The sequence below is a fragment of the Stegostoma tigrinum genome, chromosome 6, assembly GCF_030684315.1.
Source record: "Stegostoma tigrinum isolate sSteTig4 chromosome 6, sSteTig4.hap1, whole genome shotgun sequence".
In the NCBI taxonomy this organism is placed as follows: domain Eukaryota; kingdom Metazoa; phylum Chordata; class Chondrichthyes; order Orectolobiformes; family Stegostomatidae; genus Stegostoma; species Stegostoma tigrinum.
In genome coordinates, this window is record NC_081359.1 from 29,116,134 (window position 1) to 29,260,312 (window position 144,179).

General features: G+C 41.2%; 1 protein-coding gene across 3 annotated transcripts; it reads right to left on the minus strand.

Moving 5' to 3' along the window:
• Positions 1 to 54,074: 54,074 nt before the first annotated feature.
• Positions 54,075 to 117,060, minus strand: LOC125453427 (POU domain, class 4, transcription factor 1-like). 3 transcript variants are annotated; one of them, XR_007247761.2, is made up of 3 exons: positions 116,615 to 117,060; positions 114,917 to 116,349; positions 54,075 to 54,179 (listed from the first exon to the last, which is right to left on the minus strand). XR_007247761.2 is itself a non-coding variant. In XM_048533008.2 (2 exons), the coding sequence occupies exons 1-2, from the start codon at positions 116,735 to 116,737 to the stop codon at positions 115,279 to 115,281; spliced, it is 1,194 nt and encodes a 397-aa protein (XP_048388965.1). In that variant the 5' UTR covers positions 116,738 to 117,060; the 3' UTR covers positions 112,875 to 115,278. The 3 variants fall into 3 exon arrangements, 1 of the variants encoding a protein (XP_048388965.1); XR_007247760.2 differs by lacking the exon at positions 54,075 to 54,179 and adding an exon at positions 112,875 to 114,044; XM_048533008.2 differs by lacking the exon at positions 54,075 to 54,179 and having other exon boundaries at positions 112,875 to 116,349.
• Positions 117,061 to 144,179: the final 27,119 nt, after the last annotated feature.

Below are 144,179 nucleotides of genomic sequence, written 5' to 3' on the forward strand. Positions count from 1 at the left end.
AGTGTTTGTACACCACAAGATCCTCCTCCCACTGTTTCTAACTCATTGCAGTCTTTCAATATCTCTTTTTGTTTTCTTCTCTCTCTCCAAACATATCTAAGCTAATTGCATCAACCACTTTCATTTGTTCATGAATTACACATTAAAACCAACATTAAAGAAATTCCTCCTTATTTCTTCATTGAATTTATTAACAATTATCCCACTAACACCTCTAGTGTTAAGTTCTCTCACAACTGATGATCCTGCTCTGCACCCACACTGCTGAACCCATTTATAACTTTACAAGTCTCAATATGGTCATCTCTGTCTTTTCACTTTTTTAAGGTGAAAAGCCACAAGCTATTCTGTACATTTATTTTTATTTCCCAGTGGGTTGTGAGCTTTTTATTTTGGTTCCAACTTTGTAAAACTTCTTTTTTCCAGTGCCTCCAGAGGAGCAGTATTAAGTCTTGGACAATTCATGGTATTCAGAATGCAACCTGTTCAGTCCTTCAAGTTTCAGAGATAGTAACTGCAGATGCTGAAGAATCTGAGATAACCAGGTGTAGAGCTGGATGAACACAGCAGGCCAAGCAGCATCAGAGGAGCAAGAAGAGGAGGAGGCTGCTGATGCTGCTTGGCCTGCTATGTTCATCCAGCTCTACACCTGCTTATCTCAGTCCTTCAAGTTTAACATTTTACTACTATTAAACTCTATATTCATAAAATGAATCATAATGCTTTGTTAGTATCTTGAATTGCTTTCTTGACCTGCTATGCAATGACTTGTTAACCTTATCTTCATTCCCCCCTTCAGTTTCTTACTTCCTATAGTACCAGTGATGATGCTACTTTTCCTGCAAATGCATCTTGTCTCATTTATCTGTATCAAAAACATTGTTTCCACAATCCCTCATCATTCACGTTTTATGGGCAAATTTGTGCAAATACTTGTGTGACCCTGTAACAACAAGGTGTGAGCGCTGTCTTTACCGCCAGTATCCCTGTCAATGTACTGCCTTCCTACACCATTGCCACTCGAGGCCTTCAAACGCGCAATGAATAACTTAATCTTGATGCCGCTGTGAGCAGTGAGCAGGGGCTGAACATGCGGGCGGCTCCACAGGCAAATCCATGCAAGGTCCTTGTTCAAAGGCATCTGCACTTTTTACCAATCTACTCCCTGCGAGACCCCCACCAATAACACCCCCATTCTGCTTTTATTCATGTGTAGCTTGGGGTCTAACAATGATCCAGAATCTTGGGTGGATGTCACACCAGCAGCAGGAGGCTTTTAATTGGCTGGTGACTCTCAGTGGGCAGCTCTCTGCTCCCTATTAAATGGCACTGAATACAATGAAACTTTTCTAAAAGGGTTAATGCCAATCTCTCATCAGATCTCCAGCTGACAGGTGAGAATTTCGTCACTTCCATTAAATACCACTCCAAGGTTTCGGTTTGATTGGATAGCTTGCCCACACAAAAGAAAACATAGGGAATTCCCATGAGAGGTAGAACATGCTAGAAACATTCAACAGGTCTGTGAAGAGGGAAAAATTGTTCGCATTTCAGATTAATAATCTTTCAGCAAGATCAGCAATAGTCAGAGACTTAACCAAACATGAAGCTGATTAAGGAAGCACAGAAGTGAGGAGACAGAAGAGCAAAAGGGAAGAACTGTGATAGAATAGAAGGTAGGAGTGATTAAATGTCAAAAAAGGGATGATGGTGCAAGGAACATGGAAGGAGCTAAGGAACATGTGTTTAAAAGGTGATGACAGAATCACTTGAGTATAACTGGCAAAAAGAGATATTCCATGTAGGTATTGAGAAGGAAGTAACCCAGAGGGCTTCCTCATATAATGCCTGCTATTTCCTGCATATGGGTAGAATCGAAGGAGAAGTTATTTAATGTTAGAACAGGCTCAGAAATATGGATGGGCGCCAGTGGAGGTTGAGGCCCAGGTAAGCCTCAGTTCGAGGAAGAGGCAGAGAGCTTTAAAACTATCCTGTTGGGAGACAGAGATGTGGAGAATCAGGGCATCCATGATGAAGAGGAAACTATAAGGAGTAAAAAGTTTGAAATTGTTCAAGTGACAGAGGAGAGTCACAGATATAACTGCGAAGAGAATGTAAAAAACAACTTGTACAAAATCTCAGAGGGGTCTGAGTAAATTGGGATATGGTGAGATTTGGAGCAGAATCACATGATGAGTGACATCTGTCTAGAGCAACTTGCTGCATCTTTTATGCATTGTGTCACTGGAGTCAGAGTGCCCGAAGATCAGTTCATCACTTGCTCCGATGGACCTCAATGTTAGACATCAGGCATCAATCTCTCAAGACATGTGCCATGGATACTGGCCACTCACACCCCCCATTCACTGACATTAGCATCCAGCAGTGCCAGCCTCTAAGAATCCTCGTGGAACATCTCTGATCCATTTACAGGATGTTACTGCATTTCAACCAGCACCTTGAGCTGCACATGCTACTGTCATCGTAATACTGGATACTTTGTTTAGGGACACACACCCAACTCATGGACTGGACTGGGCTGCATGCCCAGCCTGCTTACTTTGGTCATAGCAGTCACTTACTCTTCCAGGAGGCTCTCAGCATCCCAGTCTTACATTGCCTCACCTGCACTTTTTGCCTTACTTCCTCAGCCAGTGATCCCAGGATCACAGTACAGCTGCATCATCTGGTCATTTCATACAGACCCCACAAAGCCTGGCAGCTGCTCATGGTTATCAGTAGAACTCGGTCAAGCCAAGGGAGATAGTGCCCAATACCCATCCAGGAGCTTAGACACAGTCAGGTAGTCGTGTGGCCGTCAGAGTCAAATTGCTGTGTATATGAGGGGTGGAGCATCAAATGTTGGGCAGCCCACCACCTGCCTTGACTCTTTCTGCCTCGTTGTGGCCTTTTTTTTTCCTTCACTGCTGCAATGAGAGAAAGAGGCAGTTATTAAGGGTGATGAAAGTGGGTGATATGGTTGTTATTTTGGGTGCAAGTGGGAAGGAGTCATGTGTGATCAAGTAGGTAACTCAGAGGGTGTGCAGGCTTAGCACTGTCAGGGGTTGAAGTAGATGAAAGTCAGTGAGAGAAGATATTGCTGGCAATACTGAGTGGTAGGCCTTCAGCCTCTGTGGAATGTTGGTACAGTAGTAGAGATGGAATGAGTGTGCAGTGTGAAAGAGAAGATGATATCACTTAGGCTGGCAGAGGGGGGAAGGACTTTACCCCTCTTGCTACAGTGCTGTGCATTCCACCAGATGGTTAAGATTGTTCTAACCCAGATGCCTTTCACAGAACAGCCTGGCATGGACTGGTGATATGAGCTCCACCGCTGGTCCAGGGCAGCCAGGAACCACCTCCCATGTCTATCAGGACCCAGAAACTATTTCCCCCTCACTCCCATGACCCAGGTAATTTCTCCAACTATGCAGGGCAGCTCAGCACCAACAGGGCTTGACCAAGTGCACAATGGGTTTTTGACCATGGTGTTGGCATCTAGGGTGCCAGTCGATTCCATGATATCCCAGTAAATGACAAGTTTTTCCAGGAAAGCTGCATGGTAAGATTGAGCCAGGACTGAGTGAGAGGAATACTGTAGGTGCGAAACACATAGATAACAGGGCACATTTGGTGAAATAAGGTGAGAAGACTCCATCATCCTGCAGCTAAAAACCCTCCAAATAAACTCAACTCAAGTGGCATTTAGCCAAATAAAGTACGATTCAGTTCATTGAGCTCAGACAGGCAGACATATATTCATGAATGTATAAAGAAGCTGAAATGATACTTCTATCAGAACAGTCCTGTCTGTAAATCCTGGGCTGCTGATCGAAGGAGCCTGAGCAGGGTTGGTGTCCATTATCCTGTGAATCATGGAGGGAAGCTCTCCAGCAATGATGTTAACAGTCGTCTGAGGAACAATTACTTGATGTACAATGTTGGAGTAGTGGGGGGAAAGTCCAGGGCTAGCAGAAACAGTCAGGGTTGGCTTTCAGTCTGAAACAAGGTTTCACTCTCCTTGGCATCACTCTGTCAGCCGTTTTAATGACTGTGCCAGTGTTCAGATGGCACAGTGTTGCAAGTTCAAAGGAAGGAATAAGTGAGGAGAGTGGAAGTTCTGATCGTCAATGTCATGCTGACAATTCTCAATTAAGCACTCTCTCAGGATTAAGAGTGAGTAATCTGAATGGTATGGAAATTCTGAAATCGAGATGAAAATTCAGATCTGTGGGCAGAAGACTGCTTCACCTGCGTCAAGGAAGAAAGTGCAGAGCCAAAGACAATACAGAAGATCTCAACATTATGCTGAACTCATAATTTATTCATCTGAGAAGAATCCGAGAAGGAAATTCAGAGGAGGTGGAGAAGACAAAGGAGTGATTGGGAGGACGGATGAGGTCAAAGGCATGGGCAAGGATCAATTTAGTCGTGCATTGAGTTTTTATTTACAAATTTACCAAATCTGTCAAAAAATGACCAAGTAAACAACATCAGGGTAGAAATTCATCCAGACCCATTTTCACAAGCAACCTGTGTCTAAGCCATATCCCATCTGAAATGGGGCCAGATGTGTCTCTTAGATAATATGGAGGTGGACAAAACATTGCACCCAATGTCTGTTCTGCCTCCAAAGGCAACATGTCATTTTAGGAAACCAAATTCACCTGTTCGCTTTGTGTGGGTAAGGGAACGTGCTGACAGCATTGGGAGTGTTTTCCCTGGAAGCAGTCAGCAGAAGAGTGTGGGGCCCACAGAAGCACATCTGCTGCTTCTGGTTGATTTTATTTTAACATCTATTTTCCTTTCTCATGGTGAACACAATCTGAAAAACCTAGAGCAGAGCAGTCCTGAAGCCTACTCCACCAACGATACAGTTTAATTTCATGAGGGATCCTAAAACAGATATTAAACATCTTGTTAGTTCATTTGTGAGCATCTTAATATCATACTTGAGGTGTGGCCCCAGACACACTGATAGGATGTCAATAAGACAACAGACATCTTTTTTTTAAGTTCAACTGGAACTCAAGCAATAGCCTTACAAAATAGGTCTAGTTTAAGCAAAATAGATGCATCACTGAACAATTTCTAGCCCACCGAGTGTCTTTTGAGGAATGCACTTGAAAGTAGTGCAAGCTGATTAGTATGAAGACACAGGGCAAGGTGAAATTTATCTTGGGAAAAAGAAATGATTACATCTTGACAATTCGTTTTATATTCCACACTACCAGCATTCTTATTGACTTGGAAAAGACAATCAGGCAGAGTGTAAGGCCAGCAACCAAATTACTATCACTCACTTACTTTTGTCAATCAAGAAAATTTGCACTCTCTTTAGTTTACCAATGTGAATTCATACAGTGCCACTAATGTGGTTAAATACTCCAAAGTATTTTGTAGGAGAATTATTGCGCAAAATTTGACAATGAGGTACAGAAGGAAACATTCAGATAGGTAATTAAAGGCTTGGTCAAAGAAGTAGATTTTAAGGAGCAGCTTATAAGAGGAGAGAGAGAGAAAGAGAGAAATGTGGAGACTTAAGGAATGTTTGAGCTTCTATATCTAATTGAAGGCAGCGAAGACAGTGAAGAAGCAATGAAAATCATATTACAACTTTTTTGGAAGATCATGGAGCTGGAAGAAGTTAGAGCAACAGGCAGAAGCCACGTTCTGGAAGGAACTGAGAATAGGAGCAATAATTTTTAAAATTGTCATGTTGTCAGACCGGGAGCAAGCGTAGGTCAGCAGCATAATGGGTGAGTGGGACTTGGAGCAAATTAATACATGAGCAGCAGTGTTTCAGATGAGTTTGAGATTATGAAGGATGAAAAATAGTGGCCCAGCCAGGAAAGCATTGGAATTGTGAAAGCTAGGGGTAACTGGACAGTATTGGTGATTGATGGGTACATAACGGGAAGCATATCCCAGTGATGGACATTCCTTTCACCAAAGATAAATAAAAAACTGGCACAATGCCTGGCATAGGCACATTGAACATATCAGCATAAATGTCAGTACTCAGTGAAATACTGAGGAAGGATATGTATGGTGCGTATCAAGGCTCATGGGATTTAAAACAGGCTGATAAATGGAAAGCCTTCATTAGGTCCTTGAAGTAATGCTGTATAATCATAATGTGCAGATGCTTAATGTGCACTTTGCCACTCTTTTAATGGAATCACTCTTTTAATGGAGTCACTAACCCCTTTGCTTTAAATGGATTACTACCTCTGTTATAATAGAAATGTCATCAGAATGTATTGTGCTAATCAGCAAAAATTATGGACTTACTTGAAGGCCTATATTTGTGTTTACAAATTATTATGTTTTATGCACAAGTATAGCACATATATTTACAGTGGAGGTATCTCAGTGTCCTAACCAATAGTTGTTCCTCAGTCAATTTGATAAAATCAGATTATCTGAAAACTACAGTGACATTATTGTCTGTGGGAGCTTACTTTGTGTAAATTGGCTATCGCATTTCCAATATTCCAACCATTACTATAATTCAAAAGTACTTCAATGACAATCGAATATTCTGTGCTGCAAGGTGCTATATAAATGCAAGATTATTTTAGTGAATGCACAAATAGGCACAAGGAGAAATCTAACATGAAAATATATGTAACCTCACGACCTATACCGTTTGTCTCACTTTCTCTTTCCAGAACAGGAATGTGCATACGTGCAAAATTTAAGAGCTTCCATGGCTCTTTGAATGCATTAAGCATAAAAATACGTGGCCAAAGATTATAACCCAGATGTTTACTGAGTTTGCAAAATACTTAAAACACAGAGGCGTTAAGTGGAGATATTTTTATGTGGTGTTATGTAATTTTATGTAACCACCCTATGGCAGCGACTGATGCATGTAAAGGATCCCATACCCAAAACTAGCAAAACTGGTGTACTGAACAAAACACCATGCAAGGATTGTGAGAAACACTGCATAGGCCAAACCGGAAGAAAACTGACAATATGGGTACACAAATTAGTCACCAAGAGACATAGCCAATTCACTACACATGGACAACAGGGAGCACAAATTCGACTGGGACAACACAGCCATAATCACACGAGCCAAACAAAGATACACAATGGAATTTCTAGAAGCCTGATATTCCAACCGGAACTCCATCAACAAACACGTTGAATTAGACCCTGCGGACAAAACACCAAGAAACAGAACCGGAAGTGATACCAAACACCCCAACAAACTAAGGCATATAAATAACAAGTGGGACTGAACACTGACGTTTCACCGGAGACGCACTGATGATGTTGCCCAGCAGGGTGACGAAACGTTTTCGGCTTGGCGAACATGTCTACAACCTTGTCCACAACCTTAGCTATGAATCTTCTCCAATTTTAAAAGATCCTTGACATTCACCTTATATATGCCCCTCAGGATTTTATAAACTGCAATACAGTCACCCCTCAGCCTCTTACACTCCAGCGAAAAAAGTCTCAGCCTTTCTGGTCTATTTTTATACCTCAAACCCTCCATTCCCGGCAACATCCTGGTAAATCTTTTCTGGATCCTCTCCAGTTTTACAGAACTCTCATTCTTGACCTCTCCAGGTTAGTGAACGATTGTTTTCTTCAATTTGCAGGCAACTGAAATAAACATTAGGAGTTGTCTGCTGACAAAATGTTAACCTGACAATTAATTATTTATTCATCCATACACTTAATGTTGCTAGAAAGAACATGCACTTTGATAGAATACAAATAAGTGAAAGATTTTTGGGGAAAGACAATCGGGTTCATAACGCCTCTCAATGAGGATAGAGGACTTTTCTTTTATGTGAGATGTTGAACCAGGACCCCATCTGTTCTTTCAGCTCAATGTAATAGATCCCAGGGCATTATTCAAAGAAATATCTTTGGTTCTTCTGATGTAATCACAATAATTAGCAGTCAATCAAAATCATTGAAACAATTTGAGAGATAGTATGAACTGCTGATGCTGGAGTCAGAGATAACACAGTGTGGAGCTGGAGGAACACAGCAGGCCAGGCAGCAGAGGAGCAAGAAAGTTGACGTTTTGGGTCAGGATCCTTCTTCAGAAATGGGGAGGGGGAAGGGAGCTGAGAAATAAATAGAGAGAGGAGGGGTGCGTCTGGGGAAGTTAGGTGGGATGGTGAAAGGGCATGTGACTGCAGTACCTGGTTTGCTTCAGTATGTGGTCGAAGAGCTTCAGGGCAAAAGAAATTATCAGAAGGTTACAGTGGGAGAGACATCCACTGAGGTATTTCCGGAGGGAGGAGGACAACTTCTTCAAGGTGGGAATCCTTGGAGAAGACTTCGCAGTGGGGCTATAAATCACTTGGAGACAGCAGGAACTGCAGATGCTTGAGTTAGAGCCCAGCACTACAGCCACACATCACAACTAACGTCCCCGGCCCCACCCCTCCTCTCTCTATTTATTTCCTAGCTCCCTTCCCCCTCCCTATTTCTGAAGAAGGGGCCCAACACAAAACTTCAACTTTTCTGCTGCTCTGATGCTGCCTCACCTATTGTGTTCCTCAAGCTCGGTACTGTGTTGTCATTGAAACAATTTATCCGCTTGGATTGCACCAGGGTACACCTCACTTGCTCCCTTAGCTCTCCCTTATTTTATGCTCACAACATTTCTGCTTTGCCTTACTTTGCCTTTTAGCATGTTGCTGCATCATTCAGAACTTAAAGAGTCACAGTACTTCTCTCTTGTTTCACCTTTTAGCGCAGATGAAAAGCCATACACCTTGTTATAGTTATCACCATTGCTCAGGTCAAGGAGATGGACATGTTGCTCTATGGCACTGGGCCTCACAAATATCACACCTGCATCATATGTAAGCAGCGTAGACAACAAATAATATGAATGTGTTTTGGACAGATGGCCATCGCAACAAGTTTAAGGGTAATAAACTTCAGTAAAGCCAAAGAGACTGTGTTCACTCAAGTGTTAGTGACACAGTGAGTCAAGGACAGCGTCTGATCTCAGTCCAGGAGCTTGGACAATCAGTCAGATGCATGGGGTGTTCAGAATTAGGGTTTTCATATCACTGCAGTTCAGAGAATGTGCCACAGTCAGTTCAACAGATCCAGAGGGACCAGTCCAAGATTCATAGCTGAAGTCAGATTAAGTCAACTGGGAGCTAAACTGTAATCAGCCAGGTTACACATCAGTCAGGACTGTTTGTCCAGATTGATCAGAATGATAAGGGTGGGCCCTGGTCAGTCTTAGAGGTGAGCTCAGTGAAAGACAAGGGGATTTATCAAACACCACCACTGTGAAACGGAAGCTGGGGAAATCAATTATAAGGATTAGAGGCAGCTTGCAGAATGCTGAGGAAGATCATTCCGAGGGAAGGTGTACTCTATATATAAGTGGGAGGAGACAATATTACATGAGAGGACATGAGTCACCGTGGAAGGGGATCATTAATGGTCATAACTGCCCTAACTTTGATTCATGGCGTGTGGATAAGGGGCAGGGTATCTGTAATTTGATTGTGGTTACAATCTTCTGCAGTATTTTCATGGCATGTCTTGTGTTTCAGACGTCAGAATAAAATCCCGTATGTCAAAGGTCCATGTATAGGCCTTCTTTGGGGCCAGGACCATGTTAAATCATCACTGGCTGCTCACATTGCTGTGGAGCTGTTATTTTCCCCACACGTTAATTGGAATCATGACCAATGGATCTGGCCACAGAACAGGTCATCATCATTGGAGCTGCAGTGTTACAAAGATGCAGAGGAGTGGGGAAGGAACAGATGTGCCAACAAGTCCAGGAGCAGTGGCATCTTCCATTGGCTACTGAAAAACTTGTATGTAAAGAGGCCACAGCAGAAGGACCCACAGCATGGGGAGTTTGTACAAAAGGTGCAAGAGTATATTGTTCTTGATGCCATTTCTCCTGATGAATAATGTGGATGCAGCTACAGGCTGAGGATGTACCAGGGCTTTGCCACAGAACTACATCAACTGCTTCCACAGACCTGCAACTCAAAGGGGTGGGTGTCCATCCTATCCCACTAGCTGTTCAGGTGACAGCTGCACTAAATGTTTATGCAGCTGGCTGCTTCCACAGATTTACTGAGGACTTGTGTAGGATCTCTCAATCCTTAACGTACAAACATAGACTATTACAAATATAATTTGAGGCGGATCACACTGCTTCCTCTTGTCAACATAGACTCTACACACATTGTGTTGAGAACACCACAACATAGCATAACTTACAGTATCCACTGAAAAGGGTTCCATTCCAACAATGTACAAGTCATCAGAGAAGTCTGCATATTGGGCCTTGGTAGCTGCCGTGTTGTGTGTTTCCTCAAGAACTTCCATGTTCCTGTTTTGTTACAAAAGTGCTGAATGGGAAACAATAGCTTCCGTTTGCAACCGTGGCTCATTATTCTATGACACAAGCCCCTGACTGAGGCAGAACCATACAATACAACACATATCTTCTACCTGCAACATCAGAGAGCTGGCAATAGATCACCCGAAGTAAAGTTCCAATACGTGGAGTAATTTGGGCGAGCCTTGCAGTCCAGTCCAATCCAGATCGTATAATGATGTATTCTGTGTAACCCGAGCAGGCAAAGAGCAGGATGAGAGGGATATTGAAAAAACTGAGAGAGCAGCAGAAATCTTCCCAAATAGAAGATGAAGGCATTGAGCAAGAGAAATATCGACTTCAGCATGATAGAGTACCATAGTATCAGGTGCAACCGAGCCAGAAAACATTTAATTGACACTCATTTCGATTGGATGTGAGCTGGGTTCAGTGATCACTCATTGACTAAATCTTTTATTGATCAGAAGGTAAATGGTTCCTGTTTTTCACAGTAGGAAATGCAACTCTTTTGATTTGAAGTATCACGGTGTGAAACTGGATGAACATAGCAGGCCAAGCAGCATCAGAAGAGCAGGAAAGCTTAACGTTTTGGGTCGGGACCCTTACTTCGGAAGAAGGGTCCCGACCCAAAACGTCAAGCTTTCCTGCTCCTCTGATGCTGCTTGGCCTGCTGTGTTCATCCAGCTTCACACCATGTTATCTCAGATTCTCCAGCATTGGCAGTTTCTACTACCTCTTTTGATTTGGATTTTATTTATTCATTTACAGGATTTGGTGTTGCTGGCAAGGCCAGGATTTATTCCTCATCACTAGTTGCCCTTAAGAAAGCAGTGGTGAGCTGCCTTCTTTAACTGCTGCAATCCATTTGCTATAGTTCACTTACAGCACTATTGGGAAGCAGATTCCAGTATCCTGACACTGAAGGAATAACAATCCATTCCCAACTATGGATGCCAAGTTTAGAAGGGAACTTACAGGTGTGGGGTTCCCGTATATCTGATGTCTTGTCCTTCTAGGTGGAAATGGTTAAAGGTTTGGAAAATGCTGCCTAAGGAGTTTTGGTGAATTTCTGCAGTGCATCTTATAGATGGTACACTCTGCTGACTGTGTATCAGTGGTGAAAGGAGTGGATGTTTGTAGATGTGGCATCAATCAAGTCACTTACTTTGTCTTAGATGGTGTCAAGCTTCTTGAATGTTGTTGGAGCTGCACTCGTCCAACCAAGAAAGAAAAATTCAATCACACTCACGATTTATGCCTTGTAGATGGACAGTCTTTGGGGAGTCAGAAGGCGAGTTACTTGCTGCAGAATTTCTAGCCTCTGAACTCCTCACAAAGCCTTAATATTTCTATAACTGGTGCAATTCTGTTTTTGGTCAACGGGAACATCAGGATATTGGTAGTGGAATATTTAGCGAAGGTAATGCCATTAAATCTCAAGATTACTTTCTTTCTTTTTGGAGATGATCAATCCTTGGCATTTGTGTGGCATGAATGTGATTTGTCACTTGTCACCTCAAGACTGGATATTGTCCAAGTCTTGTTGCAGTTGACTATGGGTCGCATCAGTCTCTGAATGGGTAGGAAATGGTGCTGAACATTGTGCATCATCTGCAAACTAGTTTGAAGGTCATCGATCAAGCAGCTGAAGATGGATAAGTCTCGGACACTATTCTGAGAACTGCTGCAGAGATCCTGCAGCTTAGATAACTGACCTACAACAACCACAAACATCTTCCTTTGTGCCAAGTATAACTGACCAATGAAGAGTCCTCCCCTCCCAAAACCTCCACCGATTCCCATTGCCTCTAGTCTTGCTGAGGATCTTTAATACCACATTCAGTCAAATACGTCCTCGATGTCAAGGGCAATAACTCTCACCTCACCTCTGGAATTCAATTCTTCTGTTCCATGCTTGAACCAAAATTTGCCATCAGATCAGGAGCTGAGTGACCATGGCAGAATGCAAACTGAGTGTCGCTGAACAACTGCTGCTTGATAGCATTGTCAATGTCATCTTCTATAACTTTACTTTTGCTGTTATTGAATAAACAAAAATGTTTTTGTTCCTCTTAAGGCTCTCCTGTATATGATAATCTCACACTGAACAATAAGAAGTTGCTATGCCACACCAGACAATAGGGAAAGACTAGCACTCCCTGAGACAGGGTACTATGATGGTCAGGTTCTATGGACAGTTAAGCTGTGAAGCTTGATTCTTATAGCTGCAGTTACAATGACAGTCAATCACACAGTTGATAATTAGAAGAGCAATACATTTACTATGAGCTTGTATTTCCAACGAAGTATCACTCATGACCGCTCTTGTGCCTTCAGACACTTTTCTTTTACACTCTCCTTCCATTATCTGCGCTGTGAAAGACAGCCCTGGATGTCAGCAATTGACTTGGTGCATGGCTGGGCTTTAAACCATGCCCTGGGAGATAGCTGCAGTGGTAAGTACTTCTGCCATTGCTGAGTGCACAATAGCATGTACTTGGTGTCACAGAGACGTGGCTTGTCCAAAATGAAGTGAGCAAAAGGGAATGGCATCAGATAACTCACTGGAGCTCACAGAGATACCCTCCAAGAAGCTTCCCAAAACTGACAGGCACTTTTTGATAAATTTCAGCCCATTGTTTCAGTTTTGAAGGTGCAGAGTATAACTTTTCCATCACTTTAGACAGACCAGATGGCGAATAGATTTACAGCAAAAGATCTCAGAGTAACAACAAAATGCTTCTTCTCTTGTGTCTTCCCAGCTCATATCACATCTCTTGCAGGTTGTCACAGAAATGTAACCTGACCTTATAGTTGGAAATGAGAGATTATTTCACACAATTCGAAGATGTCAAGATAAGCTGCACAAATTAATCAAATGCAAGATTTTCTACTTTATTAAGTCCTTATCACAAAGGACTACATTATTGAATAACGTTTCTTTCCAATGTTTGAATTAACATTTCAAGAAAATTCAGTTCATCCTTTAGAAAGACTGAAATATGTTGCTTGGTTTGTTTCTAAAATTTAAAATCATGTTTACTTGAAAATATTTAAAGAGATGCTTGGTCTTTAAAGGGAATGAAAAACATGTTTGGACTGGTATTGAGTATGACAGGAATGGTAGTCAAATTGTTCTTTTTTAAAATCTTGCAAACATTAGTCCAGGTCCCACTTAGAAGCACTTCTAAAAGATACTGTGTAGAATGCGGTGTGATAAAATCTGACAAGCACTTGTCAAGTCCTGATCTATCTGTCCTTTTGACAGCAGGTCCACTGGTCTGTTCAATCCAAAGAATCTATTTTATTGAAACTGATGAACTTCTCTGAGAGCAGAATCAGAGCTCGTCAGAATTGTAGGCCTGTCACAGATGCAGTATTTTTGATCATACGGCCCTTTATTCAGCTTTCACACCACATTATGTCCAATCAATACCAGCGAGTATCTTGGTTCCCCAGTCAGAACCACATCTCAGGATAAAGTCGGGAGACCTGCTAATTGAAGAGAATATAGAGACTCAGGTAGCAGTGCCCTCAGGCCACTGCAGAATTTGACTGTGCCTCTTTTCATGCTGCACTAGAAATGCTGGAAATAACATCTGGAGAACTGACAGGCATGGAGGACAGCAATCAATTTCTGTCATTTGCCACCAATGTTCATTGCAGTGCTGATGCGATGTAGAATGCTCATCTTTTCTGACTATAGGAACTGTCAATCTTCTAACTAAGCACAGTACTCATAAATGCTTGATATTCAGCATCAGAACCATTTAATCTTTGAAAACTTCTACCATGGATTGCAATGTTTTAGATTCAGGAAACTCCCCTGCAGAGTATGCATTTTTTAAATCTATAGTTATGACTGTAACTGGTAGTGCTGTATCTATAATCACAAAACACCTTGAGAACTATGATAAAAGTGTCCACTCGCATTTCTGCAAAGTAAGGAACTGGTAGAGGTCTGTGCTCCCACCCTCAGATGGGAAGTGCTGTCACCCAGCACTTGGAAACATAGAAAAATGGGCAGAAGGAGGCCATTCAGCCCTTTGATCCTGCTCTGCCATTCTTCACAATCATGGCTAATCATCCAAATCAACAGCCTAGCCCTGCTTTCTCCCCAAAACCTTTGATCCCATTTGCCCCAAGTGTTATATCTTGTCGCCTCTTGAATACATTCAATGTTTTGACATCAACTACTTCCAGGAGTAATGATTTCCACAGGCTCACACTCTTGGATGAAAAAATGTCTCCTCACCTCTGCCCTAAATCATACACCCCGAATCCTCATACTGTGACAAAATAAAAACTGAAAAGACTGCGGATGCTGTAAATCAGGAACAAAAACAAAGTTGCTGGAGAATCTCAACAAGCCTGGCAGCATCTGTGAAGGGATAAACAGAGTTAACATTTCGAGTCCAGTGACTGTTCCTCAAAACTCTTACTGCGACCCCTGGTTCTGGACACATCCACCATCGGGAACATCCTCCCTGTATCTACCCTGTCCAGTCCTGTTAGAATTTTATAAGTCTCTATGAGATCCCCCTAATTCATCTGAACTGTAGCAAAAACAATCCCAGCCTAGCCAATCTCTCCTCATACGTCAGACCTACCATCCCCGCAATCAGCCTGGCAAACTTTCGCTCCACTCCCTAGAGAACAATAGCATCCTTCCTTGGAAAAGTAACCAAAACTGCACACAATATTCTGGGTGTGGCCTCACCAAGGCCGTGTATAAGTGCAACGACACATCCCTGCTCCTGTGTTTGAAACCTATCGCAATGAAGGCCAACATACCATTTGCCTTCTTTACCACCTACTGCACCTGCATACTTACCTTCAGCGAATGGTGCACAAGGACGCCCAGGACCCACTGCACACTCCCCTCTCCCAATTTACAGCCATATAGGTAGTAATCTGCCTTTTTTTTGCTTCCAAAGTGAATAACCTCACATTTATCCAAACTATACTGCATCTGCCATTGATTTGCCCACTCATCCAAACTTTTTTCTATTCATTCATGGGATGAAGGTGTCGCTGGATAGGCAGCATTTATTGCCCATTCCTATTGCCCAGAGGTCAACCACATTGCTGTGGGCCTGGAGTCACATGTAGGCCAGGCCATCAGTCAATGTGCCTTCAGCTGCTATGGCTTTAGGCTCTGGGATTCCCTTTCTAAACCATTCCATTCATTTACTTCTAGTCCCACTCTTCAGAGAGTCATTAAGTCTAACACATCCATACCAAACAGATATCTTATATAAACCTAGAGATAATGGGAACTGCAGATGCTGGAGAATCCAAGATAACAAAGTGTGAAGCTGGATGAACACAGCAGGCCAAGCAGCATCTCAGGAGCACAAAAGCTGACATTTCGGGCCTAGAAAAAGGGTCCAGGCCCGAAACATCAACTTTTGTGCTCCTGAGATGCTGCACGGCCTACTGTGTTCATCCAGCTTCACACTTTATCATCTTATATAAACCTAGTCCCATTTCCCACCATTTGGCCCATATCCCTTTAAACCCTTCATATTAATTCACCCAACCAGATGCCTTTTAAATGTTGTAATCGTACCCACCTCCACCACATCCTCTGGCAGCTCCTTCCAGACACATACCACCCTCTGCATGACAAAGCTGCCCCTTAGGTTCCTTTTGTATTTTTACGCTCTCAGCCTAAATCTATACCCTCTAGTTTTGGACTCTCCCACCCCAGTGAAAAGACCTTGTCTACTTACCCAATCCATGCCTCTTACAATTTTATAAATGTTTATAAGGTCACCTGTCAGCCTCAGATGCTCCAGGGAAAATAGCCCCAGCCTATTCAGCTCCTCCCCATGGCTCAAACCCTCCAACCCTGGCAACATCCTTGTAAATCTCTTCTGAACCTTTTCAAATTTCACAACATCCTTCTTATGGCAGGGAGACCAGAAGTGCTTGCTGTGTTCCAATAGTGACCAAATCAATGTCCTGTACAGCCGCCACATGTCCTCCCAACTCCTATACTCAATGCACTGACCAATGAAGGCAAGTATACCGAACATCATCTTCATTATTCTATTTACCGGTGACTCCACTTCCAAGGAACTATGAACCTGCACTCCAAGGCCTCTTTGTTCAGCAACACTCCCCAGGACCTTACCATGCAATGTACAAGTCGCACCCTGATTTGCCTTTCCAAAATGTAGCAGCTCACATGTGACTCAGTATAAAATTTGTTTTAATAACAATCTAATGAAGACGATAGAATATTTTGTTTTATTAAAAGTGCTACATAAGTTGTGTTGTTAGATTCAAGAAGTACTAGTTTTTTTCATGACGCGGGAGTAGGAATTATGGAGAAGCAAATGTATGTGGGTGCTTACGTACATAAATTGCTAAAAGTTGGTGTTGAGGTGCAGAAGGTACTCAAAACAAATTTTAGAATGTTAGCATTTCTCACATTTGGGCGGAGCAGTCAAAATACAAATGGGAGGGGTATGTGTTTTTTTTTGTTGGACAGAGATTTGGCCACACACCAGCTGGAGTACATTTTGGTGTTTCTTCAAGAAAAGTACATTGGTTCTTGAGGGGGAGCATCATAAATCCAGCAAACAGCTGCTGTGACTAAAAAGTTAAACAACGCAGACAGTTTGTGTAATTTAACTTGCACTCCCTTGCGTTTAGAAGGTTGAGAAGCGGAATCCGTGGTGGAAAACATTCTTCCGTTAAAAGCTTAGCCATTTAAGAGTGCAATCAAATGGCACTATTTTCTTGAAAGAAATAATGGGAACTTAGAACTATCTCCCTAAACACTGTGCATACTGGCCCAACTGAACAGTTACAAGTCTGCGGTCCACATTTTTAATGTATAGGATCATCAAGTAATTGGCATCGAGGCTAGGCAAATGCAATTAACCTATAGATCAGCTAATAAAATGACAAAACATGATCAAGGAGGCCGAATGGCCTGCTCCTGACCCAATACATTATGAATCATTTAGCTGATACCCATTACTTAGATCTCAGCACAGAACCTGTACAGAGTTTGGGAAATGTAAGACTGACACTTTGATGACAATGATTCCTACAGGGCTACTTGAGGCTGTTAACCATTTCTACAATTGTTACTAAAACAGAATTTTTTCACAAAAGCTTTTGGAATGTTCACCAGGGCAATGTTTGCAATTATTACACAGGGGAAATGGATAAATGCAATTGTGCACATTCTGCTTAAATTTCCACACACACACACACACACACACACACACACACACACACACACACACACACACACGCGCGCGCGCATCACTGTACCAATTCCTTCTTAATCTTACGTTATGTTTCTTATTGCTAATTCGGAATGACAATCTTGGCTGATAGCTGCCTTTTTATTCTTATTCTCCCTATTTTATTTCAGATTTCCACTATTTGTAGTAACGATCTTCCTTACCAACAATTCCTTTCCAAGTCAGCAGGTGAGGAGGATGTACAAACAGCAGATACTTAAGGTGGGATCAGCCAAAGGGGCCAAACATCTAATCATATCAGTAAGAAAACAGTTCAAAGAGAGCAGAAATAACTGGGGTCACACGTTCTGTCGTCTAACCAGAGGCTGTTTGCCATGCACCAACAGACAGCACCACAGGTGAAACAAATTCCAAGCCCAGCTCATTCTTCCTGGAAGTAGCTTTCAATCAGGTTCTCTCTGGCCCTTTGCACTTGAGATGTTTGTTTCTGTTGTGCGTTCTTGGATGGCCCTCCTGATCAATGTCCTGAAAAAGTTGACACTACAAAAGCAGAAAACATTAGAAATGCTCAGCAAGTCAAACAGTATCTATGAGAGAGAACAGAATTAACATTTTAGGTTGAATTGTCATCAGTCTGAAGCAGTAACCTTGTTTCTCTCCTCAAAGATTGTCCAATTTGTTCTGTTTTTCCAGAAATTTGTATTTGTATTTCTGCTTTCCAGCATCTGCAATTATTTGGACGAGTAACTCTTCCAAAATGAATGGATGGGCACAGCAGGTAGAATTTTTCCATTTTCAGTTGAGAAGTTTTGTTGGTGAGATTTATGGCATCCAGTCCTCCCTGCAAGCTTCCTCTTACAGTCTTCTGCTCTTTATTTCATTAACAATGCATCTGACCTCTACAGGACCTTTCTTGGAGAACTGCATGGCAGAAAAGGTAGAAATGTTTACGACTGCTGGGACTTGGCAGGGCTCACATGGCTGATGCTAAACCTAAAGCCCATTTGCACATCACCTTAGCTGCTGCAAGCCATGAGCTTGACCTTGATCTTACCCCACAACCCTACCCCTGCACAAAACCTTGCCCCTTGAGACACAAAAGAAAAAGGCTTACCTTCTAACAGGTTGGCCTCTGATTGGTGGCAGCTTCTGGTGAGGCAAGACTTCAGTGTCAAAGCTTGTGATTTGCCAAGAAGCTCACTGGGCAGCTCTTAACAAGCTGACTGGAGCTTCACCTGGGGAGCTTTCTCATTGGTTGGGGCTGAGAGTCAGTTACCGTTACCACATAGTCACTCGTGCAAACTGGAAACTTCTAACCAAAGGCTCTGTCCAGAAGAGTTGTGAATTGTTACACAGGAACTTAATGTTCACTGGAGTGGTTTGGACAATGGTGAGAAAGTTGGCAAAAATGGTAAAATCAGATACCCAAAGGAACAAAAGGTTTTTTAGATTTTCCCCTTGGAGCTGAAGTGACGAGTACTAATATTCACTAATATGCTGTGGCTCACTTCATTCAAGTGTTGGTATTTCAATATTAACTATTCTCTCTTCATTTCTATTCAGCTCATTCCCATTCTCCTTTCCTTCCCTTAGAAAGTGCCAATGCCCAATATGAAAATCAGTGGGTATCTTGCAGCAGCTCGTTACTTGCTTCCTGGCCCTTCACTCAACTCTACCATCATCACGACCCCCTCGCCTGCACCATGGATACTGTCCTTTGTCCACATAAGTGGGCTTTGTCAAGCCACTAACCTCACCAGATCAACACGGTCTCTTTCAGATCAACTCATATTCACACATTATTTCAGCCTTCGGGACTTCATTTTCGAACTAAGGGGCACTTAACACTGCATGCTTCTGCCATCTCGCTTTGCATGCAGTCTCATGTTTCATGCATCTTGGAGTCTTCACGCCAAGGAGTAAGCGGGCATCCGCGTGGCATCTCTAAATTCTTGGCCGACGAGTGCATTCAGGATGTAAGTGATGAAATTTTCTCAGGAGAGCGGGGGTCCTCACTTTACACCCTTTACTGAGGAGAGCCAAGCATACCTGCTAGTCAGGTTCTCCACATTGCTACATTCCCATTGCTACCACCTACCGGTTGTGTTCACCAACAGAAAAGGCTTCCACTCTATCAAGATCCAGCTCATTTTTGATCATTGATGTCAGACTTTGGAGTGCGCCAGATATCTTCAGAGCTGTCATGGTACCTACATACCAGAGATCTCACAGATTCCTTCCTCCTTCCATGGTCCTTGGGCCGTAAAGGGCTGATGGTTGGGAGACAGCGGGTAACCACCTCCAAACCTGGCTGATAAAATCTATACAAAATCCTTAGACCAAATATAATGGACATACAATGCTGCCATTTTGCTAGGTCTCCTTAAGCTGAGATTTCGATGTCTGGACTGCTTTGATGCTATTGCCCAGAAAGGATGACACATCATTGTAGCAAGGTGAGTCTTTCACAACTGGAGCTGACAAAGGAGGAGGTCCTGGACAGAGTGCAAACACAGGATTGACAGAGAAGTTTGCCCATCCCTAATTGCCCTAGGGTTTGAGAAAATAGTGGTAAGCTGCTTTCTTGAGCTATTGCAGTAGAGACAACAACAGTGCTGTTTGGAAGACAGTTCCAGAATTTTGACCAAATGAAAGGGAAGCAACAGTGGTATATTTCTAAGTCAAGATGTTGTGTGGATTGGAGGGGAACTTGCAGATGATAAACTTTGCCTGTATCTGCTGCCTGTGTGCTTCAAGGTGCTAGAGGTCATGAGATTTAAAAGATGCAGTTTAAGCAGCTTCTGTAGTTGCATAGTGCATCTTGTAGATGGTACACATTCTAACACTTCACATAGATGGTGATGGGAATGAATATTAAAGTTACTGGATTGGATGCCAATCAAGTGGGCTTCTTTGTCTTGAAAACAAACATGTGAGCAAGGAACAAGAGAAGGCCACGCCATCATTCTGGCCTGTTTTGCCATTCAATAAAGCAAAGGCTGGTCACATTTCAACCTCAACTCTACATTCCTGCACATTCACAGCAGTCTTTCTCCCCTTGGTAATCAAGCATGTATGAGGATTGTATATGTTACAATTAAGTCACCTCAGACTCTTCTACGCTCCAGATGATACAGGCCTAGCCTGCCTAGCTTTTCCTCGTAAAGCAATCCATTGATTCCAGATATTAGTCTGGTAAACTTTCTCTGAACCCCTTCAATTCATTAACATCCTTCCATAAGTACAATGACCAGAAATGTTTGCGGTACCCTTGATGCAGCCTCATCATTGCTCTGTATAGCAGAAGCATAACCTCCTAATTCTAAATAAGACTGTAAGATGTAGGCGTAGAAGTTGGCCATTTAGCCAATCAAGACTGTTGCACAATTTAATAAGATCATGGTTGATCTAATTATCAAAGAACAAAGAAAATTTACAGCACAGGAACAGGACCTTCGGCCCTCCAAGCCTGCGTCTGCACTTTCCTTCCTTTTCTTCATAACCTTTGATTCCCATATTGGATGCAAATCTGTCTATCTCCACCTTGAATACACTTAATGACCTAGCCTTGACAGTCCTCTGTGGTGATGAATTTAACACATTCACTAACCTCTTGAGAGAAGAAATTCTTCCTTATCTCTGCCTTAAATATGCGCCCTCTTATTCTGGTTCTAACTCTTTTTTCGCAAAGGAAAATAACCTCTCTGCGTCTAGCCTGTGAAATCCCTAAGAATATTCTATGTTTTAATAAAGGTTGCCTCTCATTCTTCTAAATTCCAGTAAGTACAGGCTCAACCTGTTCAACCTTCCATCATGGGACAGTCCCTCCATATCCAGTATTAGCCTAGTGAGCCTTCTTTCTGTCAATTCCTCTTGCAATAAAATGTAACATTCTATCAGCTTTCCTGATGACTTGCTGTACCTTCAAATTAATATCTGTGATTCATGCACTGGGGTATCCAGATATCTCTGCATCCAGGGGCCTCTGTGACCCCTCACCATTTAGATAATATACTTTTCTATATTTATTTGCCAGATTTTGTGCATTTCGCTTAACCTAGCTATCTCGCTTTGAGGGTTGCTTGTTTCCTCTTCATAACTCAATTTCCTATTTACCGTTTGTGTCATCAGCAAATTTGGTTACCATATCTTCAGTCTCCCTATCCAAATCATTCGTATAAATTTGTAAAATGTTGAGGATCCAGCACTAATCCCGATGACACACTTCTCATGACATTCTGCCAACCGGAAAAAGACTGCTTAGTATTGATCTCTTTCATTTTGTTGACTTTGCAGGATTGAAAACTTCTTAAACCTATTCACATTACTCTCATTTCCTATTGATGGTGTTTCCAGCACAGACTTCTCTAAAGATAAACTTACAGAGTACAATTAAAGATTGATTTGTACATTCTAAAATTTAGTGCCCTACCAACAAGCCCTTTCTTTAAGAATTATAGTTGATGAAAATTATGATTTGCTTCAGTAGACTGTTTATGTATCTTTATTAACTTTTTCTCAAAACAATGACTTTGGGTGTTTAATGGCATTGTATTGAATTATATTCTTTTTGCTGAGTCTTGCAGTGCAATGAAGAATTCTGTTCCACAACTGATGTAATTTCAGTTAAAGCAATATCTATTGATGAGGAATCAGTGGCCTCATACTGTCAGGGTGAATGCATTTTCCAAGCCAATTCTTTGATATCAGGACAGTTTAAACAAGAATGTTCCTTTATTCCAGAGCCCCCACCAAAAGAAAATCTACAGAAATAGACAAAAATAGATTCAAGAATAGAAAAATTAATTAGAATTCATTTCCATGTGAGGCTGGATGAACACAGCAGGCCAAGCAGCATCTCAGGAGCACAAAAGCTGACGTTTCGGGCCTAGACCCTTCATCAGATGAAGGGTCTAGGCCCGAAACGTCAGCTTTTGTGCTCCTGAGATGCTGCTTGGCCTGCTGTGTTCATCCAGCCTCACATTTTATTATCTTGGAATCTCCAGCATCTGCAGTTCCCATTATCTCAGAATTCATTTCCAGCTACTTAATAATTAAAATAGGCCTTTGCAATAAGATTCCCACTTTAATCCATAATGTTGGAATGATGAAAGTACAACATTGTTATTTTATAAACCTCAAGAGCAGAAGTGATATTGTGGACTGAATTTCATGGTGGTGGTCGCGGTACTATCTCCACATACACAATCGAGTGATGGGTCCATCTCCCAGCATCTTCCAACAGTTGTTAATTGGTTTGAGATGGAACCTCCTCCACTGAGTAAGAAGTCCCATGCCAAAGGGATGCTGGCCAATCAGAGGCTCTCAAGTATCAGTAGTGCCACAGGGAACAGTGGTCACTGCTAGTACTGCAATAAGGCCAGCACAGGGAAGTGTGCACACTGGAGCTGGGGGTGGAGTTACAGGGAGTTCTGCTATAATGCGATAGTTATGTTCCTGTGCAACATAGAAAATTGTGCTTAAGAAATAATGGGGCCTATGGGAAAAGCAGGGTTGGGGCAGACCACCAGAAAAGTCACTCACAATCCCTCAAAAATCACAAGAAGCCTAACACAAAGGATAGCACAGATTGAATAATTTTTTTGTTCATAACTAATAACGAAATGAAGGTAAATTTAACATCTCACCTTCAAAAAATGTGAAGTGACTGGATGGGGGAGGATGTCTTGAGGTTGGTCTGTTGTCAATGCAGGGGCTGAGGGTCATCATAAGACCATCAGGCCATAAGACATAGGAGTGGAAGTAAGGCCATTCGGCCCATCAAGTCCGCTCCGCCATTTAAATCATGGCTGATGGGCATTTCAACTCCACTTCCCTGCACTCTCCCCGTAACCTTTGATTCCTTGTGAGATCAAGAATTTGTCAATCTCTGCTGTGAAGGCATCATCATCACCATCACCTTCAGATGCAGTTGCAGGGTTAGGACGAATAATAGTTAATCGAGAAGTGGATGACTGTGGTTCATTGTCTTCTGACTGTTTCTCGGGGTGGCTAAAGAAAATTCAATTTTGTTGTTTAGCCCTTTTATTACCTCCGTGACGAAGTTGTTGATAGGGTGCCAAATAAATCTTATTCCACAAACTGCTAACCTGCTGTGTTCTGCATTGTAATCATTGTCCTCTAAGATCTGCAACTGCTTCTCAATTTCCCTCAGGATAGAAGACAAACAGAAATGGAAAGATCTCATGGTGCTGCATACTGGAATTCATCTTCTTCAACTGCAGCTTCCACTTCCCCCTCAGCGATAAGTTGTTGTAAATCAGCTGTAGAGAGGTCTTCACAGTGGGACTCAAGCAGCTCTTCAACATTCTTACTCTCCATTTCTTCAAATCCAACTTGTTTTGCAAGCTCAGCACAGTGTTATTTGATTCTTGGGAGCTCCTCTACTGGATCAAAGGTTTTAAAATGTTGAAAAACATCTGGGAGGAACTTTTGGCAAACTGCATGCAAGCATTCCTTACGGACATCACCCCAGGCCTCCATGATAATATCAACTGTATTCTTGACATTAAAACTCTTACAAAATTGAAGAACACTGTCCTTACCCCCTCAGTGGCTTCAATTAGCCTCTTAGGTGTATGCCTTAAATAATAAGCTTTAAAAGCAGCTATGGCATCCTGGTCCATAAGTTGAAGGAGAGAGGCTGTGTTTGGGGATAGAGATAGCATTTTGATGTTTTCAGAAAGCTCACCAACAGCAGAAGGATGGCTTGGCGCATTACGCAGGATGAGGAGAATCTTGAAATCCAAATTTTTTTTTCCTGCAATACTTTCTAAAAACATCAATGAAAAGGTCAGAAAAAAATTTGCCCCGTCATCTGAACTCTTTTGCTTGACCTAACATAGATGCCTAGAGTAGAATTAAGGTAACCTCTCAAGTGGTACACTGCCACAGGGTTAAGCTTTATCTCTCAATTAGCATTGCCACCCAGCAGCACAGTCATATGATCCTTTGCCACTTTAAAGCCTGGAGCATGTGCTTCACTCATAGAAATGTAGGTTCTTGGTGGCATTCACTTCCTGTATGAACCTGTCTCATCTAAACTGCAAGTTTGAGCTAAGCTGCAGCCTTCTTCATTAATTAATTTTTTTACTATGGTAGGAAATGCCATTGCATGTTTTACATCTGCACTGGCAGCTTCGCCACATAACTTTATGTTATGAAAAGCATAGTGATTCTTAAAACCAGCAAACCAGGGGCTCCTAGCACTAAAGGCAGGCACATCAACAGGATTGTCACTTTTTTTTGTTAGACCTTCATAAATTGATCAGGTTTCTCTTTTATGGTGAAAAGATGGTCCCAGATCGGTTTCTCATTTGATCTTCTATCCACACACTTAGAAGCTGCTCGATCTCCTCAAGTTCCTTTGTCCGTGACCTCACAGATTTGCTAGCACTCGGACTTGTTCCAGCAATACAGCTTGCTTTAATCTTTGCTGCAAAGTCTCTACTGGTACGTAAGGTAGATTCCTTTATTCCTGTGACATGAACAATATCACATATTCTCCCATTACACTCAAAACACTTTACAACACCTAGCTTCTCTTCCAGTATTATCGCCTTTCTTTTACGTTCATCACCAGGACGCTTCTTGCTAACGTTCTTATCACTTTGTCCTCGCATTTTTGTAGATAACATGGCAGAATTTGCAAAAACAAGGAGTACTTTACCTCTCAAAGCACAATGATCGCACTATGCCAGTTCCGACTCTTTCAGTGATGACATTGAGCATGCTCAGATCAAAGCGGACAAAACGGTCATGTGATGTCAATCTGAACTCATTATAGCCACCGCAAGTTCATGTTTTAGAATAATGTTCCCTGATTCATGAGTCACGTTATAGCCAATTCACATTGCCAGAATACGCTTTATAGCAGAAACCCCCGTAAGTTGAAAGGCCCCTATTGGGCCAGGCAAATGTGACTGACGGGGGAGAAAAAAGGGAGAGGTAGATAGGTTAGGGAGGAAGGGGAATGGAATTTGCAGACTTTTCTGATTGACCCAAGCAGGCTATTATGTGGGTACTCCTTTTTTCTTCACCAGCCCTCATAGTGTAAATTGACAGGCAGCATGCTTAACAAAGACCCTTCCTGTTACTGCATAAATCAAAGTGTTGAGGCACTTATGAACCCATCAACAGGCCCACAGACTCCCAGTTGGGCCTCCCAATGCTTTTCCTGCCACAAATATAATTGCAGAAGTTGTGGGGATGGGGAGACAAGTTGGCAGGAATGGTGCCATGCCATTTAATGCTCACCAGCCACCTCCCCTTCCCCACCTCTGCTGCCTGTAAACACAACCCTGGAACAGTTCATTTAGCCGCCCATTACACTGAGTTGCCTTGTTACACTGCCATATGCTACAATGAAGCAATCAATATCTTCAAGCAAAGGCAGGGCCATTCATTCTCAAGATTTCTCTGTTTCACATGCAAGAAACAAACAGTTGTGTAACCTTAGTGATGTATCTACATATGTAATTATGTATGTATCAAAGCACACAACATGTACATTGCTAGAAACATTTGGAATACATTACTCTACTCATTCTGTTGAAAGGAGTAAAAGATCTTTCACAAATATGTTATACTGAACGTAACTTTTTACTTCGGGATCAATAAGAAATTTTCTGATCTTGACTGAACTAATAAAAGTTTACCGAGTGATAGTATTTTGCATTCACACTTTGTTTCATGGATATTCACAATACCTTATGAGAAAATGGTGAAAATTATGGCTGATTTCTAATATATTTATTTCTTCTTTTATTGCTTGTATCCTGCTCTCCCTTTTGCTCCGTGCATTGTGCAGCCAACAAGCTAAGCAGTTGACACTCATCTGAGTCAACTGCTCCCCCTCCTTCCCCCATCCCATCCCCTCCAATGCAAATCCAAGCCAGCAAAGAAGGGGCAACCTAAAGCAGCCTGGGGATGTGTTTTCGCTTCTTCCCTGGGGAAAGATTTCTGTCTTCTATTTGCCACTTGACATAGAATTGCAGCTGAGATCTATACCTCAACAACAAGGCTGAGTGAACTTCATAGAATCCATTGAGTCAACTTCTTGAAGGGTCACAACCTGTGGTTCATAATTCTGAGATATGGTTCAATTTGGATCATGGAAGAGAAACACAGAATAATTTTCCTACAACTATTTCATGATGGGTAGGCATCACTGGCTAGAATAATATTTATTGGCCATCCCTAATTGTCCTTGAGAATGGCGGTAAGCCAGGTTCTTGAATGCTACAGTCCCTGTGGTGTATTGTTAGGGAGAGAGTTTCAGGATTTTTACCCAGATGCAGAGAAGGAATGGAGATATAGTTCCAAGTCAGAATGCTGCATTGTTTTAAATTGCAATTGCAGGTGAAGCTGTTCCTCCTCTTCTGCCTTACGGCTCTTTGAAAGAGCCTACATCCTGCTTTTTTCTCTGCAATCTTCCAATTTATTCCTTTTCAGGTACATAGCCAATTGCTTTTTTTTAAAGTTCCCACAGAATTTGATCCTAGCATTCTTTGAAATAATGTGTTCAGGATCTTAACAATCCTTCGCTAAAGAAATTTCACAGCAGAATTTGGTGGCAATGGTTGTGAGCCTATCCACCAGTTGACAAGCCAGGTGCAACCTTGCACCAGCCACTCCAAGCCTCCCACACCACCCCAATCTCTCAGGCATGTGCATTTAGAAACAGAGTCCTCACTAGTGAGTTTTAAGAAGGCTTGTAGCTCAGGTTGAGGCTCTGGATATGAGTTTGCTCGCTGAGGTGGAAGGTTAGTTTTAAGATGTTTCGTCACCCTTTTTTATTTGAAAAAATATACTTTATTCATAAGATGTACAAAAAATAAAACATATTCATACACCTACCCAGTCATGCAAGCCGCTATGGGTTACCCAGGGGGTACGTACACCAACTAAAGAAAAAAAACAAAGCAAAGAAAATACCCCGGCAGTCATCTTCCCGCACAGTCCCTGTTGGCCCCCTGACCAGTTGGGGAAGGCGCCAGCTGGGCCCAGTTACCAGAGAGGGCCCTTTTTTCTATTCTGGACGAGGGGTTTCATACAGTGGTCTTTCCCCACCGTGCCTTGGTGGCGGCTGCCCCAAGCTTTAGCGCGTCCCTCAGCACGTAGTCCTGGACCTTGGAGTGCGCCAGTCTGCAACACTCGGTCGGGGTCAGTTCTTTCAGCTGGCAGACCAGCAAGTTGCGGGCAGACCAAAGAGCATCTTTCATTGCATTGATGGTCCTCCAGGCGCAGTTGATGTTGTTCTCAGTGTGCGTCCCGGGAAACAGCCCGAAGAGCACGGAGTCCCGCGTCACGGAGCTGCTCGGGACAAACCTCGACAAATACCACTGCACCCCCTCCAGACCTCCTGCGCAGAGGCACATTCCAGAAGGAGGTGATCTACAGCATCGTCCCCCCGCCCCCCGCAGCAGCCTCAGGGGCAGCGTGCGGTGGCGCAGAGATTCCGGGCGCGCATAAAGGATCTCACTGGCAGAGCCCCTCTCACCGCCAGCCAAGCAATGTCCTTGTGCATGTTTGAAAGTTCTGGCGATAAGGCATTCTGCCAAACGACTTTGGCAGTCTGCATGGGGAGCCACGCGACGGGATCCACCCTCTCCTTTTCCTGAAGGGTCTCGAGGATACTATGTGCCGACCACTGCCTGACAGCCTTGTGGTCAAAGGTGTTTCCGTTCAAAAATTTCTCCACGAAGGACAGGTGGTACGGGACGGTACAACTACTCAGACTGTTCGGCGGCAATGAGGGCAGGCCAATCCTTCGCAACACCAGGGACAGGTAGAACCTCAGTAAGTAGTGACTCTTGGTGTTTGCGTACTGAGGATCTACGCACAGCTTGATGCAGCCGCACACAAAGGTAGCCATCAGGGCGAGGGTGGCACTCGGTACGCCCTTTCCCCCATTTTCCAGGTCTTTGCACATGGTGTCCCTGCGGACCCGGTCCATCCTCGACCCCCAAATGAAGTGGAAGATGGCCCGGGTGACCGCAGCAGCGCAGGTCCAGGGAATAGGCCAGGCCTGCGACACATACAACAGTACCGAAAGCCCCTCGCACCTGACAACCAGGTTCTTACCCACGATGGGTAGGGACCGGAGCGTCCACCTGCCCGGCTTCTGCTTCAGTTTGGTGATACGCTCCTCCCAAGTCTTAGTGCATGCCCCAGCTCCACCAAACCAAACACCCAGCACCTTCAGGTAGTCTGTCCTGACGGTGAAGGGGATGAAGGAGCAGTTGTCCCAGTTCCCGAAGAACATGGCCTCGCTCTTACCCCTATTGACTTTGGCACCCGAGGCCAGTTCAAACTGGCCGCAGATGTCCAACAGCCAACTCACCGACCGACGATCGGTGCAGAAGACGGCAACATCGTCCGTGTACAGGGAGGTCTTGACCTGGAGGCCTCCGCTGCCTGGGATAGTCCGCCCTTCACGCTCACGTCCTTCCTGATGGATGCGGCAATGGCCTCCACACAGCACACGAACAAGGCAGGGGAGAGCGGGCAGCCCTGCCCGACTCCAGATCTGATGGGAAAACTGTCCGATTCCCACCTGTTGATCGAGACTGTGCTAACAATGTTGGTGTAGAGCAGCCGGATCCAATTGCGGATGCCCTCCCCAAACCCCAATTTGGAGAGGACGTCCCTCATGTAAGCATGAGAGACCCTGTCGAAGGCCTTCTCCTGGTCCAGGCTGACAAGGCAGGCATCCACCCCTCTGTCCTGCACGTAGGCGATCGTATCCCTGATGAGCGCGAGGCTCTCAGCGATCTTCCTGCCCGGCACAGCACAGGTTTGGTCAAGGTGAATCACCGACTCCAGGACAGACCTGACCCGGTTGGCTATGACCTTGGCCAGGATTTTGTAGCCCAAGTTCAATAGTGAAATGGGATGCCAATTCTTAATTTCTTCCCTCTCCCCCTTCCTCTTGTAGATGAGGGTGATGATGCCCTTCCTCATGGACTTGCACATTTCCCCTGCCCGAAGCGCACTATCGTACACCTCCAGCAGGTCCTGGCCGACCAGGTCCCACAGAGCAGAATACAGCTCGACCGGTAAGCCGTCGCTCTTGGGAGTCTTATTCCTCTCCAAGGGCTTGAGGGCTCTGGTCAGCTCATCCCGGGATATCGGCCGGTCCAGCCACTGCCTCGTGCCATCTTCTAAGACCTCCGTGATAGACCACAGGAATGATTTGGAGGCCATGCTGTCCGTGGGCTTCGCGTCGTACAGTCCGGCATAGAAGGATCTGCTGATCCTCAAAATGTCGGGCCGAAACTACGTCACCGAGCCGTCGTCCTCCTTCAGCCGGCTAAGCACAGAACTCTCTTTGTGCACCTTCTGAAAGAAGAAACGCGTGCACACCTCGTCCTGCTCCATGGAGCAGACCCTGGACCGGAAGATTATCCTGGAGGCCTCTGTGGCGAAGAGTGAGGCTTGCTGGCCCCTCACCTCACAGAGGTCCTCCGTGACATCGACTCCCATCAACTGCAGAAGGAGCAGGTTCTGCACCCTTTTCTGGAGTCGCGACAGCTTTCCCCACCTCTCTCTCACCTTCTGAACACCCTTTAGGACAAAGAACCTCTTGATGTTCTCCTTCACCATCTCCCACCAGTCGCCCGGAGACTCAAAGAGGGGTTTCACGGTTCTCCAAACAGCATACTCCCTCTTAAGCTCCTCGACGTTCTCTGGGGTCAACAGAGTCGTGTTGAGCTTCCACGTCCCCTTGCCGGCCGGCTGTTCATCCTGTAAGTGACAGTCGGCCAGCAGGAGGCAGTGGTCAGAGAAGAACACCGGCTCGACGCCGGTGGACCTGACCAAGAACGCCCGTGACACAAACAGGAAGTCTATCCTTGAGCGGATAGACCCATATGGCCGTGACCAGGTGTATCTCCGCTGCGCTCCGTCTGCAGGGGTGCTGAAGACATCGAGCAGCTTGGCGTCCTTCACCGTGCCCATCAGGAATCTGGACATGACATCCAGTTGACTCCCCACACCCGCTATCCCCACGCCGGATCTTCCATCTGCATCAATGATGCAGTTGAAGTCTCCGCATAGGATGACTGGCCTGGACGTAGCCAGCAGGGGTGGAAGCCGCTGTAGGATGGCCAACCGCTCACTCCATACCGCTGGGGCATACACGTTGATCAACCACAGGGGAGCATTCCTGTAGGTGACATCAGCCACTAGGAGGCGCCCCCCCCCCACCACCCCCTGAACTTGAGAGATGGTGAAGTTGCGCCCCCGCAGCAGAATAGCCAGGCCCGAGGAGCGACAGTCGTTACCCCCCGACCAGATCGAAGGCCCACAGGTCCAGGCGCCGGACCATTTCCCGTACCTGCTGAGGTGCGGTATGCCGCACTCCTGCAGAAACAGGAGGTCTGCCTTGATGGTGGTCAGGTAGGCTAATGTGGACACACATCTTGCGGTGGACTTGACGCTGCTCACATTAATGCTTGCAACTCGTACCCCCATTTTGGGTAGTGACAGCAGTACCCTCCCCGAGTCCAAGGTCCAGCCCCTCCATCTGTCCCTTCATGCCCATTGCCCAGGCGAACTGCTGGACGCTCTCTGGGCTCAGGAAACCGTCCGTGCTGCCTTCCGGGTGGCATCCCCCCGTCGGGGGTACGGAGGCAGGAGAGTCCAACTCTGGGTCAGGCTGGGGACGCGCTGTTTCCTGCTTCCTGTCTGAAGGTTCCGGGGCCCAGTGGCGCATGGCTGGGTGTTGGACAGAGTCTCCGGATGCCTCCTGTCACCTGGAATTGGAGTGCTACTTTCCTTCTCCCTTGAGATCTTTAGCTTCTGTTTTGGGCGGGCCTCCTCCGAATCTCCCTCGTCAGAGGAGCTCTTATAGCCCCACTGTAGCTGCCTCTTCCCGCCTGATGGTTGCAGTGCTTGGGCCACCTGGAGCGACTTCCTCCTCGCTTTCCGGACCGTCGTCCACTCCCCTGGATCACCTGTCACCTCCTCCATCGACTCCGGGTTATCGGGGGAGGGAGCGGAGCCTGCAGGGGCGGTTTGCTGAGCTCGGGTCCGTCCTGCGGGGCTGGGCCCTCCTGCGCGACCTGGCCCTCCTGCACATTCGGGGGGTCCTTGCAGGGCCCTGGTGCCTTCCTCTCCTCCGGGGGGCTTGCCCTGCATTGCTCCTGCCGGTGACCTGGGTGTAGGTGGTCCCCCGCTGTGGGCATGCCCTATAGAGGTGGCCCACTTCCCCGCAAAGGTTGCAGCTTTTTTCTTTTGGGCAATCCTTTGCAAGGTGTCCCTCCTCCCTGCAGTTCCTGCAGATGGTGGCTTTGCAGTCGGCTGCCATGTGACCTGACCTACCACAGGCATGGCAGACTTTAGGTTGCCCTGCATAGGTCAGGTAGCCCTTGCTCCCGCCGATCGTGAAGCTGGACGGTGGGTGTACTATGTTCCCGTCCGCACCCATCCTCAGCGTCACCTTGACCTGCCTCTTACTGGTCCAGATTCCAAAGGGGCCCATGATGTTGGTTAGGTCCCATTCCACCTTCACGTACCTTCCAAGGAAGGTCAGGACATCAACTGCTGGCACATGCGGGTTGTACGTGTGTATAGTCACCATACGGCTCCCCTGCGCTGGCATCACAAACAGCGGGACAGCGGTCAATACAGAGAGGGGGCCCTCACCTCCTTTCTCCTTCAAAACCTCCAGGAAGCGCTCGCAAAGCTTGGCACTCCTGAAGGTGACGTCGTAAAAACCTCCTCTAGGGAAATCCCGCAGGCAGTAAATGTCCACAGCAGCGAACCCACAACAGTCCAACAGGACCGTCTTCACGAAGAAGGTGCGGTCCACACGTGCACCTTCATCCACCTTCTTCACGGAAACACGGATGGTGTTCCGGACCCCCTGACCTGGGGCACGAGCACTCGCCACAGCCATCGTTGCAAAGTGGCTGTTCCCCTGAACCAGCGTTAGGCCGAAGCCAGCACTAAGATCCATGGGTTGCAAGGGTGCACAGCCAACCCAACATCTTCCTTCCACCTCCGACACAGCCGTGCTCTCCTTTTCTCGGTCCACAAAAGAGTGGGTCTTTATTTTGTTCCGGATGTAAGCTGGTTCACTGAGCGGGAATGTTCGTTCCCAGACGCTTCGTCACCATTCTAGGTAATATTAACAGTGAGCGTCCGGTGAAGCGCTGGTGTTATGTCCCGCTTTCTATTTATCTGTTTATGTTTCCTTGGGTTGATGATGTCATTACCTGTTCTTTTTCTCAGAGGATGGTAGATTGATTTGGAGCCAATGTGTTTGTTGATGGAGTTCCGGTTGGAATGCCATGCCTCTAGGAATTCTCGTGCATGCCTCTGTTTGGTTTGTCCTAGGATGGATGTGTTGTCCCAATCAAATATGTCCTCACTGTGCTCAGTGCAGATATTGACCTTGCAAGAGCTGCCAGCCAATCAGCAGCCAGCGGTTCTCTGGTACCAGCAGTGCCACCTGGTTGTCGCTGCCAGAACTGTAGGAGGCCCTGGCTGCTGGGTCTTCACTGGTGAGGTGGGCTGGCAAAAGATGGTCCAGCGGGAAGCGATTCATTTATTCGGGCACTGAGAAGACTTCACCTGTGGGTGAGTCTCCTACCCAAACAGGACTGACTGCACCTCATCTGCAGACAGGGTATGCCCATAGAGGCCACACATTTGGCGAATTATAACTACAATCCAATCTTGTGATTATTACAAATGACAGGAATTGAGACATTATAACAGATAAATGAACCCCAAGAATGTCCAGTGTGAGGTCAATAGTTTTTGTTTTGGTGTGATTCAAAGTACCATTATTTCATTGAGGATAATTCATTGCATAAAAAGATTTTCAAAATTTCTCAGTACATGAAACATTCAAAAGGAAAAAATGATGATACTGATCAGGCATAGGAATTTGAACTAGATATGAGAAGCCTCAGCACCATAATGAATGTTTTATTTACACATCTATTCAATTTTGCTGTGTTGGGCAGTGGTACACATCCACAATACACGACATGGTTTGGTTAAAATTTTACCTAGATTTTTTAATAACGAGGAAAGAAGTAAGGATAAGGAATTTGAAAGGTCTACCTGCCTCAGGTTTTGGGATGAAAGCATGCTGAAATCACTGAAAAGAGTGGTGATTCCTGTAAAATAACAAGGGATAAACCACTCAACACAGAGAGTGTCAAATGAAATCCTCTTCCTGTTGGGCAGCCTTCTGTAAAATAGACTCAAACGAAATTGTCAGAAGCCCCGTGACACCAGGTTATAGACCAACTGGTCTAATTGAAATCACATGCTTTCGGAGCTGCCTCATCAGGTGAAGACAAATGAAACTGGACAGTGAACATAATAAGGCAATAATTTTGAGGAAGTCTGTGGATTTACTGTTGACACACTCTGGGTATTACTATATTCCTTAAATAAGCCCTAACTTCTTGAATCAAATCTAATCAAAATATTAAGCAGTTGTTATTTGCGTCAGGAGATAGGAATATAAAGAAAAGCAAGCTAACTGTTTTAAAATAGCAAAGTGTGAGGCTGGATGAACACAGCAGGCCAAGCAGCATCTCAGGAGCACAAAAGCTGACGTTTCAGGCCTAGACGAAACGTCAGCTTTTTTGCTCCTGAGATGCTGCTTGGCCTGCTGTGTTCATCCAGCTTCACACTTTGTTATCTTGGATTCTTCAGCATCTGCAGTTCCCATTATCTTTAACTACTTTAAAATGCTGTCCATCTTCCAACACAGTAAAAATCCAATTTAAGGATGTAGTCATAAGAAGGAAGAGTTCAGCATTAAATGTGATCCATATTTTTAAAGAAGAGGAGGGTTCTATCACAGGACACAGTGAATTTGGGGATATTTGCAAACATATGAATATTGCAGAAATGCAAAAGATAGCTGAAAATCCCTTCAGTCATGGAACCAGTGAAATAAACCACATGGTACAGAGAAGATATTTCATACTTGCTATGAATATTTCCTCTTGTTGCCAAAACTGAGGGCCACAGTTTATAAATAATGGTCCCACTTAAGATAAGGCTGAGGAAAATTTGTATCTCACAGTCAGTTGGGGTTGTTTTAAAAAGTGTTGGAAGCGGAATCTTCAGTTAATTTTTATACAGAAATGTTTGATAAGCACAATGGGGTGGGGGAGGGTAGCAGGGGGAGTGTCGAAAGTTTATCAGTGATATGGGGGAATGTGAAGTAATCACATCAGACATGATATTATTGAACCATGGAGCAGGCTTGAGTGGCCAAATGGCTTGCTCCTGATTATTACGTTCCTGTGGTTATTTGACTATGGCAGAGTTTGACATATTTTTCGTGGCAAAAAAATAATAAATGTTAGCTGTTAAAATTAAAAGGGTTGTTCAAAGTAACTTCACTGCTGCATCATCGGCACTAAGAAACAATAGATACAGGGGTGTATTTATCCAATATTCGAAAGGAAATCCTATACAGGAGTCAATCTGAGAAAGGTTTGCTGATTGAATGAATAAGTTTTCTTTGTGATAAAATGCATTTCACAAAGGGTATCAACCAGAAAAGGTTGAGGATTGACCTTGCTCATATTAAGGAAAGATTCAAGAGTTTTCCAAAATAACATAGGTGGATAATAGACAATAAGCAATAGACAACAGGTGCTGGAGTAGGCCATTTGGCCCTTTGAGCCAGCACCAACATTCATTATGATCATGACTGATCATCCACAATCAGTATCCTGTTCCTGCCTTATCCCCATAACACTTGATTCCATTATCTTTAAGAGCTCTATCCATCTCTTTCTTGAAAGTATCCAGAGAGTTGGCCTCCACTGCCTTCTGGGGCAGAGCATTCCATATATCCACCACTCTCTGGGTGAAGAACTTTTTCTCAACTCTGTTCTAAACGGCCTACCCCTTATTTTTAAATTGTGTCCTCTGGTTCTGGACTCACCCATCAGCGGAAACATGCTTCCTGCCTCCAGAGTGTCCAATCCCTCAATAATCTTATACATCTCAATCAAATCCCCTCTCATCCTTCTAAACTCAAGTGTGTAGAAGCCCAGTCGCTCCAATCTTTCAACATATGATAGTCCCGCCATTCTGGGAATTGATCTCGTGAACTTACGCTGCACTCCCTCAATAGTAAGAATGTCCTTCCTCAAATTTGGAAACCAAAACTGCACCCAGTACTCCAGGTGCGGTCTCACCAGGGCCCTGTACAGCTGCAAAAGGACCTCTTTGCTCCTATATTCAATTCCTCTTGTTATGAAGGCCAGCATGCTATTAGCTTTCTTCACTGCCTGCTGTACCTGCATGCTTGCTTTCATTGACTGATGTACAAGAACACCTAGATCTCGTTGTACTTCCCCTTTCCCTAACTTGACTCCATTGGGATAGTAATCTGCCTTCCTGTTCTTGCCACCAAAGTGGATGTGAGTCACCAATTCTCAAATTGCTCTGAAGAATTATCAGAGATCTTCAAAGCGGAGCCTGGTGGTTTGAAAAGTTGGAAGATCATGAAAACATTTAGTTTTGTTCACTTTATGATTGAACATATTTTTTATTTATAGAAATACGTGAGAATATGGAATGTTGCTTGTGATATATGGAATAAGAAAAAATGTAAGTTAGTGATCAGTTGTAAAGTAGGTTGTAAAATATTACAAAGTGTTTAATTTTCATTACTTTTGGTCAAGGATTGTACGTCTGGGCTAATCTTACTCTGCTTTGGCTCAGTTCCAGTTGCATTGTTTTTTTTAAGAGATGTTTCACTGTGAGGCATGATGAAATTTCTTGTCGATTTTATCAAACTCACCTCATTAAACACTTACTTTTCCATTACTGCATTTCTCATGTCTGCCTTTGGCCTCATCTTACCAAGTACCTGTCCCAGAATATCTTGCCACTCAGCGGGTAGTCACAAAAGACAGGCAATCCTAGCACCAGTGCCAAATTTCAAAGCTTGCTGTGCACCAGTACAAGCACTGATAGTCTGGAGCTTCTCTGAACGTTCTTGACATTATCCCGAACATGTCAGACAGAGGAAAATTGCTGCCTGCTTTGCAGGCTGGGACCTGGAGCAGCTGCTGGATGAGGTGGTGGAAATGCAGCACTTTATCCTCCCTGCGGACCTGCAGATGAGACTATGACACCAAATCTTCAGAAGAAGGGTCTAGGCCTGAAAAGCCAGCTTTTGTGCTCTTCTGATGTCGGCTGTGTTCATCTGGCTCTACAACTTGTTATCTCAGATTCTCCAGCATCTGCAGTTCCTACTATCTCTCAGAACTGATCTGAGTTTCTTCTGCAGGTTAGTGTGATCTCAGCCACCTGGAGGAATACACAACAATGCAGAAAGGAAGTCAACACCCTCTCCACTTATTCAGCATAATTGCCACCTTGTTCTCTCAGATACCTCTATCTCTGCTACCTTTCCCAACAAAGTATATGCTCCGTCCATCCCTCTCATTTTATCTGCAAACATCTTCTCTCACTCACTCTCACCAACAACACCCAAACCCCACATGCCTTCCGCGCTGCCTACTCACTCATTTGTGACACCTCCCCAAATGCACCAGAAGTAACAACTGTGCCACCCATTTTTATTTTCCATCACACTTGCCTCTGTCTCAAAGGAGGAGGAACACTGCCCCCAGGAGAGCAAAAAGAATCAAGAGAGGTGATGAACTGCCCAATGTTCAGCTCCTCCCCCCAGTGTGGATGCTGCCCTGTGTGGTTAGCTGTCTGTATCCAAGTTCCTCAACTTATATTGGAGGCTGCCCTTGATTTGCTGCACTGGGAACACCCCTGAATGAAGGCATTCCTCGTGACTTGATTTGGGTCTACTTACAATTATGACAAACTTCAAGTTTTTGTACATGCATGAAAAGGCAAGGCAAGAAAGGTTTGATGTAAACCTGACTGAGGAAGAAAAGCCAAGACAAGGCAAAACAAGATAATAAAATGTGAGGCTGGATGAACACAGCAGGCCGAGCAGCATCTCAGGAGCACATAAGCTGACGTTTCGGGCAAAACAAGGCAGGGTTGTGCATGCTGTGAGCATTCAAATAGATTCAAGTAAGAGTACTGTGACAGTGAGTGAAGAGTTCGGAGATACAGCCTGATCTATTCCATCAATTGGGAGTGAGTCCCTGAGCATTAACTTCTTTTCTGTGATTGTTCAATTACAGTTGCTTGTGTTGTGCGAGGTCTTAGAGGTCTACAGCATGGAACCAGGCCCTTCAACCCAACTTACCAATACTGCCCAGTTTTCACAATTTAAACTAGTCTCATTTGGCTGTGTTTGGACCATGTCCCTTCATCCTTATCCCATCCATGTACCTGGCTAAACCCTCCTTAAATTATGAAATTGTACTTATTTCCATCATTACCTCTGGCAGCCCATTCTAGACACTCACCAACCAATTTGGGAAGAAAGATTTTGTATCTCTCCCGTCACAACTTAAACCAAGGACCTCTAGTTTCAGATTCCCCTACCATGAGGAAAAGCTGTCAGCTATCTACTTTATCTATGCCACTCATTATTTTATAGACCTCTATAAGGTCACCCATCAGTTTCCTACATTCCAGGGGAAAATGGTTGGATAAGCTGGAACCATCTTTATAATGCAAACCTTCTGGTCCAGGCAGCACCCTAGTTAATCTTTCTACACTCTTTCTAGTTTAATGATATCCCTTCTATAATAGGGCAACCAGAACTGCATGCAGCACTCCAAATACAGACTCACCAATGCTTTTGACAGCTGCGACAAGAAATCTCAACTCCTATACTCAGTGGTGATGAAAGCAAGCATGCTGAAAGCCTCCATCACCACCCTGTCTACCTGTAACCCCATTTTCAAGGAGCTATGAACCTGTCCCCTCCGATCTCTTCATCCTATAACACTCCCCAAGGCCCTACCATTGACTGTGTCAGCCCTGCCCTGGTTTGCCTTACGAAAATGCAACACTTTGCATTTATCTAAATCAAATTCCATCTGCCATTCCTTAGCCAATGGACCCAGTTGATAAAAAACTTGCTGCATTTCCAGATAACAGTCTTCATTGTCCATTATGTCACCAATCCAAGGTGTCATCCACAAATTAAATGTACTAAACAAACCTCCTTAATTCTCATTCAAATCATTAATATAACTGTGAATAACAGTGGACCTGCACTGATCCCTGTGGTACACCAGGGGTCACAAGCCTCCAGTCTGAAAAACAACCCTTCACCACCACTCTCTGTCTTCTACCCTCAAGCCAAATTTGTACCTAAGTGGTTAGCACTCGATGGATCCTTTTGAGATTTAACCTTAGCCAACAACCTACCATACAGTGCAGTATTGATGGACAGAAGTGTACAGTAAATGGATCAAAGATGTTTCATGAGAGTTCTTAGAGCTGACCAAATGCCAAAGTGGCCAGTGCCATTGCATATGATCTCCAACAGAGCAACATATTCTCAGTACTTCACTGGGCTGGAAAGATTCAAGGAACCAAGGGTACAGGACACAGTTGGGAACTAAGCTCTGTTCCAAACTACGTATCCGGAACACAGAGCGTCACAGAGCAATCAATCCTCTTATAAGAAATGTGACTGTTTTTATTGAAACACAGAACTAAATTGCCCTGTGCAAATTGACCATGTTTGACAGTTTCATCATTAGTCCTAATTTTAAAAAGTTATGTGCTGTCTGTGAGATATTTGAATAAGAGACAAACTATAGATAGGTGCATGTTGGCTACACAAAGAACCCTTTTATGAAAGAAGTAAAATTTGGTAATGTTTGTTAATATATGAAATAATATTTTCATTCTGAGGAGGAATGACCTTGAAGTCACTGCATAATGCGTACCAAGTAGACCGAGAGAAGTACTAACTGGTTTCAATCCAGATTCACTCCTACCTTCCCTGATGACCCCATTATGGGCAGTTTAGTTGACTGAGCCAAGGTATGCATTGTTTCACAGATCCACTAACTCCATTACATTTCCCTGCTGATGACAGCTGTAATATGTTAATGGAATATGTTTGGATGCTGTGGTCTTGGTTCCACTTAAGACGTAAGACTAATTACCATAAGTTGGTGACAACAGGCACAAGTGTCAATTCTTGTCAATATCATTTGTGCCAGACCCTTCAATGATATACGAGAGTATAATATTATGATTTCAAACTCCCATTCTTCTGCAACAGGTTTGAACAGAAAGGGCTGCAAAAAAATTAAAACATTAATCTGCCAAACCACTCAAAGCTAGTATTCAACATTACCAGTATAATGTAATTTAAAGTATTTGTTTTCAATGCATAACTATCAGATGCATAATGCGCAGTGCAAAAATGGCCAGCACTCTGTACAAAACTTATTAACCCTTTGAAAATTATGGCAATGTTTTTACAAGCAAACAGAAGTTGCTGTTGAAACTCAGGAGGTGTGGCAGCTTTTGGGGAAAGAAAGCAGAATTAACATTTCAAGTCCAATAACTCTTCTTCAGTCACTGGACCTGAAAATATAACTGCTTTCTTCCCACAGATGCTGATAGATGTGCTTAGTTTCAGAAGCATTCTGTTTTTGTTTCAGGTCACCAGCATCTGCAGTTCTTTGGTTTATTTCAGGCAAGCTTTTAGATTTATTTTCTTGTTGTGGCACATTGTTCAGGAAGACAAGTTCCATAGTTGGTGATTTCTATTTTGCTAATTATATATAACAGAGGCAAAAACATAATTCTACATGTTAGAAAATATACCTTGAGAGAATTGGACAACAGGAGATCTAACTCAGACAGGAAGAAGGATAGATGCTACAGGAAATGCAAAATAAGATTTGTTCTGGCAATGTATTGTCTTCTTTGAACGTTTGAGTTGACAACAGATCCTACCATGATACTTTGCATCCAATATGAGCAAGAAATATTTGTCACTGGCACAGGATGATGAACACTGGGTGGAAAATTATTCTGTTTTGCAACACTGATAATCTACATTTAGACTCAGAGCCATAGAGATATACAACACAGAAATAGATCCTTCAGCCCAACTCATCCATGCCTACCACATAACCAATATAAACCTAGACCCACTTGCCAGCGTTTGACTCACATCCCTCTAAACCCTTTCTATTTATATAACCAGATACCTTTTAAATGTTGTAATCGTATCCTCCCCCACCCCCCACCTCCACCACTTCCCCTAGCAACTTATTCCAAACATACACTATCCTCTGCATGACAAAGTTGCCCTTTATCTTTCGACTCTCATCCTAAACCTTTGCCGTCTAGTTTTGGACTCATCTACCTCTCGGAAAAGACCTTGCCTATTTAACCTATCCATGCCCGTCGTGATTTTATAAACCTCTACAAGGTCCCTGCTCAATCTCCGCTCCAGGAAAAATAGCCCCAGACTATTCAGCCTCTCCCTATAGCTCAAACACCCCAATCCTGGCAACATCCTTGAAAATCTATTCTGATCCTTTTCTAGTTTCACACATCCTTCTTATATGAGGGAGATCAGAGTTGCATGCAATACTCCAGGAGTGGCTGAACCAATGTCCTGTACAGCTGCAAAATGATCTCCCAACTCCTATCTTCAATGCACTGACCAATAAAGGCAAATATACCAAATGCCTTCTTCACTGTCCTATCTACCTGCAACTCCACTTTCAAGGAACTATGAACCTGCACTCACAACGGTCTTTGTTTAGCAACACTCTCCAGGACCTTACCATTAAACCTATAAGTCCTGCCCTGATTTGGACAAACACAAAACAATTTCACATTTTTTTTTTAAAAATGGTCATGCCAGAATGGAGGAAGCTGATCTGAGAGGGTAAAGTTCTAATAGTCACCCTTCAGTAATAACATAATTAAAATGTGTCATGATCAACTCTGCCACACACGCAATGTGACAATCTTTTCAAAATTAGTTCCCCCAATTTTACCGCTGTTTAATTTTTTAAAAATGTAACATGAAGATGTTACATTTAATAAGGATCAATTGCAAAAATAATTTGTTGCCGTTAGAATTTTAAGAGAAATGTTCAATCATGCAACTATATTATTAACTAATAATTTGTATATGTATATCTCACACACTTTATTGGTAATACAAATATATCTGGGGTGTCAAATGAAGTGACTGTTTTCTTCAGATCAGCATCAAAATAAGAGTATAAAATCATCTGACTGCAAGATAATTTATCAGAAGATAATCCAGACAATTATCTTGTATCAATATTTCTTTAGCATATTAGGTATTGCCCCGTAACTTGGTGGTAGAATATTGCATTCACCTTAAGGATATATTGTTATCACAGATAATAACTGCTCCATGATAATTATAATTAATTATTCAGGAGGATTTAAAACAGAATCGGGTGTTTCTGGTATTCGTACATATGGAGCGGTCTTTCAGTGCTTGACTATGTTATTCAATAACAAAAGAACAGTTCAATTGAAGCAATATTTTCCACTACTTTTATTATTTTCTTATTATTTAATATTATGTCAATTTACTGGCAGTTCTGTGGCATAAGCAGGTTTTCTTGTATAATCCTGTACGAAATCAAGTCAGAGTTTTGTGGTTGAAGCAGTGACAAAGGAGGACTACAGCTATGGGCTTGAGCACCTCAATGTGGACTTTATGAAAGCAATAAATTTTTATGTGTATATTGAACTGGCAAGTTTGCTGAAACACACACAGCTTAACTGCATTGTGTAAGATGAAATGCATAGGTAGCATAGCAATGCATAAGCAATTATGGATTCAGAACAGAATAATATTAGTGATATATTAAATAGTAGCAGCAATAATCGTAATAGAGAGGATTTATTTATTTAACTTTTTAATGCATTTTGCTTTAAATCAAGTGGGGGTGGGGGAGAAACAAAGCAAACATTGTCCATCTTAACTGACAAAAATTAGTTCTATAAACCATGTCTGAAATCAAGCTACTCATACAGGAAAAGGTGTTGTTTTTCCAGTTTGATCAATGTGTGCTTTTTTTTTAATACAGTAATAACACTCATTCTGACATATTAATTTGAAATTCCTGATCATTTTATGGGTTGTGTGAGTAGCAGATCACTGTGAATAATAGAAAATCCTCGAGCTCCATTCCATTTGGATTCAGATGTGTACAGATTTTAGTCTGAATTTTGTCCAGTTTGGATGACCTTTGGTGGCTCAGATTTTGAACTTGTCCCCACGCCCTGAATTTCACTGGAAGCTGCATGGAAAAAAAGCCAGAGTTGTGTCAAAAACAGGCTAGCCCTGAAATTGGATGGTGTGGGCCCCATTTTCTCATTGCCACACAAGCACCAAAGTTTTAAATGTGCTGGGCAGGAAGTACAGACACATTACACTTCTGAAATGCACTGGCATTCCATCTGTCCTCATTTTGAATGCTTGGCTTAGAGCCAAGACCAGTAAAAGTGTAGGTATCGCATTTTCTAAATTAAGTGAATAGTAAACTTTGCTTGCAATCTTTCAGTGGTTGTAATAAACTGTACTTTCTGCCATCCCTTTTGGCAATATTGAGAGGTGTGATGCATTTGAAGCCTCAGTTATTGACACTTCAGAGGTCTGTCAAATAAACACTTTTAAGGGTTGTAAAAAAAGCAGTCGTTCAAAACACTTCTAATATGACTTTGACTATCTTAAAGTTGCGCAGGATTGAAAGCTCAGCATTCCTGTTTATAAACTATTTAGATTAGAGAGAGGTGGATAGAAAAGGAGGAGAAGTTGCATTGTTGATCAAGTAATCAATTATTGTAATGAGGGGAGGAATGATATCTTGAAAGGATCATTACCTGACTCTTAATCAGATTTTAAACTTAGACTCTCAGAAAGTCAGAAAGATAGAAGAAGAAAACACCAAAGTGGTCAACATGGTAAAGTAAAGGTCCCGAAACAGTCAGGGAGAGGTAGAAGATCAAATATGGAATCAAATTTCAGAGAAGCGTAAGAATAATAGCACAGTAATAGATGATTTTAACAACCCAAATGCTCAATGGGATAATTTAATCATCCCAGGGCAGGAATGATCAAAATTCTTAAATTACATCTTTTTTAGCCAATCCATAGAAAACCCAACAAGGAAGGGGCAGTTCTGGACCTAATTCAAAAATAAGCCCGAGCAGGTGGAAAGCATATCAGTAGGGGAACATTTTGGAGAAGTGACCATACTCGCTTGGATTTAGGGTAGTTCTGAAAAAAGATAAGGATGGGCCAAGTTTAAAAGTTCTAAACAAGGGAAGGGTTAATTTTAATAAGTGAAGATAGAACTTGGCCCAAGTAGAATGGGAGAAGCTACTTGCAGATCAAACAGTGTCAGATCAGTGGGAGACATTCAAGGAGGAGAGAGTGAGAGTAGAGTGTAAATGGGTTTCAATTTTGGCTGTCAATGAGCGGGACAGCCTTAGAATGAAAGTTCTCATTCAGGTGAAGATGGCATGGACACAAGGGATACCAATTTATGGGCTGATATCCTCTGGGTGATCAGTTGTTGTGGGAAAGGCACATAGCAAGAAATCAGATGTGAGAAACACCAACGGGGCATGGCAGGTAAGTAATGAGGTAAGCTTAAGATAGGGTGAGAACCTCACGAGGCTTCAGACAATGAACCGTTCAGAAAACTTGATGCAACTTGGACTTAGTCAAAACAGTGAAAGATACAAGTTATAGGGTAGTACAAAGAGAAATCGGGATTTAAAACCCATAAGACCATAAGACATAGAGAGCATAAATAAGGCCATTCAGTGCAATGGGTCTGCTCTGCCATTCAATCATGGCTGATAAGTTCCTCAACCACATTCTCCCGCGTTCTCCTCGTAACCCTTGATCTCCTTGATAATCAAAAATCTATCTATGTCTGTCTTATATATACTCAATGGCCTCCAAAACCTTCTGTGGCAATGAATTCCATAGATTCGCCACTCTCTGGCTGAAGAGGTTTCTCCTTAACTCAGTTCTAAAGGGTCTTTCCTTTACGCTAAGATTGTGTTATTGGTTCCTAGTTTCTCCTGCTAATGGAAACATCTTGTCAATGTCCACTCTGTCCAGGCCATTCAGTATTCTGAAAGTTTCAGTTCAAAAATTTATATTCTATCCAGTATAGACCCAAAGTCCTCAAAACCTCCTTATATGTTAAGCCTTTCACTCCTGAGATCATTCGTGTGAACTTTTTTGGGCCTGCTCCAGCATCAGTTCATCCTTCCTGAGGTATGGGGCCCAAAACAGCTCACAATATTCTAAATGTGGTCTGAACAGGGCTTTATAAAGCCTCAGAAATATATTGCTGTTTTTATATTCTCGTCCTTTGGAAATAAATGCCAACATTGTATTTGCCTTCTTAACTACTGACTCAACCTATAAGTTTATATTCAGAGAATCCTGGTTGAGGACTCCCATGTCCCTTTGCATTTCAGATTTCTGAATTTTCTCCCCATTTAGAAACTAATCCTTGTCCCTCTTCTTCCTACCAAATTGCATGACTTCACACTTTCCCACATTGCATTCCATTTGCCACCTCTTTGCCCACTGTCCTAACATGTCTAAATCCTTCTGCAGCTTCCCAACTTCCTCAATCCCACCTGCACCTCCACCTATCTTTGTACCATCTGTAAACATAGCCAGAAAGTCCTCAGTTCCTTCATCTAGATCATTGATGTATAAAGTGAAAAGTTGTGGTCCCAAAACTGACCCATGTGGAATGCTTCTAGTCATCGGCTGCCATCCTGAGAAAGACCCCTTTATCCCCACTCTCTGCTTTCTGCCAGACTGCCAATCTTCTATCCATGCTAATAACTTTCCTCTAACACCATGGGGGGGTTGGGGTTGGTCCTTACCTTACTCAGCAGCCTCCTGCGCATCACCTTGTCAAAGGCTTTCTGGAAGTCCAGGTAGATAACGCCCATTGGCTCTCCTCGGCCTAAACTTTTTGTTAACCCCTCAAAGAATTCAAATAGATTTATCAGGAATTATCTCCTCTTGATGAAACAATGCTGACTTTGCCCGTTTAACCATGCACTTCCAAGCATTCAGAAATCTCATCCTTCACAATAGACTCCAAAATCTTACCAACAACAGAGGTAAGGCTAATCAGCCTGTAATTTCCTGTTTTTTGCCCTACTCCTGTCTAACTCATTAGCAATTTTCCAGTCTCTTCACACAGGGGAGGCAGTGGCCTATTGGTATTATCACTGGATTGTTAATCCAAAGATCCAGATAGTATCCTGGGGACACTGATTCGAATATTGCCATGGTAGATTGTGAAATTTGAATTCGGAATTAAGAACCCAATGATGACCATGAATCAATTGTTAGGAAAAACCCATCTGGTTCACTAATGTCCTTTAGGGAAGGAAACTGCCATCCTTACCTGGTCTGGCCTACAAGTGACTCCAGGCACACAGCAATGTGGTTGATTCTTAACCGCCCTCTGGGCAATTAGGGATGGATAATAAATGCTGCCTGGTCAGTGACACCCTCATCCCGTGAATGAATAAAGGGGAAAAAAAACACCCTCCCTGATTCCAGTGATACCTGAAAGATCAACACTAACGCTTCCACTATCTCCTTCAGAACTTGGGTGTGCAGTTCATCTCATCCAGGTGATTTATCCACCTGCTGACATTTCAGTTTCTCTAGCACTTTGTCCTTTGTAATGGCTGCCATGCTTACCTCTGCTCCCCAACCTCCTACCCCGAGCGTCTTGAACTTTTGGTATATTACCCTTGTCTTCCACCATGAACACTGATGCAAAGTATTTGCTCAGTTCCTTAGCTATTTCATTGTTACCCATTACTACTTCTCCAGCGTCATTTTCCAGTGGCCCAATGTCTACTTTTGCCTCTCTTTTGCCCTTTATATACCTAAAGGAACTCTTGCAATCTTCTTTTATATTTCTGGCTAGCTTACCCTCATATTTAATCTTCTCTCTCCTCCTTTTTTCAGTTGTCTTCTGTTGGTCTTTGTAGGCTTTCCAATCGACTGCCCTTCACCACATTATATGCTTTATCTTTTGCTCTTATGCTGTCCCAGACATCCCTAGTCAGCCATGGTTGCCACATTGTCCCTGCTTCTTTTTCCTAGGGATGAATTTTTGCTGTGTCTCCTGAATTACTCCCAGAAACTCCTTGCCACTGCTGTTCAACCGTCTTTCCTGTTAGGCTCCTCTCCCAGTCAATTCTGGTCAGCTCCTCCCTCATGCCTCTGTAGTTATCTTTATTCAACTGTAATACCATTACATCCGATTCCACCTTCTCCCTCTCAAATTGCAGGGTAAATTCTATCGTTTTATGGTCACTGCCTCCTAAGGGTTCCTTCACCCTAAGCTCCCTTATCAAGTCTGCCTAATTGCATATCACTAAATGCAGAATTGCCTGTTCCCTAGTAGACTCCACCACAAGTTGCTGCAAAAAGCCTTCTCATAGACATTCCACAAACTCCCTTTCTTGCGATCCACCTGCATATTGAAATTCTCTCTGATCACTATAGCCCTGCCTTTCTTGTCTGCCTTTTCTATCTCCTGGTGTACTTTGTGCCTTAAATCTGACTACAGTTTGGAGACCTGTACATAACACCCATTATGTTTTGTTTTTAACCTTTTCACTTACTCAACTGTAACCACACAGGTTCTACGTCATCTGACTCTACACCATTTCTTGCCATTGATTTAATTTCATTTCTAACTAAAAAGGCATACCCACACCCTCTTCCTACTCACCTGTATTTTCAATAGGATGTATATCCTTGAATATTTAGTTCCCAGTCCTGGCCCCTTTGCATCCATGTTTCTGTGATGCCAACAACATCATACCTGCCAATTTCAATCTGCACCACAAGCTTAATTACCTTATTTCGTATTCTGGGTACATTCCAATACAACACTTTCTGTACCTCATTGATCACCCCTGTTGTCATTGTCATCCCTTTATCCAATGTGGTGGAAGTTACATTCCTAACCCTTTCCAAACAGTCTGTCCTATTTTGTGTGTTGGAAACTTTAATAACTGCTCCTGAATTCTCCTTTCCTTTCATTTAATTTTCATACTTTTTCATTTGAATACACCCCCACAGAAGTTAACCTCCTGTTTTGTATCCAATTGACCATTATACTTCTTGGAGTTTTATCCTTCTCTTGCCTCCCAACTTTCTAGTTTAAAGTCCTGTCGACCACTTGATTTACCCTTTTTGTGAGAACTTTGATCCCAGCTCGGTTCGGGTAGAGACCGCCCCAAAGGTACAGATCCCTCCTGTACCAAAACTGATGGCAGTGCCCATGAAAAGGAACCCCTTTTTCCCACACCAGTCCTTTACTCACCTGTTTCCTTCCCTTATTCTTGCATCCCTTTAGCAATTTGCATGTGGTTTGGGTAGTAATCTGGAAATTATAACCCTTGAGGGTCTGTTCTTAAATTTACTTCCTAGTTCCTGATAATCCCTAAACAGGTCTTCTTTCCTCGCCTCGCTTATGTTGTTTGTCCCAACGTGGACCATAACAACTGGATCCTCCCCTTCCCTCTCTATTATCCTTCCAAGCTGGTCAGAGATGTCCTTCACTGTGACACCAGGCAGGCAACACAACATACAGGACTCTCGATCCTGTTTACAAAGGATACTATCTATTCCCCGAATTATAGAATCCCTTACAGCCACCAGTTGCGCTTTTGCTCCTCCCTTTTGAATGGCTTCCTGTACCACGGTGCTGTGGTCGGCTGGCTCATCCTCCCTGCAGCCCTTTTCCTCATCCACACAGGGAGCTAGTACCTCTTACCTGTTGGACAAGGCCAAGAGCTGAGGCTCCTCTGTTCCTGACTGCAGGATCCCTCTACTTGCCTCACTTGCAGTCACACCCTGCTGTCCCTGGCCACTGACTGAATGTGCGGTACTTTAATCTACCAGATTGACTGCCCCCTGAAACAGAGCATCCAGATACTTCTCCCCCTCCCAGCTGTGCCACAGTGTCTGAAACTTGATCTACACCTCATCAGTTCTGAGCCAAAGTTCCTCCAGAAATCAACACCTGCAGCAGATGCGGTCACGGCAGTTCGCAATGAAATCAGCCAGCTCCCACATCATACAGCTACAGCACATCATCTTCCCAGCCATCGCTAATTAGTTAATTAATTTATTAGTTAATCACTGGTTAATTAATTATATATAAATTAGTTTTGTGATATTTTTCAAATGTAAGACAGATTCCCTACCAGCCAAGGTCACAGGTGCCCTGTCACTGCTTTCTTCAGTTTGGTTTCAGTTATTCCATGCGCTCCTGCTTCTGACTCTAATCCTCGAAACTAGACCGTGAATCCCCAAAATAAGTTAGATTTATACTAACCATGCTCCGGGCGCTCCTCCCTCTGACTCCACTCCCTGGAAAACAAGACTTAAAGGTTAAGAGTAAGAATTAAATAAAAAGCTTATGGCAGATCCTGAAGGCTCAATACATTACAGTAAAGAAAGCACAAGTGGGAACTTTAACTGGGACGTCATGTTGAGGTGATATGTTACAGTACGTTGGTGAGGCTTCTTCTGGAGCACTGTGTTCAGTTCTGGTCTCCCTTAATAATATTAAGCTGGAGAGTGTTCTGAGTGATTTATAAGGATTTTGCTGGGAATGGAGGGCTTGAGTTATAAAGACTGGCTGGATAGGCTGGGACATTTTTCCACAGGAACATGGGAGATTGGGAGGAGACTTATAGAGGTTTTCAAAACAATGACTGGTATAGATAAGATGAATGACAGGTGTATTTTCCCTAGGATTGGGGGTTTCAAGACTAAGGGGCATATTTTAACGTGAGAGGTGAAAAATTTTAAAAAGTCATGAGAGGCTTTTATTCTACACAGAGTGGTTCGTGTATGGAATAAACTGCTGGGGACATTGGTGGATGCAGGCACAGTTACATTTGGAAGACATTTAGAGCAGTGCATGAATCAGAATTGCTTGGAGGGATATGGGCCAAGCACAGACAGTTGGAACTAGTATAGTTTTGGATTATGGTTGGCAACGGGCCTGTTCGCATGTTGTATGACTATGTCTATGACTATAAACAGGAAGTTAGAAAAACAAGAGAATGGATAAGAAAGCTTTCACAAATAAAATAAAGGAAATTGCAAAGACGTTTTGTTAAATATGTAAAGAGCAAGAGAATAACTAGGGAAGGTGTAGGGTCCATAGGCTATAACCTCTGTGTGGGCTGAGAAAAAGTGGGGACATACCTCAATGTACACTTCGCATTGGACCTTTCAACGGAAAAGGATGATACAGGCATAGACATCTAGGTGAAAGGCAGCAAAATATTTGAAGGTAATCCAACAGAGAGATGGAAAGGTAAGGAGAGTTTAGCAGCCTTTAATGTGGGTAGATTTGCAGGACCAGATGAGATATATCTCAGGCTGTTGACCGCACCAAGGGGGACCTCGTAATAATTTTTAAATCTCTCCAGCCCCACATGTGATGTCAGGCCTGGACGGCAGACAACATTGCCCCATTCCTTCCAAAGGGAAAAAGTGATAGACCAGGAAATTAAAGGGGAGTCAGTTTAATCCTGGTGGTGGGAAGTTATTAAAAGGAGTTCTTAAGGACAGAATATTGCTGCACTTGCAGAGACATGGATTAATCAGAGACAGTTGTCATGAACTTGTTAAATGAGGGTTGTGTTTCCTATATTTGATCAAAATGTTTGAGCTTATCAGGAGTGTTGATGTGGGTACTGTATTTAATGTGTCCACATAAGCTTTAGCAAAGGTTTTGATAAGATGTCTCATAGTTGGTTCAGAGTCTATGAGATCCAAAGCAAAGTGGCACATTGGAGCAAAAATTGATTCAGAAGCAAAAAGTGATGACTGAGGGTTGTTACTGTGACTGAAAGTCTGTTCCCAGTCAGACCTGCAGATCAAATATAACCAGTCAGGGGATTAGCAGTAAGCCAGTCAGAGAACTGCATAGATATCAATCATTCAGCCAGTCAGGATAGTGGTTCACAGTCAATCTGGGATTCTGTTCACCAGAAGTCAAGGAGTTATCAGAGGCAACTACAGGAAGTTTGGGGACTGGAGGCATCATATTAGAATGCAGATAGGATAATAATTGTGAGAGAGAAGCACAATTCATCATATAAGGATAAAGCATGGGCGTACTGTGGGAAGGAGGATCATCAACAGTCAGCGCCACTCTGGCTTTGAAGGGTGTGACAGCGCATAACAATGTTTGGGATAATTAGGATGCCTGAGGCTCAGGGGTTAACATGCAGAGATGAAGAGTTAAGCAACATTGTTGGGGTGGGAATGTGATAAAGATCCAATCTAATGGGGTTGACAGGAAGGACAAGGCAGAAAGGGACATAAAGGTTTGGGATGCCACCTAGATTGATAACTGTGTCTGTGACTCACCCCATGAAGTCCTATCTGTGTCGCCTCCAATTGTCGCCTGCAACAACCAAGGCAGGACTTGTTTAGAAACAATGTTCAATGGAACTGTGTTGGCCAAAATCATCATTAACTCATTGTAAATGTATCAATGTTGCAAAGATCGCATCCTCTGTTTAATCTCAACCATCAATGCAGTTTAGCATTTTGTTCTTTCTTCACTTTTCCTATTTAATAAAAGTTATGGTTACAAACTGATTGGAACCTTCACAATACTTTGTGTTCCCTCACTGAGGCATGACAAAGTTTGATGCCGGTGTTGGCCCTACAGGAAAAGAAATGTTATTGCTTAGACAGTGGCAAAATATCATGTGGTGCTAAAGTTAGTTAGCCTCTGTAGTTTCATTCTTCTAGCTGCAGCCAAAGTGGCTTTTGATCTCAGAACTGATGAAGAAAACTGAATATATATTTATAAATGTACCAATCTATTTAACATTAATTTTCACCATGACACCATGATATAACCAAGGGTTTTCTTTCCCACTTTCCGTCTATTATGTCCAGATTCATTCAATGGTCTGCAAATGGGTTAAAGGGAGTCTGTCCTATAGTGGAGAATTTTGACTTGGAGTTTTGAGAGGTCACTCCTGGGTGTTTGTGGCTAGAAAGTCCAGACATGCTGAGAGCATCCTCCAAAGATGCAGGTTCACCCTACTCAACTAGAGTTTCCACTGGGTGGAGGATAACGGGCAGGGTAAGGGTGGAAAGGCCACCTCAAGAGTCCAGAGGGAAGATTTCTGTTGCACATATATGTAATCCCTCTTCTGGCTAAGTGCTGACTGACACCACCTAGTCTTCTTGTGAGGAAGGGGAAATATGGAATGAGATCAAAATCCCTCATCCAGTTGTTGCCTTGCAGTTGGCTGTTGCCAATCTGTCCCTAAGATAGACAAATGCAGGCGTACTGGAGCCAGCATAATACAGGTAGCATGCATGGACTCCTCCAACCCTTAATCCAGTCTCTGAGTGTTTCCAACAAACCTGTCTTCTGCTCCATTGTTCGCTTGTGTATTTTGACAATGTCAATAATAGCTGACACCATAGGGCCCTTACCTGCCCTGGGTCTGAGCAGTTGTCTGGTATCTGCCAATCCTCTGAGTGTCAGCGATCCTACACGTTTCTTCTTTGGCCAGCTGCAGGGATGTATCAGTGGCGCGTTCACCAGAATATCCTCACAAGTCTAATACTGCTAACATACCCACTGAGTTGTCATTCTCTGAGCTGGTGGAGGATGCAGGAGACAGCCTTGCCAGTGCTTAGTGTGAGGATTATGTGTCTTTTTCTCAAGTGGATGGAAAGATGTTAGCTGGAGGGGCTGCTTTCTTCAGTGCCAAAGACTGTGGGATGCCCAGTGCTGCAGACAACAGCAAAGGAAATGAATGTGCAACAGGAGCAGACCCTTGAACATGTTAAGAATACTTTCACATTGGTGGCAATGGGAGAGCAATACAGCACTTTGCAATGATTTTTTCTTAGTTTCTAGCTTATGGAGTCCTCAATATTACTGCATCTATGATCTCTATCCTCTCTCACTCAAGGATTCTCATTATATATCACATGCCTGTTGCAGAAGAGTATCCTGGATAAGTAACAATTAATAAGTTATATGCAGACAGTAACGTTCAAATTCCAGATTTTTAAAACAGTACCGTTTAAAGTACACAAGAGACCATCTGAATTACAGAAAGATAAAACCTATATTCATTTTTATGTAATCCACAATGTATGAAATGCCCTAAAATGCTGGTCTTTTGTCTTTACAAATGTATTGGCCTATGAGCTACTCCAATATTTTCTATTGTTAATTTAAAATGTCTTGCATTTTCCTTTTATTTTGAGGTGCGGGACCACAGTTACTCAGCAATCACATTGTGATACCGTTGAGTTTAAAACCAAAAGTTATGAGGTCAAATTCCAGCTTTAGGCATAGCCTACCTTTGTTAGACTCACTCTAGTCATTCCTTTCTGGCTTTTTGAAGCAATTGAATATTTCCCAGGAGAACGCAAGGGAGAGTTGACAGAATCTGACTCAAGAAGCCCCTTCTCTTGTTGGATCGATCACAGAATTAAAACTATTAATATCAAATAAAGGAAAAGGTTGGAAGTGAAACCACCTTCCTCTTTAGCGAATGTGGAACTGTGGTGGCAGGAAGTAACGTGAGGGAGCTGTAATTTTAATATTGTCATGATCTATTTTCCTTCAGTCTTCCTTTGTCCTTTTCTCAAATATATACAGAATTAAATATATCCTATTTTGTTTTCATCAAGGTAATATAATTTTTTTATTCTGAGCTACAGCTTCATAAGCAACGTTTATTTACAAACTTTAATCTTTATTATATGAATCGTACTTAGATTCCAAACATGATTGGCAGTGGAGCCTCTGTCTTTTTTGCTTAAGCCACTACAACATGATGTGTACTAAAATATACAGATGTGCATAGCTAATGGGGATTTGCTTTCCTCTTACCCCCAAATTGTCGTCAGTTTCTTCCCTCTGTTTTATTTACCTGCAATATGCTATATTCTCATTGTGATTTTTGCTATTCCCAACCAAAAGGAGGTGTGTAAGAATGATCTGAGAGTATCTTTTTCACTCCTTTTCTAATCTTTATCTCCTTCAGGATGGCCTGGCAGAATGAAAAGCTCACCATGGGGCTCATCATTGGCACCTTAAACTTTATTTATTCACTTTCACAGCCCAATGTAAGACTGCCACTGTGTATTCCCCAACCCCCCATTTATTGCTTATTCCTTATTCCTTTTGGCAGAATCTTATCTTCACTTTACTGTACTTTTATTGAGACTATTTACATGACATGTTACACAAAGACATTTCTTTGGTGAAATATGTTTTGCAGCTTTATTCATGTACATTAAAGAAACATCACTGCACAATTCTGAAAGGGGTGTATAGTTCACTAATACTTCAGCACTTGGATAGATACTTCAACAGAAGGAAAATATCAATTGAATTTAACTGATGTCAGTATCTGTCAAACTATCCTGAAGGGATTGCAGTTTTGTTTTCATTGATGCCAGCTGTGAATGTTTCCACGTGCTGTATTTCAATGCCATTCAACAAAACAACGAGATTTTTTTTCTTCAACATGAACGCATTTGTTATCCCTCAGGTGCATCTTATCTCAGAACATCTGTACAAATTCTGAAAAAAGTAAACAGAATTCAATTAAAAATGATATCATACAAGTACAAGAGAAGGGAAGAAATCTGAAAACATCTAGCTCTCAAACGTATCGACTTTTAGTGACATTTTCAAAATAAACTGATAAAACCCCACCCCCATCTCCTACCTACTAAGCTCATCCCACCACCTTGACCTGTCCGTCTTCCCTGGACTGACCTATCTCCTCCCTACCTCCCCACTCACACTCACCTTTATGGGCTCCATCCCTGCCTCTTTGACTGTCTGTCTCCTCTCCACCTATCTTCTTATCTAACTATCTTCTATCCGCCTCCCACTCTCTCTCTATTTATTTCAGATCCCTCTTCCCCTCCCCCATTTCTGAAAAAGGGCCTAGGCCGAAACGTCAGCCTTCCTGCTCCTCTAATGCTGTTTGGCCTGCTGTGTTCATCCAGCTCTACACCTTGTTATCTCAGATTCTCTAGTACCTGCAGTTCCTACTATCTCTGATTAAATCTAATGCTGATTTCCCTTTGATGGTATAGGTGTGTGCCATCATTCTATTGATTTAGACAGATCTATGAATTTCTTTTAATGTGGAGATGTATATAAAGATCATATGTGTTTATGGCTATCTATGGAAGATACATCAGAACTATCTCACTGTCCAGCAACAGATGTGTTGCACACAGGTTGTGTTATGGTTTATTTATCACATTATAAAATGGAGGTTGACACCCCCCACTCCAGAGAATTAAAACAGTGAGGGTGCCTCGCCATATAATCTGTGAAAGGAGTGTGAAAACTGGTGTAACCTGCCTTTCGTTCACCTGCACACCTGCCAATGTGCTATACTGCATCCACTGTACCCGTTGTGGCTTCCTCTACATTGGGGAAACCAAGCGGAGGCTTGGGGACCGCTTTGCAGAACACCTCTGCTCGGTTCGCAATAAACAACTGCACCTCCCAGTCGCAAACCATTTCCACTCCCAATCCCATTCTGTAGATGACATGTCCATCATGGGCCTCCTGCAGTGCCACAATGATGCCACCGGAAGGTTGCAGGAACAGCAACTCATATTCCGCTTGGGAACCCTGCAGCCCAATGGTATCAATGTGGACTTCACCACCTTCAAAATCTCCCCTTCCCCCACCGCATCCCAAAACCAGCCCAGTTCGTCCCCTCCCCCCACTGCACCACACAACCAGCCCAGCCTTCCCCCCCACCCACTGCATCCCAAAACCAGTCCAACCTGTCTCTGCCTCCCTAACCTGTTCTTCCTCTCACCCATCCCTTCCTCCCACCCCAAGCCGCACCTCCGTCTCCTACCTACTAACCTCGTCCCACCTCCTTGACCTGTCCGTCTTCCCTGGACTGGCCTATCCCCTCCCTACCTCCCCACCTATACTCTCCTCTCCACCTATCTTCTTTTCTCTCCATCTTCGGTCCGCCTCCCCCTCTCTCCTTATTTATTCCAGAACCGTCACCCCATCCCCCTCTCTGATGAAGGGTCTAGGCCCGAAACGTCAGCTTTTGTGCTCCTGAGATGCTGCTGGGCCTGCTGTGTTCATCCAGCCTCACATTTCGTTATTTCGGCAACCTCTAGTTGTTATAGAAAATAAATCCCTGACACCGACTTTAAAATCAATAAATAACACTTTCTTTATGTAACTCTAACAGTGAATGAATTAACTAAACTATTAACAAACCAAATAAATCCCTTCTAACTACTAACTATCACCAACTAAAACAAGATTCTAATGGTGTGCTGTTCCAATAAATATAGGTCCCACTTAGAGATAAAAAAGAATTTAGTGTCTTGAAATTACAGCCAGGTTACATGTTTTTGGAAATGTTCTCTGCCTTCTCCTTCAATTTTTCAGTCAGGAACATTAACTAGTTGTGCCATTTGCACTGTTGTTAATTAAATAATGCTTATTCTAAGACATAGAGGAGGTTATGAGAGCCAGCGATTCTGTCTTGAGAGCTGTGAGCTGCTAGTTCTGGTTGATGGCAATTAGTTATGGGATTTTGTTTTCAACTGCCCCCTTGTTTTATACCCTTAATGACATATCAATATTTCTTATAATAGGATTGGCCCTATGTTGTCAAAACCATCAGATTTAAATTTTTGGTACCTAAGAATTGATTGGCTAAATTCAAAAGCTTTGGACGTGAGTTTGCTCGCTGAGCTGGAAGGTTAGTTTTCAGACGTTTCGTCACCATTCTAGGTAACATCATCAGTGAGCCTCCGACGAAGCGCTGGTGTTATGTCCCACTTTCTATTTATCTGGTTAGGTTTCCTTGGGTTGGTGATGTCATTTCCTGTTCTTTTTCTCAGGGGGTGGTAGATTGGCTCCAAGTCAATGTGTTTGTTGATGGAATTCCAGTTGGAATGCCATGCTTCTAGGAATTCTCGTGCGTGTCTCTGTTTGGCTTGTCCTAGGATGGATGTGTTGTCCCAATCAAAGTGGTGTCCTTCCTTATCTGTATGTAAGGATACGAGTGATAGTGGGTCATGTCGTTTTGTGGCTAGTTGATGTTCATGTATCCTGGTGGCTAGCTTCCTGCCAGTTTGTCCAATGTAGTGTTTGTCACAGTTCTTGCAAGGTATTTTGTAGATGATGTTCATTTTATTTGTTGTCTGTATAGGGTCTTTTAAGTTCATTAGCTGCTGTTTTAGTGTGTTGGTGGGTTTGTGGGCTACCCTGATGCCAAGAGGTCCGAGTAGTCTGGCAGTCATTTCAGAAATGTCTTTGATGTAGGGGAGAGTGGTTATGGTTTCTGGGCCCGTTTTGTCTGTTTGTTTGGGTTTGTTGCTGAGGAATCGGCGGACTGTGTTCATTGGGTACCCATTCTTTTTGAATACGCTGTATAGGTGATTTTCTTCTGCTCTGCGTAGTTCCTTTGTTCTGCAGTGTGTGGTGGCTCATTGGAATAATGTTCTAACGCAGCTTCGTTTGTGGGTGTTGGGATGGTTGCTCCTGTAGTTCAGTATTTGGTCCGTATGTGTTGTTTTCCTGTAGACGCTGGTTTGAAGTTCCCCATTGGCTGTTCGCTCTGCGGTGACATCTAGGAGTGGCAGTTTGTTGTCGTTTTCCTCCTCTTTTGTGAATGTTATGCCAGTAAGGATATTATTGATGGTCTTGAAGGTTTCCTCTAATTTGTTTTGTTTAGTGATGACAAAGGTGTCATCCACATAGCGGACCCAAAGTTTGGGTTGGATGATTGGCAGAGCTGTTTGTTCGAGTCTCTGCATTACTGCCTCTGCTAAGAACCCTGATATCGGAGATCCCGTGGGTGTACCGTTGGTTTGTCTGTAGGTTTTGTTATTGAAAGTGAAATGGGTGGTGAGGCATAGGTCCACTAGCTTGATGATGTTGTCCTTGCTGATGAGGTTGGTGGTGTCTGGTGTATGTGTCTTCTGTTCTTCTAATAGTGTCATCAGTGTTTCTTTGGCCAGGTTGATGTTGATGGATGTGAACAGGGCTGTTACGTCAAAGGAGACCATTATTTCATCCTCTTCTATCTTGGTGTCTTTGGTGTTCATGAATTCTTGGGTGGAGCGAATGGAGTGGTGTGAGTCTTCTACTAGGTGTTTTAGTCTTTGGTGTAGTTCCTTGGCTAATCTGTAGGTTGGTGTTCCAGGTAGCGACACTATGGGCCTGAGGGGGGCTTCTGGTTTGTGAATTTTTGGTAGTCCATAGACAACATTCCATCAACAAACACATTGACTTGGAGCCAAATCTACCATCCCCTGAGAAAAAGAACAGGAAATGACATCACCAACCCAAGGAAACCTAACCAGATAAAGAGAAAGCAGGACATAGCACCAGCGCTTCGTCGGAGGCTCACTGATGATGTTACCTAGAATGGTGACGAAACGTCTGAAAACTAACCTTCCAGCTCAGCAAGCAAACTCACATCCAGAACCTCAACCTGAGCTACAAATCTTCTCAAAACTCGCTATTCAAAAGCTTGTTGTCTAGGTAAAAACTATTGCTTGGCCTGCTAAGAATACAGCCTTTTGATGCAAATGTTTCAATTCAAATGCTCTCTGTGTACTTGCAAACTTTCAAGCTGCTGCTCACAGATATCCATATTAAATACCAAAGCATAGAAAATGCATATCATCTTTCAAAGGAACCATGCAATGCTTTCCTCCCTCGCATTTTACAAACACCAAATTCTAACTTCCTGCCTCCCAACCCACAAGCTCTCTACCGAACTTTGCAACAGTTGGTAGGAAAGGCATAAACAATACATGCTTCACTGGAGGTCACAGGATATCAGAGAGTATTCTGACAGAGTTGTTGTACATGCAGTTGTGTAAAAAGTGAGGTAATCTGAGCTCACTTTGCTGTACCCAAACTAAACAGAAATGTTAATCTCAAAATGTTTTCGACAAATTTCTTGAATTGAGGATATTTGATAGAATTCTAATGTCATAATCCAATTCATGGGTTGGAAAACTAAAACTTTAATGGCGATCTTCAACAGATTATATCTGGTCTCATAAAAAAATGAGAAAAAGGTGTGCTTTTGTCTAATAATCAAAAAATTCTAATAAAGTAACTGGAGTCTTCCCAATATTCTTTGATTCTCCTATGTTTAACAGCTAACTTTGTATATAATTAGATGCTGCCATAAATAGATGTTGGATTGTCATACCCGAAGCATCTCAATTGCCTTATATCAAAGATTACAGAAATATAACTCTGGTCTCCCATAAAGAGCTGTTGCGATCAAAGCCTATTCAAATTTCAAAGCTGAGACATGCAGATTTTTGTGAAGTACAGGTTTCACAGAACAAGAAACCAAGGTGAGGTAGGTAGAGTAAACTCCGAGGTTAGGCGTATTCTAATTGAATATCATAACAGTTTCAAGGGGCTGAATATCCTACAGCTGATCCTGTTCCTTAAAAGAGAATGCAGTAGGTATATGAGTTGAGAGAAGGGATCGTGAGGGGTGGCATGCTGGAGCTTAGAAGATCTATGATGTAGAACCTATTAATTATATATCACTGGTTGAGTTTAAAACCATTTAAGTTCACAGGTACTTCTGAAACTCTACCAGCAATTGGCTTTCAACATGTCCATAGTTTATTGCATTGAAACCCAGCCACAGGATAACTCCAATCTTTCAAACAGTTAAACTACCTAATCAGTTATCAACAGCACTTCAAAAAACCACGGGTTTGCTTAATCTCCACTCATAGTTTATTGAATCCATGGAAAATTGACTTGGTTCAAAACCCCAGTTGCATGACGTGACTACAATGGGGCATATAATTTACCTCCCCTCAAGGAGGAGAGCCATTAGTTTGTCATAAGACAACTGGTAAATGTGAAATTGAACAGCAGGGCCCAGGAGTTCCTCCCAAACACTCAGAGCAACTATAAGTAACATTACAATCAAGTTAGTTCCTCACAAAAGACATTCATACAGCATGGGCATACATAATAACATTGCTGCTTGCTTCCTCAACCCCATCAAACTAGTGGTCAGCTTCCATATATATGTGAGCACATGTCTTGATGCCTTTCTTCCTAGTAATATTTTCCAACAGAAGAATTTTCCTATCAGGTTCTGAATAAATGCTTTCAGCATGGTAAAAGGACTTTTCAAGAATCCTTTCTGATGTGCTGTTCATCTTGATATAGTGTCACCTGCAGCTCAACTAGTAGTGCATTGCATCTGAGTCAACAGCTTATGTTCTAGATGCTTTCCAGAAACTTGAGTGCACCATTTTAGTGGGCAATCCAGTGTGTTTCTGAGGGGCTGTTGCACTTTGGATGTGATGTTAAGCTCAGTTACTCCTTTAAGAGGATGGGAAAGATTCCATGCCAATATTTCAAAGAAGAACATAGAAATCATTTCTATCATCAATAATTAACCTTCAACCAAGAGAGTATGGTTCTTGTGTCTAGGGGACCTTGTTGTGTGCTGTTGTGCTTCTCAACTACCATAATGACTACATATGGATAACAGTTAATTGGACCACAAATATTCACTGTATATGTTAATGCAGATGACACAAAGGCACATGAAGGCTTGGGAGCCCTAGTTCAAGATTCTCCATTTGGTTCAGTTGACAGTTAAGAAGGCAAACTGCATTGTTAGCATTCATTTCAAGAGGGCTAGAATACAAGAGCAGACATTTGCTGCAGAGGCTGTGCAAGCCTTTGGTCAGAATGCATTCTGGAATATTGAGAGCAATTTTGGGCCCCACATCTAAGAAAGGATGTGCTGGCATTGGAGATGGGCCAGAGGATGTTTACAAGAATGATCCCTGGGACAAAGGGCTTGTCAGAGGAGGAGCTATTGAGGTTTCTGGATCTGTATTCAATTGTGTTTAGAAGGATGAGGAGGAATATAATTGAAACTTACAGAATATTGAGAGGTGTGAATTGAGTGGATGTGGAGAAGATGTTTCCACTTGTAGGAGAGACAAGGATTCAAGGATACAGCCTCAAAGTAAACGGATAACCCTTTAGAACTGAGATGAGGAGGAATTTCATCAGCCACAGAGAATTATAGGGTCATAGAGAAATTGGCAGCTCATTCCATGCACATATCATCCTCTGTATGAAAAAGGTGCTCGTTAGGCCCCTTTTAAATCTTTCCCCTCTCACTTTAAACCTATGCCATCTAAATTTGGACTCCCTGCCCGGGGGGAAAGACCTTGTCTATTTTCCCTGTCCATTCCCCTCATGATTTTGTAAACTTCCATGAGGTCTCAGCCTATAAAGCTGCAGGGAAAATAGCTCCAGCCTATTCAACCCCTACCTAAAGCTCAAACCCTCCAGCCCTGGCAACATCTTTGTAAATCTTTTCTGAACCCTTTCAAGTTTCACAACATCTTTCTTATAGCAGGGAGACCAGAACTGTACACAATATTCCAAAAGTGGCCAAACCAATATCCTATACAGCTGCAACATGATCTCCCAGAGGTCACAAGGGCCAAGGCATTCAGTGGATTTAAGGCAGCAATCAGTAGGCTCCTGATTCGTGAGGGGATCTAGGGTTTTGAAACACATTAGCCAAGATCAAATGACAGAGCACACTCGATGGTCCAAATAGCCTAATTCTCCTCCTACATCTTACAGTGTTTTGTTCATAAGTCTAAGGATTTTTTACTGCAGTAGTAATGTCCTTAGCTCTGGGCTAGTAGGAACAGGCTCAAGTCCAGGTTCAGGAATATAAATGATACTCGTCAAAAGCACTTGCCACAGAACCTCTTGAGAGGCATTTGATAAAGAGCTTGGCTTTCCTTTCCCCACCCATTGCAGTATTCTTGAACACACAACGTGAAAACTACTGTTACACTAAAGTAATTTACACAAATATTATATATACTCATTTCTTATGTAAGTGTCATTTAAATGATCTTTAAAAAATCTGTTCTGTTGAAATAATCAGGATCAGGTGCAATTGAAAGTTCCAGACACTGTCTGAGAAAGGCGATTTGCTGTTTCCAGAAATTATATGAAGGGTCAGTCTTTTACTATGCACCTGCAAAGGGGTGAGCTAACAAAAGAAATGTTAGTATATGTCGTTAATGAATTTATTATTTTATTAATTTATTTTTAATTGTAAAATTTATTTGGGGTAAACTGTTGATACACACATCCTAACATTGATGATTTATCCACCAACAATGTCAAAATAATGCATAAAACCATTTCAAATGAGACATGCTTCACAATGCATTATTAATATTGTTGTGACTTAATCTGTACTGCTACCAACCACAGTAAGACATAGGCCTTTGTTTGGCTTCAGATAAATTTGGATATCACTTCATGTGTGCAATGTCACATGTTAGCATTCATAAGGTGCATTCAAAGAATAAAGTAAAAACTTTCATTCGTGAGAGGTGGAACCCATTTTCATGATTTATGTTCCTCAGTTTTTCATGCTTTAACCTGTCTTGTAGCAAAAATTGTGATATTGTCTCTCATGTAATAAATAATAGTTGAAATACAAATGGATGCCTGAGATAGCTCAGTAGCTGCCGGCCTCTCAACAAGCAGAGTCAAGTTCAAACCCAGCTTTGATTGACAATCACACTGTGCTTAACCCTAAAGGCTGAAATTAATGGTGTTGGGCAGGTCATCTTGGGAAGGGATGTAAAAGTGACCATCTAATTTTCTAATATGTACTCCTTCATATACATATTTGTCAGCTGGATCATAGATTCTCATAGTTCGCTGCATGATGGGATGAATGTTTTAGATTAGACAAGGTCACATGATAAAATGCAAAACTGAGCAAATCTGACACATTAGAGGTTGTAGTTTGTTGATTTAAACTGAAGTTATTTCTTCTCTGGTGTTCTGTTGTGCTGTCAGTGGCCCTTAGACAAGAAGTGCTGCAAACAAGCCTTTAAACTTGACTGGGAATATCCTGCATAAGTACCTCCAATAAATAAATAAGTGGCAAGATGAAAAGATGTTTGGCTCACGTTTACACATCTGATTTTTTTTACAGCTCTGAGAAATTAATGCATCATTTTGACCAGAGCACATGTTTGCTTTCATTATTTTCAGATGGTGCTGTTGAAGGTATTGATGTTTATCAGGACATCTCCAGAGAGATGGGAAGAGATGGGAGAACCGAAATAATCCTGATTGCTGTTTTTTTTTATCATTACATTACTAAAAAGAGCAAAGTGTGTATTTAGGGGTTTTGGAGGGAGAAAAAATAAAGCAGAACAATAACACAAGAATCAGTCCTCTAGAACAAACTGCCAGAGAGACTGTAGGCTATATTTTATCAGCTCATGAATGATATGAGCAATAGTATGCCAAATGGAAAAGTATGACAAGATTGGAAATATGAGAGTCTCAATGCCAAGAAATAAAAGTCTAATTTTCAACACAAGGGTTAAAAACAAGTTGAGAGCCTTACAAGCGAGTTGTTAGAGGCCTATGTGCATTCATTTACATCACATTAACACCTAATCTTACCTAATTTATATGCAATTTGCTATTCTCTCATAGGCTGCTCAGAATCAAGACAACAAGAATTCTTGACATGAATGTCAAAGTGAGTAGGAGGTAGCTCAGGCTTGCCGTTTGCTCCTCTGGGCTTCCATCTTGGGCAGCAAGCCCTACACCTCAGTGTATGATCTAAGGGCAGCCACTGGCCAAACCCCTCTCCCCTAGTCCATGAAGCAGGCACTGGATATTTACCAGGTTCACCACATCACAATGGTACATTTCAGACTAATGTGGAGCATAGTTGTTCACTTCAATGCTACAATTCATAATACACCGACACCTTACGTAGCAAAGCTGCTCCAATTTTGTGTTCAGGACTGACATCAATCTCATGCATTGGAGTAGGGTTCACCTCAGAGCTCCTTGCTTGCTCTCTTAATGCTCACTCATTTTGTACCTATTTTGGATGCTCACAGCATCTCTGCTTTGCCAATTTACACTTATCCACATTATTCAGGATTTAAAAGATCACAGTACTTCTGTCTAGTCTTGCTGTATACTGCAGATACAAATAAAGACAGCTTGGTATAGTTGCCAGAAATGATCCGTTGATAGGATGAACATGTTATTGTATGGCAATATGCTACATAAATATCACACCTACAGCATGTGCCAACCACTTTTGGAGCAAATACACGGAATGTGTTTCAGCCAAATTGCCATGTCTTTAAGCCTTAGGGGAATAGTTCTCAGCCAAGTCAATAAGGACTGTCATCAGACAGGATAGGTTTTCATTGTCAATCCAAAAGCTTTGACAGAGCCAATTGGCTACTTGGGGTAACTAGGGTAATGGGTCCCTATGCACAGCTCCAGGGAGTGACTACAGTCTGTACTATTGGTAGCTCACTTTCCCAATGTGCAGGGCACCGTGCATGCAGTACATATAATATCCTGGCTAACTTCAGCAACAGAAAAGAGTTCCATTCCATCAATGTACAAGTCATTTATGATCATCAGTACTGAATCTTAGAAGTCTGCCCCTGGAATTATGTCTGTATCCTTGAGGACTCCTATGTTCCTGCTTCATTTCAAGAGTCGGATGCCTTAAAAAGTTGATTGTCGTGAGACAAGGGCTAGCCTTAAGACAATGGTTGATAACTCTGTTACACAAGCCCTTGACCAAGAGCCAGATGGAAGCAATGCAGCACATTCTTCCCACAATACCATTGTGAGCAAACAATAGACCCCCTGAAAGTGTGGTTCCAATGCTTGGATTGGTCATGGGAAGGTTTTGCAGTACAATACAGGCAAAATGGACTATGTAAGCCTTTCAAGTTGTGCTCTGCACATTTGGAACAAGGAATGCTGACGATCTGGGAAAGCAGCAGCAGTCTTCTAAAAAAGAAGATGAGGACATTGATCAGGAGGGACAATACCTTTGCCATGATAGAGCAGTGCCATGTTGGTTGCAACAAATCAGTCAAGAACTAATTGATACCCATTTCCAATAGACGTAACCTGGGTGCAGTGATCATTCATTGACTGTAAATTGGTTTTGCTTGAAAGAAACACAAGCCCTCAGGGGCAAATACTTAGGCTTTCTTCAATAAATATTAACGTTTTTGTGTTTTGTATTCATTCATGAGTTAATAGCTGGAATTTATTGCCAATCGCTAGTTGCAATTGAGAAATTACTGGTGAGCCACTTCCTTGAACCACTGCAGCCCATTTGGGGTAGATACACTGTCAGTGCCATTATGTGGAGGTGCTGGTGTTGGACTGGGGTGGACAAATTCAGAAGTCACATGACACCAGGTCCAACACTTTTATTTGAAATCACAAGCTTTTGAAGTGTAGGCCCTTCGTCATGTGAAGTGAGAGGGAAGCACACAGACACAGAATTTATAGGCAAAGCAATAAAAAAATCATACAAATAGTGTGTGTGGAGAGTCGAATAGTAAGTCTCTGCAGGTGATCAAAAGTATCAGACAGTGTGAGTAAAGTTTCAACAACTGAATGCTGCTGAAGACAAACAAAATGACTAGTATAACTTGATAGGTACAAGGCTGTTATGTCTATCATGTTATTCCAGCCATTTGGTTTGTCTCCAGAACCACCTTTTTTTTGTAATTATCTCTCTGCCTCATTTAATCAGATTATAGGCCATCCCTTCGCTTGTTATTCAGTTGTCGACACTTTACTCACATCATGTGACACTTTTGAACATCTGCAGAGACTTGTTGGCACTGCACTCACACCTTTTGTATAATCTTTTGATCTCTCTGCCCTTGATCTCGCTGCCTATAAATTATGTGTCTGTGAGCTTCTCTTTTACTTTACATGATGAAGGGGCTATGATCAGAAAGCTTGAGATTTCAAATAAACCTGCTGGACTATAACCTGGTTTACGTGACTTTTGACTTTCTCAATGCCATTAGAGGAGGAGTTTAAGAATTTTGACACTGAAGGATCAAGATCAACTGTTTGAAGACTTTTCAACATGTGATGCTCTCACATAATGACAAGCTGTTATGCTATATTGGACATGAGCAAACATGTAGCACCCCCTTAGTCAGGGTTTTAATCTTTACAACACTAACGATAGATTGTTATGATTCTTGTAGCCTCAGTTACAATGGCAAGTGATCAGGCAGGTGATGATACAAAGTAACAATATATTTATGGATGTAAGCTTTTAATTGCAATGAAGTGTCACCCATATCCTGTGTGTACGCAGAAACCTTTACATTTCTATTCCTACTCACAACATTTACAGTGAAGTTGTATTCATGGCTGATGACACTAGACCTGGTGCATGACTGGTCTTTAAATGTGGTGCTGGTGACTGAAGTCCTGCAAGATTTTGGCAGTGGTGAGCAGACTATACTGCAGATGTGAAATGGAGAACTGTGCAAAATTGTGTGAGATACCTTGTTGGAGCTCGTGGAGTTCAACCTCCACGAAATTCTCCCAAGTCAATGCTTTTCATCAGTTTCTTGTAAAATTCAGCCTTGTGCCACTTGTTCTTGCACACTGAATTTCTGATCTTGATTGCAGCTTTGCTGATAGACAATAATCATAAGAGACAGTAAAAAAGATGATTGGCACATCAGCATGTGCTGTTTCCATAGGTTTTCTAGTGGATGGTTACACATCAGCTTTTAAGAAACCTATTGTGACAAGTATACCAATATCTGCACTGGGACATTTAAAGTTAGTTAGTTACTAGTTTCGGGGGTTTTACAATAAATGACAGGACATCAAGATGTAAATTGGTGGAAGTCAGTCATTCCAGAATAGTCATGGTCAGGTCAGGGGCTTCCAGTCACTGGCTGCGAAAATGCAACTCTAGAACATCTTTATGAAAAAGTTGACAATAATTTTTACTTTCCATTTGTTGATAAGTAGAATACAATGATTACTACACCTTGGAAACACAGAATATTTAGTGCACCTCAGAAGGCCAAATGGTCCATCATGCCTATATTGAAGAGGTTTATTTAGCCTACTCTAATTTTCCAACTCATAGTCCTGTAGCTTTGGCATTTTAAGAGCATATCCAAATATTTCCTCTAAGCACAGTCAAGGTTACTGTCTCTGCCACCTTTTCGAGCACTGTTTCCAGATGCCATCACTTTCAGGGTGAAAACATTTCTCTTCAATCTCTCCCTGGTGCTCCTGCCCATTACTATAAATCAACGCCCCTTGGTCAGCGACCTCTCTGCAAAGGGTAATAGGCCCTTCCTATCCATTCTAGATCCCGAGGCCCCTCATAATTTAATACACTTCAATTAAATCTGCCCTTAGCCATCTCCAGTCCAATTACATGTGAGATGTTGCCATGGTGAAAACTCACTCCCAGAACACACCCCTTTGCTTTCTCTACAGTCTACTCATAACCAATAACTGACCTAAGCTACATCTGAGATTTTCTCATAACAATTTCATATGGTCATAGCATAAATATTTGGAGGTTCTACTTTAGTGTAGATGTAATTCTGACATGACAACACTACATTTGTCTCTCACTCTTGGGTTATATCTTGGGAATCCTAATTAAGCCTGTATTGTGTACACTTAGAAAAGTTGCCACCACTTCCCATTAGAAAGTCTCTGTTTATTCATCAAACATTTACTGACAGTGACTGCTGGGAGCAGGATCAGATTCCTCCTCCATTATGGGTTTGTGGCATAAAGCACATTAATTATAGATACATTACAATATTCAACTCATTGAGGAAAAATTAGCTGATCAAGGTTCATTTTCTTTGACAATAAGCAAGTTAATGAAAATACTAATTACTTGATGATGAACTGGCGCCTTTATGAGTGATTACTAAGCTGCTGCCATCAAGCCTTTCAAAAATAGACAGACTTACAGGGGCCATTTATCTGTGACTACATAATTGCTTTTGAAAACCTCTCTCCTTTCTTGCTTTTAGAATTAGAGATGCTTAAAATCTTGTTGACAGTAAGGACAAACATGCCCTACTGACATGAAAATCGCCTTTCCTGGTTTGTTGCTCTTCTTACTTTACCAGAATATGAAATATAAAAGACATTAGCAAGGAGTCCGATCAATTTTACTTTTGTGTTTTAGTTTTGGTAGTAAAAATGCGTGGAAATTGTGAGCTGAGTGCAATTGTAACTTGGAGAATTGTCATACTTGTTTTCAAACAAATCGTGTAGTTCTTGCAATTACACAGTGCAATGACACATCTTTATGAATTCATAATATTACCATCTCAGCAGAGGCTAGCATGTCTGCAAATGGTCCTAGTCCTGAGGTTACACAATTCTAACAACACTGAGAAATAATTCAGACTAGAAACTTACAAGGATGTGTTTAGCGTTTGTGTTGTGCCACAGATAGCACTGCACCAATGTTATGTGTGTGACATGGCTACAAATGTTGTGCACTGGCAAAACCTTTTACTGCTTTTGAGACGATATGTAGCTGAGGTTGTGGATGAGGTTTTAGACTTGCTCACCAAGCTGGTATGTTTGACTGCAGACGTTTCATCACCCTGCTGGGCAACATGGTCAGTGAGTCTCCAGTGAAGCGTCAGTGTTCTGTCCTGCTTGTTATTAATAAGTCTCGGTCTGTTGGAGTTGTTGGTAATACTTCTGTTCTGCTTTTTAGTGGTTTATGTATCAGGTCTAGTTCAATGTGTTTGCTGATGGAGTTCTTTTGGAATGCCAGGTGTCAAGGAATTCCTTGGCATGTCTCTGTTTGGCTTGTGCTGTTACGAATGTGTTGTCTCAGTCGTATTTGCGTCCTTCTTTGTTCACGTGTATTAAGACCATCCATCAACTCCATCAACAAATGCATTGAACTGGATCTGATATATAAACCACTGAAAAACAGAACCAGAAATAATGCCAACCACTCCAGCAAACCAAGACATATAAATAACAAGTGGGACAAAATGCCAACGCTTCACCAGAGACACACTGACTATATTACTTAGCAGTTTGACACATCGGCTCAGTGAGCAAGTCTACAACCTTATTATTTTACTATTTATCTGGCAGATAGGTGGATGGCAGCAAAGGCACACACTAATTGTTTTGGATTCTGTATAAACTTTATGAAAAAGCATCGTCTAGCACATTGTTGCTACAGTCACCATTTGCAAACTGTAGGATAGGTATGAAAGCAGCCAAAAATATTATTATTCATGAGTTTTGTGATTCTATGCCAACACAGCAGCAACATTTAGAGGTGGGCTTTTTTTGAATGCCAAACAGAAAAATCAATCTTAACGTAAAAGTGCAGAAACTCTGGCCATTTAATGCAAAACAATATTATCAAGCCTGAGTGTGCCATTGCATCGGTCTATACAGTAAAACACATTGACGTTGGATACATGCAAACACTCTATGAAACAGTCTGTCAAAATGTTCAATAATAGATCATAAAACCTGGAAAATAAACTGTTTATGAAAAGTGACCATTTGTACTTTTGAGGAGAAATGGAAATTACAGTAACAGGGCATCATTGTTTCAAGAATCTGTGACACATAGTGAAAAGTGGAAAATGTTACTGCGCCTGTACCAGGCAGGGGATGAATAATTCATGTTACACCATTACAGGGATACTATTACCTTACCCTTCCTCCCTTCCGTTTAGAGATGGACAAAGTACTGTGGTGCATGTGGCAGTATCTAGAGGTTATGGCTGTACTATACTGTATCATTGTATAGGATGTACATTTAAGAAGGAATGTCTGGAGGAATACTGTAAAATATATTACTACTAGTAAAATAGAGAAGACCTCAGACTGTTATTACAAAATTTTAGATTGAAAAATAGTGTAGTCAAAAGCTGATCATCCTTTGACAGGTAATAAGGTAAACTGAAATGCATGAAGCAGATTTTAAGGGATCTCGGCCAATCTATAGCTTGGGTTCCATCTACCAATTCGTAAAGTTTATAGTTCAGGCATCCCTGCAAAAATGTCATGGTTTATAGACCACTAGATTAAGAAATTTGAACCCAAGTACCGAAAGCCCTTCCATTAGCATGTACAAAATTGATGTCGGAACATATCCAAATGGCCAAGATGGATGAACCTTTTAGTTCTGCTATAAACAGTATTTAAAATGTTTTGTGGGTGCATAAACTCTCCACAAGACTTACTTTGATCTGAATAGCTTGTTTTTTTTTAAATATAATTACAAAAAAGCAAACATTGAATGTTTAACTGAATAGATGTAAGTGACAAATTAGTGCAGTGTGGCAAAAAGTTAACACAGTATGAAATTTGAATGCAACGAATTCTTAGAAACTTCAGCAAAAGATGTTGAACTGCTGCTACTGAAACATGCAGTTATCTCAAGAGTTCCAAACTGCAAGTCAGCATGAGTTAGGTGCTTAAACAGCACCTTCAACATGTGAGCCCATGACTGAGTAATAAGGCCTCACCACGGCTTGCTACATTTGTGACTTAATTAATCCTCTATGACATAACAAGGTGTGCATTTAGCTCCTATAAAATGGTAGCCAACTGGGATATTCTAAGTAATATTTTTTACTGTGATAGTTAAAGCAGAGCTTCAACAGTTAAAATATGCCACAAAAATGTCATTGACTCATCTTGTGGTGTACCAAGCAAAGATTTCAATCTTATCAGGAATAAATTTAAATGGATTTCTACTCTGTATTGAATGCTTTTTTTAAACAACCGCAAACTTACAAAGCTTTCATTGCTACAATGTTAAAATTCAACAGAGCATCCCTCTGGAAATTAAGTATTTAAGGGATTAAATGTGAAAATGGGCAATAGTTCATCATGTTTCCACCAGATGCCAGCAGGTTGATAGCCCACAACAATTGCCAGGACTTTTACATGGAGTGATTTAGAAGTGGAGACTTTTCAGCAGCATCTGCTTTTGTAGACTGAATGGAAAAAAAGAATTAGAGACAGAGAGTGAACTCATCAAGCACCCAGTGATCATACCCCACACTGCATTTCAGATGCTCTTCAAATGATCTCATTTCCAATGTACAGTACTTGGAGCTCCTGTGTGGGAATGCAGAGGTGACAGTTCAAAGCTGGAAAAAGCTAACATAACAACCAACCAGACAAAGAAAAAGGATCTTTTCTTTTTATCTTTTAAAGTGCGCCTCTGAGTGCACTGTACCTGCCTGCAGCTATGCTATACTGCCTGGTTTAATTTGTCTTTAATATCAGATGCACTGGTATCGATTTCTTCTGTGTATGTTTTCATTCTGAATAATTCAGAGGCACAATTTTTTTCCATTACGGTCAATAGCAGGAGCAAATTTTTCAGGATAATCAATTGAGTCCTGCCTGACGATTAGTGGTGTTGGTATCCCCTGACGAAACAGGGTAGGAAAGTCAGGCAGATAATATGACACAACAGTCAATCACTGCAATCAGCAGATGTATCAACACTGGTTTCATGTTGGGAATCTAGATCCATAACCAAGGTCCATAATGGCCTCTAATAGTTCACACTCTTGACTTTTCATCATACGTTGTGTGTCAGCAGCAGAGTTAGTGGTGCGTGTTCCTTTGAAAGACAGTCACTCTGCTCTTCTTATTGCAATAATATCCATTTATTAGACTGATTTTCCGGATTTGAGATTATTTTGCTGAACATTTGGCGCAATCTGTTTCAAAATAAGCTGTCGGCAGTTTAGGCACTGGTAGTACAGAAATTGAAGTCCTTTTGTGTGTCTTTTGGAAATGAGACATTGAACACATTTTGGGGCTAAATTAGAAAAAGAAAATTTGTACATTTTAAACAAATTAAAGATGTGGGGGAAATTTGACTTTGAGCTGTGTTGTAAAATGGGGAATATCAAGTTGTCTGCCCATTAAACACCCATTTTGAATCCCATTTAAGTTGACAAATGGAAAACCTAGAAGGATGCATGGTACAAAACCATTGTGACATCAACATATACTGTCATTCTAACAGCAGGGGATGCTTAGCATCTAGAATTTCCTAGGCTTTGTGCAAGCAGTACAAGGAATGAAGTAGCTCCAAGACAAGGCCCACAACTGTCTCCTCAATACAACCAGAACAGCATTACCAGCAATAGAAATTCAGAAAATCTCATGTTGCATTTTGAAATTTTTCTTTAGCTTTGGGCGCATCCTCAGTGGAAACTGGGTTGAATCTAAACTTGAGACAAAAGTTGGTAAGTGCCATTGGGTTCAATGTTAAATTAGTGTGGAAATGCAAAGTGGGTGATAATGAATCCACAGCTATGTACTCTCTGCCTTGCCTCCTTTGCCATTGAAGTGAAGGTGCTTTGTTTCATTGTTGTTTGCTTTTGTAGTGCCTCCCAAGATGGATTTCTATGTTGTCAACCCACATTGTGTTCAAATCAAGATCCAGGAGATGAAAGAGCAACAACCTTATCTTTTTTTTACCTTCACAAATTATGCCATTTTGTTTTTATGTGATAATGCATTTTTGAATTTCAGCACAGTTGTAATGTCCTGTGTTAGCAAAAACTGTGTCAGGATAATAGAAATGAGACAGTACATCAATCACATCAATAACTATTTATAACACTTAAACTACAGATTGCTGCACACTAAGAATGAACATAATTATTCCAGTTTCTCTGCATATAAAACTCAGTGGAATGCAGACAAATAAATCAGTCATTAAATTCCCCATCTGTTCCATGAGAAGTGTATTATCTCTTGCACATTACTCAGATCAAGGGGTTCTGACCTTTTCCTTCCCCTGTGTTTAGTATTAATAAGATGGATCACATAACAACCTTGTATTACAATACTGGTCTTGCACAGACAGCACTTGAAAAATACATGGAAATAATGCCAGAAAACCCAGGCTGACACACAGATGTGTTCTTTATCAAGTTAAACCTGCAGGGTCACTTTCAATGAGGAAATTTAATTGACCACACAAACAAAACTAAATGTTAATATTTTGGCTATTTCTGTTATATTTTCTGAATAAAAATGTATCTACCCATCTTAGTTCAGAGCTAATGTCAAGGACAAAATTCCATGACATTTGATGCAATAGCAACAAATTAAGTTTCTACAAATGTGTAAAGTTTTAATATGGGAATCTTATGCCAAATATTAAGATGAATAATGAAATTATTTTACTGAGGGATCATCCAAATTTATAACTATGCACTAATGCTTCCAAGAGGATATGCTGGCTAATGAAGAGGGCCAAGAACCCTGGAATATATTTCTTTTTCCTTTGAAAATATATGAAACATAGAGCCAAATAATCCACCTACCTCTTTCAGTTAAGGATAACTAGCTGCAATGATAAGACAAGAAACATCTTATGATGCTGTTAAGCAGTGAGCATTCAACTCTCTTTGAAGACTAATTACTTTCTTTGCCTTTAAGGAGCCCATATCACCTCAAGGTAAGAAAGCAGCCCACGTGGGGTGGACATTTATGAATGTAAGATCCCAGATGAAGAATATCTGACATAGGAACTGAACATTTACTTCTAAAATATTGCTCAATCACTTTCTAAATACTTTCTGACCTCCACAAATGCATAATCTTAAACTAATTTCCATAAAACCTCCTGCTGATTACCACTCACTTGCCTGCCCCTTGATTAAAGAATCTGTCCATCTGCAAAGTAAATATTCTTTGGAGGAAGCACTGAGGGCGACATGGCCACAGAATATATCTGGGTGGGGTCTTCACTGCCCACCACCACAAGTGACTAGGTAGCACCACTACTGACTAAGCTGGTTGACTGGGTCTGTGGTACGTAATGACATAACCAAAAAGACAAAACATGACCTGATCCACCCCAGTCTACCTGCTGCAGATTCATCTATTCAATATGGTATTGACAAAAGTGACAACTGCAAAGACATTGTGGAGTCCAAGTCCCACCTTCACATATTGTGTGGCACTGTCATTGTGCGAAATCGAATAAATTGCAAACAGATGTTGGCAATTCAAGACTGGGCATCTTTGAAGCACTGTGGATCATCAGCAGCAGTAGAATTGTATAAAATTACTATCTATAACCTAATGTCCTGACATATCCCCCACTCGACCATTACCATCAAGTCAGGGGACCAATGTTCTTCAGTGAAGACTACAGGAGGGGATTCCTGAAGCAGCTCAAAGGATACCAAAAAATGGAATTTCAACCCAGCGAAATCACAGAAGAGAACTACTTACCTACTGAATAGTATAAGCAGTAAGTGATAGACAGAACCAAGCAATTCCACAAACAATGGATCAGCTCTAAGCTTGACAGTCTTGCCAGATCCAGTACTGAATTTAACAACTCACTGGAGGAGGAAGCTCCAAAAATATCTCCATCCTCAATCATGGAGGAGCTCAGCACATCAGTGCAAAACACAAGACTGAAGTATTCACAGCAACCTTCAGCCAGAAATGCCATTGGATGACCCATCTGGCCTCCTCCACAGGTCCCTATCATCACGGATACCAGTCTTCAACCAATTTGATCAACTCTCCACAATATCAAGAATCATCTGGAGGCACTGCATACTGAAAAATCTATGGACCCTGACAGCATTCCAGTAATAGTACAGATGAATGCTCAAGAACTTGCAGCATCCCTTGCCAAACTGTTGTAATATAGCTAATACACTGGTATCTATTTGATATTGTGGAAGATTGCCCAGCTATGCTCAGTACACAAAATACAAGACAAATTCAACTCAGCCAATTATTGCCCTATCAGCCCCCTCTTGATCATCAGCAAAATGAAAATTAAGCACTTGCTTAACAATAATCCTTGAAAGTTGCCACCCTGGTTGACAGGGCTGTTAAGAAGGGATACAGTGTTTTAGCTTTTATTAATAGAGGGATCGAGTTCCGGAACCAAGAGGTTATGCTGCAGCTGTACAAAACTCTGGTGCGGCCACACTTGGAGTATTATGTACAGTTCTGGTCACCGCATTATAAGAAGGATGTGGAAGCTTTGGAAAGGGTGCAGAGGAGATTTACTAGGATGTTGCCTGGTATGGAGGGAAGGTCTTACGAGGAAAGGCTGAGGGACTTGAGGCTGTTTTCATTAGAGAGAAGAAGGTTGAGAGGTGACTTAATTGAGACATATAAAATAGAGGGTTAGATAGGGTGGATAGTGAGAGCCTTTTTCCTAGGATGGTGACAGCGAGCACGAGGGGGCATAGCTTTAAATTGAGGGGTGAAAGATATAGGACAGATGTCAGAGGTAGTTTCTTTACTCAGAGAGTAGTAAGGGAATGGAACGCTTTGTCTGCAACGGTAGTAGATTCGCTAGCTTTAAGTACATTTCAGTCATCATTGGACAAGCATATGGACATACATGGAATAGTGTAGGTTAGATGGGCTTCAGATCGGTATGACAGGTCGGCACAACAATGAGGGCCGAAGGGCCTGTACTGTGCTGTAATGTTCTATGTTCTATGTTCTATATCTCGTATTTCTAAATCAAATAAGCAATATATAGGGTTTTTTTGATGCTAGAAAGCAGGAAAGAAAAAGAAAGAACTTGCAATTGTACAGTAACTCTCACAACAGCAGGATGTCTCAAAATGATTCGCAGCCATTTAATGAACATTTTGAAGTGCAGCCTTTGCTGTCTTATAAGAAATCCAGTATCCGTTTGTGCACAGCAAGGTCCCATAGACAACAATGTGTTAATGACAACTTAGTCTGTTCTTTGTGATTTTCATTAAGGGATAAATGTCAGATTCATAAGCCACAATAATTTATCGTTGCTCCTTTAAGATCAATAGTTCCTAACTTTGCAATAAACATTGCAACTCCATAAATAGCAAGCAAGATAATTACGATATAGTTAAATGCTGGTTTGGCATATAATTAGCAGTCTTTATAGGTTATAGCAGGTGAGGCCTAGAAACTATCATTATCACTAAGGAGGCTGCGCTGGGCAAGCTAACGGAGCTAAAGGTAGACATGTCTCCTGGCCCTGATGAAATGCATCCCAGGGTACTAAAAGAGGTGATGGGGGTAATAGCAAATGCACAAGTAATTATTCACCAAAATTCACTGGACTCTGGGGTTCTTCATGCAGATTGGAAAACAGCCAATATGACACCACTGTTTAATAAAGTAAGTAGACAAAAAACAGGTAACTAGGCCGATTAGCTTAACTTTGGTTGTGGGGAAATTGCTTGAATCGATCATTCAGGAAGAAATAGCAAGACACCTGGATATAAAATCTTCCATTAGGAACACCCAGCATGTATTCATGAGGGTAGGTCATATTTAATTAATTTGGTGGAAGACGTTACTTGCATGGTGGACAATGGGGAACCTGTGGATGTGGTGTATCTGGATTTCCAGAAGGCATTTGACAAGGTGTCACACCAAAGGCTGCCACAGAAGATAAAGTTGCACAGTATTACAGGTAATGTATTGGCATGGATAGAGGATTGGCTGACCAGTAGAAAGCAAAGAGTAGGGGTAAATGGGTAATAAAATGTAAGGCTGGATGAACACAGCAGGCCAAGCAGCATCTCAGGAGCACAAAAGCTGACGTTTCGGGCCTAGACCCTTCATCAGAGAGGGGGATGGGGGGAGGGAACTGGAATAAATAGGGAGAGAGGGGGAGGCGGACCACCTCCCCCTCTCTCCCTATTTATTCCAGTTCCCTCCCCCCATCCCCCTCTCTGATGAAGGGTCTAGGCCCGAAACGTCAGCTTTTGTGCTCCTGAGATGCTGCTTGGCCTGCTGTGTTCATCCAGCCTCACATTTTATTATCTTGGAATCTCCAGCATCTGCAGTTCCCATTATCTCTGAGGGGTAAATGGGTGTTTTTCTGGTTGGTGGTCAGCGGCTGGTGTGTGCCTCAAGGATCAGTGTTGGGACCTCAATTGTTTACAATTTACATAGATGATTTGGAGTTGAGGACTAAGTGTGGTGTGTCAAAATTTGCAGATGACACTGAGATGAATGGTAGAGCAAAGTGTGCAGAAGACACTGAAAGTCTGCAGAGGGGTATAGATAGTCTAAATGAATTGGGAAAAGGTCTGGCAAATGGAGTACAAAGTCGAGAAGTGTGAGGTCATCCATTTTAGTAGGAATAACAGCAAAATGGACCTTGTTTTAAATGGTAAAAAAATTGCAGCATACTGCTGTGCAGAGCAACTTGGGTGTCCTTGTGCATGAATCACTGAAGGTGGGATTGCAGGTGCAGCAGGTAATTAAAAAGGCAAATGGAATTTTGTCTGCCATTGCTAGAGGGATGGAGTTTAAAAACAGGGAGGCTATGCCGCAGCTGTATAGGGTCCTGGTGAAACTACACCTGGAGTACTGTGTGCAGTTTGGGTCTCCTTACTTGAGAAGGGATGTACTAGCACTGGAGGGGGTGCAGAGGAGATTCACTCGGTTGATTCCAGAGTTGAGAGAGTTGGATTATGAAGAGAGACTGAGTAGGCTGGAATACTCATTGGAATTCAGAAGAATGAGGGGAGATTTTATACAAACCTATAAGATTATGAAGGGAAGAGATAAAGTGGAGGCAGGAAGGTTGTTTCCACTAGCAGGTGAAACTAGGACTAGGGGCCATAGCCTCAAAATAAAGGGAAGCAGATGTAGGACTGAGGTCAGGAGGAACTTCTTCACCCAAAGGGTTGTGAATCTGTGGAATTCCCTGCCCATTGAAGTGGTTGAAGCTACCTCGCAGAATGTGTTTAAGGCAAGGCTAGACGAATTTTTGAACAGTAAAGGAATTAAGGGTTATGGTGTGCGGGCGGGTAAATGGAGCTGAGCCTCAGAAAGATCAGCTATGCTCTTGTTGGTTGGTAGGGCAGTCTGGAGGGGCTGTATGGCCTACTCCTGCTCCTAGTTCTTATGTTCTTATGTTTAGAGTAAGTATGCAGTGTTTATTATGTACTGTTTGGCATTCCATGGTGTTTCTCACATTATCTGGAATGAACATCTGAATGTTAACAGAGAGGTAGGGCAGGAGCTATGGATAATACGGTGGAGGAAAATTTTGTATAGAGCAGCTGTTGCTTATTTATCCACATTGACCCACTAGCCAATTTCCTAATCAAGCTAACTAGACTGAAGGGCTGTTAGCTGGTGGGTTGCAGGCAGCTAAGGGAAAAGAGAGGAGAAAAGACAATGAGGAACTGGAAAAGCCAGTTATGTGAAGTTTGAACTGGGAGAAGCTTGTGATTTGAAATCAGGATGACATTGAGGAGGTGGAGGGAGGAAATGCATTGATTGCAGTGGAGTGGAAGAGATTGATCACAGGGTACAGAAGCAGATTTACCCTTTAGTCAGCAAGGAAGTGCTCCTTCTGTTCCTGACTTGCAAGCAGTGGGTGAAATTCACTTACTTCATTCAGACAGCAGTCTTCAATTCTTCCTCGCTGCTTGGTTTCCTTAAAATATTTTCATGAGCAAGGCACTCTGGAGTGGATTGGTAATCTTGCTTCTCACTCAATTCCGGTAAAATCAGAAGTACACAGACAGAAGACAGTTTGCATTTCAGCTTTGGGATTGTTTTAACACATTCACATCAGCAATCCAAAGCCTACCTGCTTTTCACCGTTTAAATCCCCCTCAATGTCTACCATGTACCCATTATAATTGAAGGTTATTTAATTAAAGCTATTTGGCTAAACATGATCATATATATATTCTTATTAAATATTATAGGTTCAACAGAAATAGATCTTTCCACTATTGTTCATTCATCGCTGCACCGGAAATTAGTCAACTAGTAAATGGGCTGAAGTTCTGTCTCATCAGAATACTACTCTCTTTGTGCCCAGTTATAGTTCCCAGGTCAGAACTAGTGATCACTTCAAATAGACAGGTTTTAGTCCTTTGTTTTAGCACGAGATTTGATTAATATCTATCTTGCCATTTCACACCATTTAAGTGTGAAGGATTTCTGACCTAATTAACATCCATGTGAACAAATATCTAGGATCACTAACCAGGAGTAAGTGTAAAGAATAAAGCAGTTCAATCATGGGAGTCTTTACTTACAGTGGCAACATACACTCCATCCATAATGTAGAGATATGGATCATGATGCTAGAAGCTCCACTTGCCTTTCTATCACATGACTAGTCTTCCCCCAATACAGTCATTACCTGCTTTTGGCATTTGTTGGAAGGTACAAATTGATACTCAAACCTATTTGGTCCAGCACCAAGGGGACTTACCTGAGCCAAACAGTCCTGGCTTGAAACTTAAACCTGGGGTTTCTGAACTCAGATAAAGGGACACTACCCATTGTGCCCCAAGACATCCCCTCTGTTGTCAGTGCACTGCATAAAAGAGAGATAAGCTGCCAGAATGCCTTACTTGGCCACGTGCCAAAAGGCTACAGGCTACATCTGCAAAATCTAGCACATCTGCATTGGAAGCCATCTCCACAGAATCATAAACTTGTACTACGTAGCAGGAGACGATTTGACCCATCAGGCACATGCTGCCTCTTTAACAGAGCACAATATCCTACCCAGTTTTCTCCAGACATGCAGTTTCTTTTCCTATGAAAGTATTTGTGCAAATTTCCTTTTGAAAGGTACTATTATGTCTACTTCTACCAATATTTCAAACAGCAAATTTCAGATAGTGCCACACAGCATGGAAACATACCCTTCGGTCCGAGTTGTCTGCACCAACCAACCATCCCAATCTGACCTAGCCCCAGTTGCCAGCATTTGGCCCATTTCTCTCTCAACACTTCTTATTCATATATCCTTTCAGATGCCTTTTCAATGTTGTAATAGTACCACCCTCCACCACTTCGTCTGGCAGCTCATACCGTACATGCGCCACGCTCTGTGTGAAAAAAATGTCCGTCAAGTCCCTTTTGAATCTTTCCTGTCTCAACTTAAACCTATGACCCCTATTTTTTGACTCCCTGCCCTGGGAGAAAGACCTTGGCTATTCACCCTATCCATGTCCCTCATCATTTTATATACCTCTATAAGGTCACACTTCAGCCTCCAACACTTCAGGGAAATTAGCTTCAGCTTATTCAGCCTCTACCTACAGCGCAAACCCTCTAACCAAAGCAACATCCTTGTAAATCTTTTCTGAACCATTCCAACATTAGCAATATCTTTACTATAGCAGGGAGACCAGAATTGAATGCAATATTCTAAAAGAGGCCTCACAAATGTCCTGTACAGCCACAACATGACGTTACAAGTGTTATACTCAAAGCATTGACCAATGAAAGCAAGTATGCCAAAGACCTTCTTCGCCACCGTGTCTACATGTGATTCCACTTTCAAGGAACAATGAATCTGCACCCCTAGGTCTCTTTGTACAGCAATACACCCCAGGAACTTATCATTAACTATGTAAATCCTGCTGTAGTTTGTCTTATCAAAATGCAGCATATCACATATATCTAAATTAATTCCATCTGCCACTCCTTGGTCCATTGGCCCATCTGATCGAGGTCTCAGATTTTTTTTTCCTTCATTCATTCTTGGTATCAGGGCATCGCTGGCTAGGCAGAATTTATGGCCCATCCCTAATTGCCCAAGGGCATTTAAGAATTAACGACATTGCTGCAGGTCTGAAGTCACATGTAGACCAGGCCAGGTAAGGATGGCCTTACGGCTTCCTTCCCTTAAGGACATTAGTGAACAAGATGCGTTTTTCCAACAATTGACAATGGATTCACAGTCATCATTAGGTTCTTAATTCCAGATATTTATTGAATTCAAATTCCACCATCTGCCGTGGCAGGATTTGAAACTGGGTCCCCAGAACATTACCTGGGTCTCTGAATTAACAGTCCAGCAATATTATCACTAGGCCACTGCCTCCTCAATATTCGCTGTCCACTATGCCACCAATTCTGGTGCTACCTGTAAGCTTACTGATCTCCTATATTCACATTCAAATCATTTATATAAATGATGAAAAACACTGGATCCAAACCGAACCATATGGCACACCACTGGTCAAAAGCCTCCAGTCCAGAAAACACTCTTCAACCACCACCTTCTGTCTCCTATCTTCTCATACGAGCTCACTGAGCTAACAGACAACATTCTTGAGTTCGATTTAATCCAGGAGTTCGGGCCCCTAACTAGAGCTGACAAGTACCACATGTCACCTCCTTTGGGCAATACTCATTGTACTAAATTCCATTAAAGTAGCCAGCAGTTGGCCAGTGAAATTCATTCACTGAGAGATACTGACCATTGAGAGGCCATGATCCGTCCAGCCCCAGACTGAATCAGGGCAAAAATAAAAAGAGAGAATGTTGGAAAAAGTTGGCAGATCTGGTAGCATCTGTAGAGAGAGGAGCAAAGTTAATGACTCATCTTCAGAACTGAAAGGAGCTGGAAAATTGGTGTTTTTTTTATGCTGTTGACAGAGATGGAGGAGGAGCAAGTGAAACAGATGGTGAGGTTGTCCAGAGCAAAATACAAAGGAAGTGTTAATGGTGGTAAATGAAAGATGGAGCTGTAAAATAATAAAAAGGAGAAAATTGGCGCATTCTGCAGAGAGTGAAACAAACAAGGCACAAACAAGACATGGTTGGGGAAAGGAAAGGATGGATGTTCATAATTAAAGTGGAGAACTAAGGTTATGCTCTGAAGTTGTTAAACTCAACAAAGTTACAGAGGCTGTAAGGCATCTAAAGAGAAAATGAGGTCTGTTCATCCAGCTTATGTTGTGCTTTGTTGGAATACCATAGCAGGCCCAGGATGCAAATGGTAAAATGAGACCCGGGATGGTTTATTGAAATGCCATTTGCCATCTGTAACTATCATGCAGCAGAAGGCTTGTCTGTCTAGTGCCAGGAAAGTTCAACACTGACTTGAAACTGGAAGCAGAATCTTGTGTTGCTCCTGGGAGTAGAAAGAAAGATGGATGCGGATGTGTAATTGGATAAGAGGCTAAACTTTGGAATTTCAAGAACAGGATAACTTTATCAATTAAGTTCTCAAAAATTTAAAGGTGACTGGAATTTCTCAACAGTGAGCATCAGGAAGCCCTTTTCAATGTCTTTGTGTCACATGACTTCTCATTAGAAGGGGAAGAAGGGTCCCGACCCAAAACATCAACGTTCCTGCTCCTCTGATGCTGCCTGACCTGCAGTGTTCCTCCAGCAACACACTGTTATCAATAAAAATCAAACTCCCCTTTCCATGAAGTTCACCATGAGTGAGCAATACCACATGCATATAGATAACCGACTGGATATAAGAGCTGAGCATTTAGCAAGGTAAATATCTTCTTGGACTTTGGAGTGAGAAGCCATTGATTTATCCTCTTCAAAGGACATTCATCTGTGCCATGATATGACTGAGCTCAGGTGCACAGTGTATTGACAGTGGGAGACTGGATTGTAACAGTCATGGGCCATAGATGCTAGTCAAGGGTGGAAGCCTGTCTGGCCAAGGGTGTCATGTTGACCAGGGAAGGGAGATAAACTGACCGAAAAAGCTTGGAAGTGGCAGTTTAATTACAGGTGCCCAGTCTGAAACTTTGGCTTGCAAGGAATGAATGAGTGTGCTTTGGCAGAAGGCATTCAACTCCATAAATCAAAGATGGAGCTAATGACTGCCTGCGCACCCAGCTATCAGATTCATAGTTCTATCCATGTATACATAACTAATGAGCTGAGTTGCTCATGATTGCTTGACAAAACCTGATCCGTCTTCCAGAGAGAAAAACATGCTTTTTGGGTCTCACTGCCTAACTTTGTTTGAAGCAAGGAAGATCCTGCTGAAATGTAGAATTTGTGCGCACAATCAATGCGTGCAGCACTAAAGCATTTTCAGGAACTATTCAAAAGCACATGAAGGGCTATGCCTTCTTGTATGATCTTTCTTTCTATATATTCTTTCTTTAAATGTACCTCTTCTTAATCCACTGATTTTAGTCTCAGCAATTGATTTGAGATGCCTTTTGAGGCTTTGCTATTCTTCCCTCCCATACTGTGTTACCCCCCTTTTAATTGTCCACATCCCCTTAAGAGTTACTCATGTGCAAGTTTCAGCTCACAGCAACATAGTTTACTGTGCCTGTTCCACTATTAAAGTGTAAAAACCAAAAGAACTACGGATGCTGTAAATCAGGAACAAAAACAGAAGTTGCTGGAAAAACTCAGCAGGTCTGGCAACATCTGTGAAAGAGAAAACAGAGTTAACGTTTTGTGTCCAGTGGCCCTTCCTCAGAACTGTTAAGGTGTGTTATTTCATAATAAGTAAATAGAAGAAAACTCTTGGAAAAGACGGGGTCAAGTTGTTTGCGTTGGCCTCTTTGTGCAATGCAAATGAATCCATTGTGGTGTCAAGCATAAGTTCTTAAGTACTCTTGTGGCCTATGGAATTCCCCAACATTTTTCAAAAGTTATTCACGTCTAAGCAAATGTTTCAAGGGTTAAAATCATAGAGACCTATAACAGAAAAGGGCCCTTCAGCTTATTACATCTGCACCAGTCAAAAGCAACCACATGGTTATTCTAATTACATTTGGCAACATTTGACCCTTGGCCTTGTATGTATTTAAGCACACTTAAATGTGCACTTCTGAAACGTTATCAGGGTTTCTGCCTCTACCACACTTACAGACAGAGTTCCAGATTCCCACCACTCCCGGTGTAAAAAAGATTTTTCTTACATCTCGTCGAGATCTTGCACTACTTCGCAACTTTTCATTACAGAGATGGTAGGAATTGCCGATGGAGAATCTGAGATAACACGGTGTGAAGCTGGATGAACACAGTAGGCCAAGCAGCATCAGCGAAGCAGGAAAGTTGATGTTTTGGGTCGAGGCCCTTCTTCAGAAGAAGGGCCTCGACACAAAACGTCAACTTTCCTGCTCCTCTGATGTTGCTTGGCCTGCTGTGTTCATCCAGCTTAACGCCATGTTATTTCACAACTTTTTGTGTTGTCTAAACATTTATTTTTTTTTACCTCAGTGCAAAGAGCTGTATTCAGGGCAGGGGAATTATAATTGGTATCTGTGGGAAGAACATGTACTGCCTGATTAGAACCAATGCTGTTGCAATTTATCTCAGATTGGCAAATTGTCTATAATTGCAGTTTAATACTCTCAGCCATCTAAGAGTAAGAAGCCAAGGGATACTTTTTGTTTGTGGCTGACACACCTCTAACTTCGATTGGTGACAGACTGAATATGATCCATATCACGAATGGATCTCCCCATGTAACTTCAATGTTTATCATACTCTTCTCCAAATTATCATAAAACACTGTGAAAAATGTTGCTGCTTATGAAGAGAACTACTGCAGATAACTGCAAAAGTCAAAATCGTGTCTGAGACAACCATTTTTCTTAGCCGTAGCAATCACATATTTTTATACACTCAGTGGTAAACCCTATACAGGCATGAAAACATCATACAAATTAAAGGTGTATTTGTTAAATGGGTGCAGAAGCTTTTAGTATTACTATTGGATATTCTGTCACTTTGTCAGTACTAACTCCAGACAGACATAAAACTCAGGACAAAACCTAATTGCATACTGACAATCACAGCCTCTTGTAAAATTCATAAATCATCATTCATAAATTAATTACTCCTCATATTCAGGATACATCAACAACAAACAATTCACCATGAGCAATAGATACATCAAAATTTAGTGTCTATTAGTCAAATATGAATTGGATCTCATTGACCTTTCATTGTACTGTGGTGATTCCACATCCCAAACACAAACGCCTTCACCATGTGAAACACCCAGGACTTCAAAAACCACAGCACAGGATGTTGACTTGCCTAGTGCAATGAACTGAAAAAGTACTTTGGACTGACGACGTCTGATGTATAAAAGCTGCCCTGTTCACCCTCAAAATAACCAGCAGAAGCTATTCAGGCTCAGGAACACTGGGCAGAAATCTCACAGCTGCTGAGAGGTTTGGGCATTAATGAGGAAGTTGAAAGGATCATGTGAGATAGGCAGAAAGGTGATTTCAAATGTTACGACCAAAATGTTCCACTTTCCCAGCAAGTGTTCAATGGCAAGAAGCAATTCTCACCAGCGAATAGCAAAAGACTTATTTGCATGCATTGGAGCATCTAGCCTTACTGATATGCAGTTTTCTATTCTCCCATCCTCCAGAGAGAAACTGGACACAAACAATTTCTGATATGAAAGTAATTGGTCACCTGGTGATTCCAGCTCACTGGTTGTTCCTGCACACCTCCAATCTGGACAGAAGTAGCCAACATCTCAGGGAATGTTCTGTGATAGCACTTTTGTGCACCACTCATCTTTACAAGAATGGCCCAGATTCTGAGAAACCTTGGTCATGAGGAAAGATTGAAGAAGTTTTGACTGTTGTCCCTGGGGAAAAGAAGGCTAACGGGAGATTTGATAGAGGTTTTCAAAATTGTGAACAGGCTGGACAAATTAGGCAGGGTGAAGATGTTTCTTCTTGCAAAAGAGAAAGGAATGAGATATCATTGATTTAAGGTGACATGAAAATAAAACAAATTGTGATGTTGGACAACAATTTTCACATGGCAAGTGTAGAATGCACTGTCTGAAAATATGGGTGGAAGCATGTCCTATTGTGGCATTCAGGAGGATATTGGATTTTTTTGATTAGTAATGGTATGAAGGAATAGGGAGAAAAGGCAGGAGACTGACACTAGGTCATAGAGCTGGTGTAGGCGTAATGGACTGATTAACCTCCTTCTACACTGTAATAATTGTGTGATTCTGTGAAATTGTAATTTCTTTTTCTCTGTCTATTTGTAACTTTGCACATGTGACAGTATGAAACAGTGACTTATGAACCTCTAGGACAAGTCTGTGATAACAATTAATCTGGTTTGTTTTTAAATTTACAGTTTGCTGTTAAAATCATTTAAATTAAAAAGTCACTCTGATGGTAGAATAGTACATACTTCACTCATTAAGAATATTTTGAACATAGGCAATAATAAAATTTATAAACTCTGTCTGCAGCACCCAGTATATAATGCTGTACTTGCATTAGTCTTCAGCTTTAATTTTTTTGTCCATAGATGTATGTTTTACATTTCATATAACCACATACAATGGATCAAGCAGGTGATAAGAGCTGTGTTGCGAAAATGTGTGAGGGTTTGAGACATGTTGACGCAAACAAGCCCTACATGGTAAGGGGCAATGGCAAGTTATTCTTGCAGCAAAAAGAATGAAGAATAAAGCTGGTTTCAAGCTAGAAAATTTGTTACAAATAAAAACGGAAAGATCTGCAGATGCTGTAAATCGGAAACAAAAACCGAAATTACTGGAAAAGCTCAGCAGGTCTGGCAGCATCTGTGGAAAGAAATAAGAGTTAACGTTTTGGGTCAAGTGAACCTTCCCCCAATTTGTTAACTCATTAAGTGACTGCACTATGCAAAAACAATTCAGTGCCGATGAAAAATCAGTGTGAGAAAATAACCCATCCTGAAGAAGAAACTCAGTACCGAAGAGGCCACAAGAACAGGGACCAACCAGTGTTATATATGGGGATAGCTTCTCAAAAATCTGAGAATAATTTCACCATCACCAGAAACACAATAGAATTATATGCATGAAAGAGGGGGCAACTCCTTGAGTCCAGCAAAATATTCAATTTAATAGATGAAGAGAACGAAGATTTGTTGTGGTGGGACGATTCTGATCTGAGGACACCAAAATCTGATCCAAATGGAACCTGTACTATGTTGCCAAAACCCAAGTGCCTCAGAATAAATTAAGTTAACTTTTTGTCAGATTTTGAATGCAGTGAATCTAGGGGATTTTAAAATGCCTCTAGTGTGGTTAAAGGCATTTTTGTATGATTAATGTATCCAATAAAGTAAACCACATGATTTAATATTAATTACCATTGTTACATATTTTCTTCATATTTCAAAATGGCGACCACCCACATTGGTGGTTCACATTTTGCACATATTGCATAAGTTGAACCCAGATTTTGGAATGAGTTTTGAGCATGTAAGATTAAGAATGATTTATGTTCCAGAATTAATGGCATATAAGTTTCATGCAGGTGTAACTATTCGGAAGTATAGATTTGTTTTCAGTCTTCTAGTTAGCTCTCAAAATTCAAGCAGAATTCATTTCTACATGACAGGAAAATATTTGACAGAAGTTATCTTCATGAATTGGTAAGGAGTAGTGTTATGCTACAAATGTTTTCATAATGCTCGTGAACAAAAGCTAATGATTGAGAGTAATATTGGCATTAAGCTATTCCACAACAATAATCTTGTCTGTAATGCTTCAATAGAATACTTGCAAATCGCAAGGCACATGTTCCATTTGCTTTCTTATGTGTTATTGTAACTGCTGTGGTAAGTTACTGCTACGACTCTCTGGGTACTCACAAGGTCACTAGCAGGGCATGATGCACTATTTTGAGGCAGTATGATAAATGCTCTTAAGCTCATCACAAATGAGGTAATCATTAACTCTAGATCTTGCAGTACAAATGACATTAATATCCATTGGACAGGCAAGACTAATCCTTGCTTTCGCAGACAAAGTAAAATGTGTGCTATTATCCATCAAAATAGCAGTGCCCCAACATACAGATGTATATGTATCTATATGTCTAAAAATATAGATTTGTACATGTTATAATGAAAGCACTGTTTACATTACTTTGGAGTTCTATCATTAAGTTCAATGATTATTCACAACATTGTTTTGTCCAAATACACAGGACAGTTCATAGAAAATGAATTCTATTAAATGCAAGAAAAGACGAATGTTGAATCCTATTCGTGCAACAAGGACTTTAATGAGAACTTTCTCAAATAAGTATAATGTTGTCAAACTTTGCTTAATAAATTGTAACTGTGAAGTCAATAAATTCATATACTTGGGTACTGACAAAAGCAGTAGCATCTACTGCAATCATAGCATGGCATACAAATAATGTAGGCCAACACAAGTATAGCATTTCCAGGGTCACAATAGGTTAAAGAAGACACGAGATGTCAGTCAGACTATGACAAATCACTGCCTGTAACTGTCAGTAACCAGATGACATCATTACACCTAGATAGCATTAAGCTCTGAAATAATTCTTCAATTCAAAATTGCCTGGGCAGAGTTACGTTTGCAGAGTTGACATATGCTGAACAATCCAAGCACATTAAGTGAACAGGCCATGCCACTATATATGTCACAACCAGTTTTCTGCCTATTTTGCAAAATTCCATTAAACTGGTTGTCACAGCCCAGCTTGGAAATCCAGAGTACAAATGTTAAGTGTGCCTTCGTGGTTTTTTCGTCACATGTTGCCATGACTTTAAAAGTGTGAAGCTCTCAGTAAGTGATGAGAGCTTGACAGAATCCACATCTAATGCAACCAGCTCTTACTGATAGAGTCATGCTGTTGTATTTTAAGAAATAGAGTAACATACTGGAAAGCATTTTCAGTTATATTTATACAAACTGTCACCTTAATTTCAGGAATGAAATCATGGGGAACAGTTAAGTGTCAACCTCTCCTCAAGAGATCCAAGTTCCATTTGCACTTTTGTCTGACATTAACACTCAGTATTGCTTTTAAGAGACTGACATACTGGTCCCAACCAACCCAAATGGGAAAGGGAGCTCAAACACACTTTTCCTACATCCTGCAAGTTGCTGTTTTAGTCAATTGCCCAAACAGGGGCAATGATGGCATCCAGTAAATTAGCCAATGGTTGGTCCTTCTTGGGGTTAGGAAGTAGGGGTGGGAACAACTTAAAACACAAGTTAAGTAGAAAATAAAGACTAAATGTTGCACCATTTAGATACGGTTAGCTGCTAGATACTGTTTGAATATTCAGCACTTGTTAAAGTGACATGTTACTCTCAACTTATTATATGCTGCTGAAGTTCAATTGTCACCTCAGACTCTAGCATTTTTTCAAACATTGGATCAGAAATTTACTCATACTCAAATGTTATGTATATTGGACAGATATGAGTGATACAACTGGTATTGCAGTCTATTGGTATGTTTCCAACTTACATATTATAAGAAATAATCAAAATTTTGGTAGATATTCATTTTTTCATATAGTGTTTGGTTAGAAACTATTTTGCCCTTCCTTCTGCATTTGCTGAAATTTTTTGCCTCTGCAACCAACTGCAGCAAGAAAATGGGAGCGCAGCACCCAGATTTCCAATGACGCCAATCTTGCTCCGTAATTGCAGTATCTTTTCATTCCCTCCTCCATCAAGGAGCAGGTGGCCTTCTCAATGTGGCACAACTGAGATCAGTAACCCAGTGGCGTGGTCTAATCACATGCTGAGATCCATATTTCACCATCATTGGGGGATCGTGCATTTGGAGAGCTTCATGACTCAGGGGAGTGAGATTAATTGAATAGCTGCACTAAAGAACCAGTTCAGCTTGAAAGGCAGAATAGTTGTATCCTTTGTTTCATTATTTTATGATGCTATAGTATGTTGTACTTTTAAACTTTCTGTTCGACAACGTCCTTAGCTATATCCTTTTACCTCCTCTGAAATGATCAATGCAAGCGATCAATTTAAGATTCCCACACTGACTGAGGCTACTATGAAGGATTCTATTTCTCAGCCTCTCCCCTTACCTCAGACATGGTAACCTCAGGTTAAGTGGTCACCCATTATGCTAATGAGAGAGCAGTCCCATTTAGAAAGTTTACCTTTAATACATATGAGTAAACTTTTATCCCTATCCTGTGTGCTGTCAGTGAGTAACATGTGAGCAAGGAATTATTACTATGGGATGTTGATGTCATTCATGTTCACAATGGTAGCTCTGATAATAATTATAATATCTCTATAATAAAATGCCTCATTTATTTTAACATCAAGTTAGGACCCACTGATTGCACACAGACAGTGCAGCTCTGCATAATATGACCCATAAGTTCCTAGAGAGTTTTGGCACATGTATTGCATGAGAGCAAATTTACACTATCAAGTTGAATTTTCAAAAGAATTCTGCATATAGCTTTTACCACAGTCATTGAAACTGCATGGGAATTTCTTGAATTAGTTGTGTCTCTCTCAAGTTGCATCCATCCATGCAAAATACTGGTTGGTATATTCCCTGAATGAATGATAATATAGAATTAACCCGGAAAATGATTGGTCCACTCAGGCCCAACGTCAACAAGGGAGTTTTCTGGGCCTGGGTATTCATTTTCATCTTCTTTCTGATCTAGCCATAGCATATTTTATCTAAGAGCATGCAAAATCAGTTCCAGACATTGGTTGTAGGAATTTAAACAATGTCTTAGGGGGTGTTTTTGCTAACGCTGTTGGGGAGGGTTTAAACTAATGAGGCCGGGGGATGGGAAGCAAATGAGGAGGTTGGTGGACAGTAAGGAAGTAATAACTAAAGCCTGTAAGGAACTCGATAATGAAGTCAGTGTGGGTAAGGAGAAGAGTAGGCACAGAGCAGATGATGAAAACAAAGGGACAGGTGGTCTGAGGTGCATTTGTTTTAATGCGAGAAGTGTAGTGGGTGAGGCAGATGAATTTAGGGCTTGGATTAGTACCGGGGAATACGATGTTATTGCTATTACTGAGACTAGGTTGAGGGACGGGTAAGATTGGCAACTAAATATCCCAGGATATAGATGCTTCAGGCGGGATAGAGAAGGAGGTAAAAGGGGTGAAGGAGTAGCAATACTGGTCAAAGAGGATATCACAGCTGTGCAAAAGGAAGGCACTATGGAGGACTCGAGCAGTGAGGTAATATGGGCAGAGCCCAGAAATAGGATGCGTGCGGTAACAATGTTGGGGCCAAACTACAGGCTCCCCGACAGTGACTGTGACATAGAGGTACAAATATGTAGACAGATTGTGGAAAGATGTAGGAGCAACAGGGGGGTGGTGTTTGGAGACTATTAATTTTCCCAACATTGACTGGAATCCACTTATTGTTGGGGGTTTAGATGGAGCAGAATTTGTAAGGAGCATCCAGGAGTGTTTTCTGGAGCAGTATGTAAATAGTCCAACACAGGAAGGGGCCATATTGGACCTGGTGTTGGGGAACGAGCTGAAACAAGTGGTTGAAGTTTCAGTAGGGGATTACTTTGGGAATAGTGATCGCAATTCTGTACGTTTTAGAACACCCATGGACAAAGATGAGAGTTGTCCTAAAGGAAGAATGCTAAATTGGCGGAAGGCTAACTATGGCAAGATTCGACAGGAGCTGGGGAATGTGGATTGCGAGCAGTTGTTTGAAGATAAATCCATACTTGGTATATGGGAGGCATTTAAAAAGAGCTCGATTAGAGTGCAGGACGGGCATGTCCCCGTGAAAATGAGGGATAGAAAGGGCAAGATTAGGGAGCCATGAATGGCAGGTGAAATTGTGAGACGAGCAAAGAGGAAAAAGGGAACATACATAAGGTCAGGTGACTGAAAACAGACAAAGCTTTAGAAGAATATCAGGAAAGTAGGATCAATATGAAATGAGGAATTAAGAGGGCAAAAAGGGGTCATGAAATATCTTTAGCAAACAGGGTTAAGGAAAATCTCAAAGCCTGTTATTCATACATAAGGAGCAAAAGGGTAACTAGATAAAGGGTCGGCCCACACAAAGACAAAGGAGGGAAGCTATGCAAGGAGTCAGAGAAAATGAGTGAGATTCTTAATGAATACTTTGCGTCAGTATTCACCGAGGGGAGGGACATGATGGATGTTGAGGTTCAGGATAGATGCTTGATTACTCTAGGTCAAGTCAGTGTAAGGAGGGGCGACGTGTTAGGCACTCCAAAAGGCATTAGGGTGGACAAGTCCTCAGGTCTGGATGGGATCTATCCCAGGTTACTGAGGGAAAGAAGAGAGGAAATAATTGGAGCCTTAACAGATATCTTTGCAGCATCCTTGAGCACAGGTGAGGTCCCGGAGGACTGGAGAATTGCTAATGTTGTCCCCTTATTTAAAAAGGGTAGCAAGAATAATCCAGGTAATTATAGACCGGTGAACCTGACATCAGTGGTAGGGAAGCTGCTGGAGAAGATACTGAGGGATAGGATCTATTTACATTTGGAAGAAAATGGGCTTACTAGTAATAGACACCATGGTTTTGTACAGTGAAGGCCATATCTTACCAACTTGATAGAATTATTTGAGAAAGTGACAAAGTTGATAGATGAAGGAAGGGCTGTAGATGTCATACACATGAACTTCAGTAAGGCATTTAATAAGGTTCCCCATGGTAGGGTCTTGGAGAAAGTGAAGTCTCATGGGGTCCAGGGTGTACTAGCAAGATGGATAGAGAACTGGCTGGGCAATAGGAGACAGAGAGTTGTACTGGAAGGGAATTTCTCAAAATGGAGAGTTGTGACCAGTGGTGTTCCACAGGGATCTGTGTTGGGACACTTGTTGTTTGTGATATACATAAATGATCTGGAGGAAGGTATAGATGATTTGATTAGCAAGTTTGCAGATGACACTAAGATTGGTGGAGTAGCAGGTAGTGAAGGCCACTGTCAGAGAATGCCGCAGAATATAGATAGATTGGAGAGTTGGGCGGAGAATGGCAGTTGGAGTTCAATCCAGGCAAATGTGAGGTGATGCATTTTGGACAATCCAATTCAAGAGCAAACTATGTGGTAAATGGAAAAGCCCTGGGGAAAATTGATGCACAGAGAGATCTGGGTGTTCAGGCCCATTGTACCCTGAAGGTGGCAATGCAGGTCAATAGAGTGGTCAAAAAGGCATACGGCACGCTTTCATTCAATGGATGGGTATTGAGTACAAGAGTTGGCAGGCTATGTTACAGTTGTATAGGACTTTGGTTCGACCCCATTTGGAATACTGCATCAGTTCTAGTCACTTCATTATCAAAAGGATGAGGATGCTTTGGAGAGGGTGCAGAGGTGGTTCACCAGGATGTTGCCTGGTATGGAGGATGCTAGCTATGAAGTGAGGTTGAGTAGATTGGGATTATTTACATTAGAAAGGCAAAGGTTGAGGGGGGCACCTGGCTGAGGTCTACAAAATCATGAGTGGTATAGACAGGGTGGATAGCAAGAAGCTTTTTCCCAGAGTAGGGCATTCAGTTACTAGAGGTCACGATTTCAAGGTGAGAGGGGAAAAGTTTATGGGAGACATTCGTGGAAAGTTCTTTACGCAGAGGGTAGTTGGTGACTGGAACGCATTGCCAGTGGAGGTGGTAGAGGCGGGCACGATAGCAAGATTTAAGATGTATCTAGACAGATACTTGAATGAGCAGGGAGCAGAGGGATACAGATCCTTGGAAAATAGGTGACAGGTTTAGATAGAGGATCTGGATCGGTATAAGCATGGAGGGCCAAAGGGCCCGTTCCTGTGCTGTAATTTTCTATGTTCTCTGCTCTTTGTTCTTTGTTCTAACCACTTCTTCATATTCAGGAACACTTTTCAACTAGAGCGGTCTTCTCATTGGACATCACCTTAGTCTGAGTAAGAATGGAAGAGAATGAGATGTCACGGCAGAGGATTGCAGATTTCCTCGCTATTACCCCTATCAATGACTTTATATTTCATTTCAACTGCACGGAAATTCACATTCTTCTTAGAGCAAATGAACTTAGCAGGAAATTTTCACATGAGCCTCCAAATATGCAGGAATCAGTATAGATTTTGGCAATGTCTGTGTAAGTGCCAACCAGAACACGTGGAGTCAGTATTTCCTCTTCCTGCCAAAATGCAGTCATGTAAATGTCCACTGTCTTGAACATCTGGCCCATCAGAGAGGCAAGCCCCTGACCAAGCTGCACAAGAAGAAACAAATTGAATGGCAATAGTAAAGGTAGAGATTGTAATGCTTACTAATTCAATAGCAACCTGCAGTTTCAACACTGAGACTGTAATCATTCCTACCTTTACTACAGTAAAGATAAAGACGTGAAGCTCAGTTCCTGAAGGGGTGATGCACTTCTGTCAATCTAGATCAACTTTGTCGGTGAACAAACATAGATCGAAAGAGCAAAGTTATAAAGCCTTCACATTTCACAATAGATATTCTGCCTGTTGGTACTCAAGGATTGTGTAGCACTTAAATAATTAAAAATAACACATTCAAGACACTTCCTATGAAGTCAAATGTGGATTGCAAAGCTTTGTTTTGTAGATTACTGATTAAATGGCAATTCTGGACTGTAACTGAAGTAGGTTTATGACAAGGACTGAGTCTATTTAGAGTCCAAAGGCTGTACATTAATTGCATTAGGTATTGTTTTATAAAAGACATTCACAACAGCTTTAGCAGAAACTTAAAACTCAAAGATTGACATTCATTAAAAGAGGTACACTAGTTATGTTTTTTTTGTATTAAACTATCTTTAAGTTAAACAAGACTTCAAATGAAGAAGATAAAATATAATCTTCTATCCTCAAGTGTATTGAAGTCTTCATGGCATTTGAAGTGCTGACCTGATGGACAAGGAACAGGAGTAGAGTATCACTGTCATTGGATCTAGAAAGTGATATTTTGATACCTGAATGCACTGGGAGGATGTTAATGAAGGTGCTTAATGCTGTCATTGACAGTAAGACAATCCAGGGCACAAAGAGAAACAGAACTCGGATGTGGTTTGCCGTGTGGTTTATAATATTCAATTTGAAAAAAAAACTGAGGCCTCCAGAGGGGCTAGTCAGAAAAGCTGTAGACAGATGCTATGAACCCTGGAGTCCACTGCAAATGCACTCAGGTCAGGCAGGAAGGTTAGGCCACGTTGTTGTGTAGAAATGAACAGAAGAAGAAATTTGGACTTTTTTGGCCTCAACAGGAAATATGTATATTATTTCTTTTCATATTTGCAACTTTTGATTACACTCAGAAACAATGAATTTACTGTAACATAAATTTTTGAAATAACATTTTGATATCCAATTATTGAATGTGCAGTAAATTATGTTTTTGTGGACTGATTTTTAAGAAAATAATGGGTTAAATTACTGCAACTCATGTTTTACATCTGTCAGTAAATCAAACATTTTTTAAAAAATTAACAGGATTCGAAATTCTAGTGTTTACATGTCAAATTGTAATTTAATCATTAATGTTACAGGATAATTGAAAAAAATTAGTGCATTTGTCTAAACTTACATCATGAACCAGATTCAGCTGCATGTCTGTTATTGGTTCAATTTAAGCTCTGACCAACAGCATCAAATTTAAATAAACAGACTGCAGACCTTAGTTCCGATTGCACATCATGGGCAGTATACAACAATTAGGTGAAATGTATCGGGCACTGAATTTTGGTACCTGCTAGTTAAATGTATCCAATGCTGCTACCATGCTGGTCATAAAAAATGCAGATAGTAAAAAGGTTAAACCTTTTGTTAGACAAATGTATTTTACTTTGCAATAGCTTTGAATTGAAGTTTTATTCAATCTGTGTAATTCCACTTCATGTTGCTGTCATTCTCCACATGGCTTTCCATGAAACGAGCTTTCATTGAGAGAAACAATTCTTGAAGCTTTTAGATCATAGCAGTCACTTTAATTACTAGTCTCTGATTCATGCACACTGTGAGAAAAAGCCATGTTGAAATGTGATTAACATTTTTTGCAGTATCTTATTTTTTTCCACTCTATTGATTTTAGTTATGAATATTATATAAGGTGGGCTAGAAATGAAACACAATGAGTGAAGTAATAGGAATAGGTAAGAATTTTGATTATGTTTGTTTAGTATCTTCCCACTTGAGAGACTGAAACACTATCAACCACCTTCTTGAGTGCTGATGTTCTTGGATAACCTTTTCAGGAGGGTGGTGGCATTTGTTTGCTGGCATTATACACAAAAATGGAGCAAGTAAATTGGAAATGGTAATTAGAGGGCTAAAGTGTGTTGTGTTATACACTAAAGCTCACAGCCAGATTTACTGCATAATGAAAATAAGCTGCATGGAGGTACTATACCTAACAATAAAACTGCTACTGCAAGGTCATGTTATTTTTTCATGTCTTTACAACTTCATCAGATAAGATGGAAAGGTATCAATTCTAAGGAATATAATTTCTATATTTTTCTGGGAAATCAGACATATCAATAATACAGAAATCGTCATCATTTATTTTGTTTCCCTACTTACCCTAATCTCTGATGATTACCATTTTCAAGGAAGCAGAAACAGGGAAAACTGATAGTGTAAACTATTTTTAACAAAAAACAAAGGGGGATAAAGTGTGCTTCACTATTTAGTGACAGGATTATTTTGAAGTTTTAAAATGTCACACAACGCACAAGATTTGTGCCTGCAGTAAAATAATTCACCACATTGAATAGTCAGTCTTTTGGTAAGCTGACTCTGTTTCCCCTTTAATATAGGAATCTTGATTGGATACTGATATCGTTTAGTTTATTTTATTCCTATGCTCATGTAAAGTAGTTCAAACATTATGACCTGCAATAACATAATGTGTTAAATAAGGCATCAGCATTGAGAAAAGATCTTTTTTGGGTATGTTCTATTTAATTCCACTAAGTAAAATCTAACAAATATAATACCATTATGAAAGTGGTAACATCTATATTTATTTAGCTATCCCATTGCTTTGAAGTGTTGATTTAGTTTAATTATTAAACCACTAAGGTAGTTCTTGAGGGCTGCATCATTCCCAGCACCAAGATTTATTACATCAACAACATTCATTAAATGTTCAAAAAGGAATCAGCTAACCACAAAAAAAATCTCAAGCAAGCTCATTAGTGCAAAAAATGTTTTTTGAGCCTGATGCTAAGCTAACAGTATATATTATGAACCGGGATTTCACACAGCCGAGAGAGAGAAAGAGTGTCACCTTTCTGACCACCTTCTTTTCTCTCTTCTGTGGATCCTCATTAAATATTTACTGTTGATTCTGAATGACCATCCTCATTATCCTTAGAATTCCACACAGATTCCCCAATGATGTCATGGAAATGTTAGACCCATTATGTTAAGGTAAAACTACCAGCTGCATTGTACTCCCACCTCCCACCACTTCCCATACCTCATCAAGGGATCTTCTGAAGACAATATAAGAATTTCATCATGAGACATGATTGAAATATACAACCCATAAGTTACTTACTAATTCAGCATAAAGACTGAACTTTAATCTACCATATTAAGCACTGCACAAGTCTGAAAATTACAACATTGATATGTGATACTTAGGAGTCCTTAAATAAACGTGTAACTGTTCTCCTCTGAAATAATTTCTTCTATTTCATACAATTAGTAGAAGTATTATTTCTTGCCTATATACATGTGTATGTCATTGCTATTTCCTCAAACCATTGCATCTCATCAAAATTGACCAATTCGCTGAAGGAATAAGTGGATTCCGACCCAATGCATTTTGTGCAAGGCTGGTTTTGTACTAGCAAAGAAGTACATTATAGGTATATGATCACAGTAGTGGAAAAATATGCACTAAGGTTCCACTTTCAAACCAGTTTCAAGCTGCACCAGATTCCCTCAATCACCATTCTGTTGAAGCGCAAAGAGTACATTATTTACATGTGACCCAATTTCTCATGTAACTAGGTCTCTTTAAACTTTCACTGTAATTGTGGAAAAAGCTGCAAATTAACTGCCATATGTAAAACCTGGTGCAAAATTTATACCTGTATATCCTAGTGAAGAAATTTTACATTATGGCTACTTAATATTACTCATTCAGCGATCACAATGTCATTAAACTTGTTAATAGTGGTACTTCAATGATGCAATGCACAAAAAGTAGGAGGATGTTTGGAGGACATGCTCTTTATATTAGGTACCAAGTAATTTATTTGAATATAATTAATGTGCAAGTGGGACAATTGAATTCCTTTTTCGAACAAGTTTGCAAGGTACAAATTTAAAAATAATTTAAGGGTCCTTCCAGAGTTTACCCTGAGAATAAATTGATTCAACTGAGTAGACAGATCCTTATTTCATCTCTGGTATCTGCGGACCTGGCTCATCTGAGGAAGCGTCTGGGAAGGAAGAATAGTTATAGGTTTGGAGAAGTACAGTCTAGGCTTCTAATCCTCAATGTTATCCAGTGATTTTTGTTGAAAATCTTTCCGTGGCCACTTGGTAAATATTCCCGAGGAGGTATCAGAGTGTGACTGGCATCCTTTAAATTTTATACCAGTAAAGAGTCATTGGCCTCAGAAGGAAATAAAATGAGCAATATTCACAATGCAAAACACCACTCTCACACATATAACATAGAGCAGGATTAGATTAGATTCCCTACAGTGTGAAAGCAGGCCCTTTGGCCCAACAAGTCCACACCACACCTTGCAGGTTCCTATCCCCCTATAACCCACACACCCCTGAACACAACGGGCAATTTAGCATGGCTGATCCACCTAGCCTGCATATCTTTGGACTGTGGGAGGAAACTGGAGCACCCGGAGGAAACCCATGCAGACACAAGGAGAGTGTGCAAACTCTGCACAGACAGTTACCCAAGGCTGCAATCGAACCCGGGTCCCTGGCGCTGTGAGGCTGCAGTGCTAACCACCTTGCCACCGTGCCGCCCAGGAGAAAAATTTAAATTAGTATTGACTTTGATAAATGTTTTAGGAAGACCTTTATGCAGTTCTTAGAAAATACTTTAAACAATGTGAGGCAATAATTAGGCGAAACCTTTGTGTAATAATAATAGTGAGTTCAATATGTACGCCAATAGTAATTCACAAATCGGCCAGCAGTTAAGGGGAATGGAGTTGTAAATTTCCAAAATATACCAAAATCAGACGGACACTTTCAAATGTTGCCAGGATAGACTGGGAGATTTCAACAAAAGCATCATTATAAAGTTATTGTGCCCAATTAAATGCTCTGATCTACATTTGGAAACAGTTTATCTGGATCTCATCCTCACCAAATTCAAACCTTATATCTCCTATCCAGGTATATATTGTATTTCAGCTAACTGTTGAGCTGTACCACAATATATTATGTGGTCAAATCTCACTGGAACATTTCTACAAACTTTCAGGTTATTGAAAATGCTGAGAAAACAAGACTGTGTATTATATCTTGCCAAATTATTCATTACCCTGGCTCACGACTGTTCCTAATAAGCAAGATAAAGGAAAACGTTTCATTTCACACAAAATGCTTCCCATTTAAATAACGAATCTTAAGCATGCTCAATAACATATGGCCAGCAATTTACACTATCTTACCCTGCTTCTATTATAATATTTTAGAGCAATACACTCTGATTTCAAAGGTTGTAAAAGCTGTCAATAAATTGACGGTCCACAAACAAGCAAAGCAGCAACACAAACAGTTCCATTTTAGTTCATTTGCGTCCCATAAAACAATGAATCGAAGGGTAAATTATTAATGTCTGCAGCAATTATCACATCCTGTTGCTTTAAATGCTTTTACTGTGATGGCTTAATTAGAGTTCAAAGACTTTTGAAAATACTGATCATGATATTCTCAGCAGCATGTTTCTGTTGCCGCATTGAGTTTGAATCTAAACTTGCGCAGGCAAAATAGGTTGATTTTGTAAATAAAACTGAAATACCAAAGATACCTCTGCTCTTAAAGCAGTGTAATAGAGTCTACGATCAATCTGAAGTTTTATACTTATTGTATTCTCTTACTCTACATTACAAAAAAGTGAAGACACATTCATGCATGCAAAATGTAATAGTATTTGTTTCACTTTGGCATGAGTGGAATGATAAAGTATTTTAAAAATGAGAATATAATTATGGCCTAATTAGATCTAATATAGATGACAACCCAAATAGTTATGCTAATTGATGCATTGATTACCAGGTTGGCAAGTAGATATCCTCTGGCAATATAGCAGTGATAATGATAGACAGTAGTTTTCATCATGAGATCACTCTTTTCACTACATGTTCAAAGGGAGCTTTGCTGAAAATGTCAATATAAAGATGCAATTTAATATTGACTATAAATGTTTCATTTATGACTAATGATTTAAGAACACCTACAGCTTGGGATGTTTATGTTATTATATTGACTTACTCAAATACCAATTGTTTTCATGCCAGTTAAAAATGGTATTCACTTATATAAGCTCCCTGACGCTATAATGTCACAAGCCATAAATGCACATACAACTAATATAATCTTCACCAAGAAAGTTCATTATGTAATTAATTTTTAGTATCTGTTTAAAAGGGAGCACGTGTCGAGCCTTGTTTATTTCTGTTCAAGTCCCATTCTCAAACTTAAATAATAATCATGTATGCATATCATCTCAACTGACATTTTAATGTAACATGGTGGGATTTGAGTAAGCTTTAGATGAAGGATTAAACGAAGCCCACTTACCCATTACCATTTGTAGGAATCTGTTAGAAATTTTATGGCACTTTTTGGAAAAGAGCAAGGAGCTTTTTGTTTTGTCCTGGCCAGGAAATGTCTCTCAATTAATGTCACCAAAACAAAAATCAGAGGTAATTGTGTTACTGTTATGGGGTATTGACCTTTGCATATGACTGTCATATTTCTCTACATAGCACTTCAAAATAATTCTTTCTATATGAAATATTTTAAGAACTTTTCAAAAAGTACAATAAGCATATAAATTTCAGCCATTCTTTATTTTTCAGATGTGAGGTACACTATCTTGTATCTGTGTTCAGTTCTTGTGCCCTCATTAATACTGCATTATAAGTGAATGAAGCTGAACAGTCTGATATGCTTAATAAACAGCTGGTACTTCAAGACAGAACCCTTCTACTCATATGATATTGTACTTCATCATTAAACTGTGGTCATGTAGTGCTATAATGAGAAACATTCGTTTCATAAACTTTATTCCTTAACCTTTAAATATAGCTCTTTTATCTTTCCAGAAACTTGGTGCATAATAAAAGTACGCTGTCTTTACAGAAGCAAAGTATTTAACTGAACAAAATGCATTGTTTTAATAATGGCTCAATTACTGAGGATCTTATTTTCCTCAGTTCAAATAAGTAAGGTGAATTACTATTTTACTTCATAATTTATGGCTTGCTAATGAAATTGTGGCAAACAACAGTTTCAAAATGTCTAATTTAGGCACATATAATTTCATGAATAATAGTAACAATTCTGCCCTTAGCTATTTCAATATAGGACGGTATTCAGTCCTTGGTAATAGGGTCATTAAACATTTTCAGTAATTATCTATCTAATAGTCAAAATTGGTAAAGTGTTCATTTACTTATTTCTTTTAATTAAATGAGTTATAGCCAAAGTTCAAATCCAAACAATGACCTGGCAATCCTGGCAGTTATTGGCAAATTATACCCACTCATACTATCCAGCTTTGACTCCAACAGAATTTGTTACAACCAGTGTTGGTAAGTAAAGTTAATATGAGGCCAATGGGCTCATATATCATTTTGGGAGCACTTCCAACACCCATCTACACTGCTTCACTTGTAAAGTTTATTTCCTAGATACCATCTGACATAGATCCACTTATTTCATCACCGGACGTAAATTCTTCACTGCACTAGAGATGCCATGCATTCTAGTCTCATTCCTTGTCTCTGGGTGTCAATCGTTTATTTGAAAAATTCTATATTATCCTCAGGATTTCAAACTTCTCTTATATGGAATTCTCTGGTGTGCTGGTGTTTCCTCTTACCTGTGCCTCCACAGAATTTGAGAAGTGACAATTCTCAGTGTAAAGTCTATGGCCCAAGCTTTACCTACTTAGTGTTGTTGTTGTCGTAAATAATATGTAGGGATTTTGTGCATTCTAAGGCCAACCATGAACTCCAAATATTCATTAGATTTGATTAATCTTGGCCCCTTGTTATCACCAGACATTTCAGTGGTCTACAGACATAGCCCTTTAAGGAGAGTGTTGGAACTTCAAAGTTAAAAATCCTATAGCATTCTGAAAATTCCAGTCTTACTTATTAGAATTCACACAACAATAACCAATACCATACTGTGAACTAAATGACTGTGCATCAAGGCTTTACCTATAGTATTTATGTGCACCAACAATTATGTTTTCTTCACTCCACTTTATTTCCTGTTTGTCCTGCACTATGTGTTGTTCACTACCACTGATGTTGAACTAATATACTATTATACTATCAAATTTATTCAACCCTAAATAATTCGACATTGCAGTTGAATACTACAGCATAAAAACAAGCTATATGACCCATCAAGTCTGTAATAATGTTTATTTCATCCTGATGTAGCTAGTCCAATGCACATCCCTGCTTGATCTAACTTTCCTTTTATAATCATTTTAAAACAACTATTTTGCTTTGAAATGAATTTATAGATTTTACAAAAACTTATTTTGCTACTGGAAGTCCCTTTGGATTTACCACATTTGTCCACTGTAGAATGATCTTTAGAGTGATAATGATATCAACAACAAGGGAAAATCTATTTTTGCCCTATAAAAGTCCAGATGATGTTTCTTTCATTTACACAGAAAAAAAAACAAGTAATAACAAACTCTCAATTCTTTTTCAACAGCTCGTGAGCAACTTTAAGAGCATAAGAATTAACAAGAACATAAAGAAAATTATTTCAACTCATTTGGTTACTTTTGACAACAATGCAGAATTCAGAAATCACTGCCTATATCCTGTAATTGATTTGTCTAAAATCTCTATGAAATGCATTTTAAAATCACTGATGTTCTAAATATTCCCACTCTGAGTGTGAAGCATTTGTATCCAATTTCTTCCTTCTTTTAAGCTTCATCCAATGTACTCTGTTTGACAGTTTGTTAGGCTTAAATAGCTGATCCCCTCAAAGTCTTGAGCATTTTAATAACTTTACTGTCTTCATTTCCTTTTCTGTAGTGTAACAAACTTTACATTTACAGTGTCTTTGGCTAGTTATCAGATATTAGTCAACTGTTGTGATATTATTTCTTCGTTAAAGTGACTGGAAGCTGCATTCACAACAGATTAGAAATGGATGTTTAGACTCTATATCATATACTATTGCTTCTGCTTTATTAGTTTGTGCTTTTCAAATCAAGATCCTATCTGTTTATTTTTCAGTGTCACAAAATGTACATGCAGGTTCAACAATTTTAGAAAATATATAAATGTTATAAAGTTTGCTCACCTAGAACTTTCTTCAATATTTGTGCAACTTTGAAGGAATCTGTCTTAATAACAATTATTTTGCCAACCATTTTCTACTCATTCTAATAAAATTCTTAATACATAATTTATAGCATATCTAAATGATACCCCCAAATCTGAAATTAATCTAGCAAATTTAATAGTTTGTTAATGAATGAGTCAGTGTGATGCAAACACCTTGGTAGAATTAACAAAAGGTCAGAAATTGTTGTTGGTCTTAAAGAAGAACTCGAAGAAAATGTGAATAATATAGGATCACAGTGAGGTCAACCATACCCTTGTAGAAAGATTTTAAAATAATTACCTAAAGACCATGATAACAGAGAAATGCTAAACTATGTACAAGTGAGCAGTGGAAATGAAAATAAAAATGAAAAATGAAAATATGCATAGGATATTATACACAGGGTGATGAAAAGTAAGAAATCAAGAAATTGCCATGGATGAAATGTCCTTTAATCAATTCCCGTTGTGTTTATAGGCTACATTTTCCCAAAATTAACAGTCACAGCATGAACAAGTGGGAGTCAGTGGCTTGCTAGCAAACCGTATCACAAGCTATTGCACATTTGCACCACGTGGGACTTGGGAGCTGTGAGATCCACGTCAGTTGAAGTGGAACGCAAAATTCCCAATGTGTAGCGTATCATTTGTCACGGTATGTTCTGCAAAATCTTCTTGTTCCTTAAGATCACCAACACAAGTCTGGCTGCAACTTAGATAACGTTTTTTTTTAACAGTGAGTATCCAGCTGCACCATGATGCAGCCAGTCATCAAAAAAGATGCTGACAAGTGCTTGTCAACTTACAGGCAGTTCTCCTTTATATTTTGCGAGAATAAGAACACCGATTATTGTTGGGCGGATTCCACTGTCAATACATTTCCCTGGTCATTGTACGGTTTCTAATGAGATCTGTTTTGTTTTCCGGTTAAACTATAACAAAATGTATTTTACGATCTTAAAGCCTGTATTGAATTATCACAACAAACAGAAGAATGCACTATGCCCAAAATTGCATTTTGTCCAAGAAGTTTGAAACGATATTTCACTTGTGTAAGCCAGCTGTTGTGTTGAAAAGTTTTTGAAAAGTTTTAGTCATTTGAAAAATAGGGTCAATGTGTAAGTAGCGCATCCCTGATGTGCCTTTGACTAATATCTTCCAACCAGCTGCTGTTGGGTCTCGCAGCTGAAACATTCTAATGTTTCTTTGATGTAAACCAATTCGACCATCAAATTATACAATTGACCGCAATGCTTGGAACCAGTATATCTTTTCAATCTTTGGAATATTTGCTCGCACAATGCGTACGTTCTCCATGGTCGTGGTTTTCAACTAAATAATGGCGCTTTTGTAAACTAATATTGTGTTTTATTAACGCAATGTATGCTTTTGAGTCATGAAGGTTGATAATCAACCTTCTACCTATCCTGCGCAGAAAAGGTTCTTACTTCTGGCTTTCTTTGTTCTAGCCACAGAAAATGTTGGCGGGTGGGGGTGGATGAAATGCCAGTCATCTACAAAAAGATATCGCTTACAAGAAACGAAAATGCAAGCAATGTTAATTAATTTTAAGAGTAAAGTGCAATCGGCAACAGATCTCTAAAACTGGGGAGGGATTGTTGTTGACCTCGATTTTGACACGTGTTTGCAATACATTTAGAACAGCTTTTTCGTAAACAGCCTTGTCCCTTAGGGTAAATTGTACACTAACTGACTGTGCTACTAACGTGATGGGCTAAGTCTTTTGAAACCTTCTTTCTACTGAAATATTAAGAAAAGTGTATGTTTCGTTGCTTGGGTGTGCGCCTGTGTGTTTTGAAAGGAAAATGCTTACCACTATGAATTTGTCGTTCTGTCCGTTACATACGCTGTCTGTTCTCGACTTCTATGTTCCATCTTTATTAATATGCGTGTTGCGTTGTGTCAGTTCTGTATGTTTTGCCCACACAAAGATTGTAAGTTGTGTTTGTGCTCTGCATCTGCACGGTTAAACATTTCTGGGTGTATATATTGAATTTGTGCTGTGTGTGCCTGTGTATGTACGTGTTGTGTATTTATTACTATGCATGTTTGGCACCTTTTTCTATGCAAGTTTTATGAGCTTGTGCCTGTGCATGTTTCCTGTATGTCGCTGTAAACTCCAAAGCACGCGCAGCGTGGACACATGCAGACTTGCGTCTGAGCATGTTATATTTATGGTGCTGGCTTTATTATGTGCGTTGTGTGTGTGACTCTTTACGGATTGTGCGATGTCTACAGGGGCAAGTCAGACCTTCTGAAAAGACAAGCTCCTGGCAGCTGTTTCGAGACCGTTTTCACAATATCCCCGAGTACCTACAGGCGATAAATGATCATCTCGATTTTACATTTGCAAAACTGCTGGAATAAATGTGACTTCTGGGTACCAAGAGGTCAAGCACGGCTGCTCAAATATTTTTCTTACAAAATGACGGATTTATTAGACAAATAAGTAGCCCGGCTGATGCAAAAACCCCAGTGATTGAATTTTTGCGTTATGTCAACAACAACTCGAACTACATCAGTGCCCCGAGATTTAGTGATGATGGTTGAGATTACTCAACAAATAGGATTTTGAAATGAATACGGATTTCTAGGGATCTGCTCTGACACTTTTCGCTTGACAATTCCTCCACCGAACCACGCAACTGCCCCTCCCAGGATTGCTATTGAAACCAGTCTCAGATACGAGTCTTTAGCATGCAAAAGAGTATTTGACAACATACAGATCATTAATTAATTGAGGGTATCCAATAACTGTAAAAGTCTTAATTTTGTTTTTAATGGCTGTGGCACTGGTTATTGGATAATCAAAATTTCTAACATAGCCCTTAGTAAGATCACTTTCTCCTTACTATCCAATTGTTAGCCTGGCTCCAAGTTGTTGCAATGTGGCTTAATTTGTGAGATTATTTACCAAATCGCTTCTTTCCCCTTTACGAAATATTGACTGGACTCGAGCATAACGCTTGAAGACACGTGGCTATGAAACCCACTGTTACCTCCATTTGCAAAATTCTGCTAACCCCTTTCCCCGAACGCTGATAGTAACTGCTGCATTTTTGAAGAGCTGAGCCGTCTCACGGAACACAGTTTGCTTTTGGCTGGGAGCTGTTTGTTTTCAGTGAAAGGAGTGGAATTGGCCGTGGTGCTGAAATTTCCCCCCTGTTTGGCCCAGTTACCATACAACCTTCCCGAGAAAATATTTCATCTGTACTTTCAGATTGCTAAATGCAAAAAAAATACTGACAGCTGAATTGTGCTCATTCCTGTCCGATGTACTGGTAGCAAATAATATGTAGCACCTAATAAATCCAGCTGGCGTTCTCTATATAGCCTCATGCAGAAATAATTATTGTCCTGCCCTGCTGATGTCAAAAGGCCTCTTCGTCTCATCTGTCATGAAACCAATTTCACTTTATTTACATCCATTTGGTAGTTTAATTACTGCGCTGATGAATAGCCTAAAGGAATTAAGTTACGATTCCTTAGAAAGCTAAATCGACAGATATATGGGCTTTTTCTTGCTGAACAAAAAAAAATCTGCATGCTTGCGTGCATGAAAATTAGACGAGGATGCATTGAGTGTCTCTTATTGGCAGTCAGTTTGCACCTCGTCCTCTCCTCTCAGGGAACTTGGGCTGTGAGTGTGTGTTTATTTCAAGGCATTTCTCACATATTCGGCCCAATAGGCTAAGGAAACAAGTCGAAACTGAATTGCATTGTTGGATTCCATCTGCTGTTGCTTTGAATTGGCTTCGCAAACTCCACATGAAGGGCAATGGTATTTTTATTTAATCATAAACTTTATAATCAAATGAGAAACTATTCAACTATTTAACAGTTCAAACAATAATCAACATGTTAAAGTCCTAACGCCGACCCTGCGAGGAAATAACTCCTCTCCCTTGACGTGACCGCCATTCACCAACTTGCCTGTCGTTAAAACACCACAAAAGCTGTCCACGCTTAACCCCACGTTAGTTTTGGTGTAAATTTTATCGATCTTGTTGGGTATCGTTAGTTTTGGGATAGTTTTTATTGATATTGCTGGATATCTTACAATCTGAAGGATGGCGCGGTGTTTTTTTTCCCCCAAGTTTGGCCGCCACTTGCATTGGTCATACATGGCCAGTGGCCCTGATAAATCCCTTTCGGCATTTCGCAAAACTAGCTTGAACTCATTTTACAATTAGTTGTAAACTGACGGACTTCTGTCTGGGAGAGGGTTAAATTGGGTTTGAGGAGACAATTTTGACTCTGGTAAAAGTTCAGGACACTCCTGCCGAGCCAACAATATCTTGAACGCCGTTTTATGATTCAGATTTTCCGAAACACGTGAGTGGCACTGAATTTCTCTGTAGGTTTGGTCACGAAAACCAGATGTTAAATGGTGGGGGGAGGGGGGGGTGGCACTTTCAAACGCAGGCTACACTTTCTCTCGAGTGCAGCTATACATTCGTCTAACGACACAGTAAACATATTACCGTGATTCACAACCGGTTTTTAAATTTGGCGTCTGAACTCGAGAAATGTTTCCAATGTGCTTGTCGCAATTTCGTTACAAATAAATCCATTCCTTTTGGTAATGTTTCACAATATTCAGCACTTTGCCAAATAGATGTCGCAACAACATCTCTCTGAATGTAATCTGTTGGAGAATACAGATAATTGAATTAATAAATGCCCTTTATTTGTTTTCCATATTTTTGTCAAGTGCCCAAACCTTATCCAACGACTTCACATATTTTCTTTGCTGCGGAGAGGAACATTTAATAATTGAGGAGACTAACATCCTATTAAAATTGTACCTTCGACTTTTGTGGTCAATTCCATCTGCAAATGAAGATCCAAAGTATTGAGGTGGTCACACCTTAGTTTAGGCGGGCGACAGAGAGGTTAAAGGTCACTGGTCATCTTACAAGTGGTGTACTATTTTCTTTGAAAATGTCAGACTTTTCCTTGGGATATTGTGATCGTTTTGGGAGGTGCTAGCACGGTTAGAAAAGGTGGGGTGGCTGGTGTTTTGGCGTGTTTCCTTTTGATTAATAGATACATGTGGCAAACGGCCCAACATATGGTGTGCGAAGCAGCTTGAAATGGTACCTAAGGCATCCCCTACGGCGATTAACATATTAGAGGCTTTTGTGCCGTCAGACAGTCAGACTTCATCTTCTGTACGCCTCGTAAAGTCAGAGCACAGAGCTGTTTGATAGGCTTTCAATAATGCATTACTGCCAATGACAGAGTTATACTTAAAGGGATCCCAGCTCTCATGCCTTTTATATAAAAAATCACTTTAAAATAGAGGTTCAAAGAGATGAGTGGAACTGCTAACTCAGGCTCCCCTTGTAGAATTTTAAACTTCAAATGAGACACTGCTACATAACGCTTGTTTTCTGGATGTTCTGGGCAAATTCATGTAGAATGGAATTTTATGATGGCATTTATCTAAGAGGAACCGAGCATGTCAATAAGCATCTGACTGCACTGCAACCACATTTCGAGATGTTACTGCAGAACGACTGCAATGTTGCATTTATCTGGCAGCATCTTTAAAGACGTTTAAACAACAATTCGAAGCAATCGTCTTGCCCTGTTAGATTGCACTCGCCCGCTGTTTGTTACGGGTGCGTTATTGGCAACGTAGCAGCGTCTTTGACATCCAGTGAGGTCGGTTTCTACAAAAAAAAAGTATTTGCTCGCCCCGATCAACTTGAAAGTAAGCGAAGACTTTTGGTAACACAGGTTGCAATTCAACCTTAACAAAACAAAATAGGAATTACGAAAATAGGTTGTGGCAAATCAAAATCCTTTTAAAAATACTTTGTTTCTTCATTAAAATTAAATCTACCATGTATCATCAGCAAACATGATCTAAAGAATAGTCTCGGTTCTGCAGCGCATACTCATCTACTTGCCGTAGTAAAATCGCTAAAAACTATTGTAGAATGTTTACTAATAACGTTCCAAAATAAAACTATTCGGCAAGTTATACGCCTGGATCTAATTTGCTGAGCAGCAATTTGCTGCTATGGGGATCTAAGTGAGAACTGGATTCAGACTCTTTCTTGTCCAACTCGAATTGTGTCTTACTGTAAGTTCAGCACTCACCAAAGTGCTCATTCGATATTACGTCGAGATTAGAAGAGGACCCTATACCGTTATTATAATTTAGCGAGCTCTTGGTTACTGGCCAAGGAAATGGAAAATGTTCCTACCATATCGTTGCGATTATATTCTGACCGCGCAGATAATTTGAAATAATGGAGCCTATGTTTCTGTTTTCCTTCAAAATATAGTTTGGCGAAGTAACGTCATTTACAGGGTCGTTGAAAAACCATAGTATCTTAGTCACAGGGTGAACTGTGCATTTTCCTAATAATGCGTAATTCGGTGGAAGGTATGTGCGGTCGCGCGCAACGCCGAGTTCAAGTGGATTCTGTAGTGGATTATAAAGTTTTGCAAACTTTTATCTAGGCTATATCAGAGACTGGCGCTATTCATAGGCCGCTGGTAAAAATAAACGTCGGAGAGGAAGTCTCAAGAGATAAAATAATCAGGATCTGCCAAACATAGATTTTTTTTCATTTCATAAGCTCTTTAGTTACTTTGTCGGCTTTCTTTTTTTCTGTTCTCTGCTGGTGAGCATTGGCTGGAGAAACATCACACAATTTCACAGCAGATAAAATGCAGAGGGTGACTAGAAAGGCATGTTATGCATCGCAAGTTGCGAATTTAGATGCGGTGCTGCCTGTTACATTCCCATAAACGCTTGAACATGTTAAACATCGTTTGCATTCATTACATGTTGCTATTTCTATACGGTGTTTCTGTCGCCCACATTAATTTATTGAAACAGCCTGTTCACTGAAAACGTTTGAATTACTTTATGTGTCAGAAACCTCACGACCATAGCGTGCCCAATAACTAGGGTGGAGGTAAAGGAACAAATCTTGCAGATGGTCAAAATCTATAATAGATATTTAAGACAAAGTAAATGTCCTTACCCCATTAAATTAACTCTGTCTTGGTGAACAAAAGTTAGGCAATAGAAATAATTATCTCTTTGCTGGGAAATGACTGCAGCTATACCCCTTTTCCTCAAACACTGGAAAAACGACCAGGTGGTAGTCTGAAAATACTGCTTTTATATCACCAAAGGCGATTAGTATTGCATTAACAGTGTTTAACATTTTAAACGCGCATTATATCTGCACAGGCTGAATCTATTTATTGAAAAAAATGAACTGTTGCGACGTCAATATTCGTGACATTTAAAATTGAAAACCCCAACAATTTGGCTGCAATGACGAGGATGAGATCAAAAGCAAAATATGGCGGGTGCTGGAAATCCGAAATAAAAACAGAACGTGTTGAAGAAGCTCAGCAGGTTTGGCAGCATTTGTGGAAGGAGAAACACGGTTAACCTTTCGAGTCCAATATGACTGCTGTCGGGGACTGAACCGGTCAGTTCCGATAAGATATGCAACGTTGCTGTTTTTTGTATGTTTTCACCCTTAAATCCCATAATCTGCAATCACTGGTTTGATGTGGCAGAATCCATGCTAATGTTACAATTAAATTATTCTGACACAGTCCCGGGCCACGTAGGTCTCAAGCTTCATTAAATGTTTATTGTCAGTACATGACTGCCTGAGAATTCCTTGTGTAAATGAGTTTCCCATAGACTGTTCAAGCAGTGGAAACGTAGCAGTAGATGAGCCCTCGTGTTGAGAGTGTGGTTCATTTCGCAATGAAGACATATGACCCGGTCAACAGACCAGGTTAAGATAAAATCTTCGGAAAGAACAATTTCGGAAGGCTGATGAAACAATGGGAAGGAGGAGGGGTGGCTGAACGTGTACTGCCATTATGGTTGGAGTTTAAAAGAAAGTACCGACAGGTAGTGCACTGTTGTTGGTGCAGTTGTCGGTGGTCCTCACCATCTTGACCTCTGACACTGCCATCTAGTGTTGCTTTTGCATTGTCATTGATTGCAATGCTGCCTCGGAATTTTAGTGGTCAGCAAATGGAAACTATAAAAATTAGACCGTGGGAAATGGCTGGGAAACGAGATCATTGACTTGAATTGAATCAGTGCGGTTATCACCTTTTATCTGATATCCACATGGCAATGTAGATTTGATACTATTATTCATACAATAGACAAACTTTTGATTTTTTGTTCGTTGTTTAATCGCCATCAAAAACGCGTAATAATTACAATAAATCCCGAGCCATTTTTTTGAAAAACAACAATTGAACGGGGTTTATTGCTACTAGAAATCGCCGAAAATTTAAATCCGGGTGTCATCGACCAAATTTCCAAATAGATGAGAATGTGCAAGCCAATTTAAAACAATTGTTGTTTTTCAGTTTCTGTTCACTTCCAGGTAACAGCCAGAAATGAACAATTGTGTTTTAATTCCTGACATTTCCTTTGTGTGCCGCGCATGGTGTTTGTTTTTCTCGCTAAATTATTTCTTGTTGGTGGGAAAGTTTCATATTGAATAGGGGAAAGGAGATAAAGTAATCGCTTTACTTATGCAGTTTCCCTGTTTCTGTGATGCCTGGCGTCAAAACAATTCAAGAATAAAAGTCATAGAGGAGTGGAAGGAATAAATCGTTTGTTAAATGCAATTAAAGAATAAATGTATATTAAATAAAGTTCAAAGTGTTTAAAAGCCTACTGGGACATTTTTCCTTATCAAAGCAGATTTTTCTTTCAAAGAGGGTTTTGCACCGTGCCACACAACAAAGCTGTCGTGACAACAATTACCAAAGTTTTAATTAGCCTCTTGTCATCCTTCGCTTTATTAATTTGTTGAATCTCTTAACATGAATTATTTACAAAGCATTCGTAATTACATTTGTGAGAATCCTCTCAGATCTGACAGTGCAAAAGGCAATAATTGCGATAAGGGAGCATGTTCATGCTGGAGACAGTAGTTGCTGTGTCAGACTGATTTTGGTTGCTACTTTGCTGTGCATTACGAAAAAAAATGAAAATAATGTCACAGATTGGCAAATAATGGCGAGGTCTAGCGTGTTGCACAATTTCATAATTAAGAGTAATAAAATTAATACAAAGCCGTAGCTTGCATAATGAAAAATATTATTTTCAATTTTATTCAAGGATGATTATGACATCCAATCCTTTATCTTGCAAAAGCCCTGAAAACTAAACAGACCTGCTCTGTGCGTGGCAAACTCTTCAATACTGTCTCAATATATCACTAAACGCTTTGAATTGAAGGAGAATAAGCCAGGTCATCTAATTCGAATTCAGAAGCGACGGTCGCATTAAAAGTAATGTAACAACAGACTAAACGTGCACGTGATCATATAAACGGCGAAACCGAAATCCAGAGAATTGTTTTAACAGCAATGTAAAAAATGATTTCTTCAGGCAAACCCCAAGGTTTCTGGAATGAGCCTGGGTAACTCTGCAGTACTGGTGCGTTTATCTTGTTGAAGCAGCAGAGAAATTAGCCAAGGTATCAGACAGGAGGAAAAATCAATAGGATCATGGCACTGAGTGTCTATTATTCATTTATGATGGTTTAATATAAGTTGATACCAATTGCCGAACAAGTGTTACATGCGATTTCCACAATTCTCACGTTATTCTTCGCGGGTCGTGACCCGTTGTTTTCTAGAATTTGCTTTATTTTAGACATAAGAGTTTATACTTCATACACTGCACATTTTCTGATAGCCAAATAAAGATGGAATGTAACCTCAAAAATATAATTTGTCATTGATAACCAAAGTAAACATGCGCCTGTGTCAGCATATTATTTTGAAAGTCAGCTAGTGTTCCAAGTGTTAATTTTCATGAAAATGTATTATGGTCCCTTTTCTTTCATGTAACATTATTTAAATGTTCTGACTGGGGTTTTTGCGTTTGTGTTATACTGAGCGGAAGTCTCACATGCCATCAACTGTTCCGTAAAACCTCGCCTTTATTTTACTTTTGGACTGATTCTAGTTTTTGTTTCAATGCTTTCCATAAATTTGAAATCTTACCTGTGCCATATCTAGAGTTTAGAACAACATGCGATCTCTTTAATTGTGTAAATGTACAACAATGGAATATGTCCTTATTAATTATCTAATTTATTCATTAATAATAGTTGCAGCGACATTGTATTGACAGAATTTTTAAAAAATTTACAGTTCGGCTACTTCGCATCCAACATTTGCAATTGTTCCAACTGATACCAGCGAGATCAATGAATCTAAGTGAGACACCCGTACATGTTCCTATTCATTCAAAGGCGTGTTTGCGTTAAAATTGTTGTCTTCTACAATGGATCATTCAACGCCTCCATTTTATGAAGCGGGGAAAAATGATCAAGGGGTCCAAAAGTTAACCCAAAACCTGTTAGCTAAATCTCGGGGTGGAAAGTGTTCTAGTAGTGCAGTAGGTGGCATCACAAACGTAGTTCATAATGCCGCAACTAACTAGGAGCCTAACTACAGAGGTTCATTTGCCACTTTCATGTAAAGCAAAGGAGTCGGGACAACATGTATTTAATTTAAAAGTTCTTCTGGTGTGATATGTAAAGCACTATTGTCCGAATTTTGAGACTTTTTTTTATTTTTAAAGCACAATTGCAAACATCTATCGCATGTTTAGGTTCTTAAAATCATTTCTTCCTTTCAAAACTCAGAATTTCTGTTTACAGAAAGTTCGAGCGTTCAAATTCTGAAGTGCATGTAGACGATTTTGCTTTTGCGTGTGTTCACGGTTTAGAGCATGCACGGAAAACTTAGAAACTGCCTCCAAATGATATTAGCGATCGTTGCAAGCTTCTGCGGCTTTTTACCTAACCGCTTCAACTCAGTTTTACCAAGAAAAAAATAGAAGTGCACTCTTAAACAAACAGTTGTTTCCCTTTTTTTATTAATAAATGTGCGAGGACATATCTCCCTGTTGTATTTGGCTTACAGAAATAAATTAAATAAATAAGTAAATAAATTTTAAAAAACACAATCCAGGAGGAAGCTTGGCAAAAATACATTGGACAGGGCTCGACTTAAAGTGAAACTTTTTTTTTCCTTTTACGGATGATGCACACGTGGCTGCAGTTTGTAAACATACATGTGCGCAAATTAAAAAGTTATTTACAATAAACACCTATATACAGTTATAAACAGGGTCATAATGTTGTGTCTAGTGAAAACAGGCAGTTAACAGTGAAATCACACCATCCACAAGGTCTATCAAGCTACTCTATAGTGCTCATTTCAGTTCCAAATGCATAGAATGTTTGCGCTGCAGACATAAGATTTTTATATCAAATCCATAGGCGCCAAATTCGGTATTCCATCCTCAGCTCATGCAGTCATTTTGCTCCTGCGCACGTATTTTAGATGCCTGCTAAGGAGATATTCCTACCCAAAACAGAATCAATAATTTAGTGTAAATATTTAATGCGCAAACTTTTGGTAGTCCTGTATCAAGCTTTAGATGCGAGAATCGCTTGAATTTAGATCGTAAACCATAATACGCTAACATGTTCTCCACCCAGTACGATATACTAAACTCTGCAACATACTTTTAGTGCAATTACCAGAAAACGGAGTGCCGACAGCTAACGCCCGTTACATCTGCCAAAAAAAAACAAAACCATGATCTGATCAGCATGCAGACCTTTGGAAACGATTATCACTGTAAAATGTCAATTGTGATTTTTTTTTCGTATGTTTTGTTTTTTCTATTAAGAATTGAAAATAATTAATAATGAGGCTATATACCACGATCTGCATAAATACTGTCCCAAACGGCAAATCAAGTAAGAATATCCGCAAGCACGAGTGTGCTTCTTCTATCAGATAAAGTGAAGGAAAGATATTACTTGGGGGGGAACCACACGTTATCCCTCTCCAGTAGTAAGTACTCATATCAAATCAAATGGACGATCGTGCCTGAGCATTTTTTTTGTAACTGAAGCAATCGGCTTCTGAAAAGTCAGACTCGAAATGTCCTAACGCAACAGACGTCATGGGCTGATGAATAACAAAAAGTTGTCGAGGTAATGGTTTTTTTGTTTTTAAAAAAAAGGACGAGAGAAAACGGAGCACAGCAGCATCAATGGAACACTGGAGTGAAATTATACTGAAGTGACTGAACATCAATCAATTTTTCTTCGCATTTTGTTTCCAATAACGAGATAATGGCAAGTCTGGCACGGTTACAGTTTTGTTCTTTTGCTTCCCCTTAAAATCTAGAAATTTCAGCACAGAAACCGGGCGGTCTGAATTACCTGTGACTTGCATACTTCACCAATAACGTGGCAAAATAACACAAACACCACGACGCTTCAGAAACCGATGATTTCGCTTGGATCAGATCAGGAACGCGTTTGCAGACCTCCGCTGGCTCCATTAAACACACATAAATAAAGTACTGTGACCAAGTCCGGGAGGGAGACAAGTGAGGACGAACATCTATCCTCGGTCACCCCCAGAAAAAAAATCTGTCCGTTATCGAGTCTGCTAGCGGGGGTTTTAGGAGACGGGCTGGGGGAGTGGCGCAGGGGGGTGGTGGTGGCTGGAATAAAAGGTGGCGGGGGGGGTGGGGGGCAGAGGATAGGAAGAAAGGGGGATCCCGCTTTTTCTCTTCCAGCTAGTGGTTGGCGGAAAATTTCATTCGTTTCTGCTTCTGTCTCTGATTGCAAAACCAAACCCGCACAACGTTCTTTTTCAGGTCCAGTTTCTCGGCGATAGCCGCGATCTTTTCGGAGGAGGGCCGAGGCTGGACGGCGAAGTAAGCCTCGAGGGAGCGCTTCTCCGGGGCAGCGATGGACGTCCTCTTGCGCTTCTTCTCGCCGCCGTTGAAGATGTCGGGCTTGTTCATCTTGTCGCGGTGCGCGCCCTCCGCCTCCTCCAGCCACGCTTGCAGGATGGGCTTCAGGGCGATCATGTTGTTGTGCGACAGGGTCAGCGACTCGAAGCGGCAGATGGTACTCTGGCTGAGCGAGCCCACGCCCGGGATCTTCAGGTTGGCCAGGGCCGCGCCCACGTCCGCCTGGGTCACCCCCAGCTTGATCCGCCGCTGCTTGAAGCGCTCGGCGAACGCCTCCAGCTCCCGCGGGTCGGCGTCCACGTCGTTGACCGACGGCAGGCCGGACGCCACGCCGTGGCCCACCAGGCCGTGAGGGTGCGGCGCCATGCCCATGGCCGCCTGGTGAGGGTGGGGGTGGTGATGGTGGTGATGGTGGTGGTGATGGTGGCTCAGGGGGCCCAGGCCGTGCATGTGAGCCGCGTGGGGGTGAGAAGAGGTTGACACCACCCCGCCGCCTCCTCCTCCTCCACCACCACCTCCCCCTCCACCCCCGTCCCCCCCTCCTCCTCCTCCTCCCGCCCCTCCGCCCCCTCCTCCGGACACTGCCATGGCCCCGGCCAGGGTCAGCGAAGACGAGCTGAGGTGGTCGATGAGTTCCCCCGGGTCGAGCGGCTGGTGCGGCTGGTGGGGGTGGTGGTGGTGGTGGGCGTGCGGGTGCGAGGACAGGGCGGACGGGTGCGGCAGGGCGACGCTCGAGGTAGAAGTGCATGGCACCGTGTTCATGGTGTGGTAGGTGGCATCCGGCTTGAACGGGTGGCTCTTGCCCTGGGACACGGCGATATCCACGGCCGCCAGAGCCTCGGCGCGGGCCAGCAGAGTTTCATCTAAACTGGCGAAGATGTTACTCTGCAGCTGTTGTCACAAACAGAGAGAGAGAGGAGAGAAAGAAAGCAACATGATCAACATCTAATTCTCAAAAGGGAATAGTCAAATAACACTTAACAAAACATTTAAAACTGCAACATGAATGCTGAGAAAGAGTTGCAATCTTGCAAAGGCATGAACAGAGTTGAGCGAGCAGATATTGAACATTTAAGCAGTATTTTGCCAGACGATTGCCTTGCAGCTACAACTTAGTCCACATTCGAGAGAGAGAGAGAGACAGAAAGGTACGTACCGGCGGCGCTGGTAGACAGGCTCTCCTTATTGCTTCCGAGCTGGAGTGCAGAGAAGTGTACTTGTGCTCAGGTAGGGTGTGATGCATCCCGAAGGCTGGCTGTTTGCTGTTCATGGACATCATTTTGAACACTGTACATAGGGATGCTAGAAAGAGGAGAGGAAATGAGGCTGGAACTGTGTTTAAAGAGAACGCAAAAGTTGTGAGCACATATTATAAATGCTTATGTGTGCATTCGCGTTTTTTTCTTCTTCTCCTTGTAAACATGTAGAGATATAAGTAGCCTTGTGTTGAACTGCAGGCCAGTTGCACACTCCTGCTCTATGTGTGTGTATATGTCTGTGTGTCTCTCTCAGTGAGTGCTGCCTCCCTATTGCTGCCTGGGACACACACAGGCTCCGCTTACACCTGCTGCCCACTCTCGGACCCAGCCCCCCCACTCTCCGTGCTCGCGCGAGATCTGGGCGTCCCTCCCGTGCCAGCGCGTGCGGCCAAACGGTTGCCCGGGAGACCAGCGCCGGAGGCCGCAGCCCATTGGGCTGGACCGTTCAGGGATGCGCGCAGGCGCGCTCGCCCGCCCACTATTGTTGATTGACAAACGCCGAGTCCCCGCTCCTCCCACCCCAGTTCCTCCTCTGCCCCCCGCGGAGCTGCAAAGTCAAAGGGAAAGCGAAAGGAGACTACAGCTCCCACAATACAACCTCCCTCCCGTTCCAGCCGCTCAGGAGCACGTGGGAAATAACCATTCCATTCACTGGAAGCGATTGCAAACATTGCAGGGGGCAGACGGTGGCGCGGCTCCACGATCGAGGCTTTGGAGTCTCTTGACAGCGTTAAACCTTCCTAAGCCTTGCTCAGATGCATCTGAAAAGTGGACCGAAGACTGTGCGATTCCAGCTGTTACTGAACAATCCGAGCAGATGCTCTGAAGTTTCTTGCGCGTGTGACAAAACAAAATGCATTTGCGGGTGTAATGACAGGTCCTGTTCGAATCAGCTCAACAAGTTTTAACACATCCAGAACGCAGCTCATCCAATTATTGATCAGTGTTACCCCACTCCCTCCCCCTCTCTCTCCCACGTTTGCAGCAAAGTGATGGCGCCTCCAGGAACGGAACCGAACGAACACCGAGCTCTCTTCGCACGTTCTGCCTTCTGCCAGCATTTTAAAAATGTTCCAAGGCCCATTAAACAAACATTATTGCGGGGGGAGGGGGAGGAATCTGCAGCGCACGCGCAAATGCCACATGCAAGTGTAGGAATGTATTCCTATTGCAACACCTAATAATTTCACGGATACTATTCGACTTGATTGTGTAGAACTAATGATAACGTGCTCTTCATGTTCTTTTTGGCGAGGCAACTTCACTAAGCTGTTATCTTCGTTAACCCCCACTGGAAGCAGTAATCCTGAGCTGTGTTCACTACATAAATCCGATCCCTGAAAACATTATTCAATTAATACCATCATTTTGTATCTTACCTGAAAATTTCTGCACAGGGAATCATGACATAAATGGAAACAACGAATGAATGCCAACATTTATAAAAGGAATAAGTCTCCTTACAAACTGATCTGAATTAGTTAACTGAGTTTAGAAGTATTTTATTTCAATATACTGTGCGTTTTCCCCTTCGCATTCACTAAACAAAATAACAAACAACACGATCCTATTTCTTGCATTACAGCGATAACTACACTACAAACAATGCAGTAAGATGGTCAGAAAAAGTGCTACATATATGCAAGGCTTTCTTTTTATATCATTATCGTTCTGTGATGTAGAAATCTAAACATTTAACTGGTCAATTTTAAAAAGAACTGATGATGTTTCCCCATGTGCCGTTCCAAAGTAGATGGTCACGTACTTTACGTTCACAACAGTTATACAGTAATAATAAGTATGATTCCCTAGAAATCAATTGCCATGAAGAGGTTGGGATTGAGTCATTCATCATGAACGTTTTATTTGCCAACCGATGTCGATCTCAAAGTGGTAGATTTTCATAAAGCAATTTTCCTTCCAGTTAATGGCCTATTTTATAGTAACACTTTACCAGTATACGTTCCAACTTTTTCCCGAATAATGTATTGCCTTAATACTTTTCATTGACCTTCCGAATGGGGTTGGATGTAATAAAAAAAAGGCCGTACATTGAGAACATTAGTTCCAGTCTAATCTGAAAACATTTACATTTTATAGCGAAACAACAAAAAGCGTTTAAAACTCGAATACAGGGGTTAATCGTACTACTCTGTAAACAGCATTTTGCGTTATGTTCAATTACGTGCAATTGTAATCTGATTTTGTACTCGTAAATATCGACAGTAATAGGTTCAATTCTGTCGTGCACACGTTATTTTACAGTTAATAGAAAATACAACCAAAAAAGTTTTATTTAAATCCTAAAATCGATAAACCACGTGTTAAAAAATCAGCCGCGCTGCTTATCTCGGTAGTGGCGAAGCAGACAGCAACACTGGCCAACATTTTAGACGTGCCAATTAATTAAACATTACCAAGTTATCGCGTTTCTAGAAGTCGCCCTTTATCACTATGGTTGGACAGTTCTAACACAGGGATAATTTCCATGTGACATAATTAAAAGCGAGTCAGGTATCGGAGTCTGTGTTCCAGACGTTTATCGTAAGATTGTGCAAGGTATTCCCGTTTGTTTGCTGTGAATGGTTAGTGAACTGTTAAGTACTTGACATAAATCCTGACAGATGAATTCAGCTTCGAATTAATTTGGCAACCAAGTTTTTGCATCTAAGGCAAAACAAGACGTTTTGTTAAGCCACCCTCCTCCAACAGTAAGATATCAGTTTAGTCTCCTTTGCTACTGATATGCTAATAATAGAAATGTAAATAGAGGGTCCAGAGTGTATGTGTTTCGCCCCTCCCTCTACCAGTGGAACAACGCTATTGCACATCATCTGCAAAATGTGCATCAGCTTGAATCAAATTTCATGAAAGAGCAACAGGTCACAGCGGAACAAATAGGAAGCACACGATCAACATGTAGCTACTTCAAGGAAACATCCAATTATGGATTTCCAAAAGCAATTGATTGGAACTTCTTCGTGTTTTCATTTGCTATTTCCCTCTGTATGGAAGCGGAATGTAGGAAAATCGTCCAACTGCAGAGATAATGTTTCTGTCCTATTAAACAAAGAAGGAAACTTGGAACCAGAAAAAAAAAGAAACGAACATGGTCATTAAAAAAACGCTCCACCTTGTGTTGTGTTTGCATCAGGAGTCACGGTGGGATCTCCCGATTTTTGTTCCTCCTGGGAGACTGTGTGGGAGGGCATGCTATAGCGTTCTGGTCTGTGCCAGTTAATACGGCAGAAGACAAACTTGATGGACGAGAGGTTTTTCCTCATTCGTCGTTTTCCAGTAAATTTCACACCGCCGGAGTTGAAGTTTATAAAAAAAATGACGCGAAGTTCGCAAGTAAATTATTAAACGTCTCCAGTAATAGCTCTTCAGCATTTAAAATGCTGGCAACAGGTTTCCCATCGGAGGCCTGTACCCAAGTCAGAAGTCAGCACACTGAGTTCCCAGAAACACGTCACCCGTGACTTCGAATAAGCATGTGTCAGTGACATATACTTGTTCATGGCGAAAAAAAAACGATTAGAGAATGACAATAATTCACTACTCCTTCAATGTGAGAATGACCATGTCAAAGCATTCAACTTTAAAGAGTGCAATGTAAAACATGAAGTTCAGATTTCTTCGGGCGTGAACACTTCATCTTTATTGACCTGCCTTCCGTCATAAAAACACAGACCTGAACATAAAAGTGGGAAAAGGTGGGGGAAATTCTGGGCATGTCCTTATACTCACCAATAGATTCTGGATGACTGCAGGAAATATAATCTATTTATTACCCAAGTGAACATTAATATTGTATATAAACTAAAACAGTGCATTTCTGTTTTAATTTGGACATGAAATCTGAATTAAAGACCTGAATTTCCAAATGCTTCATCAAAAAGTTTTGCTTAGGTAGATTGCTATTAGGGGCATACTTGGTAGTCAGTGTAGACAGCTATGGTCTAAACTCTAAACGGTGGAGATAAATGATGCGAGTGCAGCCCATCTCATAGGCAAAGATTGATTTATTGAAATTTGTTAACGACATTTTATTTAATAACACTCGTAAACTACTTTGAGGTAGGTTTTATTACAGCAAATGCTTTATTCAAATGTGGTTGATTTATCTGAGTAATTAAACTCATGAAAAGTGAAATACCAAATAAGTCTATCTATTTAAAGCTGGTAGGAGAAAGACGTGTTGTTCAGGTACGTGACAGTTCCGGCAGTCTCTGAGGAGAGAGAAAAACAAAGTTAACGTTTCGAAACGAATATGATTTTTCCTTCAAGATAAGAAATAGTCTTTCTCGATTGGGAAATTAACTCTTTCTTTCCGCACAGACATTACGCGACCTGCTGGTTATTCTCAAAACGTTTTCCCTTTTCTCTAGATTTTCAGCAGCCGCAGTATTTTGCTTTGAATTTTTTTTCGGTGAAGAGCAAAATAAAGTGACTCTTTTATGTGAGTTTTCTTATGGACGATAACTTTCCCCTTACAAAGCTCCTGGTTAGCAGCGAGCAGTGTACACTCAGCTCCACTGATATATATTGTACTGTCCACTGGATGCTCTTGTATTGTGTTTATCAGTATAGGCTGAGAGCTGGGTCTTTCTCGTGATTTCTAACTTGGACTGAACTTACAAAGTCATTCCTCTGAAACGGCAGACCACAGTGGCTGGCTGGTTGTACATTGATAACCTCATTCATAAGACAATGGTAATTGCTGCGAATTTCAGATTTATGGTTTAAAAATATATTTCTATTTTAAAACATTTTCTTGTCGTCTCTGACAAATAATGATTCTTTTAAGTGTGGCAATGATGGTCGATGGGCAGGTCCGTACGTGCATATAGTTCACAAGCATCCTGTATTTTAATCGCTCCACCTAACCCTAACCCTATCGCCTTCAATACTTTATCCAGTAACTCTGGAACATATCCTTTGCATTTCTGGACTTCTCATTCCTCCTTCAGAACTCAAGAATTACCTGTTTGACCAAGACTTTGACGACCTGCTGTCTTAACTCAATGTGTGACGGCCATGGTTTCTTATAATACTTCTGTGAAGTGCCCCCGGAGTTTTGATCCTTTAAAGGGGTTACACAAATATACCTTGCAATGGTATTTTACAAGGATGGAGGATTACAATCACATAAAACACAATGTAACATTTTTGCTGGTAATCTTCCTTTTTATGTTGGTTCCTGTCTTCCTTTAAGACCAAATGTTGACAATTCTGTACTTTCTTCAAGTATAATCCTCAAGCCGAATGGTGATCAGATTAGCCATCCTTGAAAAATGCTACCTAGTGTGGGCCACAGATTCAAAACCATCTGTCTATATGAAAAAAAATTCAGGTGATAAAATGACCCTCTAACCTATCCCCATTTCGCTCTAACATTATTGAAAACGCAATCAATGTTTTTAATTTTTAAAAGCATTGCAGACAGGCCATTTAATTTATTTGCTTCCCTGCAAGGGTGGTTGGTGGGAGGGAGGGACACGTACTTTTTGAATGACGTAATGAAATCGCCAAGATTCTTAAAGTAATAACATTCACTTTTGATCCCAGGGATTTCTTTCCCCCAAAACGCACATAAAAATCGCGATCAGTATTCAACTGTAGCTAGAATATCCAGCGGATCACGCTTCTGGTGAGCATTATGTGCTGGAATGTGTGATTACACTCTTCGGTTCAATGTTATTTTGAACTATTTTTTGTAATGAGCACGACTCTTTCCGAGCAATTCTTCAAAAAAAATTCCACAAATAGCTGGATACGATTTTATGAAAAGCAACAGTGCTGCGAAATTATAAATGAGTGTAATATGCCTGGAATGCTAAGGTATTGCAGTCCATATAACTCAGTCACGGATCACTATATCTCTATCCTGCATGCACGCAACACTTTTATTTGGTCACAAGCATCCTGAATAATAACGACTCAAAAAAGTGTAGCTTTTTTTTGCTGCTCCGTACGAAGAACCAGGAAGCTAATGTATATTAATTAGGTCATGTGGATTATTATACCAGTTTAAATGCGTTATGCGACACCGTATAAAACTCCTATGCCGTACATCTCTGACTCTGCGTTATGACAACGGGGTGCGGTCAAAATATATTAACATTTTCTAAACGGCGGTAACTTAATTCATGAGATTTAATTTAAGCAAAATGAAGCCTCGCCGCGGTTAGATACGTCACATTTAACATAGGATTCACGCAAAACCGTTTGAAAGTGCCAGCTATATTTTCTACACACATTTCATTAATTTCAGGTCAGTTTCCACAAACTCAGAAACCAACCAATTACTATCTGTTTTCGCATTGGTCGATCGGCTTCTGAATCAGCGATGAGCAGACCAATACAACACAGCGACAGGGGTCAAAGACCAAACAAAGCGCGCTTCAATTTGTTTCAATATTTAAATCTCAGAGGTCGACTTTAAAGATGGATACATACTATATATTTATTATATATATATTTCCGTTCAACGCAAAACATCTAGGCTGGAACTGACTATTTACTTTGTGGAGCTTCATGTCCTATGATTGACGTGCCTATGAAATATGATGAATTGTATGATTTCTTATGCAGTCCTATAAAGGCTGAAATGTTAGTAAATAAAAAAAACGAGATGGGGACTTTAATTACGCTGAGGCATTCATATGAGTTGTGTCCTCAGATCAGTGAAGACCAGTTCGCTATCTGTATGCGAGCGGCATAATTGCGATTTTCTCCAAAGTGAATAACGTTGTAATATTAAATATTGAAAGCCTTAATTGTGGTTTTCATCCCAGGGTGCTTGCTGGTGAACCCCTTCTGGGGAGAGGTGAGAGCATGCCTGGTTGGGCTATGGATGCCGGTGTCCTGATTATATGGGACACCCTGCCATGCTTATTGTTATCCAATTACCACTTACAAAGCAGAGAGAACTTGCACAAATGAAGAGCTTTAAAATCTGGCGCTACCATCACCCCGATTTCGAGTTCAGAGCGTTCTGAGAAACCGCTGTCACGTGAACTGGAATGGTCTTGATTTATTATAAACTTCCAACGAAATCATTCGCCTTTTACCAAAGCTTTAATCACTGCATGCAATTTTAATTCATGGACTGCGCTACGTTTAAATAAATGAAGAGCTAATTCATTAGGATTAATTAATTTGTTTTTTTAAGTTATACGCAAGGGTAAAACGGCATTGATCTGTTCGTTTTCTGCAGTGATAAGACAACGGAGCGACTGCAATAAGGATTTCTTAGTTAATACTAACTGTCACAAATGTTTGTTGTCACAAAATTCAATCTATAGTGGGGAGGCGATGGCCTAGTGGTATTATCGCTGGACTGTTAATCCAGAGACCCAGATAACGTTCTGGGGATCTGGTTTCAATGTGAATTCAATAAAATGTCTGGAATTAAGAAACTGATGAGGACCACGAATCTGCTGTCGGAGGGAAAAACCCATCTGGTTCACTAGTGCCCTTTAGGGAAGGTAAATGCCACCCTTACCTGGTCTGGCCTACATCTGACTCTAGACCCACAACAATGCGATTGACTCTGAACTGCCCTCTGGGCAACTACGGATGGGCAATACATGCTGCCCGCTCAGCGACGTCCTCACCCCGTGAACGAATTTTTAAAAAGCGAAGTGCGGACGAAAATCGAAATATTGCATTGCTTTTCCGAGTGCACCACCCTCTCTATTTGTGAGGTTGGTTTGAATTTTGAATTTGGTTTGAATTCCCAGTGTAAATGGCCTTACCTGTGGATTTTCACTGCAAGCGCTCTGAGTTCAAACTATTAAACCAGAACCCGAATCCAACCTCGTCACTTTTTTTTTCTGAAGAAGCGTCTAGGCCCGAAACGTCAGCCTTCCTGCTTCTCTGATGCTGTTTGGCCTGCTGGGTTCATTCAGCTCTACACCTTGTTAATCTCACTTCTTGACCATCGAGTTTACAGGACGAATACGCACAGTATCTCTTAACCACTAGGAGGCAGTGGAGATGAACCTGCCCCTCTTTGCCAAACCCAAACATTGGGAATTGCGTGCTGCTCCCAGCTGTCGTACCTGAGTTCGAAAGTGGAATACCTAAACGCCGTTTCGATTGCAACGGCCCTTGTGCAGACCACTTTAAATCGACACATGCAAACGAAACAAGTCAAATCTCCATGATCATGCAACAAACGTGAACAGTAAGTGCGTCGCCAGCACATCGTCATTGCATAAGGATATGTGCATGCAATATTGGCATTTTCCCTCCTTAGTAATGAGCGTAGCTCTCTTACACAGGTCAGGGGTTCTGTGAGGATCAGGGTTTGCGGACAAGATTGTTCATTTTTTTTCAGTCCAGCACAGTGGACATAAAGCCGAGAATTGCAAGCCGGAAAAAAAACTTCTCTGATCCTTGACTGACACATCAAATATCAGAAGCCCCCTTACTTACCGACCGCGAGCATTCGTGTGGCTGGGGCCCTTCAGTTCAGACAGAGTTGCTGTGAGAGTTATGAATAGAGTGAACTGCAGATTCCATATTTGCTAACCACGGGTGCAACAATTCGTAATAAGCTTCGATTATGTCCGAAATGCAATCTCGTTTTAAGAGGACGAAAAGCTGCGTGCGACAGTCTCACTTTGAGAATGAAACAGAATCAGAAGCATCAAATACCATCCAGGACACTTTGTTTCACATTTTTAAATATATAAATCATTCAGGAGAAACGGGCATCGCTGGCCTAGCCAGCATTTACTTCCCAGTGGCGCTTGGGAAGGTGAAGGTGAGCTACCTGCTTGAACTGTTGCCGTCCAAACCCTGTAGTTCGACACATGACGCCAACAAGTCAGGGAATTCTGGATTTTGACCAAGTGACAGTGAAAGAAGAGTGATTTCATTCCAAGTCAGGATCGTGCGTGACTTTGAGTTATAGCTGCCCATCTTAGTGTCACACTGAGTGTTGTCCTTGCTATCTTTCAGATGAGTTCCATATAGGCATTAAACAATCCACCATATGAGCCAAGATTCAGCAGAATGAAAACCAGGAGAAGCTGTCCACTTCAATGATCTGCCTACAGTGTGATTCACCCCTTACCCAAAGTCCATTTAAATCTGGCACCAAGTCAAGGGACATATAACAACAGCGATGTAGGCAAACAGGTAAGCAATTCAACACCCTGAACTATTCACACAGTGGAAAGTTACAATGTTTCCGTTTGAATTTAAACTTATAGAATAATAAGTGGTTACGATTTACTTTAGCTACATAAATCCAAAGCGAATAATTTTAAATTACTTGTAAAATATGAAAATCTACAACCGATAGAAATTTGACATTTCAGAAAATATAAAATGAGCTTTTCAAGGCCAGTGAGAGTGTTTTCACAGAAATCCTGAAGTTAATGAGCAGTTTAAAACTTAGCTACAACACCTTTTAAATGATAGCTTTTCAAAGGATTTTATAGTGAGATTAGCAATGAGTAGACGCTCACACCTCAGTGTGGAATGAACTTCCAGATGAAGTGGTGGAGGTGATGTAGTTACAAAATTTAAAAGACATTTGGATAAATACATGAATAACAAATATTTGGAAGGATATGGGCCAAGCACAAGCAGGTGGGAATAGTTTATTTGGGGAACACTTGTTGGCATGAATTAGTTGGACTGAAGAGTCTGTTTCTATGCCGCAAGTCTGAGTGATCACTTTACTTTCCACTGATTGCATTCTAGGAGGTGCCTCTAAAGCACACCTTTTGCAGAAGCATGGATTCATTGACACCAACATCTAGACTTCTATTATTCTGTTTTTATGCACACTCTAGCATTTGCTCTCAGCTCCAGTGGAGTAATGACAGAAAACCACGACAGTTTCACCATCAATACCACTGCCAAATCCTGGCTCCTGTGGACGGACAGAGTTCTTCTGGCACTTACCTGTCAAGCAATGTAAGGAGGAGAGGTGGACTATTAAGGGCTGAGATATGGAGGTATTTCTTCACTCAAAGATGGTGAGTCATTGGAATGATCCATCCAGAGTGCTGAGGATGTTCGGTTGTTGAGTTTGATAAAGAAAGGCAATAATAGACTTTTCTAGTTAAAAGCATCAAGGGCTACAGAGTCAAAGATCCATACAGCATGGAAATAGATGCTTCAGTCCAACTAGTCCTTGCCAACAAGGTTCCTAAAGTAAACTAGTCCCACCTGTCTCCATTTGGCCCATATCTCTCCAAACCTTTCCTATTCGTGTACTTATCTAAATGTCTTTTAAATGTTGTAGTGTAACTGTTGTACCTACATCTACCACTTCCTCTGGCAGTTCATTCCACACACAGATCAAATGTCGCCCCTCATGTCCTTTTAAATATTTCTCTCACCTTAAAAAATATGCCCTCTAGTTTTAAACCCCCACACCTGAGGTAAAAGACCCTTGATATCCAACTTATCTACACTCCTCATGATTTTATAAGAGTCTATACAGTCACCTGTCAATGCCCTACACTCCAGTGAAGAAAGTACCAGCCTATCCAGCCTTTCTTTATAACTCAAATCCTCCATTCCCGGCAACATACTGATAAATCTTTTCTGAACCCTCTCCAATTTAATAATAACTTCCCTTTAGCAGGGTGACCAGAACTGTGCGCAGTACTCAAAAATAGGCCTCACCAACATCCTGTACAACCTCAACTGGATATACCAACTCCTATAGTCAAAAGTCTGAGCAATGAAGACAAGCATCCTTAATGTAACCACCCTGACTACTTGTGACGCAAATTTCGAAGAATTGTGTACCAGAACTCTGCTCTATGGCACTACCTAGGGCCCTACCATTAATTGTATAATTCCTTAACAAAATGCAAAACCTCACATTTATCGAAATTAAACTCCATCTGCTCCTCCTCAGCCCATTAACCCAATTAATCAAGATCTCTTTGTAACCTTTGATAACCACTTTCACTGTACACTATACCTCCAAATTTGGTGTCATCTGTGATCTTACTAACCACACCTCCTGTATTCTCATCCAAATTGTTTATATAAATGACAAACAAAAGTTGATCCTATATCAATCCCTGTGGAACTCTGCAGGTCATAGGCCTCCAGTCCAAAAATCAACCCTCTACCACCACCCTCTATCTCCTGTTGTCAAGCCAATTTTGTGTTGAATTGGCAAGCTCACCTTGAATCCCACATGATCTAACTTTACTAATTAGTCTACCAATTGGAACCTTGTCAAAGGCTTTCCTAAAGTCTATGTCAATAATGTCTGTGCCCTCATCAACCTTTTTGATTACTTCCGCAAAAACTCAATCATGTTTGTGAGATGATTTCTCTCACAAAAAAAACTACACTGACTACGCCTCATCAGTTTTTGCCTCTCCAAATGAATGTAGATCCTATTCTTCAGAATCACCTCAAACAACTTACACACCGCTGATGTCAGGCTGATAGGTCTATAGTTCCCAGCCTTCTCCTTACAGCTTCTGCTAAATAAGGGCACAACATTAGCCAACCCCCAGTCCACTGGTACTTCATCCTTGGCTATAGTTGATGCAAATATTTCTGATACAGGCCCCGCTTTTTCTTCCCTGATTTCCTACAATGTCCTGGGATACTATTGATCAGATTCCAAAGACTTATCCACCTTTATACTTTCAAAGACTTCCAACACTTTCCTCTTCTATAATGTGAACTGTTTTCAAAACATCAAGGCTTATTTCCTAAGTTCTCCAGCTTCCATTTCTTTCTTCATGATAAAAACTGACACAAAATATTCATTTAGTATCTTTCTCATTTCCTGAGGTTCAACACATAGACAACCTCATTGATCTTTAACGAGCCTCTATTCTTGCTCTAGTTGCTCTTTTACTCTTAATGTCTTTGTAGAGTCTTTTTGGATTATCCATATCTGCCAGAGCTGTCACATATCCTCTCTTTGTCCTCCTGATTTCCCTCTTAAGAATGCCCCTATACTCTTCATACTCTTCAAGAGGTTTATTGGATCCCAGATGTCTATATCCAATATATGATTCTTTCTTATTATTGACAAGAAGCTCAATATCTTTATTCATTCATTGCATCCTACTCATATCAGCCTTACCCTTGATGCTAACACGAATGTAATGCCTCTGAACTCTCATTATCACACATCTGAAATCCTTTCATTTATTGATTGTCCCTTCACCTGTGAACAGTCTACTCCAATCAACTTTTGAAAATAATCATCTGATACCATTAAAATTGCCTTATTCCAATTAAGAACCTTAACATTTATGGAAGACTTATCTTTTTCCATAACTATTTAAAAACTAATAGAATTATGATCACTTGTCCCAAAAAGTGTTCCCCAACTATCACTTCAGTCACTTACCCCTGCCTTATTTCCCACGAGAAGATCCAAGTTTTGCTCTTTCTCTAGTAGCTACATTTATGTACTGATGAAGAAAATTTTCATGAACACATTCAACAAATTCCACACCATCCAAGCCAGTCCCAGTTAATTTTCCAAACATTAAAATCCCCTACTGTTGCAACTCTATTTTTTTCATATATCTGAGATCTCTCTACATATTTGCTTCTTAATTTCCCTCTGATTTTTTTGGGCGGGTTGTGCTATTGTACAATCCCATCAGGGTGATCATCTCTTTCTTATTTCTAATTTCTGTCCATATAATTTCACTGAATGATCCCTCAGAAGTATCCTTTCTAATTACAATTGTAATATTTTCCTTAATCAAAAATGCCACTGCCCCTCTTTCTTGTCTCTCTTTCTATGCTCCCTATATCATTGAAAACCCAGAACATTGAGCTGTCAGTACTGTCATTCCGTCAGCCAAGTTTCTGTAATACCTATGACAACCCAGACCTATGTACCCAGCCATGCCCTGAGTTTATCACCCTGACCTGTGAAACCCCTTGCATTGAAATAACTGCAGTTCAATTCTTCAGAGTTACCTTGTTTTCTGATTTGCTCTTGTCTGCCTTTTCTAATTAACTTGATTTTTCTGATTCAGAACCATCCTCATTTGTTATGAGAACATGATACCGGGAGTAAGCCAGAAATTATTACCTTTGAGGTTCTGCTTTTTGAGCCCCACTAACCTCTTATGCTCACTCTGCAAAACCTTAACCCTTTCTCTAACTATGTCATTCCTACCAATGTGTACAACAACTTCCAGCTTCTCACTTTCCTCTTTGACAGTATGCTTCAGCTATTTTGAGACATCCCTAACCCTGGTACCAGGAAAGTAACATACTATCCTAGATTCATACTCATGGCCACAGAATCTCTTGTCTGTGCTCCTGATAGCAGAGTCTCCTTTAACACTTTTTAAAAAAAATTTAGAAATCCTGTTTAGATTCTTAGTGCCAAAGATCTGATTGCCACCTCTATTTTCCTCTAAGAGACTATGTCCTTCAACAGTACCCAGAATATCTGTTTGAGAGAGGAAAAGCCAAAGGAGACTTGAAACAACCTTCTTACTGGCATTGATGTAAGAGACTAGCAGTGATCTAGTTGAATGGTGGAGCAGGATTGAATGACTGAGTGGTCTGTCCTCATCCCCTTCCCTATGCTCCTGTAACTAAAAATGTTGTTTGTGGACTTTCATTGCAGTCTAAATGGAATATTTATAATACAGATGTAAATATTATGTAATTAGCTGTGAAGTTCAAAACATATTAATTAGTCCTGTCAGCCATGCCTCATGTGCTAACACACAAAGAACAAAAGAACAAAGAAAATTACAGCACAGGAACAGGCCCTTCAGCCCTCCAAGCCTCTGCTGATCCAGATACTCTATCTAAACCTGTCACCTATTTTCCCAGAATCTGTATCCCTCTGCTCCCTGCCTGTTCATCATCTGTCTAGATACACCTTAAATGACGCTATCGTGCCCGCCTCTACCACCTCTGCTGGCAACGCATTCCACCCTCTGCATAAAGAACTTTCCACGCATATCTCCTTTAAATATTTTCCCTCTCACCTTGAAATCATGGCCCCTAGTAATTGAATCCCCCACTCTAGGAAAGAGCTTCTTGTTAACCACCCTGTCTATACCTCTCATGATTTTGTAGACCCCAATCAGGTCCCCCCTCAACCTCCGTCTTTCTAATGTAACTCTGACCTGTGAGACGGCCACTTGTGGGTTCAAGTGACATGCCAAGACTTCAGCTCAAAAATGACCTGTCACAGCCACTGACTTTTAGTTGAGGAAGGTGCTTATTTGTCTTCTTATGTTGATATAAAAACATCCCTATGCACTATTTCAAAGAAAACCAGGGATGTTATTTCCAGTGATCCAGTCAATTTTCATCCTTCGGTATCACAAAAATTGTCTTTTTCATATTGCTGATTGTGGGAAATTGCTCCTTGCCCTACATTGGAATAGTGATTGTTCCTCAAAAGCATTTCATTGGCTGTAAAGTGCTTTGGGACTTCAACTAAGATTTTAACCACGTAAAGAAGTACGGAGTGCAGAAAATCAGGGATGCATAAGAAGTTAAAATTGTTGGGAGGTTAGGCAATGTAAACAATTCTATTAATAATAAATTTAATATTTACTAATTTCAGGCAACCAGTTTCCACATTAAGCGTACCTGAATGCAAAAAATGACTTTAGTATGCTTCACAATACATATGTCTTAACTGCACCAGTACATTCAGGGCGGCATGATGGGTCAGTGGTTAGCACTTCAGTCTCACAGGGCCAGGGACCCGGGTTCAAATCCACCCTTGGGAGACTGCTTGTGCGGAGTTTGCACATTCTCCCTGTGTCTGCGTGGGTTTCCTCCGGGTGCCCCAGTTTCCTCCCACAGTCCAAAAATCTGCAGGTTAGGTGGATTGGCCATGCTAAATTTCCCATAGTGTGCCAGGGTGTGAGGGTGATAGGGGGATGGGTCTGGGTGGGATATATCAAGGGGCGGTGTGGACTTGTTGGGCCGAAGGGCCTGTTTCCACTGTAGGGAATCTAATCTAATCTAATCTAATCAATTTCAAAGTCCTACTGTCCTCATTCATATAAACCTTCTGGCTGCCAGTTATAGAGAATGGAAAACTTGGGCCATGTTAAATATGAATTGAATTATCTTTATTGTCATGTGTACTCAAATGAGCACAGTGAAAAGTTTACAAGTCACCACCTTTGGCAGCATCTTAAGTACAAGGTACAATAGGCACAGATTCTTCAGTACAATTTCTTAGGAAAAAAAGGTAGAAAAATAAAGAAGTAATAAGTCCAGCATTGCACATAGTAAGTACCAGTCAGAAAATAGAGAAATAATAAGTTCAGAACAACAGACCTTCCAACCCAGTTCACACTGATACCGAGTCTCCAATCCACACTGGGCTTTGACGCCAGATTTTCAGGATTAACCTTGAGGCTCTCCAGGCTGGGACACTGTGCTGGATCACTTCAGAAGCCCACGCTAGGCCAAAAGACTGCTGAAAACTCGCCACGCAGAGCTGAGAAACCACCATGTGCCAATAACATACTGTCACACAGGGCCAGAAGATTGGCACACTGACTGACTGGATGATTTCTGGCCAAAACGTCCTACTCCACCATGCCATCATGGAACACAGATGGAGGAAAGAATTTCAAAACATAAAAGTAGTAATCTCTAGATTATTCCTAGTTCTACATGCAAGTCATAACAGTAATAGGAGGGTAACACAGCTAAATTTTCGGCTGGACAGCTGATGCAGGAGAGTTAGCTTTAGGAGGGCTCCTAGAACAGATTCTATAGAAGATGGCACCTGTATTAAGCCACACAATTACACCCGAACAGAACCATGACTGAGTTCCTTGCTGGGTGTTTTGCCAGCAAATGGGTTAGGAACCAGCAGAGAATATTCCAGAGTTAAAACAAGGATGGGTGCAAAAAACACTGGGGGAGACAGCTTTAAAACAGAGAATTGGAAATTAATAGGTGGTATTAAGGGGTGGAAGAAATAAATGGAGTTTCAATTATGGTTGTGTGTGAATGCACAGGCTGTAGTCAATAAAGTTGGCAAGTTACTGGTGCTAGCTGCAAAATGAACTGATGAAATGTGGCTATAACTAAGACTTGGCTCAAGGACAAAGCAGAACTGGCTGGCGATTATTCCTGGGTGCAAGTTTTCAGAAAAGATAGGAAATGATAAAAAAGAGAATGCGTGGAATTACTGTTTAAAAACGTTATAATGCTGCAAAAGAGAATGTTTCAAAGAGCATAAGGACAGAATTAATTTGGCTAGAGCTTTGGGAAAATATAACTACATTGCATGGTGTAGCTATGGACAACCATGGTAAAGCAAAGCAAAAGACTGAAGGTCATGCAAACACCTTCAACCAGAAATGCCAAATGGATAATCCATCTTATTCTCTTGAGGACTCCTGTATTACAGATGCCAGTCTCAGTCTCGAATTTGATTCAATGATCATGCCATCAAGAAATGGCTGAAGGCACTGGAGAAGGCAAAGACTGTGGGCCCTTACAAAGCTTTGGCAATAGTACTGAAGCCGTGCACTCCAGAGCTAGCTAGATCACTGGCCATGTTGTTCCAGTAGAGTTATAACAATGTGAACTACCTGACAATGTAGAAAGTTGCTCAGGTATGTCCACAAAAAGCAGAAGAAATCCAACCCGGCCAATTACGTCCCTTCTGCCTACTCTCAATCATCAGCAAAGTGATGCAAGTTGTTCTCATGCTGCACTTACGCAGCGATAACCTCCTTTCTAAGTCAGTGTGAACATGATTTAGCTCTTGACCCCATTACACCTTTGGTCTAAACATAAGCCAAAAAAAGCAAAGTTCGAGATGAAGTATTCGTGACTATCCTTGAAGTTGAGGGTGCAATTGACCATGAATGGCATGAAGGAGCCCTTGCAAAACAGAAGTGGATGGAAACCAGGAAGAAAACTCTCCATGGGTTTGAGTCATACCCAACACAAAGGAAGATGATATCGTTGTTGGAGATGAATCACCCGAGTCAGACCTCAGCGTAGTTTTGTTTTCCTAAAGTCAACATATGTTGTTACACATCTCTGCAGCATGTGAAACTTGAATCCAGGCGACCTCACTTCGAGGTAGGAACTCTATACCACCGCATCACAACAGTTCCAGTTCCTCAGAGAATTTTATTGAATGCAGTGTTTACTACCTGCTATGGTCTGTTTTGAACCCATGCCCCTAAAGCATTAGTCTGGGCTCTAGATTACTATTCCAGTGACAAAACCACTATGTCACTGCCTCCTCAGGGAAACACCATCTCACAACTAACCCCAGTTCCTCAGGAAATGGTCCATGGCCTAACCATCTTCAGCTGCTTCATCAATGACCTTCTCTCCATGATAATGACAGAAGTGGGAATGCTTACGAAAATTTCAACGTTGCTCAACACCATTTGTCCCTCCTCAGATACTGAATCAGTCCATACTCATAAGCAGAACATCCAGATCAGGGTTTGGTAATGGCAATTTCCAACAAGAGAGATTCCAAATCAGCTCCCTGTGACATTCAATGGCATAACATTGCTGAATTCCACACTACTAATATCTTGGAATTTACCACTGACCAGAGTGGAACTGGGTCAGCCACATGAACACTGTGAGGCATGAGCAGATCAGAGGCTGGGATTTTCTGAAGTAACTCACCTCCTGTATCCTCAAAGCGTGACCATCATTAATTGATAGATTGATTGATTAATTTGTTGTCATGTGAACCAAAATACAGTGAATAGCTTTGTTTACAAGCAATACAGGCAGATCACAGCAAGCAAAGGATGTACTGATCAAAAAGATTTAGAGGCATTTGGTTACATTGCAAGTTACAGTATTTGAGGCTAGAGTCCATTCAACAGTCTGAAAATAGCCAGAAAAAAGCTGTTCCTGAACCTGCTCATGCATATATTCGGGCTTTGTATCTTCTGCCTGACGGAAGAGGTTGTAGAAAGTCATTAACAGGGTGTGATGGGTCTTTGATGATGTTGGCTGCCTTTCTACAGCAGTGAGCCGCATAAATAGAGTCCGTGGATAGCTGCTTTCATGATGGTCTGGGCTGTGCACACCACCTTCTGTAGTTTCTTACAGCCTTAGGCAGAGCAGTTACCATACCAGGCCATTATGCACCCAGACATTATGCTTACAATGATGCACCTGTAGAAGGTGGCGAGGGATATTATGGACATGCTAAACTTCCTAGGCTGCTTTAGGAAGGTGAGATGTTATTGTGCCTTCTTGACTGTTGCAATTACATGGGAAGAGCAGGACAGTTCATTGGTTATTGTCAGTCCAAGGAACTTGATGCTGTTTACTGTCTCAACAGGGATAGGTCTGGGTGGGATGCTCCAAGGGTCGGTGTGGACTAGTTGGGCCAAATGACCTGTTTCCACGCATAGGGATTCTTTGATGATGATGATCAACCTTAGTCCTGTTGATGTGGATGGAAGTGTGTTCGCCTCCTTTCTTTCTGAAGTCGATGATCAGTTCTTTAGTTTGCCGATATTGAGAGACAAATTGTTTTCATTGCATTACATCACTATGCCCTCTGTATCCCTTCTGTATTTTGATTCATCATTGTTAGACATCTGTACCAGTGCGGTTGTGTCATCAGCGAACTTGTAGATGGCATTTGTTTGGAACTTGGGAACACAGTCATAAGTGTATGCGGAGTAAAGTAGGGGACTGAAGCCCCTTCTTTGGGAGCTCCAGTGTTGAATGTTATTGTGGAAGAGGTGCAGTTATCTATCCTCACTGGTTGTGGCCTATGGGTCAGTACTAAACCAACTAAAGGGTATGATTGAATTCTTACTATTTGCCTGAATGAGCTCAGAACAATACTCAACAACACTTGTAACATCCAGGAAAAAAACATTCTGCTTGAGTGGCACCTAATCCTCCACCTTCACCCTGCACCACTAACAAAGTGGTAACTATGTTTGCCACCTATAAAATGCACTGCAACCATATACTCTTTTGATTGCACTTTATAAACTTGCAATTCTGTGACCTTGAAGAGCAAGGACAAAAGATCCAAAGGAAAATCATCAACAATAATTCCACACAAAGTCATATCAATCCATCTATCCTAATTCGGAAAATATATATCACTATTCCTTTCTCATTCCAGGTTAAAAATCCTGAAACTTGCTTCTTAACATCACTGTGTGCGCACCAAACCCCTAGACTGGAGGCTCATGTAGACAGCTCACCACCACCTCTCCAATGCAGTTAGAGGTGGGCAGTAAAGGCTGGCATGGCCAGTGATATCCAGTGAAGGAATGATTAAAATAAACACTAGAGGCCATCAAAATAAGGCAGCCAACAAGAAATATAATGTAGGATTCAGAAGAAATTTCTTTATTAGAGAATGATGAGGATATAGGATTTTCCACCACAGAGGACTGCTGAGGTGAGTAGTATAATTGTATTTCATAAGATGCTAGATAGGTATTTGAGGGAAAAGGGAATCAAGGATTATGCAGGTCAGCTTAGATGAGGAAGGATGGAAGGCTCGGATGGAACATAAATATGAACGTGGATTGGTTGGACTAAACAGCCTGTTTTTGTTTTATATTCTGTATAAAATCAACAATAAAAAAATCAATTGGCATGTAACAGGTATTTATTTACAAAGGGCTAACTGTCTGTATTGTGTCCTTACCTATATTTCACCACTAATTGCATTCGTAAAGAAGTACACTAATCATGAAGCATGTTGTGATTTGCTGATATTATGAAGGATATCATTTTTCTGTCCCCATAATGTTCGAATATGGAGCTAGTTAGCTCAGATGATTAGACTGTGACAATATGGATTTGATTAACAGTGTTCAATCTCCATTATTTTTGAGAGTGACTTGTGGCCTGCCTCCTTGTCCTAACAGTAATGAGAAAAAAAATGACTCTTTGGCAATGGTAAAGCAAATAATCACCAAGGAGCTGCCTACAGGCACAGACCTCAAGAAGAAGAATGCTCAAGGTCTCATATAAACTGCACTACAACTGCTGGAAGCACTATGTAAGTATCTCACCTCGGACACTGGGACGATGCTTCGCATGCTGGCATAATCACAAAAGAAATCAAAGCACAACAAGCCAGGCTACAATTGAAAAGAAAAATAATTCTCAACCATAGACTCATGAATTGATATGTACTGAAGTAAACAGCAGCCTATTATTTTATTTACTATGAAAGCTCATGCTTGCACTATTAAAAATTATGCAGCTTTCACATTGGTGAAATACATTCAGCCTTACTTCAGCAATTTCTACAATAGAATAACAAATACGAAAGCAATTCCAATTCTGTAATTTTCGACAAGTATTTAGACCTTTTTAATAATATATGTACACATTTGTTTATTTGCTGTTGCTTGTACTGCTTCCCAGTATTGTTTGTAGTTTTGTCGATGGGAACTGCGTGAAAACAAGGATACGGTACAAAGCATTGTGCTAGTAACTTCAAATAAACAAAAGTAGTCAAAAATTTTATTTTTGCATCTACTGCATGCAAACCTCATAGACACTAAAGACCATAAGAATACGAGGAATAGGAGCTGGAGAAGGCCATATGTCTCCTCAAGCCTGTCCCACCATTCAACAAGATCATGGCTGATCCAGCCCAGGCCTCAACATCTGTTTTGTGCCAGCTCAGCATTGCTGTCAACTCCTAGATATTTCAGCAATCTGTTGACTTGCTCTTGAAACATTTTCTAGCCTCCTCCATTCTCTTAGGTAGAATATTCCAGACACTGACAAGAAATTCCTCCCATATCAGTCTTATGAGAGTGTCTCCTTATTCTGTAACTATATGCCCAAGTTCGAGATTACCCCACTGATGGTATAACCTTTTCAACACCTAGTAAATGCCATCAAAATCTTACATGTTTCAGTAAGATTGCCCTTCATTTTTCTAAACTCTATTGAATGAAGGTCTCACTTGTTTATCTGCTCTTGATTAGTCAACTCCTTTGTCCCAGAAATTAGCCTGCTGAATCTCATTCGAATAGCCTCTAATGCCAATCAATCCTTATTTAAATACAAGGATCATAGCTGTCCGCAGCACTCTAGCTGTGGCCCCACCAACACCCTGTACAGTCCAAATGTGACTTACCTGTTTTTAAACTCCTCCCTTCTAGCAATAAAGGCCAAAATATCTTTGCCTCCTTAATTATTTTCCGCCCTTGTACTTTGGTGTTTTTTGTTCTACAAGAGCATCCAGATCCCTTTGCACTACATTTCATTTTGGAAACTCTCTCCTTTACAGTAATAAACTTTTGATACTTCCTAGCAAAGTGCAAGACCTCATAACTCCCTACATTAAACTCCATTTACCAAGTTTTTCCTACTTACCCAATCTATTAATTTCACTTTGAATTTCACAGCATATGCTCTCATCTATTCTTGTATCATCAGAAAATATGGATACATTAAACTCTGACTTCTGCTCCAAGTCATTAATATGAATGGCAAATAATTGCAGCCTTAGGATTGATCCTTTTGGCGCTCCACTTGTTACATCTTTCCAACCCTCAAAACACTCGTTAATCCTGATTCTCTACCTTTTATGTATTCACCAACCCTCAGTCTATGCTAATAGAATCCCAACAGTGTGGAAGGAGGTTACTTGGCTCATTGAGGGCACACCAATCCTTCGAGGAGCATCCTATCCAGATCCACACTCCCATCCTATCCCTCTCAACCTGCATTTCCCATGGCTAACCCACATGGCCTGCATATCTTTGGACACTGGCCAATTTAGCATCGCCAACCAACATAACATTTGGACTATGAGAGGAAACAGGAGCATCTGGAGGAAACCCATGCAGATATGGGGACAACGTGCAAACTCCATAAAGACAGTCACCTGAGGGTGGAATCAAACCCAAGTCCGTGGCACTATGAGGCAGCAGGGCTAATCACTAAGCCACTGTGTCCAGTGGGGTAATACATTACCCCAACACAGTGAGCTCCTATCCTGAACAATAGCCTATTATGTGGCACTTCTTCAATTGCCATCTAAAAATCCAAATACATTACATCTACTGGTTTCCCTTTATCAACTTTGCTTGTTACATTCTCAAAGAACTGTAACAAACTTCTTAAACATTATTGCCCTTCCACAAGACTACGTTGACTCTGTTTAATTGTGTAAAGGTTTTCCAAATGCCTTGACATTTTTACTTAATAATGGATTTCAGCATTCTCCCAACAATAGACATTAAACCAGCTAGCCTGTAGTTTCCTGCTTTCTGCCTTCCTCTCTTCTTGAATGGGGCATTACATTAGCAATCCACTGGAATGCTTGGGAGTCTGGAATATTTTGACCAATGCCTCCATTATCTCTGCTGCCACTTTCATCAAAACCCCTGGATGCAGCCAACAGTGGTTGACCTGACTGCTTTCAGTAGCATTAGTTTGTCAAGTACTTTGTTCCATGTGATAGAAACTGTTACAAGATCTTTCCTCTCATTGTTATCTTTGGATACTCCACTGTGAAGATTGATGCAAAATATTGGTTTACACTAAAGAAGCTTTACATATCGCTCTCATGGCTCAGCTAGTGAATGCACTATGTAAATGAGCTACTACACACTTGAAAGCCTGAAGTTTACTTCCAGAATGTGTTTCTATCCAGGGTAGCAGTTGGTGTACTACAAATTGCTTCATATCCTCTTTGGTGGGAAAGGGACAAATTAATCAAGAATCCTATTTCTGTTTGCTGGAGGAACACAGCAGGCTTGCTGTGTTCCTCCAGCTTCATACTGTGTTACCTGTAAACCTGATTGTATGTTTTGCCAATTTCTCCACTCCATTCCTAAATGCTTTGACACTGGGTGAGGTATAGTCCTACTGGTACACTTAGTTATATTCTGTCTCTTTGTCTAAATGTCAATTCCTCAAATGCAATCCATATAACAATAAACAACAGGGCTGAGATCAGTGATATTTTTGCCCAGAATTCCCATGCCTTCCCTTGCTAGCCAAGGTCAGTGGATTGCAAACAGAAAGTTGACTATTCAGGCTGGGACCCTTCTGCAGAAATGGGGAGGGGGAAGGGAGCTCAGAAATATATAGAGAGAGGTGGGGTGAGGCTGGGGCAGGTAGGTGGGATGTTGATAGGTAAGTGCAGGTTGGGGGATGGGTGGGTCAGGTAGGTGGGAGAGAAGATGGACAGGCTGTATCAGTTCAAGGAGGTGGGGGATGAGAGGGAAGCTTGGACATGGGAGGAGGCCGGAGCCAGGGAGATTTTGAAACTGGTGAGTTCCATGTTTAGGCCATTGAGTTCTAGGCTCCCAAGGCAGAATATGAGATGCTGCTCCTCCAGTTTGTGGGTGGTGACATTGTGGCATTGGAGGAGGCCCAGGATGGACATGTCATCACCCAGGGAGTGAGGGGGGAAACTGGCTGGCAACTGGAAGGCGTTGTCCTTTGCCGCAGGCAGAGCAAATGCTCTACGAAACTGTCACTGAGTCTCCGCTTGGTCTCACTGATGTAGAAGAAGCCACTTCGGGAGCAACAGATACAGCAGACCAAGTTGACAGATGTGCAGGTGAACCCCTGTCTGGTATGGAAGCTTGTTTTGTGCCTTGAATGGAGGTGAGGAGGGAGGTGTAGGGGCGGGTGGAGCACTTCCTGCGGTTGCAGGGAAAGGTGCTTGTGTGTTGGGGCTGGTGGGGAGTGTGCAGCGGACGAGGAAGTCAAGGAGAGAGTGGTCCCTACAAAAGGCAGATGGGGTGGGGCGGAAAATATCTCTGCGAAAAATAATACTTAAAACTGGAAACATGACTGAAATAGCAAGCATTACTAAATCAGTAGAAATCATGGCCTGAGTCTTCCGAACTGGATTGAAATTTTTATTTCCCAGCCAAATCAGATTAAACATTATCAACATACCTCTGATGCAGCTTTTCAGGTGTATTTACAGTTGTAACTTCCTAACTGAAGCAGCATAGACAAATCTAGGAATCCTCAAAGACAGCAGCAGAGCTAATTGACACTGAGAACACTTCACTGTTTTGTAAGTGCCATACTTCGTGGTCCAAAGCTGTCTAAGTCACCTTACAGCTATTGATACATAGGGGATAACTGTGTAAAGTATTGTGCTGGGTGAATTAGTGGGATGGGGGTGTTGAGGGGGCATAAATACCAGGTGGGTGGGGAGGGTGCCTCATGTGTGGCAGGTGGGTGGGTGGAAGTTGAGGTTGTCATGGTGGACCGGACAAGTAGGAGCAGGTGTCTAGGATTCCATGGGAAGGAATCAGTGGGAAAGTAGTCTTAGAGGAGAATGGGTCCAAGACAGACCAATATTGAGGAAGGTTGTCAGGTGCAGGTGTAGGGGGGCTGGATAACATGATATGGTCAGCCCATGAGTCAGAGTTGGGGGACAGAAATCATGGCAATGATGTTTGCGTCAGAGAAGAAATGTGGATGTGGGGAATTAGTGGGCAATTGGTATTTGGCTTGCCAGTTGGGTAGTGGGAAGTAGGATTGAATGTCGTTGAGTGTTTAGAAGGGGAAGTTAGGAGTGTCAGTTTTATAGTTAGTCAGGATTAGGACAGGTATTGGTCTCTCCAAAATTTCCTGGTACATAACTTTTCAGGTAAGTAAATCACAATCCTCAGACTAATCTTGATGTCCGGTAATTGCCTAAAAGCAATATTAATTCCCTGAGCAATTCCTTCCTGAATCTGCTTTGTCTCGACTTTTGCATGGCCCCAAAACCAACTTTGGTTTATGTGATTACAGATCACCTCTCATTCTTCTACACTCCTGAAATAGTCTATTTAATCTTTCCTCATGGAACCTTCATTACAGGAATTAGTTTAGTAAACAATCATAACATTCCAAGACAAGTAGAGTAAGAAAACCAAAATTACACATAAAACTCCAAGCTGTTCTCTCAACCGAGATCTAGTTAATTGCAGTAAGACATTTTGACTCCTGTACTCAAATCCTCTTGTAATAAAGACCTGCCTTCATAAATGCTTGATGTTAATAATTTTCAGTGACTCAACTTGTGAAATTCATCGTTTCCCTGCCTCTCACTATTTAAGAAATATTTTGTCCTTCTGTTTTATCTTTTCCTACCAATTTGGACAACCACACATTTCTCCACATTATATTTCATCTGTCAATTCGTTTATCCACTTACTTAGCTTCTCTAAATCGCCCTAAAGCATCTTTGCATTCTCCTCACAACTCACACTTCCACTCAGTTTTAGGTCATCTGCAAACTTGGAAATATGATATTTATCCAAATCATTATAGAGTGTTAATAGCTCAGGTCCAAGCACTAACCCATGCAGTGTACCCTTAGTTACAGCCTGCCAAGTGAAAATGAATAATTTATTCCTCCTATTTTCTGTCTAAGCAAATCTCAACCCAAGACACAATTAGCACCCATCCCATGTGCTCCAATTTTGTTTGCCAACTTTTTGTATAGGAACTCAGCAGAAGCTTTCTGGAAATCTAAATATAACATATGCACTGCTTCCACCAGTGCCTATTCTGTTAGAGTCACCCTGAGAAACTCAACAGGCTTGTTAGACACGATTCACCTTTCAATAGTCCATGCTGACTCTGCCCAATGCTACCATTATTTTATTTGAGATTCTAGCATCTTCCTTATGATTGACATTAAATTTAATTGTTGGTTTTCCATTTAAATTGGAATTTTTGTGAACTATCCTGATAATTGCAATACAATAAGCTTTGAAAAAACGGCTTTTTTCAGAAATACTCGGGTTCTGTTTTACCATTTGAAGAACCACATTTGTTTTTTTTTGTCTATTTTACATTCATATAGAAGCTTTTACCATATGTGTTTGTCACTAGTTTACGCTCATATTCCATTTTCCATTTCTTACTCTTCCTTTTGCTTTGGCGCTCCTTTTTCAAATTCTAAAATGCACCTAATCCTCAGTCTTAATTTATTTGGCAACTTTACAGGCCTCTACCTTTAAGCTGATATAATACAAAATATTTTGTTAGCCATAACTTGGCTTTTTGCATTAAAGAAATATGTTTTTTGGCTGTAAACTATGTATTAGTACTTTAAATGTTAGCCATTGATTGTCAACAATCACAGTTTTTAAATGTAATTTCACAACCCAGAGTTCATAACTTTATTATTTCTTTTCTTTAGACATATGACCTTGGATTCTGATTGAACTACATCACCTTCAAATTTCATATAAAATTCTATCATTTTCTGGTTACTGTTATCTAAAAGCTCCTTTATACCAACATATTAAATAACCTTTTCTAATGTACAATTAGAGAGCTAAAATAGCTTGTTCCCTAGTTGGTTTCACAAGATATCACTTCTAAAAAACCATCTTTGATACATTCCAAGAATTCATCCTCTACAACATTAGTACTAATTTGATTTAGTCAGTATTCGCATGGACTGAAATTCTTCACAAATTGCTCCAATGTCTTTGTTACACACATGATGTGGCTGTGCTGGTGTTGGACTGGGGTGGATAAAGTCAGAAGTTACACGACACCAGGTTATAGTCCAGTGATAATGGGAACTGCAGATGCTGGAGAATCCAAGATAACAAAGTGTGAAGCTGGATGAACACAGCAGGCCAAGCAGCATGCTCCTGAGATGCTGCTTGGCCTGCTGTGTTCATCAGCTTCACACTTTGTTAACCAGGTTATAGTCCAACAGGTTTATTTGGAATCACATAAGCTTTCTGAGTGCAGCCCTTTTGTCAGGTGTAAAACGGGTTTTCTATCTTATGTGTATTAGTTCCACTTAAGCTGTTTCTATGTCTTAAACTTCAGAACTTAGGAACCACCCACTAAAAAACATTAACATCTTCTCTAATTTACAGAGCTAACCCACTATTATTTCTGAGCTTTCTGTCCTTCTTTAATGTTATGTAACATTGGATATTCAAGTCCAAACTCTGGTTCCCTTGTAACCGCATCCCTTTACTGGCCATATGTTATATTCAGATCATATGTTATATTTCTATCTGAGTTAACAATTCATCTGTTTGTAGTCAGGGGGCCAGCAGCAGAAATGTTTACAAGACTGGTTAAGAGCGACAATCAGGCATGCTGGGAATTTTGCTCAAGCAAGTTTAAACTCTGATCTCAGTTAAAACTGCAGCAAGGACATATTGTAACCTGCAGTTTCCTGTGTTGACCACATACGTCAAATGTCATGGTGTCTCTAGATCGACTAGTATCAATATTACTTTATACGGAATATGGAATATGGAATGTCACTGTTTACAACTCGGTGTAAACATTTGGGAGTTGTTTACCAGTAAATTCCATTGGCTGGGGTTGAACAATGTAATCAGGCTTTGGTCAGTTCTTTGGCTGAGTGCCAGAAAGCTTTCTGGAAACCGAGCACATTTTGAAATAAGATAGTAGAACGAAGGATTTTTTTCAGGAGAAGCCTTCGAGAACATTTGAGAAGCATGTGCCCTGAAGTTACTTTTATACAAAAAACTATGAGGTGAGGTC

Excerpts from the sequence above, each read along its gene's own strand:
- LOC125453427 (XM_048533008.2), bottom strand. The coding sequence starts at position 116,737 with ATGATGTCCATGAACAGCAAACAGCCAGCCTTCGGGATGCATCACACC. Across the intron at positions 116,350-116,614 it reads CCTGTCTACCAGCGCCGCCG|CTGCAGAGTAACATCTTCGC; the intron begins GTACGTACCTTT and ends TTGTGACAACAG.